Source organism: Anneissia japonica, unplaced genomic scaffold (assembly GCF_011630105.1).
Source record: "Anneissia japonica isolate Jap-2015-1 unplaced genomic scaffold, ASM1163010v1 scaffold2284_len378405_cov197, whole genome shotgun sequence".
Taxonomy (NCBI): domain Eukaryota; kingdom Metazoa; phylum Echinodermata; class Crinoidea; order Comatulida; family Comatulidae; genus Anneissia; species Anneissia japonica.
The window spans coordinates 156530-270230 of record NW_022735924.1 but is presented as its reverse complement, the minus strand read 5'-3'; the positions used below and the strand labels follow the sequence as shown (position 1 = coordinate 270230).

At 33.5% G+C, this 113701-nt stretch overlaps 3 protein-coding genes and 1 long non-coding RNA gene across 8 annotated transcripts in view; 1 reads left to right on the top strand and 3 right to left on the bottom strand.

The window, feature by feature from the left end:
* The window catches only part of LOC117116697 (amine oxidase [flavin-containing] A-like), a 21393-nt gene extending 12008 nt beyond the window's left edge, over positions 1 to 9385 (top strand). The window contains exons 4-13 of the mRNA XM_033260797.1: positions 354 to 515; positions 890 to 1061; positions 2612 to 2726; positions 3053 to 3210; positions 3522 to 3702; positions 4663 to 4763; positions 4896 to 5069; positions 5880 to 5969; positions 7045 to 7145; positions 8152 to 9385. Coding sequence (XP_033116688.1) covers positions 354 to 515; positions 890 to 1061; positions 2612 to 2726; positions 3053 to 3210; positions 3522 to 3702; positions 4663 to 4763; positions 4896 to 5069; positions 5880 to 5969; positions 7045 to 7145; positions 8152 to 8305 — 1408 coding nt within the window. The 3' untranslated portion in view covers positions 8306 to 9385. The remainder of the gene's footprint in view (positions 1 to 353; positions 516 to 889; positions 1062 to 2611; positions 2727 to 3052; positions 3211 to 3521; positions 3703 to 4662; positions 4764 to 4895; positions 5070 to 5879; positions 5970 to 7044; positions 7146 to 8151) is intronic.
* Positions 9386 to 12887: 3502 nt separating this feature from the next.
* On the bottom strand, positions 12888 to 23333 carry LOC117116712 (tetratricopeptide repeat protein 16-like). Its single transcript, XM_033260814.1, has 11 exons — positions 23177 to 23333; positions 22029 to 22858; positions 21237 to 21430; positions 20435 to 20770; positions 19911 to 20040; positions 19189 to 19403; positions 18185 to 18432; positions 17772 to 18016; positions 16605 to 16807; positions 15985 to 16105; positions 12888 to 14311 (listed from the first exon to the last, which is right to left on the bottom strand). Exons 2-11 carry the CDS (start codon positions 22821 to 22823, stop codon positions 14117 to 14119), a joined length of 2682 nt encoding a protein of 893 aa, XP_033116705.1. The 5' UTR covers positions 22824 to 22858; positions 23177 to 23333; the 3' UTR covers positions 12888 to 14116.
* A 4494-nt stretch (positions 23334 to 27827) lies between these two features.
* Positions 27828 to 29549, bottom strand: LOC117116714. Its single transcript, XR_004446806.1, has 3 exons — positions 29467 to 29549; positions 28989 to 29035; positions 27828 to 27988 (listed from the first exon to the last, which is right to left on the bottom strand). It is a non-coding gene; the product is annotated as an uncharacterized LOC117116714 (long non-coding RNA).
* Positions 29550 to 31885: 2336 nt separating this feature from the next.
* Positions 31886 to 108121, bottom strand: LOC117116704 (retinoic acid receptor RXR-alpha-B-like). 5 transcript variants are annotated; one of them, XM_033260804.1, is made up of 7 exons: positions 107945 to 108121; positions 74587 to 74964; positions 54506 to 54685; positions 49911 to 50077; positions 44508 to 44634; positions 40198 to 40422; positions 31886 to 38474 (listed from the first exon to the last, which is right to left on the bottom strand). In XM_033260804.1, the coding sequence occupies exons 1-7, from the start codon at positions 107964 to 107966 to the stop codon at positions 38128 to 38130; spliced, it is 1446 nt and encodes a 481-aa protein (XP_033116695.1). In that variant the 5' UTR covers positions 107967 to 108121; the 3' UTR covers positions 31886 to 38127. The 5 variants fall into 5 exon arrangements, with proteins under 5 accessions (XP_033116695.1, XP_033116698.1, XP_033116696.1 ...); XM_033260807.1 differs by having other exon boundaries at positions 31886 to 38378; XM_033260805.1 differs by having other exon boundaries at positions 49911 to 50062.
* Between the last annotated feature and the right edge of the window lie 5580 nt (positions 108122 to 113701).

Sequence of the window (113701 nt, the reverse complement as noted above, 5' to 3'; positions counted from 1 at the left end):
GTCTAGGGGGGGGGGAAATTTGACAATTTAGGGGTTTCAAATGCTTACCGTATTTAATCGATTTTAGTATGTACAAAATACATATATTTTTTTTTTCTCCTCGAAAAAAAAGTGATTTTCTCCCCAACGAAGGCCCTTGTTATAATAGTAACAATAATAATGATGTTAAAAATGATGGTGGTGATGAAGACGATGGTGATGATGGCATTGTTTATGATGATGTTTAATCCTATTAACAATAATAACATATTCTTTCATTTGTTTAAAAAGCATGATTAGCGCTTTCCGGAATGCAGCACATGATTATCTATCATTACAAACGTTGCCTATTGAAATGTATTGCTTTATTTTAGCAAACAAGCTCGAATCAACTCTCTTATTAAAGAGCTAGAGATTGAAGTATACCAGCCACCAGATGCAGGCCAAAATATCATGGAAATAGACGGAAGAATCCAACGATATGAAAACTCGTGCTGGCCTTTACCTTTCTTTTCAAACGACAACAAGATAATGATGTTGATGGCTGTGATGATGGTGATGCTGATGATGGTGAAGCTGATAATGTATATAATGATGTAAATGACGACGACGACGACGACGATGATGATGATAATGATGATGATGATGATGATGATGATGGTGAAGATGACAATGATGATTATATTTATAACGATGTGATAATAGTAACAATAATAATGATGTTAAAAATGATGGTGGTGATGAAGATGATGGTGATGATGGCATTGTTTATGATGATGTTTAATCCTATTAACAATAATAACATATTCTTTCATTTGTTTAAAAAGCATGATTAGCGCTTTCCGGAATGCAGCACATGATTATCTATCATTACAAACGTTGCCTATTGAAATGTATTGCTTTATTTTAGCAAACAAGCTCGAATCAACTCTCTTATTAAAGAGCTAGAGATTGAAGTATACCAGCCACCAGATGCAGGCCAAAATATCATGGAAATAGACGGAAGAATCCAACGATATGAAAACTCGTGCTGGCCTTTACCTTTCTTTTCAAAATTTGATATCAGCAGTTTCATTTCTAAGGTACCGTAAAACGATAATATGGTTTTTATAACACCTTTTTTCAGTCGATGATCATATATCTTTAAACTAATCAGTTGCCATTTGCCTACTGACAGTGATCATTTGTTACAAACATAATTGTATCCTTCCCTTTCGGTAACGCATAAAATGTTGACCCAACAAATTGATGTTCATATCAAATCTACTTCATTATCTTATTAATATTGATTATTTTGTCAGTGAAATACATAAATAATAAATTTATTATTGTATGTTGGCGTTTTATCCGGGTATTGGGCCTACTGCGTTATTAGAATTCCAAGCAATATTTTGAGTCTTTCTTTCTTTATATTCCAAGAGAATTAGAATTTCATAATTTTACAATAATAATTATAATAATAATCATAATAATAGTATATTAGTATAGTAATTATAATAATAAGAGTTACTATTATTATAATAGTAATAATAATAAATATTCAAAATAATAGATATTATTATTCGTTGTGATTATTTACTGTTGCTTTAAGCTTGTACATTGTCGCCTGACTTCTCCATGATATACGATACATCAAGTTCGATCAGTTAGTAAATCAATAACCACATACAATTTTTATAATATTTTACTAGATACATATAATTAAGTATTGACTCATTGCATAATACATTTCGATGTTAATGTCGTGTAATGGATTTACTAAGTATACATGAACGTAATAATCGCCGTAGGCCCTGTGTGTTGGTGATCAATCGCCTAATAATTGGAAGTCTTGTGACACGGTCTAGTGGATTTTATGCAGGTAGTACTTGTCTAGTTTTGCTATATTCAAAGGTTACGCAACAATACACGATAATAGTACTACCATAGTAATGGTTTAAAATATATTTATTTCACAGATATGCACAGGTCAATAGGTAAAGCCTGGTTTCCATAAAATCGCTACACATTCGCTAACAGCGTTTTCACTGCAACCTTTGCACGGCATATCTGTACCCGACGCAATCGTGAACGCTCCCTGATTCAACTGACCAATCAACGTCGCAAAGAAGTCGGCGATAGCGTGTAGCAATTTAATGGAAACCAGGCTTTAAGAACAGACACTTTTGAATACAGGAGAGGAATAAAATTATGTATGTTATGTACTATATAACATGCCCAAGTCCCACCAACCAAAGGCAAATTATTATTTCAAATGTTAAGTAATAATGATATTCATTTACGAAAACAATACATTTAAATAGCAAAAACCTATTCGGCACGTAACTTCAAAAAATACCGTTTCAGGAACGAATATGAGATTGCCTTCAACCGGGAGTCCTCCATCAATGAATTTCTCTTACGTTGATTACTCAGGTCTAGTTTAAATGAATTAAATTAAATTAAATTAATTAGTACATGGCTACTAAAATATTTATTTACTCGTATATTTTTACATGCGTTAAACTTTCTTTTGACCTGTCTCTGTCTGATTCCAACTGAATTATTGTTTACAGAGTAGGCCTAGATGACTTTTTTGTTATGTTAATACATAATGAATGAACTAATGGTGATTTTAAAATTACGTTTTCAGGTAGAGAACATGCGTAATGTAGTTCCTATTGATGATCCTACAAAATGCCAGCATGCGTGGGATTGGGATAAAATCACATTTGAACAGTTTCGAGCAGACGAGCTTTATACAGACGGTAAGAAAATTTTAACTTAACGTAAGCGAACATAAGGCCTATACTGTTTGAAGAAAGCCCAGCATTGGTTCTTAGGCAATTATGTTGAAAGAAATTGTAATTATTATCGTCGTCTTCGTTGTTTTCGTCATTGCCTCATTACATCACCGACATCGTCACCGTCATCATATAATTAGAGCATATTATTTACGTTCGTTTTTATACCATAATCAGCATGATAACAAATAAACAAACAAAAACCGAGAAGGCAAAATACTATAATGATCTGCCCACTGAATGTGAAAAAAAACATTAGTTTTAATGATGACGTTACTATTGTTCTTTAGCTGCTATCAATGCCGTTGACACATTGGTAATGCTTGAGTTTGGTGTGACGTCACGAGAAATATCTCTGTTATATGTTCTGCATTATCTAAACTGCTGTGGAGGTTGGAGTTACCTTTTGTGTGAAAAGGAAGGCCGGGCAAGAGATGTAAAGATAATGGTAAACCTTATAATTATTTGTAATTAATTATCATCATCATCATCATCCTCATTTTCATCATCATCCTCATTATCATCACTGCTGTCCGACTCCTGTTGATGAACACTAACCATGGAACTTTCAGAATTATAGTGTGCGTTCAAAATCTATATTGTTCTCTCATACTTGTTTTCAACAATAGTTAATAACCGTAATAAATATTAACATAAATATAATAAAGAAAATAAAACATTAATTACTATTATTGTTAATTATTACCAAAACAAATGTATTGATTTTTTTTTTTAAATTTATAACGTTACTAATTATAGGGTGGTTCTCAAACACTGTGTGAAGTGTTGGCAAATAAAATAAAGAGACGAAAAATAAGATTGCGAGAACAGGTAGTTGAAATAGATCAAAGAGATAAAGAACAGACACTTGTGACTACAAAGACAGGGGAGGAATACACCGCAAAGAAAGTCGTCGTCGCAACGTCGGCGCGCGAAGCTGGTAAGAAAATGGTCTTAACATTAATGAGGCTATGTAGTCAACATTGCCTGTCTGTTTATTTGTTAGCAAAATTATGTAAAAAATAATGCATATAGATCATTATAAAATTGGTAGTGGAGTGGTACATATGGGCCTAAGGAATATGTGATTAGTGTACATTTTGGAATGAAAATTTTGAAGAAAAATAATGGTCAAACGTGATTGAAATTGTTTAAATCACATTATAAATATTATGGACAAACTACTGAATGCTCATAAAACTAAGAAAGAATTTACTAAATTTTGGGGTAAAAAGACCAAAGCTCCAGGTCATGGAAAAACAATTTTTTTTTTAAATTTTAAATATTATCGGTATTTAGAGTCTAGTTATCGTAATGACCCGCTCTAATTGTGTTTTTATTATCTACACCACGTTTATTATCAAGATTATGCAAAAATAATGAATAGGCCTAGATCATAAAATGTAATGGGGCGGTAGAAAATGCTCGAAGGAAGAGGTAATTAAATATTGAGGTAAAACGTTCAATGGCTGAGATCAAGGTCACGTAATGTCGAAAGGTCGTCTGCTGGACGAGTGCCCGAAAAAAAACCTTCTTGTACATTTTTTTTTTATTGGCCTAAGTTCTTCTACTCTTGTTACATTTAGATACTCTATATAGTTTTATACACCCATTGAACGTATTAGCTTAATATATATTATACTGTAATACTGCTCGTAAGGAAGATAACCTCTTTAATGAGATGATAATATAGCAATTCAAATGTTAAGTTTATACTTCTGCCATTATGTTTCTAACGTCACTACGCTTTGCATCACCATTTCGTTTTTACGTCATAAATCTCATCACTCAATTTTTCTAACTCAATGGATCACGCTCTGCTCATAACATTTAGGACTACATGCCTAGGACTAATTCCGAGTTCATGACTAACCGTCATTTAATTTATAAATTATCTCAGATAAAATAGAATTTCTACCAACCCTTCCACCGATGAAAATCAGCCTATTACAGCGGATGCCAACCGGTACAATGTACAAAGCTGTGGTGACGTATGCAGAGGTAAGATATTAAATGATACAATTTGGGGTGGTTTTTGGCAGCCGTCGTGCTATTTTGTGTACCGTTATTAATGGCTGATTTTTTACATAAACATAGTTCTTTGATTTAGTTATTTATGTTTTTTTTTATCAGCCATTCTGGACGAAGAAGGGGTTCAGTGGTCAAATTATTAGGATAATAAACACTGAGCAAGCACACAAGAAGAAACCCAACGACTATGTTCACGCCGTTTATGACGCAACAACGTGGAACAAAAACCCGGCACTGGAAGTGTATTATACAGGACTCTTGAGGCCTGAAGTGTTGGTAAGTTCGCAATTACGTGGTCATTATATTTAGATGCATCATCATCATTATATAATAATCATCATCAGCAGCATTATTATGGCCACCACTACAATTGATATCAATACCACCACCATCGTCGTCATAAACATGCTTAATAGTACCATCATCACCATTGGGAAAATTTAAAAAAACTGTTCAAAAAGTAAAGCCGATTCGAGATTGTTAGGATTGGTCGGTCAGGTTTCATAACATAATTTCTTGGCCTATTATCAGTATTTCGTTATGATTATTTGATTATTATTACTGCCATTTTAATATTATCATACTGGTGTATGATAAATGTTAATTTAAATTAAATTATATTGCCTCATTTTTTACCTTTGACTCCAACCTGCATGTTTTTGCTCTGTTTATTTTATAAATATTATACTGTACCGGTACTTCATATTATATAGGTGGGATGTCGACTGCATACCAAATAATTATATGATATTTACCTGTTCAAATATTACACATCAGTGTGAAAACCTAATTTGAACAAAAAATATGTAACAAGCTGTTTTAAAAACCAGCTCTTCATATATACATATGTATATCCATATACAGACCATGTTATGCCATTATGATCAATGTATAATTATCATTGTTTTGCTTCGTATTTGCTTCTTCTGCAATACTTGAGAGATATTTTAGATAACGTTCTATTACATTTTGATTGATTTGTAAAGTTCAGATTTGTCATAATATCGACAGTCATTTCATCGTAGTGCTCGCAGACCTAGTCTTCGTAAATACTATAACGTGTTGTTTAATTTTGCACTTTTTTAGCCTGAAGATCGCCAAGAATCCATACTAAATTCTTTGAAGAATTTATACAATTGTGTAGAGGCACTTGAACCCTTGGATTTCATCGAAGTTGTAAGTTTATCGAGATTATCTCAAAAGCCTTGATTATTCACAACGATCGCATCTAACGCCATTCATTATTCATCCACGATAAATAAATGATATAAATTTACATGTAACATGTAAATACTTGACAGTAACGTTGTGTTGCTTTTGGGAAATCCGGCCAGTCAACCATACCCTTTTTTGTTGTTTTACTGGTGAAATAAATGATAATATGATAGGTTATATAACTATACATTTAGTTCACCCCGGATTTGTAGGAGTAATTGTATTCAACTGTAATTTCCGAAAGGACAAACAATACGTCACTGCAATGGACCTACAAGCATATGGCCTACTTTTACATTACCGTACTAGAAATTGTATCATAAAATTATGCTTAAGATAATGCATATCGAGTTAGCAACAGAGACATAGAATGCTCAATGTATATAGCAGCTTAAAGTTGGTAAAAAGGCATAATAAAATGCTGTGTCTGTATTATTGTCGTCTTACGTATGTGGTCCTACGGTATATCTGTTTCAATACGATAATAATGTAGATAGGTTTGACCTACATAATTACCTGTTCCTTCTATATTATTTAGCTTTTTTGATCGCATTTATTTATCAATGCGTAGGCATGTTTCCATATATTTACTGTATTTAAAAAAATGTGTATCAAATGAAATTATTACCAATCATAGTTGAAGCGTTCTGTTAGCTTTCAGCATCATCATTTCAAAATGTATTTAGAATTATAACATGTATCGAGCAACTTCATAAAAAATAATGAATGCTTGAATAACAATAGGCCATACATAATATTCCCGTCATTGCATTTAAGTAATGATATGTGCAATGGCTGTAGCGTAGTGGCTTGTTAGTGTTACAAGAAGCAGGATTTGTTTCTCTCGATTATAGTAGGCCTATCCGAAAAACTCAATTTCTCAAGCTTATCATTAAGCATGTAGCACACATTGATTGGCGATAGTGGTGACTATATCGCGCCACACACAGCGAGTGGCGGTAGTCACTCGCTGTTAAATGAGATACAATTTTTAAAAAAATAATAAATATGAACACGTGATTCAAAATCTCTATAGGATTGGTCCGATGAACCATTTTGTTCAGGTTATCCAACTTCAATCCTAATGCCAGGAGGTTTGACGTATTACTACGAAGCGTTACTGGATCCTTTACATAGGTAGGTCTCTTATTTTAAGATACGCCAAATGACAGCACATTTCATAACGCGACAATCTTCTACACTTTAAATATGTCGAAGACTTCACACAGAAGAATGACCACAACACATCACCCAAAGTCAACGGAACTAGAGCCTGGGTGTGTGGCGCATGCATAAAAGAACATGGCGCATTTAGAAGTGGGCAGTGTGAAAAGATGGGACAGACAAACTTAATTTGGTCTAGCATGTTGTAGAATGTGGGTGCGGAACATCGGAGTTTATTAGGTGTGGTATGGGGAGGTGGAATTTAATGAAGAGGGTTGTGTGTAATTTGCACAACCATTTCAATTTGTTGTAGGATCATGACACAGGTTGGGGACAGTAGTCATGATTGTTGTTATAGACTACGTATTAACACACTTTAAAAGTAGGCGTACAATTTGTGACAGAACATGTAGTCTGATAGCTGAGCAAATGGAATACACTTGGAAAATCTTTGAACAATTTTCAAATCAGGAATTGTGTAAGAATAACTCAGTTTAAAATACGAACCAACGTTTATTTTCATTAACTCTTATTTTGGCCTGTTATTTACAATGTTTAGTTGCATAAATTTGATAGGAAAGCTTTAGTAGGCCCTACGGTATATTAAACAATTTCCACGCCCCCACTACGTACGGCACTAAGTCGCGCCTAAAACGAGAGACAGGTCGTTTTTGTGTATTCCATCGAATATCTATACATAGGCCTACCTAACACGAGATCCGCGTTCCAAAAGTTGTTTTCCGATTGCTTCGCACATTCTCGCCAGAGCGTCTTCCGCGAACATTGCGTAATAATGCTGATTAAAAAGAGGTACCAATGCTGCGCGCGTGGCACGTTGTTCTAGTTGAGGTTTGTGGCTAAACGTCTAAAAAATGTAATAAACAGCGGAATTATGCATAGCACGTGTCATTACCGGTTATTAATAGATAAAATGAGGAACTAGAGAATATTGGTTAACTAATCAATTAATAAATTTCAGGATTCATTGGGCTGGATCAGCATTAGCCACTACCTGGAAAGGTCATATGGAAGGGTCGGTAGAATCTGGATGTAGAGCGGCTGTAGAGGTTCTCTCAAGTTTGCACGGAAAAGCAAATGGAAAAACAACTGTTGCAAATGGAGGTTCTTCCTAAGGATGATGTATCTCCGGGCTACTGCTTCTCAGTTAAAGATTAGTTTCCATAAAATATCTACACGCTATAGCCGACAACTTTTGGCGACGCTGATTGGTCGGTTGAATTGGAGAGCCTTCTCGATTGCGTCGGAGAGAGCTACAAGAAGTGTGACGATTGCAATGAAAACACTGTAGAAACAGTGCAACTATTGTATAGAAACGAGACATAACACTGGTCAGTTTCGAATATTCACTTCCTAATACCAGTATATAATTTGATGGGATTTTTAACGAGGTGTTTTTAAATTTCTTAGGAAATCAAACATAGGACTGACTATCAATTACACAAAGGAAATGGGAGATGAAGTTAGTTATTAAGACACCACAATACTGCAGGCCCCACATTTCTTGATTGCTTGATAGGTATTTCTAATATACACAAATAAACAGCAATTTGTAAAGAATCTCATAATATTAATCTCCGAATGAAATTCAAAACTATGATGGGTTAATTTCGATTTTAAAAAATACAAGAATTATAGATTAGATTTATAATAATATTGTAACAATTGCATTTTATCTTTTGGGAATTTTGTAATCTTCGTATCTAGGCAAATATCATGAAAGTAGAGCCCAATGCTGGTGAACATGGATGTATTAAATAATCGAAGTCGCCGCCTTGGTTTAATTTCATGTATAGTGAACGTTGGCACGCGTTTTACTATGCCTACAGAGAAGCCTATGTGATAGTTTGAAAAGATCACAAATTTCAACTACGAACAAAATATGCCTATATGCATGTGTTCGCCTCACAATTAAGGGCCGCTTTATCATGTTGGCTATGGATTATGATAACGTTCAGTAGACAATTATGATATAGACAGTTAAGATAAATAAATCAATTGTAACAATAAACAGTGAGAATGAATTAGTAATAATATTGGGAAATGATTGACGAATAGGTCAATGACAGAACAAAAAGAACATTCACTCTTCGACTAAAATTCGATGTAGAACCAAGTTAAAGTTATGTCACGAGGCTTCTGTGTGATATCCTGTGTAACTAAGTGATAACTAAAGCAACGTATATTATACAATATATATACTGTCTCTTATACACATCTAGATGTGTATAAGAGACAGCAGCTTCTCTCACTTAGAAACAAGTTTATTCCACTATGTACATAAAATTAGTATTAGACTTGTTGAAATTATTGGCAAGGGACAATTTGCAATATTTCCATTTAACATACTACATTCTTCCATTTAATATTTGAGATTAAAACTTGGTGATATTTAAAGTAAACCAGTAGTAAATTACAGGTTACCGGTATAACATTAGCCAAAAAACAGTCCAGTAAATAGTTTACATTCCTATTGAATTTTGCTGGTGTCACAAAAATTGGTGACAGTAGGTACTTAGATCTTAGAGGAACGTTTGCGTCACTTAATAATGTAAATTAGCTCTCTAAAATAGATTATGGACACTATTTTTGTACTTCGGTGTTGTCATGGAATCCTATGTAATATAATTCTTTGTAAGTTATATATGTTATTTATTTGTTTTAATATTAGATTATATTTTTGAAATTTTGATTGAACTTAATGAAAGCTGATGAAAATGAATGATAGATAAATAGATATATGATTATATTATTAATGATGATAATACCAATAATAGAAGTACTGTAATAATAATATAGTTCTGTAGTGGTAGTCTTCCTTTAATTAAATGTTCTCTATTATTTGGTTAATTTCATGTATTATGTAATACAATACATTGATAAATAAATGTCTAAATCGGCACTTCTCGAGTTTATGTTTCAGTCAATGGCGTGTTAGGCATTCACAAGCTTCGCTTTCCAATTCGAACCCCCCCCCCCTTCCCTAATTCGAGACCACAGTACCAACTAACAATACTCAATCTTTTCACACAAACCTAACAATCTAATTGGAAACTGAACCCCGAGAACACCTCACACTTTTCAGGTCCTAAAGACGGTCTCGAATTGGAGGGCGAACTGTAACATAGCAATCTAATGTATGATTGCTTCTATTTATTATGCGTTCACCATACTGAAGTATGTACTGATATACTTGAAATATAATATAAAATTAAATATTGAATTATTTGGTATATCTAACCATGATTAATAGATTTGATTTCAATTGAAACACTTGAACAAAACAATTGTCTTGCAAACGGACACTGGGAAATCAGGGGCGGATCCAGAGATGTCCAAAAGGGGGGCCGAAAGGGGGCCCGAAATTTGGGCCGATCGAGACAACAATGACCTAGGGGGTCCGGGGGCATGCCCCCGCGAAATTTTTGTGTTCTAGACGCCTGAAAATAACATTTGAGGCGTTGTGGGCTATCATTTTTTTCTTTTTCTTTCTTTTTTTTACCTCCCAAAAGGGGGGGCCGGGGCCGGGCCGGCCCCCCTAAATCCGCCCCTGGAAATCAGGGTCGGAAAGCAGTATTTTGTTTTACTATGTTTGGTCTAATTCTAGGCTTTATTGCTATCAATCGCCCTATACATTGTGGCTAAAAATGGTACCCACATGATTTATATCCATGGTTAAGATATCAAATATATTAAAATTCAAAATTGCATTTTGGATACCACCTCGGTTAAAAATAATTTTTGAGCCAAAAAATATCAATTCATTTCAGGTCTTTTTTTTTTTTTTTTACAAAAATGACATAAAGCAATTACAAACTGGCAACCATATATAATTGTTTAACAATTGATAATTTAAACATTTAAAAAAAAAAAGAAATTGAAAAACGTATATATTTTTTACATGGTTTTAAAATTCAGAATTCTACAATCTACGACAAAAGTTGTTATTAAGCAAAACTAACAATGGAATAAAACCATCAAGTTACAAATCAATTTCAAAGACCGTTCGTGTGATCGATAATCAAAATCTTCAATGGAGTGAAGAAAATTGAGCTAAATGGAATCGTGGGGGTGTAGGTCTGGAGTCGGTGAGTCACAAATTGCAAAAAAAAAAATGTATTACTTACAAATGTTTTAACACAAGAATTAAATATCATATCTAACCCATTCCTAATGTCCATTGAATAAAAACATAGGAATAACTCCTGACCAAAGTTTACAAAAATATCGTTCAATTTTAATGTACTAGACTTTTAAAGGGTGCTGTCATTTTCATGAGCTATGGCAATTTTAAAAAATAAATTCCATAATTGAATTCTCTAATTTGTATATTAAGTTTTTAACATTCGATTAAAAATCTGAACGAAAAAAAGTAAACCTTTTTTTGTATTCTTTTGGCTGGTGACGTAATGATTTTGTAACAAGACCGACTTATCATGAAGTCAGGAAAATTAATTTGAAAAATGCATATTGAGTTGGTTATATTACAATCAGAATTATTAACATTTCCAGTTCATTATCATTATATCAAAAATTCAATTTAAATATTGATTAAGTCGTTTTAAAAGGACCAAATATGTTTTGAGGTTTTCCTGGATTATTTTTGACAAACCACAAAGTCTTTAATCGGTCGTGAGAACCAGAAACAGCTGTAGGCCTATTTTTATAATTTTTAACATTGATTTCAACCGAATATATTGGAACAGGTGAATTTTCTTTATTAAAATCAATATTGAAGATAATCATGTTGATATAGTGATAATGAACTGAAATGTTTATAATTCTGCCTATTATATAACCAACTCAATATACAGATTCCTATTCAGTTTTCATATTAATTTTCCTGAATGCATATAAGTCAATCATTGATTTTTTACATTTCCCTACGATGGTAAATCAAGTAATTGTTTGAATTCAAGAACATTCCTTAACAAAACAGACTTTCTTTTTTTTGAAGGCCATATAGATCCAATACTTCGTTTTTTTTATTAGAACACAATATATTTTAATGAACAACGAAATATTAAATAAATATTGCAGTCTAATTGGAGTTTGCATATATTATCTTAATATAATCAATGGACCACATGGGTTTGCATAGCCATTTTGCTATGTCTGGAATCCCGAATGCGATATTGGATTGCTAGAGAAATGCTAGCTTATTTTTGCAAATCGGATGATTGATATCGGCCTACTTAAAAGTTCTGCTGTCAATATAAGGCACTCTGAAAACATGGTAAATTGGTTTGGACTGCACTGAGAAATTCAGCACCCCTGCATATAAACGTATACAAAATCACAATATGTATAGAATTTACTTTAGGCCTGGGTGATATATTTAAATTTAACGGCTATCTTCACATATATTATATGCTACTGTTTATTTCAAGCCGTACCTCCAAATTTATATGGTTTAACGCCCTCTTGAGGTGCACCATTCTGTAATAAAATGTACACGACGCTTATTTGAATCTGTTCAACCATAAAGCCTCTGTAGTGTAATGGTCATGACGCTTGCCTTGACAGCGACTCTTGGCCTCCCTTGGCCTTCGGCTGTCTCTTATACACATCTAGATGTGTATAAGAGACAGTGATTACACTCTATAATTTCCTATTATAGTATTACCATTATCATCATATATTAGGTGTAACATATTTTCAGCAAGACATCATCATCTAAAACAACTGAAGACAGTCAACATTCAACAGATAGCTTTATTTATTCAAGGAGCATTATTCATTCAATTAGTACACAGTACGACATTACACTTAAACCATTTTGTAATTTATAGTCTATTACAAAATGGACTATTACAAAATGGACCATTCCGGATTGTCAAGCTTAACAACTCGTCGCTCACATCATGAACTAACACAATCAAAGTAGATTGTGTTAGTTCGTGAAATCACAGTAGCGTGTCAAAACGAGTGCGTATTGGTTGTCAAGCAATTTTGTATTCTTTACCACACAAAAAGTCCTTAACGACAGCAGCGCGTATTTTGACGCGCTTTTTTGATTTCACGAACTAACACAATTGAATTTAATTGTGTTAGTTTGTGATGTGAGCGACGAACTGACGAACGAATCCGAACATTGCTAAGAACACATGCTTGTCTCACAAACACACGTGCTTATGTACGTTTACGCTATCTTTTTGTGGGACCTTAGCAACAATATCCAAGGGGCGGGGCTTAGCAAAAAGGTTCATTATCAAATTCAGTCAAAGCTACTGCTTGATTTAAATAACAAAAACAAACGTATGAATAATGTTGTTATATGGAAGAACGAAAATAGCAACCTTCCTTTGCACCTTTCTGAAAAATACTGTACTGTAAATATCCTATCAACATAATCATATCCAAACCCCATTCGCATCTACACGTTTGAATACCAACCCCCTAAATTTAACACCATGTGTCGTTTTACGAATAGACAATTTTCTCTCTTGACATATATGTTAATAAATTAAGTTACAATACAAAATATATAATAATTATACAAAGTACTTTGATTTATAAAATTTGTTTTATCACGTATCATTGACATCATTATCACCATCAATCCCATCTTCATTCATCATCCTTACCATCATTAACAACGTCGTTCAGTCAACTAAAGTGTGTGCACGCTGAGCTGTGGATGCTTATCGAATCTTTGGTCCCTAATTAAAATCCACTGTTGGTAATCTTATGTTTCAGCTGGCGGTCAATAGTGCACTATTGGTCTATTGTACAATATAGCTCATGGGTACGTTAAAGAATGCAGCAAACTCAGAAAAAAAAAACAGAAGTCCCTCCAAATTCACCACCAGTGGAAAAGATCCCACTGGAAAAAATTCTTTAGGCTTCCATGAACCTTGGTGTGTTTCTCACCAAAGAGATACAAACAATCATCATCCTCACCATTATCATCATCAACACCATCATCAGGTAGGAGCATCTCTAATGCCAACACCATGTGAGAAGCTTCTCCAGCCACCAGTTATACTAACAGACATATCTTGCTTCCAGTGTCCTCCTCTTGTCTCTACTGGTTGAGCTGGTGGCTGAGGAACTAACTTAGAACCTGTGTAACGAAGACTTTTTCTGTCATGGAAAATTTTCTTGACATTGTTAGAAACCTGTAAATGACATGATAAAATATATTATAACGTGGTAAGAAAAGCCATTAATCTTTAGCATTATGTTAGTCATTAGTAACACCATGACCTGGGATTTATGTCACATTCTTTTTATTGTTTTTAATAAAGAGTGATTCAATATGATAAGTTTTAGAAATCAGAATGTAAACATTACAGTGTCTTCATATCCTGATATACTATTAAGTACATATGCGTAATTACCATCACAACAGTTCTTACGTTTTAATCAGTAATTAAAACTGACCAATTTTGCATGCCCTTAGAAATGTAGCAATATTATCTAATTTAAATACAGATTACAGCATAAGATTTTAAAAAACCCCTTATTATTGGCTGCCTAGGATGACTGACGTTAATGATTGTGGTTTCCTCTCTTCATTATAAATACATAAGTGGAGTTGAATAGCTTGGTGGTTAAGATGTTTGCCTTCCAATTCCAAGAGTGCAGCTTAGCTCAGTCGGCTAATCTGGTGGTAGCCACTGTGTGTGCGCTGAACTGTGGAGATCTCTAGGTCCCTGGTTCAATTCCCATCGTTGCCTCTCCTTGTGTTTCAGCTAGAGGACTGAAATACAAGTTCATAGCGCACCGTCTTTCGGATGAGACGTTTAAGCCATTGGTCCTGTGTGCATTTATGGCCCATGTGCACGTTAAAGAACACAGTACACTTTTCGGAAAAGAGTAGGGGATTGTCTACCGGTGTACTGTCCAATCACCCCCAGAAGGACCCCACTGGAAACAAGTCTTCTTCTAGACTTTCGTGGGCTATCCTTGGTGTTTACACCGAATAAATCCAATCCAATCCCAGGGTCCTGGGTTCAATTTCTGTCACAGTTACAAGATTTTTTCTCACGACCAAAAACAACTCCACTTCCTAAGCCTGATAATGAGACTTAGTTTATGTACAGCATACAGTATTGTGTTTATATTTGTCTTAAGAAGGGATATTACTAAGTTCACTCTTGGCCTCCCTTGGCCTTCGGTGGTGTTATAAAACATATGTATATATTCACAAAAAATGAATTTGTAATATGGAAGATCAAAGCATTATGTTGTCGGAAATAGAACGTAATGGAATTATAGTTGGTGGAACACAAACCTCATTACGGTTCATGAATAACACGAAGTACGTAAATAATTAAATTATATACTAATCTATACCAGGGGCAATCTATTTCCCCCATCATTTGCACCAGTATATGTAAGATATATAAGCAAGAAGGGGTGATAACATTCGGTGTAATTTTTAAGGTGGAAAGAAGAGAGACACATTAAAGAAGATTATGCTAACAAAAGAGTATACTAATAAAAAAGTAAATAGGTAAATAGATGAATGGATGGATATATATGACTGACAACAGGTAGATAGGCAGCATACTGTTAATAGATAGCTAGAAAGATGATTATGTTGAAAAATGGATCAGTGGATACATGGTTGGACAAATGATGAATAGGTGGGTGTTTACAGTGACGGATAATTAAAGCACATCAGTCAATAGTGAAATTAGCATAATTTTAACAGGTGTTTCCCATCATAAAAAAAACACAAAAACAACATATTGCATAGCAATTTATTAATATTGATATTACAACAGAAATTTACATCTGAAATAATAAGTGTTTTTTAATAAACATCTTCTCTGCGTCAGCTTACCCTTTTTTTATTTTGAGCTAATTCTCGATTAAATTCAATTTCATCCATGCAGAGCTTCAACACTGGTGGTGTTGTAGGGTAAACTGCATTTTTTTCTGTATTCGAATCTTCATTTGTAGCACTGTTTAAAAAGAAATGGAAAGAATGTGATAATGATATATAAGCATTGTCATCACTGACAATGTTATCAATCCACTGCTATGCAATGGTTTTGGTGATGGCAGTTAAAACATTGATAAGCTATTGTTTCAAACCATGTTAGTTGCGTGACAGCTGTTTTGTTTTATATTGTATTTATCCACACATGCATTATCAGGTCAACAATCAGCTTAAACTAAAAGCTAAAATAATCTATAAGTAAGGAACTACATAAAAAAAAAGTATGTGGATGTTTGTTTTGTTTTTTATTGTATTTATCCACACACACATTATCAGGTCAACAATCAGCTTAAACTAAAAGCTAAAATTATCTATAAGTTAGTAAAGAACTACATAAAAAAGGATGTAGATGGAAACCAAAGTAAACCTGCAACAAAGTTTAAAGCATGGCCACCAGTTAAAATTGGAATGACTTAAAATGTGATAATGAAATTTTGAGATGTTGGTCATTTTGAGCTTACGTATGAATGGCAGGCAACTTGACCGGGGCAGCTGTGATCATAGCGTTATCCAAGGCCTGCTTTGCATTACGAGCTGCCTTGCTTTTGATCACATCCGATATGTTCTTCCCGGGGAACAGACGTGGCAAAAGGGCTAGAATATCCTGATGGTTTGGATCCAGATGCAATGCCACTAGCAAGTCTTGGCGAGATCCTGCTTGATTCTACAAACAAAAAATATTTATAATTTTTGTTGTTATAACAAAATGTTAAACTTTTATAGTGCTGCATTCCAACAAGGCCTCTAAGCACTTATTAAAGTTGTCATTGTCATTTAATGAGTATTTGGTGCAGTGACTGTTGGCCACAGTTTGGTGGTTAAAAACCCCTCACAGAGAATTTTGCTTGTACTCGGCCACGGGACTTTATTAATGTTTTTCTCTCTCTACCCTGAAATATAAAGGTGAACTTGCATATCCTGGGAAGGTAAACAAACTCATAGGAGAAGCAAATTCCACACAACATTGAACAGCCTGGCCCATATGCCCAGAAAAGAGAGATTAACAAGAGTGAGCTCAGAGGTCTGGCCAGGTTTTGACTTTTCCTGTACTATTATTCTTTAATTTTTATTAAACAATAAAGTTAATATTAATATTTCATTATTTTATGATTGTAATAGTAAGACATTTTGCATTACTGTTATTTTTAATAATAATAACAGTAATGCATTGCAAAATGTCTTGCTATTACAATCATAAAATAATGATTGTAATAGTAAGACATTTTGCATTACTGTTATTATTATTATTTAATAATTTTAATAACAACAATAATTCTAACATGATTGTAATAGTTAGACATTTTGCATTACTGTTATTATTATTATTATTATTATTATTATTTAATAATTTTAATAACAACAATAATTCTAACAACTCTAACAACAACAACAACAACAACAACAACAACAACAATTCTAATAATAATAATAATAATAATAATAATAATTTAAGGACCTACCACTTAAAGCTTGCACTGAAATATACTAGTCTATAAACAAGGACTGACTGTCCTTGCTGTAAAGGTCTTTCTGCATATATTTAATTATACCAATGCTACAAAGAGCTAACTATATATTCATTATTACTAGTGTTACCAAGCATTTCAAGTGGACTCTCTGTCACTCACCTCCAGTGTGAATCGGACTTTTGCTCGGTAGACGTAGTAGCTTCCAACCTTTGGGTTGTGTTGCATTGCTAGGGTAAACCTTGCCTCAGCCTCATGGTAGTTCTGCTCCTCGTAATCTAATTGTCCAAACTCAAAGTGCACACGTGCGATTCTTGAGTGCACGTTCCAGTCTAAGTTGTCCAACTCAAGGGCTTGGTGGTAATCTGCAAGGGAGAAGTGTAGCTCACCAAGGCGAAAAAAACAATCTGAAAAAAATATTTATATCAAATAAAAAAGTGATCAAAGAAAGTCCAAGAGAGCATACCAACTTGGTCACTTAAATAAATCAGTTAAATTATTGATAAAATAAAATTTACTGTCAAAATAGGCTTTTGACTGATAATAAGAAAATTAAGATAAACTTAGCTCTTTACCTCCTCTATTGATGTAGAGACCTTTCTCTCTTTTTTCACCTTTTATCGCTTTGTTAAGAAGCATAACAGCCTCATTAAAATGTCCCCTTACAAAACACTCAACAGCAAAGTCATTGTAGGTTAACAGAAGTTGTCGTTGAGCATCCATATAAATTGTGTCCTGCTCATCGTGACCGGATTTATCCATAGCTAGCAGGTAATCATCAATAGAGGCGTTGAAGTCCAGAAGTTTCCGATGAAGTGCTCCCCTGTGAAACATTATTTGAATTGAAAAAATAATTATTAATTCTACATTAATCCCTCTTCAACACTGAGCACTGAATATATGAATGTTTTCTATGCAAAATGTTCATGCATTCCTTTTACTATGAATCCCTCCCCAGTGAGCTGCAAATAGTGTATTGATTATGGTTGTCACTTTTTAAATAAAAATGAGGTAAGGCCCTTTGAGATTTTTAGTGGAATATGCTATATGAAAGAGATAGTAAAAAGAATAATGAAGCACAAGAAGAAATTGAATTGGGATGTGTTATAACTAATGAACAACTACTGTATTTCAAATCACCAACACACCGTCCATAGAAGAATTCTACAAGTTGCAACAGAGAAACTGGATAGAAAATGTTATCAGATGTGGAAACATATATACATATATATACATATATATATATATATATAGATATATATATATAGATATATATATATATATATAGATATATATAGATATATATATATATATATATAAACTGTGAGCTGTCTCTTATACACATCTTACTTTTATCAATTTTGTCACTTAATTTAATAGTTTCCTTTACATCTGTCTCTTATACACATCTAGATGTGTATAAAGCTGATACATTATGGATATATTGCTACTAGTGTAGCACAAATACCAATGCCACTTCTAATACTACTACTACTGCATTTTCCATATGTAACCATCACCTCTACCACACTATAGTTATATAGTCTACCACCACATGATGCACCTTTTAAACACCTACCTTAATATATGGTATTCAGGCACTGTAGGATTGTTTGCGATAGCGCTGGTTATTTTTTGCAGGGCATCCTTGTACCTTCCCTGGAGTTGCTGCTGAATGCAACTGCTACGGTACTCCTCAGCCTTCGCTTCTAGCTGCTTCATCAACGTCCTAGCCTCTTCTTGATATGGGTCCAAGTTGAGGGCATCTTTTAAATCATAGTAACACAGAGTTGTCTGTAAAGAAAAACCAAAAGTATGGTACAATTGCAGAAGTCAATAAAACAAATAAAATTTGTTCTGATTATTGGGCTGTACTGGTAGAATGCCAAAGTGCAATTTATTGTTTATTGTACTGCTGTATGTACAGAGTACATATCTGTTTTAGGTGCACTTTGAAAAACTAATTTATCATTTTCAGTAGAGTAGATGGTTATCCTGGTCCTCTAGTTCACTTCAGCCCCTGTTAAAAAAGGGTGTGTCCACAGTTATAAGCACCTCTCTTCAGCAGTTATGGTTAAAAACCCCTATGCAATTTAACAAAATGGTGCTGCAAATTTCAGTGCCCAATATCACTATCAACGTCATCAAAATAAAGATTATATTCATATAACTATCGTTTTCATCATAATCCCATCCTCACATAAAATATAGCCATCATCATCTTCTACATTATTATCCTCATCATTATCAATTAATAATATCAAATAACACAATTAAATCATAACAAATGTAGCAACATACATTTCTAAACAGCTGATGCAGCCTTGCTCTCATGATGTATAAGTCAGAGTTGTCTTGCTCAACTTCCAATCTCTTGTTTACCAATGCTAAGCATTCACCATGACGCTGAAGGGCTGCCAAACAAGCGACACTACAGTAGATTAAAAAAAAAAAACAACATGACTGTCAACGAGAATAAATATCAACATGACAAAGGTAGCAATGATGATAAACACGTACATAGAACCTTACTTATTATATGATCCTACAAGATATTCACTTACTACTCAGAAACAATGAAGATAAATTACCTGCCTAAAAGATAGTATTGGGTATCAACCCATTTACTTTGGGCTCAGGAATCTAGAATACTTTCATGTATAATGCACCATAATAAGGAACCAAGAATATTTGTAGATCAGATTTAGTTTTGTTTATTTATATACTGGTTGATTCTTTCATTAGTTGACTTGTTCATTCATTCATTTGCATATTCATTCTTTTATTAATTTAGCCAAAATTACTGATTACTATTAACAACTTACGTTCTTGTATGGTAAGCTATAACTTCTGGCCTCATCTCTGATGCCCTAGAGAATGCTTCCAAGGCCTCAGGGAATAGACATTGGTCAAATAAAGTCTGGCCTTGGAAGTAATACATAAATGCTAACTTTGTGTAATAGCTGTCATTATCTGGATCCAACACACATGCCTTCTTAAGGTTCAAGATGGCTGATTGAAAGTCGCACAACTGCAGGTAGGCTTCAGCTCGATGGGTATAGTATACAACATTTTTGGTATCTAAGTTGAGGGCCTTGTCAAAGCATATGATAGCTCTCCTATGTTCTCTCATTGCTGCAAGTTGCCGCCCTCGCTCAAAGCTGATATAAAAATAAAATTCACATTAATTATTTCAAATTAGTATTACAATTTATATTATTATTAGCATAAAGTTGGAAATGAGTTTTCAAATTAGCCTTTATATTACTAATGAATTGACTTGGCATTAAGTTACATACAACATTTAGTTACGTAGTGTTTAGTTTGGAACATAGTGTTTAAGTTTGTCTAGCATTATACTAAGCATTATGTCAGCATAAGTTTAGCATTCAGTTGCAATTCAGCATAAAATTAGTATAATTATGTTGCTATATATCCTTAAGCATGCAACTTTAAAGCAGTGAGCATTAAGTTGCAACTTAGCATTAGAGAGGCAACATAGCGTTAGGTTCTAATAAACTTCAAGTCCCTACCATAAATCAACTTTATAATGCACTTTACAGGAAGACCGCATTTACTAGCCACGGTACACCAACAATCTTTAGGTAGGATCATACAACCACTTACTGTTCATCTGCTTTGTGATGGATGACATCATCAATTCCTATAGGTATGTACTTAGAACCACCAAATAAGTCTGTTGCCAGAGCTTCTGTATTCACTTGACTTTTTGCATGATCTATTTGTTTCATTTTTGCTTCCTTTATCTTTTCATCACTGACAGCAGTCCTGAAGAGTTGAGCTGCTGTCCTGTCTATCGCCTGCAAAGACAAAATAAATATGAAGATTATTAACATTATTATTAATACAATAGAGATCAATTGTTGATAAAGAAAATTCAGGGACATGCTAAACTATTTTAACTGTCATGAGCATCCTCTCATCTCTCTTACCCATTCACTTATAACCTGTCATACATTAAATCCATATAAATACAGTAAAACAGCTTAAACAATAATACTGTATATATATTGATATAAAATATATTTAGTGCATATCAAATTTAGAGAGAATTCCTTAAGCACTCTTTTTGTTGATCATCATTTATTATAGGATAGTATGAGTATTTTTGGTGTTAATCCCACCAAGGATTTCATAACTCACTAAAGTCCACAGACTACCTTCCACTGGGGTCCTTCTGATTGCACATTGGGCAGTACATCGGAAGACAATTTCCTACTCTTTTCCAAAAGTGTACAATGCACATGGGCCATATTGTACACAGGACTGAGGCTGTATTAAACAAAGTGTGCTATCGTAACTTGTATTTCAGTCCTCTGAAACCCAAAGACAGCAAACAAATTTGAATTGAACCAGGGATAAAATATCTAAAATTTTTGATTTTGATTAGAATCATACCTCCTGCTCCTTCTTGACATCACTTAGTTGGACATCATCTGCAAAGGTCACACTCTTTGTACTTTCTCTGCTCATTAGGTGCCGTTCTTTGCCTTCTACTACCGACTTATCTGGCTCACTTCCAAGGACTGATTCATCTTTTAAGTATTGATCGTAATCTGGCGTTGGAAAGTCATTGTCGTTTTGGAAGAGTTCACTGTCATTTGTAGTGGCACGACTTAGTAGCACTACGCTACGACCGCCTTCAGATAACGTATCCAAATTATTAACATTCTCTACCGTTGGAGTTAAACTGTCAATTTTTTTCTCTCCATTCTTTGATGCAGCTTCTTCAAGGTCTACATTTGTGCCGCCTCCTGTATTACTTTTATCAATTTTGTCACTTAATTTAATAGTTTCCTTTACATTATCACTTTCATATATGTCTCCCTCCTTTTTCTTTACATCTGTAATAATGGCAGCTTTTGATGTTTCTTTCTCATCATTCTCTTCATCACTTTTTTCCTCTGCAATGGCCATCATAATTGAAGATACACTCCGTCGTTTGTCTGATCTCCTAGATAAACTTTCCCTTTGATCAATAGCCACATCTTCTGGTTCCTTAATTTCCTGTTTCTTTTCATTGGCTTCTTGGATATTTTCCCTTCCTTCCACTATGCTTTCTTTCACTTCTTCACTAGTCGTCAGTTTAGGCCTATCTTCTGTAGCTTCTGCATTTGATTGTATTTTCTTTTCATTCACTCCTTCAGATACATCATTTTCATCTTCACTGTGAGTAGGTAAAATGTCTTCCATGCCCAGCTAGTATCAGGTAGGCTAGTTTACATCACCTGTGTTGAAATTTAATTAAGCAATAGTTAAGTTTTCTCTGAAAAAAGGCAGTCAAGACAGTGAAAGGTAAAGGCTAGATATTAGGCCTTAGTATTATTTTGCTAATCTGTTTAAATTGAGACACTGCAGAGGCAGAGGCCGCCTATGCGTAGGCGGCCTAGGCTAAGGCTGCAAGGTCGAAGGCCCAGCAGGCCCACAACAGCAGGCCAACTAACTAGGCCTAGGTAGGCCCTCCCCTAGGCCTAGCATAACTATTATTTAATAATCACTCACAAAACTATTATAAAAATACGTGTAGCCGGTGTAGCCTTACTTACAATACATCTAATGAATACTAAAATAGCATTTAGAGCATATGCCTAGGCCTACTTGACAATGTTTTCTACAATGTTTGTCGAACTTGAACTGTAAATATCGATATAATAATTTGTTGATACCATGATACACAGTTGTTATTGGAGATGCGCCCTCAATAGGTGGGTAAAACCTGTGTGTTCTATAATACACTCGGATTGAGTGTTCTTTTACAAAAACTCTTATTTTGGATTAAACTTTTATTTTGGATTACTGTGAGTTCTTAATTATTTATTTATTTGAACTTGAATTGTAAATATCGATATAATAATTTGTTGATACCATGATACACAGTTGTTATTGGAGATGCGCCCTCAATAGGTAAACACTCGGATTGAGTGTTCTTTTACAAAAACTCTTATTTTGGATTAAACTAACATTTTGGATTACCGTGAGTTCTTAATTATTTATTTATTTGAACTTACACAGTTGTTATTGATACACAGTTGTTATTGGAGATGCGCCCTCGATAGGTAAACACTCGGATTGAGTGTTCTTTTACAAAAACTCTTATTTTGGATTAAACTTTTATTTTGGATTACTGTGAGTTCTTAATTATTTATTTATTTGAACTTGAATTGAAAATATCGATATAATAATTTGTTGATACCATGATACACAGTTGTTATTGGAGATGCGCCCTCAATAGGTAAAACCTGTGTTCTATACACTCGGATATTGAGTGTTCTTTTACAAAAACTCTTATTTTGGATTAAACTTTTATTTTGGATTACTGTGAGTTCTTAATTATTTATTTAAAAAATGTTTTATATGGGTGTTCTATCCAGCCAAATCTAATCATTTAGAACTCCCAGTACATACAATGAAATACAATATAAAACCAAAAAAATTAAAGTAAACATAAAACCATGGAGGAATGTTTTTTCCTCCATGACAAAAGACAAAACGATAGCAAAATTATACTAACTCGCTAAAAGGCCGCATTCGCCGGGCTTTCGCGAGGATGTGAGGTATTTGGTCCAGATTATTTGCAGGATGAATGAAATAAGTTTTAATGAAAGAATGAATAAATTAAGTTTAAATGACATGTGGGAACCGGCTTTTGTCTTGTCACCATACCATCGTTGAGCGATTTAAAAGCCAGCTAAAGCACTCTACAGGGCTGGATCTACAAATTATTTCTTCCAGAGCTCTGTCTGGAAATCGGCACAAACATAAGGCCTTACTCAATTTATTCAATTACTTCAATGCTTTAAATCAGTGGCGTAGCTACGTCCAGTTCAAAGTACTGGAGCACTATAAATAGACCTAAAAATAATAATTTAAAATAATTCCCTTAATATATGTGAGAAATAATATTTTTCTTTAATCACAAATTTAAAAAAAATCTTGCTAAAGACAGAAAGTGAATACATAACACAAACAACATATCGCGTTTTGTAATAATTTTACTTCAAAACATGCTTTAAAAATACAATATTTATATCCTCAATTTAAAATGCAAGAGATTGAAAAGAACCTGTCAGTAATGATATGGTTTACAAAAATTATTTAATTTCGTCTTTAAATACAGTAAACGGAAGGAGTAAAATTCCTATCAAACCCGGTTAACCTCTTGCAAATAACATCACAGGCACACATAAAATATGCGTGCTCAATCACAATTTCAATGGATATGGAGTTAAATCAAAATGAATAAGACTTAGATTTCTAATCGTTTCAAAGATTTAATAGGACTTCTGGCACCTATATATCTTACTGAATACTGTATAGTCTTATCTTATTTATTCACTCTTTATACTATCTTATCTACTGTTCTCCCACGGAGCCCAGGACACTTCATTAGAAATTAATGCTGCCCTCTCAGATATGATACTCATTAACCAAAGATCATTTAATTATAAGATCTGTCATTAACATATAAAATTAATTATGATTTAATAGACGATGAGTATCATTTTGCACATACAACAATAAATATACTTGTCAATGTTACATAGTTACCAACCTGAGCCACTGTAGGGGTCCAGGGGTGAAATCCCGCTGACGGTCGGGTTTAAGTCACATAATCAACGGTTGGTTCTGACAATTAACGCTCAAGACGGCATGCGCCTCCTAGATTCTACTAAGTGCATGGTTGGCTGAGTTATTTTGGTCAAAAAATAGAAATATTCTTGGTGAATTGATTCTTGAACGAGATAACGAAAGCTTTCTAATGACTCAAGTTACTGCATGACCATTTATATTTTTAATAAAACCAATTTCATCTAATTTTAAAAACATATTCCCTTGAATTCGTAATAATTCGTTATCACGCATAGACTTGCATGTGTTTCTGCAAAATGCATGTTTCATCCAAAATCACTTCAAAATGCAGGACCATCCCGCACGATGCGAGACGGTTGGTAACTATGATAGGATTTAATGATGCTATATAAACTAATGCCTATGTCATTTGCCTATGTCATTTGTTTAAGGTAACAGGTGCTTGAATGTTCTGTCCTGAACTTTCCAAACCACCTGGTAAACTCATAAAGGTTGAGTACCTGACCTTGGTTAGCACTTAACACTTAGATGAACATTAACATTACAGTCCATGTTCCATTTCATTATTGTAATTAGGTACTGTACTTGTACTAAACCTAGATTAGTTTTACATGACCCTGGTGTTCTAGATATAAGGGAACTGACTGAGAGAATAGATATATAATTATAATCAGTCAGAAAAGAGTGAGAGCAAATAAGAGTCAGAGGATAAAGACAGCCAGAATAGAACTGAAAAATTTCATGAAGTACTGTAAAGAATTGTCAAGATATTTATTATCAGTCTCTACTCCTCCTGCGGAATCAAACCTGGGAAGCGGTGGAGAGAACGCCAAAGGATTTGAACTCTAGTATTTTGGTATTTAAAGATAAGATACAGCTCCACTCTACTTGCACCACTTATGACATGCAGGTTTAATCTGGCACCACAGATAAAAGCAAAGTAGAATCTCATGTTTCCATTGCCTCTTGACCTGACTTTAATTGGTTCCTATTTCTTGATGAAGTATCTTTGACAATCTCCACTGAAAATTAAATGTAAACAATCTATTCATTCAGCTCATTCAATTGACACCTATACATTAATAGCACTAAATCACAGGTACAGTAAAACCCCTCCTTTGGGACACTCATATTCAGGGGATATTTCCAGACGAAATAACGCAATAATCACACCCTGTAAATGAACCGTTCGTACAGTCCCAATAGCATTGCCATGGAGATTATCTATTAATTAAAACGACACACCAGTAAAAGGTTAAAGTGAAAGTTACCCCTTCCATTGTTTTAATAAAGTGCATTATCGCCTTATATGAATACTTAAAAATCGACTGTAAAAAAATGAAAAAGGAACGGCTCTTTTTCAGTAGACGTTTAATTCGGATTTGGTATGTCATTAGATTCATATATCAGTCTACATGTAAATTACACTCACATTCCCCAAAAACATTGCTAATTACGGAGGGAATTTGCAGAGAATGAAATTTAAATTTGTTAGATTTATTTTTAGATTTGACTCTAAAACAAAATCACGAGGCTTTCTTATTCATTATAATAAATTTGTTTAATTAAAAATTTATCGGTTTACACTAAGTTTGTTCCTGTCAACAAGCTGTCACGCCTTTGGGCGATTCGACGTTACCACAGCCAAGCACATGGGATTTTTGCCTAGCCACATGACCCACGAAAAAAATTAACCAATTAGCGGGCAGAATTTAGGAGGAGCGACCTGATGATATTTACAACAAGTCGCATCGTGACCACGAAGAATGTGTTGTGTTTACAGTTTAGAAAAAAATGTCAGACCGAAAATGCACGTAAAAACAATATAAAAGCATTCATTTTATTAGTACAATAATACAATTTACAGGTACTGTACGTATTATATGTTAAATGTTAACTTTTCGTAGGCTACTATAGTCATACCGAATTCACTGGGCTATGCTAAGATTATTTTTAGCGTCTAGGCTAGGCCCTAACTGGCCTGCCTCATTCGGAAAGGATTCAATAGAAATGTTCCACAAACCGATCTTTCTGGAAAACCGAACATCGTATTGTGAGAGTACACTGTACATACAAATAGATTCCTGTATTTATATTTCGCTGCATAATTTCATACAGAGACAACAGAACGATTTTTCTGTATCTGTCAGTGTTACTTCATCGGTGAGGGGCAGCATGATTAGCATGTCAAAATATGGTATTTGGGCCTTCCGAAGTTGGCAAGATAGTGGCTAGTGAAAGGGATTGAAGACAAGTAAAAATATTAATTTACTGGTCCACTTGGCTAGTTAAAAAAAACCTTAAGGGAAACCCCTGATGACCATACTGCCCTCTTTTGATACCAGGGGTCCAAAGGTGCAGGAAAGTACTATAGTAATAACTAACAATGTTTTTTTTTCTGTTTTTTTCTTCTGTTTTTTGGTTTTATTCTGTTATCTGCTTTTTCCCATGTAAACCGCTTTCGTCCTTTGTTCCTTTTTCTCCTGAGCACTCCCTCTCACTGGCGTATTGAGGCTAGTATAATGAGCCTTATAAGTTGAAAATTGGATTGGTTTGGACAATATTGTTTACTCTAAATATTATATTTAATTCTTGAAACAGAAATTATGAAAATCTGAATCAGTTTCCTACCGTTTCCGTCTTCGATGAAAATTTAGAACAACACTTTTATCCTTTTCTTTGTTTTCTGGCTCTTTGACTTGTTGCTTCTTCTTTTGTTTTTGAAGGGTTTTTAACCGCCTTCGTCTCGCATGATTTTTTTGTAAATCCTAAAATAAATATAATTTAAATCCATAACCAATAATATTTTTGTTTAAAATTACAATATTGGATGAAATCTGAATGATTTAACAACATCTAACATTAGACAAACAGTGTAGTGACTACCACTGTTTGAGAGACCGATCAATGGTAAAGACCTGGACCTCAGGGTCAGTGCATCTGCACATTCTATGTCCAGATGTGCAGTGAATGGGCAGGCCAGGAGGCTTTTGGGCAATTGTGTTCACTTGTGAACTCAAACCAGTGCAAGACACACAAAACCCACTTTTATACAGAGGTATGTACCGCAATATTGCAGGAATCTTCTCAGCACTGCCTTCTGTATGAATACATCAGGGCAAACCTGCAGTCGCAATGCATAGGCCTATTTTAATACACTTAGATAGGGTGTTTTTTTCCATCTTGAATTTTTTTCAATCATATAGTGGTGTAGAATAGTCTTTTGAGAACATTTTCAAGAAAAAATTAATGTGATACGACCCTCCGTTATGGAGTTATAAATTTTTAGATAACATGAGGACAAGAAGCCCTCCCCCAAAAAAATATCCTAGAGCCGCCACTGACGGTTGATGGGAAATGTGACGTCATGTGCAAACAATCTATTCCAATGTTATGCACTTGTCAATTGTAGTCTGACCCCCCTCCCAAACCATACACTGTAGCGGGGCACTAGCCAGGACTGAGCCGGGGATGTACACATAGTTGTGTCCCCATAGTGCCGGGACGTACCTAAAATTTACCTCGAAAGGCCTAGGAATTTTAAATGTTAGAGTAGCCGCGGTTTGAGTGTGTACGGCGTAAGTGGCAGGGATGTACGTTAAAACAATGCCCCGCATTGCCGGGACTTTCACATGCAAGTAACCATTTTAGAAATTACATTCCCGACCAAGTCCCCGCTAGGCCCGGGTCTACAATTGACAAGTGCATTACAGCATAGGCAATATTAATTCAATATAAAAAAAAACGAAAACACTTTGCCTAACCTACCGTTTGTGGCCTGTTAATCTTGCTTGAAGGTGGCATGGTTATTTATACTGGAAAAGAATAATAAATGAAGCAATTTTTTTTAATCCTTTCAAACAATATTTTAAATATAGTATTTTTCTGTTTCACTACGTTCTGTTCATCCCATGTGCTGTACTCCCCTTCGCCCTGGCATGTATGGTCCACTTGGTGAAGCACCGAGTTGACTGAAACCCTCTTCCCCTAGGCAAGCCTAAAGTAAGTAGCCTATGCCTAGGCTAGGCCTAGTCTAGAGTTGTTAGCAGGCCTAGGCCTAGGCTGTAGTAGTACTTGTACTACTTGCAATGTATGTAGGCAAAGCTAAAGGTCTAGGACGGAATAGGAAATGCCTAGGTTATGAGGCCAAATATTAATGCTTGACAGCGTGTTAATTAATTCATTATGTCTATAGTAATATGTCTATAAATATTATGCATTTAGACAAGCTATACCAAAACCATACCTGTCGTGGATGTCTTTGCATTATTGCCGCATGCATTGCTGTCAGAGTGCGTGCGTGAGATTGAAATTGCGCCCTCATTATTTTACTAAAAAACATACTACACTAACCAACCAGAGAGCTTCCCGATGATGACATACCGTACTCACGCGAATAAGCGCCCGGGGGAAACATTTATCAAACTACTAAATCAGCTTACATTCGTCTTAAGTCCATTTTTTTGCTTAAGTCAAATTTATCCATATTGCTTAGCTTAAGAATTGCTTAAAATTAGAAAGTCGATTGTACGTTGGCACCATCTAAGACGATTTTTAAATCAAGATTTTGCTAAGATTGGGTAATAAATCTGCTTAAGATATTTATAGGGACATCTTAACATTTTTGACTTAAGACCGTTTGCTAGCTGAAATTGATAGCTTAAAATATTTTTGGCTCTTTTTGAGGGGCGCTTATCAGGGCGCTGATGAAAACAGAGTGGAAATTGAGGGGGCGCTTATGAAATAGGCCTAGATGAAAATTGAAGGGGTGCTTATGGGGAATTGGAAAGGGGAACTTTTTTAAATAGAAGATAAACGAATGGTTTTGGTGAAGAAAATGTAATCATCGAGAGAGCAAGGCTCATAAATAGTCCGGCAGCTTAGCAGATGGATGTGGACGTTCTGGACAAAAGCACCAATTGTTTTTTACATGCTCCTTATGGTCAGAGCATTCAATTTTTGGTAGAAACCACCTCATCCGAGGTCATTATGGCGGCCATCTTGGATTTCAAAATGGCCGCCTAATAAAACCTATGTTTATCTATATCTCCGCTTCAAACCACTTGGAATTATAATTCTAATGTCTAAAACTATTTTTATATGGTCAAGGAATACCATCATACCATTTTTGACCTGGTCAGATTGCCACACATATAAGTCATTATGTCCCACTATTTTAAATTTTGTATTCTCATTTTTTAGTTTCCATACATATTTAGACAATTCAGATTCCTTTTCGTATGATTTATTATTGAATGATTTCTTGTGGTTAATAAACCTTGTCTTAAATTCCCCCCCCCCCCATCTATCTTGATGAGATTGATGCTTTCCGTTTGTGTAGAGGACTGCTATGCAGTACGATTTCACTGAAAACACTGTAGCGACAATGTAGTGATTGTATGAAAGCGAGCTTGTAGTAAAAAAAAACTGTAGCGACAGTGTAGCGACTATATGGAAACCAAGCGTGCCTCTTTTTTGGAACATCATTCATTTATGGTTTTTTACTGTTCAAAATATAAGAATATGCAGTTCAAGTCATTATAATTCCCATAAATGAAGACGATTGTGATGTATTGAATAATGCCTACAGAAATGTTCTTGGTGGTCTATATCTGTGAGAATATTATTATCGTTGATATTTAATATGATAATCGACTGATGCAGATTCATCTATTATCCAGGTTAATAAGAATGATGATAATGAGGCCTAAGTGCAAAAAAGACCATGGGGGTCTAGGAACAAATGATATAGTTGATAAATTAAATTATGATATTAATAACATAGGCAAATGACTTAAAAATAATAACCTCTAAATCATAAGAAATCAGAATTTACGTTACTTGGATCTAGGCAAAAATTTATAGGCGTTAATAACAATATTTTAAATATTCACATAATATATATATATATATATATATATATATATATATATAATTATTCTTAATGTACAATGGGATACCATCAGTGAAGTACTGGAAAGGCTTGAATGGTCCGCAATTTCCAGATGACAAAATTATCATCTTGCCATTTTTATGTACCTGTATAAAACTCTATATCATATATTCACTACCCAGTATATCTTCACAATTTGTTTTTCATACACTGGATGTAATTATAGGCTTTGCCAAAATAATCTTGATGTTAAAATTCTGTTACCTAAAACCGAGTTTAAAGAGAGGAGTATTTCGTATAGAGGAGCTCTTTGTGGAACGCTCTTTCAGATAGTCAACAAACTGCATCTAACCTGTACACATTTAAGAAAGTAATTTAAACAATGTAAATTCTCTTGCCGGGATTAATTTGCTTAAATAATTTTGTATTGATAAATTGTAGTTAGTTATTGCAAATGATTCCTGTGCAATATATTTATACCACACTATGTTTTTCTTAAGCAGTAGAAACTGTATTGTTTTGTTAAGTGTGCTGTTTATTGCTTTAAATTGTATTTCAAGCCATTGGTTGAGTCTGGGCCACGCATGTGTATAAAGTTTATTATTATTATCATAATGATAACAATGAACATAATGATGAAGATAATATTGAAAATGATATTCTAGTAATAATGATAAATAATAATAGTGACAACAATATCTGATAATAATAATACTATATATACTACAGTTGGAAACACGGAGTGTGTGTAAAAAGAGAAACCATCAACATCTTTCAGTCATACATGTTTTATTTCGGAAGAGAAGAGAGTCCATCTAGAGCTGGTTCCCTAACACATTCAAAATATCAAGTGAATTGATGATGCCTGACACAACTTATACTGTACTAGCCATTGACTTAAGAGAGTTTAATGCGAAAAGGCAGAATAGAAATCGGCACATTTTATTTATTTTTTTTTTGCGCCGTGAAAAGCAACTCTCAATGCCAAAACAGACTTGATCCACAGGTTAAAATATAGAGAATTCTGAAGGTTAGGAGGTAGAGGGAGATTGCAACAACTGGAATACCATATACTCAATGTAAATAGTTTAAAACATGCATTGGAGAAGTTTACAATTGAATGCTAAACTGTTAAACCTTCTGGAATTCCATCTCCACTCTACTTTGGCTTGTATACACTTTCTGTGTTGGCTCACTCTGTCAATGATTCCACCTTTCCAAAAAATAAAAAATAAAAAAATAACTTGATACCTTACAAAGGAAAGGGCTTCTGAATGTACAGTATAGTAATAATATTATCAGAAATGAAACATTTTAAGAAAAGATGAACTTCATGAGCCAACATTAAGTAAAATAATTATATTTACAAGTTATGAGGTACAGACAAATAATGCAATATAAAGCCAAATTTCAGTACCTCCCACATATTAAAAGATATGAACTTAAAATTTATTCAGAATCTTAAGCTCAGTTAAACCAATATGCATAATTTGTTAACAAATGTCTCTAATATTTTCCAAAGTAATTCATGATATATGTACTATATAACAACTAAATAAACAAAATATGCAGTCTATATTGAATAACCCCCTTTATGTATATTTTCAACCTCAACAATATTTTTTACTGTACTTTGCGGTGTGCTCTACACCAACTTAATTTCCTTACTCGTACTTAGGGAGAAAATATTTGATACAAACTGGGAATATAGGAGACAAAACTTCTTTTACTTTGTTTAAAACAAACATCATTTACAAATAGAAACACTATGTAGAAACAGAGAACACACAAAAGCTATATACAAGCAAGTACACAGAGTGAATACTTAAGTTAACTGGAGGGGTTAACGCCCATTTGTAACCCTTAACCTTTTTCACAATTGCTGCCAACACCCAGAAATTACTTTAGCAAAGAGCAAACAGAATAGATATTTTATGTGCTTAAGGTGGCTCAAATTATTCACACCCCAGCAAAATTATACCCAAAATGAAGACGACTTGTGCATTGAGTTCTATTATGTCATTTATACATCCCACAACTATCATATGCTTATGTAAGGCCATTAACATACATTACATTTCATATGCACAGTATATACACATACCGTATATTTATACACACACACATAATTTATGCATACAAATACAGTACTTATGTATATATACGTATGTACGTGTATTATTGTGTCGCAAGCACAAAAATATGAGCATACATTTAGACCAATATGTTTATATGTGACCAGCTATGGCAAAACCCTACATTTTTGTACTAACCATTAAAAGTGTTTATTTGATGAGAATTACTGTATTAAGTTTTCAATAAATACCTCTTCTTCCATAAACTGCAAAAACCAGAAATTGACCAAGATGCTGATTTTCTGACATTTTGGTTGCTAGCACAAAATTTTGAAAAGCCAGCAATGCTGGGTTTTGCCAGAACTGGTCAGATATTTATATCCATATAAGTAATTACGTATAAATACATAAACTTATTCTTTGTCTGTGCCTCTAAATATCTTCTGGCATAAATAAACATCATATGGGCCTAATTTTCTCTATATTTTTTTTTTCATTCTAAAGTCACATATATCAGTTCTACTGTTGTCCATTTTAAACAGACACATCTTGAAATATCCAAACATACATTTAATTATTTCTATTCATATAATTACTTCTCTTGTTGATTAAAAAATACATCCAAATGTTTTCATATTTCAGAGTTGACTGGTATAAAACTAGCATACCACTGAATTTCAAATTTACGATTAAATTGCATACATTTAAAAAATTGTTAGTATCATTTAATCCTAATATTTAAAAAAATTTAAAACCCTCAGTCTATACATTAAGAGGTTAGAAGTTAGATAATTTCAGTTCTATACTAAGCAAAGTTCTTCATTTAGACATTTTTTTTTCAGTACAATAATCTGATCCGTCAGATATACTTCCCCCATGCAAACAATCTACTTATATGATTTCCCCCTTAGATAAAAACACATTGTAATAACCAAGGTATTTATCTACTACTCTTCAGCCAAAGGTACCCTGCAAAACTAGTAATAGTAAGCCCACCCATCATCCGCTATGTAATAAATTACATTTCCAACATTCATAGAATTATATAAGCTGAGTAATGGCTGACTTAGCTCAATCAGAGAGAAGCATGTCTTTATCAAGCTGTGTAAAGACTGACTTAGCTCCTGTTATACTCCTACTTTTGGAGGTCAGCTTCACCCAATTTAATAACCTGAACTTAAGCCCATGGTATCAGGTTGTTTATTGATACTAAATCCTTCTTTAACAAACATTCAACATACAATAATTCCAAACTGTTCTACTACCATTTGATTATCAGTACCACAGTCAATTTGAAATGTTTCCAGTTGAAATTGCAATGTTCTGTTAAAAGACATGTGTTTCCATGCCTCATCCTAGGTTTCAAAACCCACACACCAACTTATTATGCTCTGTCCATACTTTTTGATGAATACCAGTGATTTGCCCATATATGGGTGTGATATGACATCACCATGCCCAAATATGGGAAAATCAAACTTGTCAAAAAAATTCTGATATGCACAGAGCAAACAATACAGTATATTTTTTTTTTATTGCAAAACTTTAAAAACAGGCATATTTTTTTGGTTGTCAGTTCTGCCCCCCCCCCCATTTTTCCTCCCTCTGGAAACATTTGATAGCCAACATAGGGGTATATCCTCATTCCCCATGCACATCCCTGGATCTACCAACAATTATATATTTTTCCAATGTTTATAATAAAATAATTATATCAGCAATGTAACAGCATGTTTCTTACTTATACCAAAAATTTGTTTTGTAACATCTTGATCAATTTAAGATCCAATAACTTTAAAGAAAATGTTGCATTACTACAGCGAAAAAACAGTAGGCAACTGACATAAAATTATACATAAATAAACTTTCTATACATATATGGCTGCATAAATGAGCAACTACATTGATTGGGGTTTTTTTTTCCGTTTACAAATGCAAGACATAAGCATACATAATTCATGTGCAATAAATATGTAATGGGATTGTACACCAAGTTGACATCACTTGGGGATCGTATAATCACTCAGAATTTGTCCTCTTTCACAAATTCAAAAAATCCCCCATATGCTGTTGTTGTCTGTTACATGAACATGTTTAATTTAATTTTATTAGAAGCCATATTATTTACACTTATACATGGTGTAGAGGGCACCAGGAACATATTCAGGATTTGTTATCTTAAGTGTAAAAAAAAATCAAAAATCTATATTTTAGTTAGTTATTACAGTACTTGTTCACAAAACACTGCAATTCTGCCAATTCCAGAATAGAGGCTTGGGTCAATGCATATAAGGCCCCCCATCTTGAAAACGATATCACATCTCAAATATGGTGCAAATTTTCATGGGTGGCTGGCCCATGCTTGATTTTCTGGTTTGAAACTACAGTATTGAGTTTTTAAGGAAACAATGTTATCAGGAAGGAATTCTAAAGAATAATTGCCTTTTGACTGTTATTGCTTATTTGTTGTAGTAATACTTTTAAGCATCTTGATGACTATCAAAATTCCTACATGGTTCCCTAGAAAACTATCTAAAAAAATTTACAGGCCATTTCTGATGATCAATTTTTTCAGCCTCAAAAAAAACCTACCCATAACATTATTTTATTCAACCTAGCTATATATACATAATTAAGGAAATACTGTTTACATTCTTTTAAATTTTGTTTTGATAAATAAAAAAAAAAATTATTTTAAAAATAAACTGTGGAAAGGTTTTAAAATTCTGAGAATTTTATAAATATTTAACAAGTGTTAAGATAGATAATTTTAAATATATTTCCCAATTTACACTGACAAATTCTGGTGGGTGATTTTATAAACATATTAATTTATTAGCAATCACAATGTAAGTTGTTGGTAAGTAATTGGTATTAAATTTTCTCTTTAAAATTGTAATTACATTTGCAAATGATTTCATATGAAAAGCTTTTGCTTTGAAAAATGAACACAGATTATAAAAATGTAAATGACAGACGGTCCGGCCTCCATGATACATACAAATTGCACATGAACTAATATATACGACTGGCACGTGATTGGTTGTCATGACAACAATAATTTGTGGTAACAATAAGAATGTATCCTGCCCCAGGACACGAATTCCACTTCATGATTCACCTCAACCAAATGCTTGTTAATATTAAAAGTAAAATATAAAGATACCATTTAAATTAGATTACTAAAGGAACGTCTGCCGACTTTGATGCAATCTCCGTCTTCAAACATATATGCTACTAATACAAATTTGCTAATGAAATTATATAAGAACATGGGAAATGCAGTGTTCACATTCACACAGTGATTTCACAATGCAACACCACAATGACCACATTAGGTTCCCTCATCCTGACAATATTCATTAGATGTGTTATCTTGCGTCTCAATCTTGGCATGATTGAAACCATCAGTGCTTGTGAGAGGCATAGTAGCTGTGTTAAACAGGACAATGCATCAACATTTAGTCTATAGTTTATAATCACTAGTCTAGTTATAAATTTTACACTATGTTCACAAAAAAAAAATTGGCACCTTGGTACCAATTTATGCTAATCATGATGGTTTGTGTTTTACAGATGTATCGAGATGGCATACCAAAATAGGCAGGCAGGTCCGTCCATAGTAACCTTAAACAAATTCTCTGGGTTTCTGGGGTTATACATCTCTATTTGTAAATACGTGGAATCGGATATTACCTAATAACCACTGGCGCAAGTCATCCACAACAGAAAAAAACAACAGTGTTAAATTAATAAATAAATGCTGCAATTAAATTCTACAAGAAACCATATTCTATTTCCATGCTTTTTGCCAAACAGCTTAGTACAGGGTTCCTGCACCACAACATTTCTATTTAGTGAACTTTCTCTTATAACCATGATTCCATGCAAACTTAATGTAGATTATGAATTAATATAACATTTGTGAGTTTACGTAGTTATAAATTAATCTATATTATATATTAATATAATATGTCAGATAACAATTTTCTGACCATGTTTGCATGTTCAAGACAGAGTGGCCAAATTCGATCAGTCGTTTTTTCCCAAAGTTTTTGTTTATGACTGCAGGAACCCTTACACAAGTTCACATCTAAATTAATGCCAATAGGAAAAAAAGCAGTGCTATTTAGTAAGCTATTATATTGCAGCATATTATTATCTCTTAGTAAAGCAATTGAACAAAATATATATCTACAGCACTTCTAAAATAACTAAGAGTTCTGAATGTACCCTTTAACCTATGTATCTACATAATATATATTAACTTGCAGCCTGTGTAGTATCTGTGATCTGGTAACCAACAGCCTGCAGAAATGCCTTCTCCTGGTGCAACACCAATCTTGGTTCTGGAAACTTTTTCTAAAGCAAATGCATCCCCTTTAACTTCTTGACAGGCATTCATATAACTGCAATGGTGATATGCCAACGCTTTTAAGCTGTGACTTTGGATTAGCTAGAACCTGATGGCGCTTGATAAACCAGCCAATGACAGTGTTTTATTGTACAGTGGCCAGAGTAGATATAGAGGCAGTGGTTGTTATAAAGTAAGAGGTATATGAAGGTACGTCATGTATTGATGATATTTTTGTACTATCATTCAATTTACTGTAAAATAGTACAGAATCAGTAGACTGAAGTAGTTTGTGGTAATAAGCAGATAATCATCGTTTTAGTTGCTGAATTAGTTGTAGTTCTCTACAGTAGTGACTGGTGAGTAGAGAACTGGTGTTGGTGGTAGTTAATCATCAAGTGGAAGTGATATTTTTTTAATGCAACAAAATAATAAAATGGATAAATAATTATTGAGTTTGTAGCAAAGTAGTGGTACGCTGCATGTAATTCTAGCAGCAGTTGTTATGGTAGTGGTAGTAGTAGCAAGGAATTTGTGAAATTCATGTAAATCAATACAACTGTATGTGGGTGATTAGCTGCTAAATTAGCTATTATTAGGTGCCTCTAACATTTCCATTAGAAATGTATCAATAGGGGTGTCACCAATCAATTTAAAAAAGAAGAGATGTTCCAAGCATTTAAGTCCGATGGATCGTAGCGCTGGTAATCGTAGAAGCAATTTAGCAAACCTGCCAGACTCCTCCGGATACTGAGTCCGACAGTACTCTTCCAGTGATGCGTAAACCTTCTCCCGTAGCTCTTCCACTTTCTGAACTGAGGAGAGATTCTTCGCATCTGTTGAATAAACAAAGGGAAGACTGTTCATTGGATCTGTAGCAACACGCCTGGCATTATGTATGATTTTCTGTACTGAGGTTAGATTCTTGGCATCTGCCAATACAAACAGAAGAGAACATAGAGTAGTAACAAGAAAGCAAACTAAAAATAACAACATATAACAAAGAGCATGTACAGAACAGAGAGTTCACAAACATAAAACAAAAGAAAATAGAGTTAGTTTTTACTATAATTATAGAAAAACTATACTTGAAACAAGGACTATTATTAAGGAAATTTAAAAACAATGCTGTTGTTCAGCAACTTAGGAAATTAAATATACTTTTGGTAATGCATTGCCTTTACAATTTCTCAATTAAAACTGACAGGCTGTTATTCTTATGCCTATATGCCTCAAAATATGTAGTCAATTAAAAGCAAATACCTCCCACAGAACTACATAATGTGATTGAGGTAACATTTTTTATTATTGTTGTAGGTAATGGATACTGGAATATAAGGAAAGGTGCTAATTATGAGTTACTCCTGCTTAATGTCAAAAGAAAGGGACAAAAGGCAGAATTAATGAAAGAATGAGTCACTATTTAACATTAACCATCTGCCCATCATATATACTTATAGGTAGTACATTTTTAACAAAATTATATTTCATAAAAAATATTAATATAAACTATTTACTACTACTAAATACTTATTATAAAATGAGGCACAATTAATATGCATTAGAAGAAAAATATTACTAACTAGTATAAGCATAGTAGTAATAATTTAAAGGCAGTTTTGTAATTTAATCGCAGTACAAATTGTAATAATAAATTATAGTCTGTTATTTTTAGTATTTCATTTTAGTGCTGGTTGGCAATATCAATGCCTAAAAAACGTTAAGCGCGTAGCAATGCTTTGAGGTGGGGAGGAGGTGGGGAGGGGGGAGATAGTAAAGAGGAGGTTAAGGTTTCAAAGGGTTCTGGAAAGAGATGAGAGTTAGTTTAATAGCAAAGACAGTGCAAAGATCAAAGTATGACAAGTGGGACAATTTATGTGAGGAGGGGAAGAAGCATATTGTAGGTCTACAGAAGCATGGAAAGTCCTAGAAGTAATTCAGAGAGATATAATGGTGCATAACAGTGATAAGAAAACATGTAATAAAATGGGCAAAAACGAGCTGGCTTTATTGAGAGACTGAAGAAAACAAGCAAGATGGAGTTGTTGATGAGGCAGATTGCCTTGGGTTGCAATGTTTAGAGGGAGAACAACATGAGAAGCCCCTCCCACAATACAAGAGCAATAATCATACTGAAAATGTTCAGACCCCTGTCTATACCATTTTCTCAAATTACCTTTTTCTTTGAATTGAATGTCAAGTAGTTGGTCCTATGTGCAGATTAGGACATCGCCTCCCAGTTTACTGACTACGGTAGGAACTGCAGTGTGGCTGGTGGGTGTCCCCGGGGCAAAATCAAAATCTCCTTATCGATATCAATAAGATAGACTTATATTTATAGATCATGGAGATAACATTTTTTGTATGTTTATATGAGGCTTGCAATGCCAATGTGCCAGTGTTGTATACTTTAGTACAGAGAAGCTGTAATACTTTTACTCATAACTTTGGCAATAGTAAGTCAATTCCAGTGAATGACCCATCATTTTAAAGCTGATAATGTGGAGAATATGAATATACTAAAAAGTCAATTGGTTTTTTTTAAATGTTTCTGTCATTGATGCTGGTTTTGGCATGGCAAGCCCCATATGTATAACAGTACATGCCTGCTGTTGCAAGATTGCTGAACAATGCTAATCTAGTGGGGAAACCTACCTGGGTTGAAAAGGACTATCGCCCTGAGACAGCCAAGCTCTGTTTTATCCATTCTCATTTCTCTCATCTTGGCAACAAGTTCTGTGAGGACACGGTCAAATATAGTGCCAACACCGGCTGTATGGGCGCTGTTTCGGTGTACATGTAAACCGGTTGCCAAAAGGATTCCATTTGTAACAGCAATGGAGCGATGTGAGAAAGCAGCAATTAATAACTCATTCCATCCTGCAATGACATCAAATATATTCTTGTGATTACAATCAATAATGAAGATAATATTATAATCAAAATACTGATGATGCAATGACATAGTGATTACAATAAAACATTGATACTTATTATTACATCATCATTAATAATCCACCTCTTAGTTTTCAGTACATATGACCATGTCAAAGGTTAAGGAACATAAGTAGTAATGCAAATTACACTATCATCTGAACTTTATATCGCATTATTACTGTAAATATGATTGATGCTTATAATAGTAAACAAGTTAGCCAAATACCGCAACCACTCTTCCTACCACACCCTATGGTTCCTTTATTGGTTAATAACACTATAGCTATATCAATGTTGTCGTTAATAACGTCAACAGCAACAGTGACAACAGTAACAACAACAAAAGTGACAATGACATCAGCAACAACGACTACAGTAACATCAATCACAACAACTATAACAACAGTTAGGTCATCGTTAATGTTGTTAGTGTGGATACGGTTACTACTACAAAAGACAAAAACAACTGTATCAATACTAACAATAACAACGTTCTAACAGACAACAGGTATATGAGAACATCAACCTACCATAATGGAGAACACCAGAACATATTTTAATTGGCAAACATAATAGTAAATGCAGTAAGTAAAACAGGGAGGAGTTTGAGTTTAACCCCAGTACCAAGTCCTGCCTATATTTCCTGTAAAAATCCCAGAGTTTGTCTAGGGCAAGACACTCAGCTGTTGAAATCAATCTTAGAGTATATGGTACAATGTTGAATCATAGCATTATTCATGAAAATTGTTACCAGAATACTGATCTGACTTTTGATGGACAGATATCACCTGTGGCATTGATTGCACTGACCAACCCACTCACTCCCTTCCCGACATTTTCTAACAAGGATCATTTTCTGCTGTTTTATGTCCGTGACCTTTGATTTATCATCACATTTCTATTACCATATGCAGAGGCCTTAAGCAGTCAGATGATTCAATAGTAATTGTTGTCGTTAAAATTCTTTTTCTATTTATATTGGAATTTTTTTTTTACTGATAACATTTTTTAGATCGTTGATTTAAAAACAAATATATTTAGTTAATAACAATGTTTATTTTTCTATTAAAAAAAAATCATTGTTTTCTGGGCATCTCTAATACATCAATTGGCATGTCTCAGTTGAATATAAATTATTGTTTATGGTCATTTTAGCATCATGTAAACACACACGCCTATTCCTTGAATATTTATTACTTCCACCGTAAAGATTTGTTCATTGCATTTTGTCTAGTTTTCTTTATTCATTCCTTTCAACAATTACATCATGAAGACGCAAGAAGAATCAAGAGAAATCTTATCGTATGTCTGGCTACGAGTTTATTTGCACAATTTTAGCTGCTTAATCATAGTTAATGGCAAGCTAAAGTGTAAATAACAGAAATTGTTGCCAACAGCGAACACAAAGCTTCATTAGACAAAGTAGCATTACAACAGGTTAGAACTGAGTCAGTGTCGACGATAACAAGTACTGTTAAAATATTGATTGTATACATAAAAGATGCACCAAAAATCTTCACTTATTTTCATTATACTTGCGTTTATTTCCATTACATTTTCATATACTTCTTTAAAAATGGTGTAACAATAGCCACTGCCTAATTATTAAAACTAAAGTGTGTATGGTTTAATCACAATGTTAATATTAAAGATTGTTTCTGGATGCAGTGCCTAGAACTTGTATGTCAATATTGGATGTTGTGTCACATTGCCTAATGCCCACTGTAATGCTTTTGCTAGTATAAGAAATATGGACCACATTATCTTTATAAATGTATCTATACTTCACTAGTAAATATTCCTATTAACAATTAATCCCACTCTTCTTTTTATATTTTATTAATGTTCATATAATTGAAATTAAAGTTTAAAAAAAAAATGCACAAAATTGCACTGGTACTGATGCCCTTTTATTGTGCCTATGTTTTCCAGATTATTTATTAGTAGTGGTACCACAATAGATGCACTTTTCCAAGTGAATTTACACAGAAGCGCAACTGCTAAATATTGTTAATACTTGAGTGCATTGTGTGAAGTCAGTCCATTGCTAGAGTAATTTACCACTTTGAAAGTGCCGATAATAAGGATGACGCCGTTTTCAATACATTAAGAAATTATGTTGTAATGAAGCGCTGGTGTAATGTGTGGTATTCTTCTATATCAATCTACATCATGCAGGTATGGCAAAAAAAAACTCCATTCAGTCTGATTATCATTTATGACTAAAGATATAAAGCCATTATTCAAAGGCATCAAATGGTTATTATTTTACTTAGTAAATTTATATTCTTTCAGGATCACATTACACTACTAAAATAAAACACAAAAATTATTAATAAAATACATCAACTAACAAGACAGCAAGCCTTTTTTGTATTTTTTTTAAAATTTTAAGTTGAAAAATCATGGTTAAAATGGACATTTTTGTTCACTTAATTTTAGAATAAAAATATGTTTTTCCTACTAATATCTATGTTATCTTTTATTTATTACTGTATATGTTTTGTTGTTACTGCCAGTGGAACGTAATTATATAATTACGACAATATAATTATCTTGAATTAAACAAAATTAATTTTTCAACAAATTCTCTTACTTGTACAAATAATATGTACCGTGAAGATGATTGTATTATTCCGTATTTTACTAAATGTTCTGTGTGTGAATTACATGTCATGAATAACAACTTCTACCTGTTTAGATGTTTAAAGATGAGCTGACAAACAGGAACAATACATTTATTTCTACATACCACAGGAAATCTCAAAATACATCATACAGAGTAAGGCATGAATAATGGATTGTTTCACTAATCTCTTCAACAGTATGCTATACTAGGGTAGTTCTAGTGGAAGATAGCTGTTTGTGAAAAAATATGCAGCTGGTTGTAAAATAAAAAATGCAAAAAACCACAACAATAACACAATAAGTCGCAAATGATTAGGTTTTAACTTCTCTGAATATAGGACAAAGATTATTTTCTAACACACAGCCAAGTAATCAAAAGAAATTGATTAACAGATACCTCTGCTTAACTATACTATTCAGAAAAACAAGAAAAAAAGGGGAAAAAAGAGCAAAGGAAAGTATGTACATTTTAAAAATCTGTAATGCTGATTATGAATGAACAACAGTTAGAAGTTCGTTTTAGTAAATGGAACCAAAATACTACAGTTCTCTGAGACTATGTTTAATTTGCAGGTATGATACTTAATATTCAGTATTGATATAATTTCATAATCTTTTTTGAAAGAGGATTCTGTTGTATGCATCTCCAATTTTCTGGATATTAAAAAATGCAAAGAATTTCATATGACCTAAAATTATGATCTGTTTAAAAATATTGTAGCTCTGTGCTACAGTTGTAAAGTTCTAGAGTCAGTGTGGAGTAGAATAGATATATAATTTTGGTCCTAAAAGCCAAATTCCATAGCAAAAAGCAATGATATATAATATTTTTTACAAGTGAAGACTTCTGTTCTGGGTGATTTGTACTTTTCAGTCTTCTTCTCGCCTCAATGCCTTGTAGGTCAACATTTATAATTTATCCTAATAATAAACTACATGATAAACTAAATTAGCACACTAAAACATGAAAGCAACAAGAGAAAATGTTCACCTCAATATGTCATCCATACTGTGCCTTTAATTAATACTTATGTTTATAATAAATTTTCAAGAACAACATATTATCCTCTTCTGGATTAAAACCCAAGACCCTTTGATAATAGTTTAAATGCTCTATCAACTAAGGCCAGGCAGTATGACCATGCTACAAGAGACAAGCTAAACAACAAGCTACAGTACTAAGCAAGGGACTGCCAAGGTATTGTACCAATACCTTGTGAAGTAGTATGCTACTTGGATAGACAGACTACTCCACAAAGAGACAGGTTTCCCGAATACATGCTCCTACAGAAAAAAACAAAATCATAATGAACTATAGAGCCAATTGATATTTGGTTAACTTGCTAATTAGTTGAATACATTTGCTAAGCAGCTCCCTACTTAGACAGACAATAGTTTACCTGCTCTAAGGAGTGTCACTTGATCATCTAGAATTAGCTCTGAGAAATGAGGAATCCTCTTGGCCCATTCCACCAATGTGAACAACTGTTTATCTGCAGCCTGACATATGTTGGTCACTGGGTCATTCTGGTGAAAACAAAATAGGTAATCAATATTATGTACAATGATTATCAAACTACTGTAGGTTAAATAAGGGCACAAAGTTCATTACTCACCACATATTAACAACACATGTGTAAGTATTACATACATTAAGACAGGTGTGTACTGTAAATTATACAATAATTACTATACTGCACCTAATCACAATAAGTACATTTTCAAAAGAACAAATTACATCAAATTATATTAATCTATTTCTATGTATTGCCTGCAATATACAAACAACATCTGCAGAATCCTATGATAGAAAGGTAGTTGAAATTAGGATGTAAATGCAGACTGATGTTTCTAGGATAAAGGTCAGGAATGCAATGAAAGGAAATGAACCAGCTTAAGCACAACCCATTTTCCCATACATAAATCAACACCGAAAAAAGACATCATCAGGTAAAGTAATGTTGTTCACAAGATGATGAAACTTGTTATTAGAGTTTTATATAATTAATTACTGTATCCCTACATTATTATAAAAAACATAATTAGATACATCTATCTAAAAGTGTTCCTTATACTATAGTGTTTAAAAAAGGAGATGTAGAAATGTAGAGATGGGCTGATAGAAGAGAGAATGTATAAAAGAAGAATTTGGAGAAAAGGAAATTGGTCAGGAAGAAGGAATGTTGCACTGACACTGATTGGGAGGAAAATGGTAGGGAGAAAAAGTGATGTTCAGGAAAGCAAATGTTAGAAGAGGGATAGACTGAAGAGGAATGGCTAGGAAAAAGGTTTAGTCAGAAAGAAGATTTGAATAAAAGCTGGTAAAGTGGAATGCTCTGAAGAGAGAGGAATGCTAAAGAGTTCGAAGGAGGTAGATTAATTTTTCAAAAGGGAAGATGTGGTCATACTGGAATAGTTTGAAGTGCAGTGCTATATGTCTCCAAAGAATTGCAACTGTTTCTGTACCAAGTAGGTTATGTATCCCCTTACCATGAAAAAATTCAAATTTTAGATTAAAAAGACTGAAAAGCCCATAGATGGAATGTTATTATACTATTTAATATTACTTCTGGCCGTCTTGTTTTGTCAATACTAAGATTTTTATCCAGTATTTGGTCTAGCAATATTGATTCTAGTGCTATTGCAACATAAAATGGGAAAACAATAATTAACAAATTTATCATATCTAAATTACTATCAATATTTGCACATGTGAACATTTCCCTACGGAGGATAACAGAGCATTAGAATCGGTTTCATACAAAAGTAATTTGATATCTTGATCACATTTTTACAACATGAAGTACATGTAATTGTTTTCACAGTAAAGACAATTAGAAAATTCATATGAGAACAAGATGCATCAAGCTGAGGTTTGGTGTGTTTACTAATTAAACTGAAATAAAGCTACCATATTCATTTGCTATCCTCTCTCAAATGCATAGGGCAGATCAGTATAATACCCCTTTTACACTGCCAAGGGCAGAATAAACCTACATGTTAATTCCGGAGTGATCCAGGATCTCAGGTGTTCCCATTTACATCGAACGTAAAAGTCCAGGTTGATCCAGAGTTGCTCCCATTTTACACCGGCAATGAACTCGAATTCAAATACCGCCCTCAATTTTTGTTGTGATGGTGATCGCACTTCGCTTGAGTTCCTCGTCGTGACGAAGCCGCAATTAATATCAATATTGAAGCAATGTATCTTCGGATTGTTTTTAAATTATGAGAATTAAATTAGCAGTTTTGCTATCAAGTTTATATGCAGGGGATTTAATTTGAAAAGTGCCTAGGCCTAGCCCATTGCTTGCAAAGTTTAGGCCTACCTGACCACAGCTGCAGTAGGCACCAGGTAAGGCCTAATTCCGGAATCAAATTCGGTGTTGTTTACACTGGCAACTCTGGAATGCACCCGGGCTGTCCAACACTGAATGCGTCCCACACTGCGAACCCGGGATGTTTGGCAATGCAGGTATTATTTTTTACATTTCAAGGGGTATGACAGTTCTGTTGAAGCACACAGATAAGTAGTACATAGTCTCTGGAAATTAGTATACTGTAGTAGAGATGGTTGTACAAACTAGTGATGTTTATGCATCCTTCTCAAGGATTCAATATCACTTTAACATAGGTTGATATGGTGATTTAAACATCTAAAATACTAGGCTGCCACCAAGAGTGCGAAATGTATACAGCAGTAGAAATTCTACATAACCACAACATGTGGTTAAATACACTTTTCAACATTTCAGAACTATGTTTCTTCTCATCATCAAACTCAGGATTCAGTAAACACATGCGAGAATAAACAAAATGTTAACAACCATCCCATAATTAAAATCACCTGTTTGCAGCTACATGTCTTTATAATACTTAAAAAAGATGGCTGACCATAATTGTACCAGTATTTTCTGGATTATCAAAATGCTTCAAGTATCACATAGCCCCCAGTAAAATCTAGTTTATCAAAATACAGATGACAGTACCTCATATCCCAAGACACTACCTAGATCATAAACAGATGCATGTTAAAATTTATGTGTTATATGTTTCCTACAGGATACCATATTCATCTCTCATTTCAGAAGAGAAAATTTCATTAACAGCAATAAAAATTGACATTAAAAACCAAAAGCATTTTCTGGCTGCTACTCTCTGTTATGTTTGACAAGACAGTGTTTAGTAGACAACTTAACTAGCCAAAAATGTACCTACTACATGCTAGCAAAAAACTTCACAACTTTGGCTCAACTTCACTTAATACTTAACAATACCAAAGGTTGAGATGAAAAAGCCTATTACTAGAAACTTGACCTTTTCAACATTTACTGAGTATAGTAACTTAGGGGCAAACTGCACTCCTTGACATTCCCCAATTGAAAGTAAATCTTCTGGTGGGTCTAAAGATTAGTAATAGCTACTAAACCAAATGATATCTCTACAAGAGTACTAAGGCTATATTCTCACACGGCAGCTAACGGTTAGCAGGATCCAGATCCTGCTAAGAGTTAGATGCCGTGCATCCATATGAGAAAATCCTGATCCGGATATCAAGAATATGATGGTCGAATCACTGGCCAATAAGAAACTGGAAATTGTAAACGCGTATGTGTGATTGGTTGATTATAGAAACGCGCTCACTTGCTAACCGATAGCGCTTGCTAACCGTTAGCGGTATCCGGATACCGCTAACGGTTAGCTCCCGATCCGGATAATAGGTCTCTCGTGAGAACCAGGCTTAAAGAATTGTGCAGACATAAATATCTATTTACTAACAATCTAACCTTTCTAGACAACTTACTCTATATGATGTATTATAGCGCAAAATTCCTTTTAGACTACATTTGCTAAGGGTGGGTTTCTGCTGAATAAACGGTTTAATTCCTTCTGAACGCGTTTCTCGTGAAAAGTGCAACAAAGAAAATCACGGTAATGCGAGCATTGGCAGGTGGACGGAGCTTAAATGACGGTCACCAACGGAAGTTGAAGCTGACCTTACTTGAAGCTGCGAAAGAAGTAAACAACACACCACGAAAGTATGAAAAAAGTATGGTATGATCTTCAAGCATGTCATTCTATTGGTTTAATTTTTTCTTCGCCCAGAATTTCCCGCGGACGAGCGATCAAACCAACGAAGAGGTTCATTTGGGTCACCAACGGGTCATGACTAACACGGTATTGCGTTGCAGCTGAAAAGTGTACCACAAAACACGCATTTTCTGAGGGCGAACCCTATAACGAATGCGTGTAAAAACATGCATTTTTAGAACGCATTCCTAACCATGTTTTTGTTTTGTGGCTTGTTTCTACTGGGGAAAAAACACATGTTCACAAAAACAGGCCCTTAGTGACTGCACCATCTTAGCTTACATTTTCTAGCCATAGCGAGATCTGTCTACATTTTAATTGTTCCATTGATCCTTCTGTTAGCCTCTTCATTGGTGCATAGGTGATAGCACAGTTTAAACTTGTTGTTCCTGTAGGCACTTTATGAGAGAACAGGAAACCAAAGCTGGGAGCCAAGGACCCCTTGGTTGTGGTCCAGGGCCTGAAGACCCTTGAAATATTAGCTTTTTTACATCCTGAGAGACTATGTAATTTATTAGCCTATAATACCTTATTTATTAAAATCAATATTCAAACTTTTTTGCAAATTAATATTGGGACCTACAAGAGGTTTGGCTCACTCACTAAATTGTTGGGTAGGCCTAGGTCCACCCTGTACCACCGCCTGTGCATTGGTGCAACATTTTCTAGAGGAAATGTAAAGGATCTTTTAGCAGCACCTCTATCTCTATGGCATGGATTCTCCTTTCCAACTCAATTATGTACACATTTCAAAGGTTTTAAAGATGGATCAAAGTGGACAAGACCAATGCGCATAAGCTTCACCATCCCAAATGCATTTATGAACTAGCAACCTTCTATAAATAAAATAAATTTATATTTTTATAGATTCAGATACTGTAGTACACAGGGTACAATTATTCGAGGGATGTCACAAATGTTGATGTTCATGCTGCATGCCAAGCAAAATCCGATGTCAGTGCATGGTCTTTTGTTGGTATATACTCAAATGTCAGTTGGAAAGACAAGGATTCACACTGTAGTACAATTACTAGCAGAATTTCTATTGAGTTAAGGTTATGACATGGCCTATTCATCTAGTGACAGACTTCTTTCTTATATCTTCTAATTGTTTGTAGAATTTATCTATAAATGCTAGGTTAAGTTATCTTCACTAACTTTTAGTGTAGGAGCATAGACTGTGATAAAAAATGATTGATCAGAAATGAGAATGAGAGGTAGTTAAGGAAAAAAACAGTGTGTGCAGGCTTAGATATGTTTTTTTTAACCTGAATAAATGTTACTCATAAATGTTGACTTATGAAATTCATTATTAGAAGTGTCAAAGAATTTTTGAATATTTATTGATTATTGTTTCTATGATTGATGGAGATGTTCTATTTTTATCTGAACATGAATTACAACGAGCAGTCGTTCACATTGAATCATCTACAACATTTCTTCAGGGCATAATCATTTATTAAATTAATTTTTCTAAATTCCTATTAGTTTGATTGATTATATTTTGGCTAACAGCAGATGGATTTTATTGTCCAATGATAAAATCAGAAATCCATTTCCTTTGGCAATAACTAAAACAAGGATCTCTTACAGATTCTTCGAGCGACTGTTTAAAATAAATTCATGATTATCATCCATAAAATAATCCAACATAAAATTTAAAAATAAAATGAGTCTATCAAATACATGAATTACCTGGAAATACTGCTTACCTGTGTGTCAACATATGTATCTGTGTTTGGTTCTACAGCTAACTCAGCCTCCAGTATCTTCTCTACTGGCATATCATTGTTCGACCCACTAGTGCTCTCAACCTCCCCATCTCCACTGCACTTGTCTTTGCGTTGCCTCTCTTCTTGAACGGCTGTCAAAACAATGGCTTAAGTGCTTTAAAATAAGATCAACTTTCCATGTAATCTGAATAGCAGTAGCCAGTTACATTAAAACTGTTTTTCTAATTATGTTTTTCTTTCATTTCCAGCAAGTACAAAACTCATTCTAAGGCTTTGGGAATGGAGTTAGACATTCATTTATTACCCTGTTTTCAGGATGGAATTAAGCTATGCTCTACAATATACATTATTATATCATTATGAGGCATATATGGAGGACAGTTGTTCTCCAAACATCTAATAAAATCATGAGAATTTTATATTTTTTATTTCATGAGTAGAACTATAGCATGGTGATTATGGTCAGACTATATGCCTTGCCTCGCACACCCAGCCTCTCAAATCATATGACACAATTTTAAGTATTATAGTGTACAGTACTATATTTGGGATGAAATCAATTCACTTCATGTTATCCAATTAGACAATGAATTGTCCCAAAGCTCTTAAAAACATTGACTAATTAAAGGCTATGTTCTCACACGGCAGCTAACGGTTAGCAGGATCCGGATCCTCCTAACCGTTAGCTGCCGTGCGTCCATGCGAGAAAATCCCGATCCGGATACCAACAATATGATGATCGAATCACTGGAAATTATAAATGCGTACGTGTGATTGATTGATGATAGAAAAGAGCTCAACTTGCTAACCGATAGCGCTTGCTAACCGTTAGCGTATCCGGATACCGCTAATGGTTAACGCTAACCGATCGGGCGTTCTCACGCAGGTGCTAATGGTTAGCGCTAATGGTTAGCTCCCAATCCGGATACTAGGGCTCTCGTGAGAACCAGGCTTGTGTTAAAGTAATTTCTTTTTTACTTGTTCTGTCATCTAATTAATTGCATTGTGAAAGCAAATATAATTTTTAAAATAATTGTAAAATAATACCATACAGTACTCAAAATGAAAATATTATTGCGATAACATCACAACAAATATGAAATTTTTAAAATACATTAAAAAATGTAATATTATTGAAAATATAGATTATTAATTTCACATTTCATTATACACACGATTTGTTCATATAATAATGAACATGAGAATGAGTCATATCATAAGTACAAAGGAATGCGTAATGTCTGTTACTTCTTTCAAATTCAATGACCAAACGCATTACAAGTGCCCACAAGCTTTTCATTCATATCTATGCACAGACATGTATTCACTTCATAAATAATTCAAAATGGTCAAACCTTACTGATCACCAACACATAACCATCACTATCAATCACATTTAATATGCATTGCTTCATACTTGATGAACTCTCATTTCACCCAATGGTCATAGCTAACTGACCATTCATAACTAATCAGCAATGATCAGAACATACTGACCATTAAGGAATAATAAGTAGCATTGCATAGGAGGATACTGCATTAAAATGAAGAAGCTGTAGCTTTGTTGTAAGATGTTTGCTTTCCAATCCCACAGTACTACAAACACTACAGACATTCTCATACTGAAAATACCTTATTTATAGCAGGAACAATAATATCAGATTTGTTTCGTCTTTCAAACTCAGTGATGTTTGATCATACACTGTTTGATAAAGAGGGGTCCAACTTCCTACTCATATGGAAGGACGCATACTGTTATCAGAATACCCACTATTTTCATCACATTCGCAAAAGTACCAAACATACACTTGGCAGGGGAGGGTGTTGACAGTGTAGGCATCTGTTTATCTTATAAAAAAGACGAAATGATCATCTCAAAATGACATAAATCATCATATTCCTTGTACTGAGATGGAGGGAGAGAATTACTGAAAGGTGTGCAATTGTCCTCTTGTGAAAATAATTAAATAATGATGACCCTTTAAAGCATACACGATCAAACAAAGTTTGACCAAACGCTGTTAAGTCTGGTAGACAAAACTTTGCCTTTAGCTTCTAATTGAGTGGCAAGTCACTTGCTGTTTGATAACAATTTAATGTAATATTAATAATCAGATATATTTGGTGGATTTCTTCTGAAAGATCGTCTTTTCGTCAGATTCATCTCCTCTGAGATCAAACATTGATATTAACACTATTCAAGCATGCTGCGCTCTTTGTATTAACACATTATTAGGTTTTGTTTCCAGTTCGATGTCTTTACAAGATGCAACATTTCCCCAGACTAAGAGCAAAGCTTTCATAATAAATACACTGCTCAAATCAACAACATTTAATTAAATTTCATAGAACACCCATTAAGTATGTGCCAAATCAGAATATCTTGGAAAATAATCAGTTTATATGATAAGGAAACCTAAAAAATATCTTTTCAAAAAAAATCCTCATTTATAATTTACAAGAGTACCAACCTAGAATATTATTGGTATCGGTATAAGCTTTCGATATTACATGAACATGATTTTTATATTATATGATCAATAATTTTTTTTTTAAACATCACCAAAATTTCAGGAGAAACTTTGTGCTTTGCATTCGCATGTAAGAATTAAAACAATGCATGACCATTTTAAAATGTAGGTGGACATCTGTTGAAAAGTATGTGGAAAATATTCATGATATATCATTTTTTATTAAATGTTAAAAAATTATCAAATATTATGAAAATAGAAGAAATTGGCTTCAGAATTCAATAAAGAATAAATAGGGCCTAAATAAATAAAATATATTTTATAGGTAGCAAGAGAAGTTTTATACATCAAAAAGGTAAGTTCAGATAAATTTGCAAGTCAACTGATATTTATTCATACTGAATGCTTGTTTCATTCTCTCATTATTCTATTTTTGGAATACCAATAAAAGCCTAGAACATTAAATGGATAGCAGGTCCATGATGATCTTTGAGAAGTACTCAGCCTGTATTAGAATGCAACTATGAATGCATGCTCCCAGTAGGAGTAATGTTGCATTGAGTAATTGCTGTCCGTCAGCCGATTCCAAGGAGGTATACACTTCCATTTATTGCAATTTACAACAATCTAAGTAGAATATTCCAGCCAGATTCTAAGTAATTGGTTTGTATGTTCAGTCAGTAAAAGCATATTCAATCACCAATGCTGAATTTTACAGTGCTTTTACACATAACGAAATGGGATAAAACACATTACTGTTACTTCGATGGGCTGAAAAAATATTGAATCCCAAAAAAAACCAAAAAAACAAAAAAAACTTTTTTTGAACTCGGGTAGCTTCAGCAGTTTATGTAAATTATGTTAAGTATTATTGTAATACTATTTAACTAATAACAATTGTGAAATCTTCGAAATAAAAACAATTCTATAGCCACATGTACTGTTTAAAATGTTCTGTTTGAATATAATGGAATTACTGGTATTGGTAACTACTGTATTATTGTTGAATTATTCAGATTTTATTTTATATAATTTCAATACTTTTTAAATTTTAATCAGTCCATCATAAATCATGCTTTATTTTTATTTCAATTTTATTGTTTTATGATTTATTTTAAAATTTTGAATTTATGTATTGTTTTGTAATCTTTGTGCAATGTAGACCAATCATAATTTAGTTGCAAAACTACCAGAATGATATTTTGAAATAAAACTTAGAACTTAACTGTTCTTTTAAATAATGTATAGGCCTACATCAACATACAAAAGTTCATTATTCCTTCCCTTACTCAGTACATCCTCTGTTACTGCCATCAATCTCTTACCACCTTTGACAAACTTTCTCTTTTCTCACTCCTGACAAACTGATCTCCTTTCTTATAGGTTTATCCACTTTCTACCAAGTCCCACGCATTTGGCACGAGACTCGCACATTTCAGGTGTTTCTCAGGCTCTCATGGTCAAGAACCAAAACCTCACGGATAACTGTAATACTGTACTGCCAAATGAGAAAACTTTCCTGTAGTTACCTATATACTGTTCTTTCATACTGTCTCGATAAAAAAATCCAAACTGTGAATATATCATTGTTTTACCAAGCGAATATCAAAGAACATACGCTGCCATGTGCACAGCTCATGTCATAGTGGACATGTGGATGGCTTGAAATGTAATAGTCAAGTAAAATTGCAAAATTGTAACAAATTTTTAGTTTAAAATTAGTACTCCAAAATTAGCAGCAAATTTTTCAACATGTAGGGAGAAAACACAGGGGATTTGCTTTACAGAGTGGAATTGAATACCTTAGTGGTTGCCTTCTAATCCCAGGGTCCTTGGTACAAGTCCTGTCACAGCAGACTTTATCTCATGAACAAAAACAACTCTAGTCCCTAGGCCTCACTCATAAAGAGGCTTAGTTTATAAAGCATCATTCCATCCTGTAAGTGGCAAAAATATACTTGCTACTGGATGTTGGGGGGGGGGAGGGGGAGGAGAGGGAGAAGTCTCAAGCATGCAAATTTTACTTGGAAGCTTTAGCTTTGTCCACCTATCAATAAAATTGATGCCTCTATCTCTGACAAATGGACCATACTGCAAACATACCTTCTCTTCTCATTCCCATGGCAATACACTTTTGATATCTGCAATACTGGCATCGATTCCTTTGACGTTTATCTACTATGCAGTTTCTTTCATCTCGGCAGGCGTATGATAAATCTTTACGTACTGTTCGTTTGAAGAATCCTTTACATCCTTCACAGCTATACACACCATAATGTTTGCCTGTTGAAAACAAAAATGAAATTTTTGTTAATTACATCAATATATTTGCTATATCCGCAAACTTAAAAGGTAGTTTTACAAATATGATCATCACAAATTTACACAAGTACTGTATCTGTCTCTTATTGAATATTCCTCTCGAAGGCGGTGTGCACACTACTAGATTCATGTAACACACTGGTGATTTTGTCCAAGGGTGTGATATGACATCAGCATGGACAAATCCTGCTTAATAGTGTACACAGAACTTTAGAATGTGTATGAAATGTTGATTTTATAATGTGTTTAAATATTAAAGTCAACACTTTCAAAGCAGTACACCCTATCCTTTTCTTCCAGCATCCTGTTTGTATTTTTATATAAATATTGACCTTAATAACTACTTTATAGCATATGGATAAAGTCCTACTGTACTGCTTTGATGGGTCAACATGCAGGCTGTATGAATTATGTCTAGTCCTTACAGTAAGTTGTTATCATCGCTTCATTAACCAAGTAGCAATACTCAACATGGTTGCTGTCTAATTGCACAATACAAAATATGGCAATGCCATCAGTGGTACACACTGTATTAAAATATTTGAACTAGTGGGAAAATAACAAGACCTTTTTCCCTGTTGATAGGCAGTATGGATGAAAGGGGGAGAGGATAGAAAACAAACAGGATCTTCATTAAGAAATTTTAAGTTCAACTTATAATTGTTCATAAATAAATTATGTGAGGAATACAGTATGATGGGGTCAACATATTTTCTTATCTGAAAAATGAAATGGAAAAGTTATTATTTGAGAAAGGTACTACAGTATTGCCAACTTTATATTTCAATATATTCAAGTAAACCTGATTGTGATGTCTGCAACATAAATCCCAATTATTTTCCCAAAGTGATAGAAATGCAACAGAATGTTATAATCCTATAAGAACCCAGCATAGCAAAATGAATAGGTTTCATGAACTTCATATAATTCTGTATAATCTTAACAGATTAGCTTTCCAAATCTCAAATTGATAAAATCACCTTTACCACCATGTAGACAACACATGCTAATAAAATACTGTAGTACTCTGGCTTCCCATCTCTTCCAAGGTTTTTCCTGTGTTTCACTTATTGCTGTGCCAAGTTCTCAGGTGAAGGTCATTAGAGTACAAACAGCTGCTAGATTCTACCCTCTCAACCAAGTCAGAACATAGAGGAAGACTTTCAGGCTCATAGCATCACATTCTTTATGTCTTTACAGATCATGTCAGTCACATAAAGACCTTGTCTCTTCTAACCTCTACCCTGTAGTGGGTTTTAATTTAAGTCTTTCTTAAAAGAACAGGAAACAGTATTTTTTTTACAATTACTTCCAAAGAACTACTACGGTGCTGTGCCATATTTTAGGGAATTGACATTTAGGTGTGGGAAGCTATGGGATAATAAGCTGGGATGTAGTAATGGTGGGTGGAGCCACCTAGCCTTGAAGTTTCCACCCAGTCTAAAGCTAATTTCATGGCCCTCCACCCACCCTCATAAACCAACTTTTACATCCTTAAAATCCACTCTTATTATTTAGAGTTTACCAATGTTATCACATACCCACCTTTAAAATGTCTATCTATCACCCACCCTTAGTTTTCTACAGCTACAACACTGAATAGGTGCCCATCCCCTCTGAAAGCTAGCAAGAGAATACCCCTTTAAAATATATGAAATCTTAAACTAATAATAATAATAATAATATTAACAATTTTTAAAGCGCAAACATCACCACCAAAAGGCGCAGTGTCAAAACAGGTAGAGAACAAACAGGAATCACAAACAACAAAGTGTGAACATGTTTATTTTTTATTTGTAAATTTTATTATTGAAAATTAAAATAGAAATCAAAATGTAGACCTACCTTTTCATTTTGTTAAAGTAATACCATCCTTTCTATTTCTTGCCAACTCACTTAGCAGTTATACAAACTATCATTTCTTTTTTATCAGTTTTTTTCTGGTATATTTTACATTAAATTTCATTGCATCTTATGTTCCCTTTTCTTATCTTTTCCTTATCTTTCTTATGTTACCAATTACTTATGTTTCCTTATTTTATTTTATATATATTTTTTCTCTATTTCTTTCTCATGTTACCTTATCTTTCTTTTCTTGTTCTTTCTCATGTGACCTTTTCTTTTCTTTCATTTTTCTTTCTTATGTTTCTTTATCTATTCCTTTTAGTTATCTTAAGTTTCCAGTTTTTTCATTTTCTTTGTCTTTCTTATGTTTCCTTATCTTTCTTTCTCTTTTCTTTCTCATGTCAGATTATCTTTCTTTCCTTGTTCTTTCCCATGTGACCTTTTCTTTTCTTTCATTTTTCTTTCTTATGTTTCCTTATCTATTCCTTTTCATTATATTTCTTAAGTTTCCTGTTCTTTTCCTTTTCTTTGTCTTTCTTATGTTTCCTTATCTTTTCTTATCTCTTAGCTTTCTCATGTTACCTTATCTTTCTTTCATTGTTCTTTCTCATGTGAACTTTTCCTTTCTTTCATTTTTCTTTCTTATGTTTCCTTATTCAATTCAATTCATTATCTTTCTTATGTTTCCTTTTCTTTTCCAAGTCTTTTTGTTTCCTTATCTTTTCTTTCTCATGTTACCTTATCTTTCTTTCCTTGTTCTTTCTCATGTGAACTTTTCTTTCCTTTAACTTTGCTTTCTTTTGTTTCCTTATTCAATTCATTTCATTATCTTACCTCACTCATTACCTACTCATGTTTTTTTTTTTTTGTTTTTTTTTTTTTTTTGACATCGAAATTCGAACATACTGAATGCCCACTAGGTTACCTAGCTAGCGAACTAAACACAGTTTTAAAACATGATCGATCTAATAATAAGGTAGGATATAACAAAACAATAAAGTTCTAACATTGTTTATATAGTAAATTGCAACATTGCTCACGTGTTGAAAGCTGGTAAACTATATTTCAATATTGTTTACGCATTGTTTATCAGCCCGACGATCCAGACTACGATCATTGCAAAGCTAATTAAAATAACAATGACCTTCGTAGTGGTTCGTAGCTACGTTCAAAACGTACCTATGAGCAGATTACGAGAGGTTACGCACAGATACGAAGCGATAATTTGTGTCTGTACTGTATACTATTAATCTTGATAAAGCTCCAAAAGTTTCACTAATTGGATAATCTATGATGTATATTATTCCCACAGAGAGAATATACGTGAAGCTAGCCATCTCAAAACCAGCGTACTTTCGCTAAATGTTCAACTGAGAAACTTGCTAAAGAATGTGGTAGTATTCAGCCATCCCAAGGCAAAACAATGTAACTGCACAAAAACATAATAGCAGTTACGTTGTTTTGCCATGGGATGGTCGTATTGTATACTTTGAAGCAAAGCCGTAAAACCTTTACTCCTAACTTTGGCAATAGTAGGTTGATACCAGAAAATGACCTCCTATATCATTTTATAGCTTATAATGTGGAGAATATGAGTATATTAATAAGTTAATTTTCTTGTTTTGGTAACTGATTCTGATTTTGGCATGGCAGTATGATCAATGATCTATATTATTTCTACAGACCTACTGTAATAAATTTATTCATAGTAACAGACCTACAGCAAATCTTGTACAAGGAAACTAGACTAGAGAAAATATGTGGAATAAACAAGACTATCATAGAATAATATGTATCATCAGAATGCCATATCTTGTGTATTGTCCTGACAGTGATAGTATTATTTGAAGGCCAAGTGTGAATACTCTAAATTCCAGGACAAAAGTCGCCAGTTCTATTATTCTTTTCAAGTAGGAATGTCCTTTGGATTAAGTTAGTTTATTCTGGTGCGTATCCGTTTATCGTTAAATAATGTTAGCAATGATGAACGTATACCATAAATCATATCAATCTAGTTAATACAATGTTTGTACATTTGAATGCATAAAAGTGCGGATGAATTTAAATACATACGAATACATGCAAATGCAGGGCCATGCACAGAGATTCTGCACAAACAGGTACAGTACATGAATACTGCAGGGATGTGAACAAACATGTACACCACTTGTTAATGCAGACTTTTATGTGTGAATGCATGTGCAATCACAAGTAGTAGATGCATGTGAATGCAACATGTGAATGCATACTAACATTGCAAAATAAAAATATAAACGACAGCATACATTTAATGTATTCTAGAAAGTATATGCAGATGTACTGTTTTCAGAACAAACATGAGAATATACACAGCTGCATACAACAATAATACATTACAATACGTGTGAATGCAGTCATACTGAATATATCTTAGAAGCATGTGTTTACGTGTGTACAGTAATGTATACATGCATACAAACACAAGTAGGCACATGTGAATGAATGAATGCATGATGATGCACATGTATATATTAACATGTGACATAAAAATAAAAGAAGTCTCTTTACAAACTAATGTAACAAAAATTGAATGTACCATACTAAACACATGTGAATGTATACATGCATACAAAAACACAAATAGGCTCATGTGAACGCCATAGGCATGTGTAGAATTGGGATGTTGCAACCATATTGACTATAATAAAAACCAGATTTGCTTAACATGAAGTTCTATAATATTCTACATGAAGGCCTATGATCATGCTTATTGTGAACAAGTTTTTGATGAATAAAAATGATGATGCTAAAAAACTGAACTGATAGCACTTATTATTAATTACTTAGATGGGAGAAATAATGCAAGTGATCCAGGTAGCAAAAACTACATTATTCATGTATCATTTCACTAGACCAAACACTAAAAAATATGACCACCGATTTCTTCTCTTTTTTTTTTTTAAGCCACAGGCACATGTGTGTATTATTAAAAAGGACATTGCATGAATATTCTAAGCATTTACTGAAATTTATCTGTATTAGGAATCATTATTCTTTGATGAATGAAATTCTAAGTGCACGAGAGGAAACATGTGCATATGTATAAATTTGTAAGTAGATCTAGTTTATTAAGCACATGTAAATAATGTATGTCCATACAAATGTGCTTTGAAAGTATTTATAAAAATGTTCACCTGTGCGAGCATACAAGTGTAACACACATCATATTTTAACATTACTGTACAAATATATAAAGCACATGTGCTTAGAAAGTATACTGTATGCAAAAATAAAAATTTTGAACAATACTTTATACTTCATATTTTTATGTAAATTACAGTAAATGAGCATTAATGTGTGTGAAATTCTCCATTAACCAATTCAATATTCACCGCTTTTTAACAGAGATTTTACATTGTGTGTCTAAAAATATTGAATTTAATTCACAGATTCCATGGAACATTAGAATTTTGTATCTTTTTTTTTTTCGTTGAACCATTTTAAAGGACAGTAATATGGACTCTGAGATCATTAAACACTGATACATTTCACCTTTCTACTTAATTAAATATTCTGGAAAAAAAAATGAAAATTTTATAAAAATAAAGTATTTGAGCTAGAATTAAACAAAAACATATTCATGATCAGATCAAAACAATGTATTCAAGAACAGTTCTACTGTATTCTATTTATGATTAGAATTCTTAATCATTGTAATGATTAAATCATTAAATCACAATATATTTTTAGTTGCCAGTCATCTATTGTAATTGAGAGAAATTTTGTAACTAAAAAAAATAAATAAAAGTTATCAAAGATGTACTATGAAATAAATCCATTACCATTAGTTGCTAACAGAATCACCTTTACCAATACTAACTTGGATATGTGGGCGTACTGGCAGGGCATTAAATATTGTAATCTGTTGTCACATACGCCAGGGATTTTATTCCTTCAAACAACTATGATTAGTTGAAACAGATCTACCAACTAAATCTTCACTTTAAGATCAGTTCTGTTAACCCTGGTATTATTTCCAATTGTCTTTGTATGTCACCAATATACCACAACATAGTACCAACATTAATCATCTCTGAACAACCATATGGCCCCTGAAATAATACAGATCTATACACCGGTAATACCTCTATTCTATCAATGCTAATAAAACATTAATACTTATGGTTCTAGATTATTCATTTAGTATTCAGTAAATATTAGACAATATTACTTACAAGCTATCCTGGCTTTAGAGTTAGCTTTTTCAATATTTTCGAGCGCCAGTCATAGCCGCACCTCGGTGACGCGATACATAAATGTGTTCCAGTGACCTAACTTCACACACAGCATTCAATGACAAACGCTGGTTACAACTGGCCAAAAGACCACGAACGTGCAAGAATTCGGAACTTATCTACTAGTAGTGTCATGTGGGACATTGGCGTTTTTTTCTTGTAATCACATCAGTGATCATACAATTGCGTTGTACAGTAGTGCTTGAGTACCGTAACATATTTACATGTTAAATCACTTCATATTGAAAACGGTAGCTTTGATTGTGTTTAATCAGAAGAAGGTTAATGAAATCACAGTCATTTGAGGAAGGCATCGTACCATGAAGCTTAGACAACTAATTTATAATCCATTCATAACATGACTTTTTTTCCAAGGCTTTCATGAACTTATAACATCCCATGGGTAGCATAAAGATGCTCTTAAAACCTCCCTCTTTGGAAATGCATATTTGCCAAAATTAAATTTTTATGAAGGAGCAGGTACTAAATTGTCATCAATAACTAGGAGGTCATTCTCATCAAGATGAAAAAGGCAAAATGTTACGTTCCTAAATGAAAATTTTACTCTATAATAATAATCAAACATTCGCTAGCACAGCAATTACAGTATTCTAAGGAATGATTTCCCAAAGAACATGAAAAACGTGAATATTCAAGAAGACTTGTACTTTTTCAGGATTTTCTGTATAAATGTTTCATTATAAATATACTGACATATAAATGATACTGAATAATTGATTAACTGATAATTCAATCCTGTAATATTGTACTTCCTCTAAGATAAAACCACATTGATTATATAATGTAAATATTCTTGCAGTTGGTTAATCCGGGTACGCATAATGTAGCCTTACACAGATATCTGTACATGTGCACCATAACATACATCAATCTGTGGGTTATCTTGTTCAAATATATTGTAATTTATGCTAATAGATAAAATATTGTTGTGTTATTATTATTAGTTACATCAGGATTGTTGTTCATCAGGTAAAGTCTGCTGCCATCTGCCAGTGAAATGTACATATTACAGAAAAATACTGTATTCAACAGCCTAAAGTTGAATTATTATTATTAATATTAGTCATGAACTATACAGTAACATCAGAAACATCTCATTTTGAAGAAATGTTTAACAAAGAAATGTAAAAAATATAATTAATTAGTCATTATTTGGTGTTAAACTTGAAAAGTTATATAGTTAGATAAGATTAGGTTTAAATGGACAATGAAGAATACAATTCTATAATACATTTTATAAGAACAATGAGGCTAAAATTGCCTTTAATTAAAAAAATTTAAAATAGGTTTCTTTTATAAAAACCCATATTTTTTATAAAAAAAGTCCAAAAATATTCAGGAGAAAAAAGACCATTGTAATGTATTTAAAATTCTGCTTGGTCTTATCTGTACCTTGTGTGCAGTAGATATAATTATGTACCAATACTTACAGTCCTGAATACTGCTATTAGGCCTATGTATTTATTTTGTATATTTGAAAAGTGTGTAAAATTGAAACAAAATAAGAACATTTCGAGCCTGAAATTGGCCAAATAATAATATTGAGCCTGGAAAATGTTTTACTAATTCTTACAAAAAAAAAAATATATGTACAATGACATGCTAATGTTAACCCTATATGCCCCATGTGTGTAGCCAACACCATTTATTTAATACATTGTTCAAGAGCAGTCATGTTTGAAGATCAGGTATTCTGTTATGTGATCAATCAATCAGAAATGGTAAAGTGTCCAACCTCTAACCTTTATTAAGCCTGTCGAATCTGCACTGCACACACAAAATTTCTTTAAAATCAGACTCCGGAGGGAAAAAAAAATTTGATATGTTTGTAGAACTGATTTTTATAACAACTTTTTTCTGTCTTAGAAAAATCAGTTCTACAACATATCAAAAATATTTTTGATCCGGCATCTGATTTTAAGAAAAGCACACAGCTATGAACAAAATATATAAACATTTTTTTTTAAATTGTTTGCAATGTTTGATAATTCTAAGGAAGAAATAAATAAATATAAAAATGCATTGCCAGGCAGTCAACATGATTTAGAAGTTCATTTACTTAATTTTCATCTCATGAGCCTGCTTGTGTTTCAGCAAGAAAATGATAGGCAGATTTATAATGTTAGTAGCTTGTCCATGAGAAAGTAGACTACTTGACTGGAATGCTTGGACCAGCTAAACTTTGCAACTACTGTACATGCAAAATGTCAAGGACATTACAAAATATATTTGCCTGAGGGCATGGAGCAGATGGCACACCAATTAGGCACTGGGTCTACATAATATTAATAAACTGCATTCCAAGGACAAATCTAACTAAAAATTACCTACCTTAGTTCAGCTTAATATAATTTTTCAAATATTAATTCACTTAAAAATAGCTATCCGAAAAAAACATTACACTTTTTTTTAGTAAGAACCAGTAAAATTTTGCCCAGGCTGTGTGTTTTTATTTTTTGGCCGATTACAGGCTCAAAATGTTATTTGTTTTTATTTTTACACACTTTTCAAACATAAGAGTATTTATTTTACAGTCAGTATATTACTTTAATGTATTATAGAGGGTATTACATAGTAACACCTACTGCAAGTTAGGTACGTACAGATAGGTTTGTTGGTTTTTTATAAAAAAAAATAAATAAATAAAAACCTTATTTGATATTTTACCTCAGCCTCAATTTGTTCTTAGTTTGTTCTTAATTTTTAAAGAGATTTCAGCCTCAGTGTTCATATAAAATGTGTTATTTAAAAAAAAAAGAATTGTACTTGTGCAATAAAAAGTATGTATCAATAAGAAAAGAAATAACGAATTTTGCATATAATTTTGTTAAAAATGGAGATAACAATATAAGTTGAAATTTACAGGTTTAAAAAGTCACTGAATATATTGAGCTACCTTATCATCATTTTTCCTAATAATAATTCTCAACGCTGTGATAACTTCATTACATGCGAATGTGAATTGCATTACCTCATTATAATATGGTGATGTTGATCCTACCATGAACAATTCTTTAATGTCTTTGTATTATTTTAAATACTAACAAGGATTGAAAAATATACTAGTAGTAATAGTAATCACACTTTTTAATATCAATTCTACAACTTCAAAACAAATCTGTTATTAGTGAAACGACATTGTATTGATAATACTGACTAAATGACTACGTAGTATTCCTATGATGGAAAAAAAAAATTAAAATGGCTGAAAAGCTCTGTTAATAGGTGATATCTAAAATCATGGTGCCATTTGTAAATGATGACGCCACTGCCAAACCTGGTTAACATAATGTATGCATGAGCTGTTATGAATATGATCGGCCTAGGCTGCTGGATTGGGTAGAGAGATCAAATTTCCATGGTGAAAGGAATTCAATCTGGAGGGAACAGCTGGAGCGTAATTGCTAGGCTCAGCTCCCTACAGCTCACAACATAAGTGCAGAAATTGTGTCTCTAATACTGCAATACTGTAGACACGTCATATAGTAGAAATTACTTCCAACTTTGCCCTCGTTCTATGAAACATGTTTACCTGCAACACAGCACTCTCATCTAGAGATTTTCTATTTATATCTCCAAATAAATAATATGAAATTAGATATAAAAAAAAAATATAAAATTCTGAATTCAATGCTAAACTTCTGAAAATATTACCCATTAAATAAAACTGAATGTATCATTTTTATTATTGAACATTCAGTAAAGATTGCAAGTGACTGAAAATGAGGAAAGAGAAATTGAGTTGATGGGTGAGCGGGGGAATGCAGAAAATAATATATTTCAGTAAATAGTAGGAGCAGTTGACGCAGTGGTTGCATTTTCAAAAACACTCACTGTGCATTGGGCAAGGCACTTTACCTACGTATTGTCTCTCTCCACCCAAGAGTATAATTGGATACCTGGTTTAAATATAATGTGGAGATTAAAAACAAGTGCTTCTTTTTACAGTAGTAAATTTAAATTTAAATTTAGTAGTAGATTGAGATGTAATAAACTGTATGTTAATTACATTAGTCCTGTGATATCCTGATTTTGCTAACTACTGGACAAACATGGGTATGTTATCCTAACCCCTTTTGTTTATTTTGTTTCACAAATTAAAATGTGTACATATCATGATTAATGGAGGTAATGACAAAATATAAAGTTTTAGAGGTGGAACTATATTTAAATACCTAAACTAGTGAAATATTTCATGATTGTTTTTGTAAAAATTTGTAGAATAATTTTGGTCACTGTCCATCATACCATAGCAAATGAATAAATACAATTTTTGATAAGATAAAAAAAAAAACAAATTTTAATAAAAAAAAAAAAAAAAAAAAAAAAAAGTAACTGATGATTGCTGCAGGCCTAGTACAGCCCAGCAATCTGTTTTATTGATGACACAGATGTTGATTTTTTAAAATCTTTATGTTAACTGTGATCTAAAAAAAAAAAGTTTTTAAATCCAAGTATGAAACAAATTATTTGATTTTCAAAGGTTTTTTAAATGTTGGTGATTTCTTTTATGATAGGATCTTGCTCTGTAGGTCTCCCTTTTAGAAGCCCTGCACTAAAGCTATGTGGGCTTGTTATATAGTGTTATACCCAAAGGTGGGCTTTCCATCAGTAAGTTGTTGATCATCTATGTTTTATTTGGCAACTATGTACAGCAGTTATTTTCCTTATTGGCCAGACAATTTTAACAGTTAAAAGTTTGTGTGAACTATAACACGTGTCATTTAGCTAGATCCATATTCCATCAAATATTATAATAAACATATTCAAATAGTTTTATCTGATTTGCTCATTATTGTTGTAGGACTGTTTAATTGTTAATAAACCAAGCACAATGGATACTAAAAATAATGACTGTAAATATTTTTTCTACATGTATTATTATTTATGATGAAGGTAACTATGCCACAGGTCAGAATTGTGTTGTTTGCAAACTAAACTTATTGATAAAATACATAATCAGTTTAGCCTTATTGAAATAATGATCAAATAGCCATGTTTATGATAGCAAAGTATAGAGTACTACAAGTGTTACGTCACAATACTACGTGATACTACTCCGTTGCTATCGTCCCAATAAAAAAACAGACAAGTTTTATATTTATAAGAATCAATAATATCATCATCTTCATAACATCAGTAATGATGCTAAAATATTCATTGAATAATACAAGGCAACACCATAGTCCAAACACAATCATCACAAAATGATATTTTTGTATACCAGCATTAATATCAGCAAAAAAAAAAAGACAGGTAAACTTTCAAAAAGTCATTATGAATGTCATTCTCTAGGCCTATAATGCTCTACAATTTGATAATACTACAGTTTGCATCTACTGTGATTGAAACTGAAACTATAATAATTACATACAGTATTATATTCTGTAACTAAATTCAGTAGCATGTAATAATAACAACTTGCCCTGAGTAGACCAAAACAGCTATGCAAATGAGTAATGAATAATCAGTAAGAAGATAGTATAAGCATTGACATATTATATCCCTTGAATGACAATGACCTAGAGAGTTAAAACAGCATGGATGGCAATGACCCACACAGTCAAATTATTATTTATAAAAAGATGGTAAAAATAAGGTCACTTGAATTATTCTATCAAAACATCTACAATCTCTTTACTCATGGAGCTAAGTATTAATAATTAAATAACTTATATAGAGCAGATTACCGTTGTCTCACAAATGACCTTTAGTAATTATACAATATGAAACACACAAAGGCCTTGGCATTGGGTGATATCATTATTGTTAAATTATATTATCACTATTAAATTGTTTGTTTGGCTTTAAACAATATAGATACTCCCATCTGACATGAGAGTGTTACTTCAGTGTGAAACTCGCACAAAAGAAACCTTCCTGACATGGTGTTACTTCATTGTACCACTTGAATTTTTCCATATGACCCTGTTCTAAAAATATATCTTCTATGCATACTCAAAATATCAAAAATCTAGATTAAAAGTTACAATTTACATACATCCAGAAAACATTGATTATTAGCAAACTTGTTAATATTTTTTAAAAGGGGTTGAAATTACAGTTACACATTAAGACAGGCCATCTGAATGTCAAATTTTCATTTTCGTAACATTACAGTAAAGCCGCATACCCGGTAAAATTTCACTAAAAAACAATTTCAGAAAAAATGCATGCATTACTCTAATTATTATAAACCAGGTCATTTATTGGCCTAAATTTTAGTTTTACACACTAGAGGAGAAAAAAAACCTAGAAATAAAGACTATTTCTTAAGGAGATTGCCAGTTTCTCGACGGCTTCGTTACTAGGAAAATTCGGAGGTTGTAGATCGCATCCGCTGGCATGCTCTCGCCAGCTGATTTTTGTGTATGTTATACAGTAGAGTGCATTTTTCTTTATTTTTTTATCTCGCCCACTAATGCCATGACAATCAAAGATGTTTCAATTATCCCACAATTAATTAACATTGAGCATTAATTATTCCAATTTATTGAACTATTTGCATCGCCGATACTATCTTGAGGGATAAATGAAGTGCGCCTTCTCTAATGAGAGTTTTTGTACCTCGAACCTCGCAAACAGCTGTCGATCGAGTAGGCCTAAGATTATGTTTGTGTAATTTTCAAAACTTCGGACAGAAATAATTGTGTCAATACTAGCAGTGGGAAATATCATGTCGGCTATTTTTGTCTCTGATAACAGAACATAAAATCAAGGTAGGCCTAGGCCTAAACTAGCCGTGTTACAAGGCTAATGTTTCCAGCAACTACTATATTTCTTTACCAACCGACCTATTGCAAAATTAAATTTGAGTCTTATTTTGCATTTTTGGTTCATGTTTAGGAATGTGTAAATTCGGTTAAACTAGCAATTTTGTACCTAAAATAAATTTAAACATGAATACTCACTGTTAAAACAGCAGTTTTGTAGCAGTGATATTTTAAGCAATGACATGGCTAAAGAGTTAACACTTGAGTTAGCCCCAAAGTGCTGCCTCTTTATTACTGTCATCTTTGCATTTTTGGAAGATGTTAATGAACACTAGTTGAAAATTGATACCTTAATTCTGTCTGTCAATATCGTAGTATACTGTATGTTAGATAAGTCTAAGCTACGGGCTGACAGACAAGTGCTTAAATGGCTTAGCAGCTGATAGTGTAGGCCTACTGCCTGTAGGTATAGACTTGTTACAAGAGAGACAGGCTCAGAGGTTTACTCCATCGAAAAAACCGAAAAGCCTGCTCACAGTGCAATGACGTTTGCTCACAGAGAATACTATAGAAAGCTGTTTATCAACATAAAGCAACTTTGGTTCCCTGTACACTTCTTAACAAATTGCTATTGATGATGTAGTGAACAGCCTTGGGCTGGGCTTGGAAGCCAGTTGTAGTTGAGGACATAGGTTCAATGGCCTACTAAGGAGGCTGTTCACCTTTTTCCAATCTGAATCTTAATGGAATGAGTAAGGATTATAATCTTTTGAACATGTTATACAGTAGACATTTGAGATTTGAAATAACAGTAACATTTACAGTAGGTGCAACAATAAATCTGTATAATTCTACAAACCTAATGTTTTCTACAAATCTAAATGTTTTTTTTTTAAATCAGTGAGCAAGAAATGTCTCGATCTTGATTTATTGCAATACTGAAATAATACATCTAGGATAAACTCAACCATAAACACTCACAGCTTTGGAAGAATTAATAAAACATGAGACCTGAATACCAATCAGTCTTTAAAATTGATTAGTTACAGTATTTTTAAAATTATACAGTAAGCATTACTCGACTAGCAACTATTGTATTTTGTTTAATTATATAATTTCATTTAATTGACATTAAAACTGAGGGAAAACTAGCTAATAGGCAAATTATGCTGATGTAGGAACACTCCTACAATGATATTTTTTACATATTAATTTTTTTTTCCATCACTATTTTGGCTATTTTTCCATTCAAACTATCGCTTACTTCTTGGTAAACCTTTGCCCTGCTACTGTAATCAGCAGTTAATGGCAGTGAAGCTATACTTATACCTGGAGCATGTAACATAATGGCAGTGAAGCTACACTAATACTTGGAACAGATGTAATCGGTCAGTTAATGGCAGTGAATCTGCAAAATACCTGGAGCAGATGTAACCAGTCGGTTGATGGCAGTGAACCTGCAATATAACTGAAGTAGTAACCAGTCAGTGAATGGCAGTGAAGCTGTAATATACCATGAGTAAAACTGGAGTAGATGTAACCAGTCAGCTTATGGCAGTGAATCTGCAATATACCTAGTGAAGATGTAATATATACCATTAGTAAAACTGGAGGAGATGTAACCAGTCAGATAATGGCAGTAAAGTTGCAATATACCATCAGTAAACCTGGAGCAGATTAACGTTATTTGGTGACAGTGAAGCCGAATATACCATCAGTAAAATAAGAACAGATGTAGATGTTGCTAACACTGAAGCTGCAATACACTATCAGCATCAGATAGCCAGCACATTATCAGTAAATAATAGAGATGTAACCAGTCAGTTGATGACAGTGAAGCTGCTGTACTCCAACATCCAGTAAAAGGGAAACAAATACAGCCAACCTCAAGTAGATGTTTTTTTTTTTTATTAACGAGCAAGAAATATGTTGACGCAGACAGACAGTCACAACTGTTAATGGAATGGAGGAAAATAAGGTAGCGAAATCCAAAAACTTCATTGCAAAACAAGTTAATGTGAAAAATCCAAAATGTATACCTTGTAATTAGTAAGTAACTAAGAAAGAACATTAATTGTGATATTTTATCATGTACTTACAACAAAAATTCAACTGAATTAAATACGAACAAAATTTAGCCAATAAAAAGTAGTTCAATGCACAATTGGTTATATTCCAATTAGATTCCGGTAAATTAAATTGTTGTGAATATTTGACCAAACTACAATATTACAGGTTTTTAATGTAGAAATTTTACAGAAGATAAGATTTTCCTTAATAGCTGTTACAAAATGAGAATATATAGTTCTTTCTAAATACCCGACTTCAACTTTAATTAATTTTACCTTCTAGCTATACTTGCTTATTCTGCAGTACTTGTTTTTGAAAAAACAGGATTCAAGAATTTGCTTTCGCAGACCTCACTCGATAACCTGACTTAAGCAATGATGATGATGTTTTCCACGTTCACAGCATTGATCTCCTTAACATGTCCTTTAGTTTGTTCAGTTTTAAAATATTCTAATTTATGATTTATAAATAACTCACCATATCATCTATGTGAATGTAGACTTTTAAAACAATTTATCAAGAATAGTTGATACTCGGCCTTACTGTAAATATGATTTTTTACCCAATTACGACTATCATATTATAAAAACATCTCCAGAAACATTTAGAAATTAATGAGACAATAATATAGTATAACAATGCAAAAACTGCAAGTAGATTAAAATAAGTTTTGGTGATAAAATTTGAAAATATAAATATTAAGTTTGGATCTTGTCACACGTAATGATAAACTCTGCTATTTTGTAGATAGAAAGGATTTATTTTGTTACTTTTACATTATCATTTCATAGAACATTAATCATAAAAATTGTAAAACATGTCATGAGGAGGTTATCAAATTTCAGAAAGAAGCATTATTTATGTGCCAGAACAGGCAAATGCATCACAGTTTATAATTATAATGGGGAAAAAAGAGAAATGCACTCAAGAATTGCTGAAAATGCGAATGCAAGTAATGTACTTTGGAAGTCTGACGTAGAAATGCTCATAAATACACCACAAACACAGGTTGATCGTAGCCAACCGGAAATTCAAAAACAACCTTGTCAATATCGCAATAATCAGTCTGATGAAATAAGGAGTTTTATTCATACCTTTTGGGGCAGTTGGAGGCTGTTTTAATAAATCAACTTAGATTAAAGCACTCTCTCTATGGATTTTTTTTTTTTTTTAAACACACTGTCAAGTCAATGTGGAAGTATAAAAATATAAAGTATAAATCAATATATTAATTATTTTATTCATTTCAAGGAGGCTGTAGTATAGTTATTATAGCTTTTAATTGAACATTAGAATAAAAAAGCTTTCTTACACATACCAATGTAACCATCCATACTTATTTGTTTGCATGGACTCTTAAATTGGTATGTAATAATAAATTCTGAACTTATAAAACATATGTAAATCCATTTTCCTGTCTCATTAGAAAATAACCTACTTTTTCCAGATATGTAAATCAGGGGTATTATTCAATTTTTGAAAATATTTCTCAAATTTCAGTGATTTAAGCACTGTATTGCAAGGTGATGAAGATTTGGAACAATATAACTTATAAGCGACATTTTATAAACTAAAAATTAATTACATTATTTTATTAATTTATGTTAATGGCTAAAATTAGGCAACTATCTAACTAACTAAATCCTTTCCGAGCCTCTGGGGCTCATAGGGCTGGAGCTTAACCCCAGTTTCTGTAGTGTGAAGCGGGTGAGAGTTGTACTCCCCCTGGACGGGACACTAGTCCATCGCAGGTTAGTCCCCAGCAGATTGCTAGTACTCATTGATACAGGTGGGTGGGCTGAAGCAATGTAGCTAAAGTGCCTTGCCCAAGGACACAAGCGAATCTGCACACAATGGAAAATATTAACATCAAAATTTGTTATATTTGCCAATATGCAACAAGATAAATTATTGCAAAAGTTTCGAAAGACTGCAAAAGCTAGGTGTAATGATGTTTCTAATGGACAGGCATGTTCATAGAGAAGATAGATTGATGTTTAAGGTGAATCAGTGTTCAATAGGATTAAATAAGAAATTGTAGAGTATTAATTCTATTAGTAGAAAATCATGGGGTGTTCAATCAAAGCAATTTAAGTTGCTTTACTCAGAAAAACAAATCCCAGTCGCTTTTCATTTCTTTTAAATTAATTTATATATAGTAGTAAAATTATTACCTTACACTAAAATGCTTTCTGTTTTCTTGTTAATAAATTAATACACATCAGCAGGCACAACATAGAGGGGGGGGGGGAGGGAAGAAGGGATGAGAAGGAATCAGTATGTGAACTGACCCTAACAGCATAAGCAACTAGTTCCTATTCAGATTAAGATCTAAGAAATTGCCAGGAATAGCATCAGTGACCACTGCCAAATGGTGACCTGGCCTAGAAACCCACCAACATTAATAAAAACAGCAAACCAATTTGATACAGACTGCCTCTGATGGACAACAACAACTGTATATAAAACTCTGCCTCCACTATTATTTCAAGATGCCACATATAATGCAGTCGTCCTATGTACACAGTGACCTTACACAAACTTGATGTGTATCTTATATTACTGTACTATTATTTTCTCTTTTTGATCAGGGAAAAAAAAATTTAAACAAGCTTTAAAATGTCTTGTTTGGTACTATTTCCAATGGGATGCTTGTTAAGATTTTGATATAAAAAATAATAATCCTAATTGTAATAATCAAGAATGATTTTGATACCATAAACAATTTTCTATCTAGATTTTCTGTAAGAGCACACACTCTTTGGGCCTGTTTTTACTGGAAAGAAAAAAATCGATTAAAAAATACTTTTTCAAAAAATCGCTTTTTTTCTCGCAGTAGAAACGGGACCAGTTTGAAAAAAGCAATTTTAAAAAATTTATTAAAAACATGCAATGGATAGTGTGTTTGAACGGCAAAAAAACCGATTTTGGCTGTGCACTTTTTAAATGATTAGTCCTCTTGTTCATGTCCTAGGTCTACAAGCTAAATCGTCAACAAACATGTGGAGTGACGAAATTACTCATTTTGTAATTATGTTGTGGGGGGATATATTGGGCCTAGACCTCTCTGCTCTTCTTCTGGGCCTACTGTTTTCCTCTTTCGTTGTGCCCGCCGCACACCATGTCCTCCTCCTCGTCATCGTGACCGAAATTCATGTGAAACAAGACAATGTACTTGAAGTAGGCCTATAATTGTCTTGTTGGTGAGAAAGAAACTATACAGTTTGGAAAACGTGTTGCAGTTTGGAAAAAGTGTTGTATAAACAAAATGGTGACGTAATTTTCGCCGCCAAAACCGATTTTTGTAAAAGCAAAAATGCAGTTGCAACGTGGGCAGGCTGCCTAGCACTCATTAAAAAAATTGATTATTTTGTGTTTATCAGTAGAAATACGCCCTTAGTAAATGGCAATATAGTATAATGATCACTTTTACTGTGGAGAACATAGCTCTCAGTGTGGTAATTGCATACTGAAAACTAGGACTTAAGTTCGCTATTTTATTTTAAGCCTGATTACACTGAATTGCATTATACAAAGCAAAATAGAAGGGATAAATTAGATCAAAACAATATAGGCCTACCAGTTTTGCCTTTCTGCAATCACCAAGAAAGAACATTTTTTCTAAGAGAATGTTGTTTCAGTAACAGTCATAACATTGCCTGTTTTTCCAAAGCTTTCAACTTCATATAGCACATCAGCCTCAATATGTTCATCAACAAATGATACATTATAGTCACAATGAAGATAATGGAAATGGAAAATGGAATTAGTTACATCCCCAGTTTAGTATGTTATTTCTTACTACAATGTCATTAGGTAATGAAATCATTACTTTTGATTATATTGAAGATTCCATATTCATATTATGATAGCCTGATTTTTATGGAACTGGATGTAATTGTAATAACACTGTAGTGGGCTGTGTAATTGTTTAACAAAGATTCCTTTTTTAAAAAAAAGCAGCTGATGAGAGTATACATTGATGGATTTCTGTGGTGAATTTCTCATAGAATTAGAAATGAGACTACAGTATCTGTAACTTATATATTAAGTAATCAAAATTACTATCCTAGAAATAAAGTGATGAACATATTGATGGGTCAAATTTACAGAAATTGTCCATTGAGAAAAAATGATATATATTATGATTAAAATTACTGGTACTCACAGACAAATTTTTTTTTTCACAATATTAATTGAAAGTAGAAGAGAGTAAATCAAAAGATTTCCGAAACCGTCAAAATCTTTCTCCTTCAATCATGATCATAATAATTACAGCAACCTAATAAAATTAGTAAAGCTAATGAGCAATACATTTTGAATAGTAAAGACAGTGGTTTTAAAAGTACATTGACCAGCTAGGTCAATGCTTTTTCTTAATCTTTTTTTGTGAAATTTGGAAATTTGTCAAGAAGTCAAATAACATTTGACAAATTTGTAGGAGATTACTTTCCAAATTAAAATCTGAACTGAAATACAGTCCTAGTGAATGAAAAAAAAATTGTTCACTGCAATTATATTATAGATTTCATAATGTTCCTTCCCATTATATGTTTTCTTCATTGGATCGGATACTATATTCTGAAAATATTATAATGATACATAACTACTGAATACAAAACAGTATTGAAGAAAATATGGAATCATAATACCGTTCATAATTCTCAAGCTCAGGATTATATCATATTAGATTTAATTTAACATGGTCGTTTGAAATGCTGGAATTTGATTGGTTATCTGAGTAGACAGAATGGCAGGTTTAAGTCTGACGACAGCAGGAAAAGTGTGTTATCGATTTGAATTATCTTTTGTGAGGCAAAGAGAGTCCATGTCTATTGTGTCAACAGGCAATTTACAGACACTATTGTGCAGAAATTATGCCAGTGTATTGTAATCATTGCTAAGCTATTGTATCGAGCATGAAAATAAAATGACTTACCCGATGCACGATCTCCACACACAGCACAAATGCTTTTATGTATGCTTTGTCCTGGCATCTGTCCCATCGGAGAAGTGGCTCCACCGGAGAGTTGGCTTGAGGACATAGAATGACCACCTGGGATCTGGAGGTGGGGTATCCCTGGCATGGACGAATGCGGTGGAGCATAGATAACGGGATTTGAGATGACCGGTTTAATGTCTTCATGTGATGATGCCGAGCTCATGCTTGATAAATTCGGTGACTGCATGTGACCGAGCGGGTGAGACATTGGCGGTGAACCGAGACCACTATGTGAATGTGCAGAGAGAGGCGAGGAACCCATGGTAGTGGTCGGACACTGTACTGAACTCATGGCTGATATAGGACTTATTGAATCTGAAAGAAATATACACATAAAAATTTACTTTAAAGTGTAAAGAGATTATTTCTAATATTATACACTAAAATAACTGTTGTAAAAACATTATCTTATTAAAAATAAAATATACAAAATCAAATTTATAGTATGAAAAAGAATACTATTTCTATACATACAAAAAATAAAAATCAAAATAATGTAATGGATAAAAATAATATATTTCTTTCTTCATTTGGGGAAAAGGCTAATAAGACAAAAATGTTCAGATCTTAAAAGAAAATTCAAGTTTTAAATCTGTACCCAATGAAACTAACAAACACTCATTCAGTTTCACATGAAACATTCATAAAAAGCTATAGTACAAAATGATTAGCTTGTATGAAATTACCATACTGCAAGCGATAACCACATCTTAAATATAACTCATAAATAGACGACTACGAATGCCAACACAGTAATGTGTACTCACGCATGTCAAAAAAATATTGAAATATCTACAAGAAGTTAAACACTCGAATGCTTGGATAGTACATTCACTTGATGGTAAAATCCATTGTCTAGTAAACGCGCAAATAGTAAGACAACCTCGGTGTAAGATCAATGCAGAAGTGATCACAAATACGGCGTATTCTCAACTAAATGCCACAATATACAGTTAAAATATACTGATTTGCATATTGCCTCAAGCACAGTAACCTTGACAGAGCCTGCCATTGATTGGACTGCAAGCAGGCTGTACTGCATGATTTGCACTGCTGCTGCTGCTGCTGCTGCTTACATACAGGAAGAACCTGATGTGAAACTGAATATATAAAACACAAAAATCAATTGTAATGGTACAACTATCACAACTCACTCAATTACTGGTTCTTATAACTCAACACAATGAATTTGGCAGTGTACTCTCATCAATTGATTCTTTAAAATAATCAAAAAGAAAATACTTTAAGTTTAAATAGTAAAAATAACTTCTATGTGATAAATTTGATATTAAATAAAATATAAACTTATTTCTTCACTAGCTCATTTTCCGAATCCAGAAATCCAAACATCTTAGTATGCAATGGGCATGGACCCAGTTATGAAAGCTTTTCCTCAATGACTTTCCAAATTTTCGCCAGAGGGTGTCCTATTTATTTGGCGAGCTATGTATTTAATAGTTTTTGAAACTGTTTTTCGCAGTAGATGACGTAACAAGATATATACGAAAAAAGACAAGGACACAAAAGACAAGGACACATTTACAATATTTCTTGCTGTAATAATTATTGTAGACTGTACTTTGAATGCAAGCTGGAAATTTGATGGCTTTATATTTATTGCAAATTTCTAGGCCTAAACTATTCTTGACTGTAGACAGAATAGTAATTTACAGTAGTTTCTTTAATAATATTGAAATTATTTATTTGTTTGGATATTACCGTCCTCATATAAACCTAATAGGGCATTGGCTAGTGTGTGGATACAGTACAGTAAATATATCCTGTAGTAAATGTTATAATTTGTGGCTAATTGTAGAGTACTGTAATTATTATTGTGAGTCTATATACAGATAATTATAGGGGAAAAGGTAAAGGCATTATTTTTTCCAGGAACTTATTCATCTGTGAATATATGTATTTTAATCTGTACTTAATATCCACTTATGGCTGTGGTGTGACTTACAGTAGTGCTACCTTTTGTCATTATGGCTTTCTTAGAAAAAAGTAAGATGACCTCAAGTTATTTCAGAAAAATAGATCAGTACCATTTGTTTTAAAATCAGACTACTGTAAGTACGCAATGATGTGAATTTGACCAGTGACTTATGATTCTAGGATTTTTGTAAAAACTGAAATTTTACAGCCAGATTATTTCCCATGTTGAAATAGAAAATTGTCATCATCCTCACTGATCACCTTAACACCCTCCTATCCTCTCACAGGACATTGAGGATTAAGATAGTACAAATGCCTTTCAAAAACTCATGTAAAAACTCATAACTTTATATAAAAAGTAGGTGTCGCATATCGGTTTAAGATAGATTTCTTTGGTATGAAACAAACAAAGATGGGATTTTTCATGTGGTTAAATACCGAAATCACACGACAGGAATGAACTAAATTTTAATAAACTGTACCAAGGATATTTTCCCTAGCATGGATATTTTGGTCGTGAGAGTGCTTTGTAAGAATGTTACTGTATACTTAGGAAATCTGAAGAAAATTAAAAGGTAGCACTCTGAGACTAATTTAGATGTTATTTATTCAACACAAGCTTTCGCTGGCAAAAAAATCTAAACAAATTTTAGGAAATCTGGTAGAAGACAGGCCTCACAAATTTCATGAGATATTTAGCAAGGATCTGTGTGCATTGTAACGGGACGCTGCTTATCTTTCACTTTGGTGATGCACATACCTTTACTTCTGCGTATCGATTGTACCAAATTCATTTTGTATTTAGTCTCGGTAGGGAAATATCAGAACAGAATTCCATAGTGTTAATATTTAGTACATTTTCTGTTGTGAATCAGATAAACATAGTTCAGCAACATTATTGCATAATATAAAAAAAAATACAAGGACAGGTTGGTTAACAACAAAGCAAATGATTCAAAAGGAGCAGTATGTGGTTTTTGGCCTGGCCAAGGTCTGGATACAACTTTGTATGGTATGTTTGTGGTAGCCATCTTCTTTAAAAGAAAAAAAGGCCTTAAAAACATTAATAAAACCCACATTGTCCAACATTCCATTTAACTTTGCCAAGACATAAAATACAAACAGTATGCCAGTGATTTAAAATATTATAGCGATATCAGATTTGAATTTAATTAAATTCACACATGGTGTTAGTAATATTTTAACTTTCACCTTTAACATCACAAAATGGTGTTGTTTTACTCTGAATAGTTATGGCATTGTCAATGTATACTACTGTAAAATCAGAAACTTCGCAGCACGAAACTTTTACGAATTGACAATTTTGGCCGTTTTCGCCACAATAAAAGGCCTAAATTTTATTCATGAGAGGAATACCATATAATAGCTGAAAATATTATATCGTGAGTTCGAGGCCTAGGTTAGATAAGCATATAGTCACGGTCTAGGCTACAGTAGCTAGGCCTAGGGAAGGCACCAGAAGCCTGCAGCATACCTCAGCTGCTAGGACCGGGACTTAGCTGGCCATCCCAGGCACAGTTAAGAGATAAACAAGTTTACACACATACAGTACTCACACGACATTCCTAAATTTTGTATGGTATTCAAGCATCCTACAATAAACAATGTTTATGAAAAGATGCGTTTTAACACACTGATTGAGATTACTAAACATCGTGGTATGTCATGGTATGAAAATTAGTTTCTGTTTTAACTTCTTAGTATACACTGCACAGTGGTTGCACATGTGCAATCACATGCAGTGATGATCAAGAACCTCCCTGATCAGTATACTTATTGAGTAGGTTATAATAGGCCTAGAATTTACAAATTTTTTTCGAGTTCAACATTGAAATTTAAGGTCAGAATATTGATTCAATAATTGAAATACATTCTTTTAAGTTTATACACATTTAATAAAATCCACCAAAATAATTAAAAATACAAGGTTTGAAATGCTGAATTTGTTAACTTTTCACAAACAATTTTGCAATTTGTGTTGATTCCCCATTTAGACCGTAGATAGATCTGCATTGCATTGTCGTCGGAGACTTTAGGCCCTGAAATACCGACAATTCTTACTGTTTATTGTTCATTATCATCTTTACAAAAGTTTGAATTAATTTTTTGTGTAATACAGTGATTTATAATGACCAAAATCACATTGGTGAAACTGATTTAACATTCACGTTGATCAGATAGTGCTCTACCGATAATTATTGAAACATAGAAAATGTGGCCTGAAAATTATTCGCGGCATAAAAATTTGCGAAATTTTTAATTTAATGTGCGCGAAATTTCCTTGTTTTACAGTATTTAATCTAATTTTTATATGTTCAAGTCATACTCAACAATTAATGGCTACTGCTCATGTAACACTTGGTAACAAGTAAAATATTAAAGTTAAGTAACACAGATATTAGTCTTTTTTTTTTTTTTTTTATAAGAATACATTTTATAAGAAAACTTGAGCCTAAATTAGCTCCAAAATAGAACCAAATAAGAACAAATTGAGGATGAGGTAAAATGTCAATTGAGGTTTATATTTTTTGTTTTGATAGAAAAAACCAACAAATTTTATCTGTACCTTAAGTGTAAAATAATAATTTTCGATGTTTGGAAAGTGTGTAAAAATAAGAACATTTTGAACATGAACTTTGCAAAAAGTAAGAAATAGAAAGTGTAGATCTTAAATTTGGGCAGTTTTTGTATTTGGAAAGCAGAAATATGCATAATACATTAAACCCTTTAGTTTGAGAGCAATTTTGGGACCCAAAAATTCAGGGTGGTCTTAAGGCAAGAGTTTCTAGTTGGAGGGGGGTTTGCTTTGTGTTAAAAGATTAGATAGATTGTTAGTTGGTACTTTGCATATGTGGTCTTGGAATAAGCTATTTTGTAGTCTGAACTACACATGCCCGTTTCTAAGGGCAATCAACATAAGCCTATGCTTGGTTGTGTATATGCATTGGCCTTGATATGGACTTGCACAGTTCTGACTATGAAATGGATTAGAAGGGCCTAAAATTGCAGAATGAACTGTAATAATAATTCGCAAGACGCGACTCAGTTTTTGTACACATTCGTGGCTTTGAAAATGTGGGCATAGTGATTAGTTGAAATCGTTTATTTCGGTCAGTCCATTTATCCAAATACGGAATATAAGATTACGTCATTCTTTTCACATCTGGGTACCTGCATGCAGTGTTTTACAAGTCCTTTATTCTGTCTCAAAATGAACTTGCTCGTTGGTGGCGCTGTCCAGAATGAGAAAAAATAATAATAAGGGACTTGTGGCAAGTCTACAGTATATAGAGTTTTAATTACATTTTTAAGGATTTTCACATTTTATACCAGGCAGTGTATCTTTTGGGCAGTAAAGTATCTGGGAGGGGGAGGTTGCTCCAAAAATTACTCGTACCCCCGCCCCCACAAAAAAATCACTTGCAAGTAGTTAATAATTACCTAAAATCACCTTATTTTGAGAGTTAATGCCCCTCAATTGATCATCGAGCCACCCCCTCCCCCACCATCAGCCCCCTCATTTCATGACTTCTAGATACGCCACTGCTTTTGGGACTAGATCATGAATGAGATGAGAATTAGAAAATTGATTGTGAAGTTGCTACAGGAGCAAGGTCTATTGATTAAGTCATGCTTCACACCCAATCTACCAATTCACCAAAACTAATTTGGGTAGACAGGATCCTATTTGTGTTCAGAGTGAATCAGTTTCCTTTATATCTTCTGTGTCAATGTCACAAAGGCATCCTTTCCCAAAATTTCTCGATACTTTATAAGACAACCTGCATTTTTGATAGGGTAAAATAATTTAATTTTTAAAACTTCATTTGTACACAATATAGTACCTGTGCTTAAAATTAAACTGAAACTTGAATGAAAACCTTATATTCATTCCACAATAACGAATATCCTATAGTCCACATTAGATTAGATTCAGAAAAAAAACTGCAAACTAAAAAGATTTCTAGACTGAAGGTTTATGCATCTGTAGTAACATCACAATACAATTTTACAATTAACACCAGACTGCAATAAAGTCTATATAAAGATCAAGGTCATACTATAGAATAATACAGTATAGGCTTTGAAATCAATGTTTGTTGTACAGCTATAACATCATACAGTTAGATGTGTTCACATATGATTTTTTAAAGGCACGTTTATTTCCCTGTCCAATATACCGACTTTCTGGGGGAAAAAAATGCCTAAAAAATAGACTTGATTGCATAATTTGGAAGCATGGTGTGTTATCAGATGCCGCGACATTCTATCACATGCCCCAGAGTACTGGCACTTCATATCTTAACACCTGTTAATTATGCCGTGTTTACACAGGCCACTCTGATAGCAATCTTGACAATTTCAAAGGTACTCATATCCATCTTCACCCATACATATCCATATTTACTGAATGTGATGATAGAGCTTGTAAATGATTCAGTGCCAGGTTTTAACAAGTCACATTCGGCAAAACATCATTCCTAAACTTGGTTAATATTCATTAGAGCATAGATTTTAAATGTCCATAGGGCATCTTCTGGATTACAGCCCCAAAATTGATGAAGATCTATATTGTGATTGCAATTATATTCCAACTTTCCAATGGGAATGTTTTATACGGCACTCAATTTTCTTTTATCATTGAATCACAAACGGCCAGTATAAATAGTATAACAGTGTGTCGATGCACATTAATAGTTAATTCGTTCTCACTCCTGATATTCTGTAAATCAGGCCATAGATATAAATGGATAAACCATGATATAAAAACAGTTTCAAACAAAAGAACATTATCGTTGAAAGAGGCAAAATTATCATCCAGATTTACTGCTAATATTTAGTAAACGTTATGTGCACATGAATTATGTAAATAATCGGAGTACCACCTGCAAAACAGTACAGCAACCTAAACCAGACAGTGCGGAATTTTACACACAATGTATTATCGATTGAAATGTAGTGAATGATTTTGCCAAGTTTCTTCTTAGGGAACTTCAATAAACCTAGTTGCAGCTTCAACCTCAGTAATTTAACACCCAGCTGACATAACACTGGGAGAAAATTTCATCGTATTAAAATCGCCTTTGACGAGACTGTGTTCCAGGCCTATTTACCGCTTAAGGCAAATAAAATGCCGGACGTTGTAACACCACAAAGGAGCGCAGCATATCAGCCACAAGCATTGCCCTGTGATGTGTAAAACATTTTAATTTTTTATTCACTTCAAGAATAGGAAGCTAGCAAACAGGAAAATGAATGAAATTAGTAAATAAGCCTATGTCCTACTGTTCCGTCACTGGAAAGACTATTATGCACATTTGCTGATCATTTACTACTTTTCCTCAATTTAATGGTTTTATTAATCCCTCCAAACATTTTTTATTATGTCCCAGCCTATGTCCCTCAATTATTAATGGTCTGAAACATTATAAGTTGGTAATTCCCCCATATTGATGTGTTTTTTTTTTTTAATTTAATTTTTTTGTACCATAAACAATCCAAAACTTCACAATATGGTTAAGTTATTTGTCGTTCTTAACAGGATGATACCACAGATCCTATAGAATCTGCTAAGATACCAACCAGTCCTTTTTTATAGCCAGCACATAGAGTGGACCCAGATTTTTTCAAGGGTTCTTTTTCTGCAAGTTGGAAAATTTGAGTTGCAATGCCGCATGCCTTACGCTGGAATGAAATGCTTCCTGGTGTTAATATAGCAATCAGGTTATTTTAGCTTTTTGCACAAGAGCTGCAAAACATACATGTCTCAAAAACAAATTAGTGTCTGCTCTTATAAAATACAATATTCACTTTTAATTGCATTGATGAGAATGATTATCACCAAAATGTAAGGCCGAACACACCCATAGATTCTCCAATACTTATCTCTTTATGAGCTCGAATGAACACTATTAATGCCTGGATATCCCATGTTGCTAATCAGGTTCAAGGGCATGCCTAACCAAGCTTTTATAATTGACTACTAATGTTTAAATTGATGGACAACTTTCCCTAAATCAGTTCTCTCTAAAGGGATACTAGCCATTTTCTGAAGGTTAAGTTTAATAGACTGTTGGCGCAATATGTTTGTTCACATCCATACTTGCTTTCTAGAAGCTTAGTATTGAATTCCCTTGAGAATACCCATTCATGAATAAATATTGTTTAAAATAACATTTAGCACACACACACAAACACTTGATAACAGTACAGTAGGCATGACAAAATGCAATATTAATATCGGTACATGGACAGATAACGCAAAAACAAGTCTCACTTTACCAATCAGGCAGTTACGACTTTAGTAACTCAATGACTATACAGTATTATTCTACAAGTTACATCAGTCAATTTAACAAAGTGCTCTGTAATAACAACCTTTAAAACGATGATATTAATATTACATTGTATCACATTTTTCATCTACTTCTAACTATAAACAGTTTCAAGCTGGACTTTCTTTTATAAGTTGTTTTTTTACCGCTAGAGGGGTACAAATGAAAGCAAGCTTTCGCAGAGGAATTCAAAACTTGTTAATAAATTTAAACCATGAAATGAGAATTAATGTTTTACATGGTAAACCTTTTGTAATTTATTAATTCCTACTGTAAATAGGTTATGGATAATTAAAATAATGAAGTTCAGCTTTGTAAAACAACTTTACGGTTGACTATGAATAAAAAATAACGACCGTACCACTTACCAACGACCTTTTGTCTCTTAGTCGAATCAATTCTTTTGAGACTTCTTGTAAGCATGCGCACCTTTTGTGAGAAACTACTTTCACTTAATCTATGGGTGATTGTTTACGAGAGGCAACTTTAAATTTTATAACGGATACTAAACTGTTTTAAATATACATGTACAACGGTAGTACAACGGTAAACACAAGGCAATATAGTCAGGAAAAAACTGGATATAATATGCTAAGGTAGATCCTTGGAAAAATTAGTTTTCAATCTTCATATGTATTTTAAAATAATAATCTTTTCATTTATTATGGTAACTATGGAAACCGTAATGGTAAAGGCTGTGCACTTGTATAGCACATATTACAGGAATTGTCTCTATGCGCTTAAATGAGTATAACATTACTACTTTATGCACAAAATCATTAAAAGGAGAATAAAACATGCACAGCAACTTCATTGTGAAGATTACAATGTAGAATAGTATGTTTAATGAATAAAAGCGTCTAGCCTTAAGGGGCCTTGCCAGCAGACCAAACACTCTTCCTCTTTGCTTCAATGAATTCAAAGTACCATGCCCTTGACCACACAAGCATAAAATCCAAACTAAATGTCATAGTCAAAAACTCACTGAGAATGCTTTCGAAACAGACAAACCTACATAAGCATACATAATTAATCATATACAGTACATTGTCCGTAGTAAAAACTTATGAGGGAAAAGAAACCCTCAATTTAAAAACTGAATTGCAAATTCTAAATTATCTTTTAAAGAAATTAACATTAAATGTCTTTAGTTTTCAATGATTCAGAAATGTTTGCTACAAGAAAATCCTTAAATTTATTCCTAGCAACAGTACAAACTCTTAATATAAAAGAATATAGAAATGGTTGGTATTATTTATACATCCAATACTTGTATTTTCAGTGTTCTCCCTAGCATCATGGGCAAGTGTCATGCTAAGTGTCGAAGTCCACCATACTTTGGACTGCCACAAGGTATTTTTAATAATTAGAAGGCATTGAAATGTCCTAAATTGCACTATATATATATATATTGTCTATATAAAAGCATCATGGAAGATGTTCCAAGCATCATGGCAAACTGTCAAGCATCAGTAGGAAAGTCCCTTGCATCATGGTACCATGATGCTTCAAGGGCCTGGGGAGAACACCGTATTATGTTCTAATTTTCAATTGAAAGCTATAAACTTTGCTTCAATTAAGCAATTTAAACTACACAAATTAATTTTTTTTTTTTTTGCAAACTACACAAATTATTTTTTTTTGCAAACCTTCTTTAGTAGTAAATTATACAGCTTCATCCTCAAACATGTGATTCTACTTACCAGCAAATAATTACAAAAAAATAAACAATTAATACAGTATTACATAATGGTACATGACCATGATTATATAAGCTACACACATCTACTGTAAATCCTAACACTAAGGAAATAATACTTGTGAACCATAGTGGCTATCTACAGTAATGACTGGCCCAGTCATTACCATGCTTTAAAAAGAATGAGGCACACTAAAATGTTTACATTACTACTACTCCCACTCAAAACTAGCTTAGGGACACATAGAAATAAAAATGATTTATTAGCACTCTCACCATAATTTTGATGTGGTACTTTTTACTTTTTAAAGTTCTATTTTATAATGTAGCCTAAAAAATCTATTAGAAGTCAAATAAAAAATTTATGGAATATTCTGATTACTTTTTTATAACTGCCTGATAATGGACACTTTAAATAAAGGAAATCAAGGATATTGTTTTGTGACGTCCTTCATTTATAATGTCTAACATTAGATTAATAAAAATAAAATAAAAAACAATTTACAGTACTGAATTCTTGATACATTATTTACCAAGGAAGCCTAGCCTAGACATAGCTACAGTACATCATTTCATTGAATTTAGTATTTGATATCAAAATGTTTAGGCTGGTTAACAGTTTCATATACATAGGAAGCATACTGTTTGTGTGTGTGTTTGGGTGTGTTTGTTTTTACTTGGTCTGTTTTGTCTGTTTTCTTTTTCTTATTTTATATTTTTAGAAGTTTAATGTTTGCTATATTTTTATATACTTTTTATATTTTTGTATTTAAGTGGGCCCTGAACATCAGATTTACTCTGTAAGGGTCGGCCACCATGGTTTTAAATAAATAAATAAATAAACTGCAGTAACTAATGATATTATTAGACTGAACACTGGCACAAAATCCACATAACAAAACATTATACTGTAATGTATCTAACAGCATATTCATGTAAATTATGCAAGTAGAATTTAATTTACTAGCAATACAGGAATACAAGTATCAGTAATGCATAATGTATGTTCTCAGCAGCATATTGATTAGAATGACCTAAAAAACAATCAATTCCATGTTCCTACTGCTCAATAATGCACATTTGTATTACAAAGTCGAACAATATGAATCATGTGTTTAATAAAAGATAGTTTTCTCTTCATAGTGATTTTAATATTTGTTGGAAGATATCACTTAACTCAATTATTTTTGCAACGTATCCTATTATTTGTATGTTATTTTGCAGACACCTAATGAAGATTGTCTGATATTTCTGCATGTTATATTGGCAATAAAGAAAGCAAACTCAACATTAAGAATAAAATGATTTTTTTGCATTATGAATATACTTTCTATATATAAATTACATACAGTAATATTTCAAGTTGAGTTTATTTGGTTCCTCAACAATACAAAATGAAAATACAGATAAAATTATATAAATACAACTTCAGAAATTAGGATGACCCTTTTTTAATTAAAATTTTTAATAATTCAAGGTAATTCAAGTGCGGACATCTGACATTAAAATATTAAAATATCATATAAAAACCAAACAACATGACAAGATTCAACAATAACATTTATTGATCCATACATAAGAATGACAAATACACAATAAAAGTAAAATAGAAGAGTAAAAAGAAAAAAAAAACAAATTAGAATTTAACATCGTTTATGTTGAAATTCAAAATGTGCATGCTATTTTACAAAAGAAAAAAAAAATTCTTTTCTGCATAAAAATAGAACATATAGTAGCCAGATTCCGGATTTTAAAACATGTAAAAAATTTAAATAGATAATTACAAGCTATTTCTTCCACTCCGAATATTTATTCCATAATTCTTAACATTACTATTACATATTTTATGAGGTCATAAACAAAGAAGTGCTGTAGTTCTACCTTGATGAGTCAAAGAATTATTACATTTCATTTTATGTAAGATAGCCCTCTGAATCAGAAGGTATCTTTATCCATACTTATTATTTATACTAAATGTTACTTTGTTTTTGACAGTAGAATCATTCTGAGAAAAACACAGGGGTGGTATGTCTAGATTTGAAATTCTTAGACGCCTTAAAAGTACCTGATAACATGATCTACACCTTGATTGACTTTGTGTCAAAAAATTTACTCCACTTTACTGTTACAAATCCAGTAAATCTTTTGGATACTTTTTAAGGTGATTATACATGTTAGTTGGCACGAATCGCAGGATAAACCTGTTACACTCACTACCAAGTATTTGCTACTCCAGAGGCAGACATGTCAATCACCATGTACATTCACAAAGAGAATTAGACAATAATTTATTGCTATAATCTCAGTGATCAATAGCAACAAGAAACATCTTACCATGTCCTATAAATACATTAAGAAATAATAACAGACCACTCAATCTGAACATGTTGGAAGTAGTCAAAAACTAAATGATACTATGACAGGCATGCTATACAATGTATCCTAACAAAGATAAAACCATCTTGCAAAAGAAACTAATTAAAATAAAAGTCATAAAGTGTCTGTAAACTATTGAATGCTGTATGTATGCCATATAATGTGTCCGTAACTGAATACTAAAAGTTTGTAATTAGAAGTGTAGTATCTGTTCCTGAGTTTTAGCCTATGCAACCCAGCTAAGACCTAAACAATTATTTTTTGTACATTGAATGTAACAAATACTTAAAAAATTAAGCTCAAAATGGTAAAAATTAATCATTTTTACGGTAAACTCATACAAAAAAAATTAAGGATTTTCAAATTTGATACAGCTGGTATAAACAATATTAAACAGCTGGGAAAATTTTTATTCTAGACCTAACTTGTAACCGCAGGAAGTAATCTTTATACGACTTAAAAATTTGTGCCATATTCTTGACCTTTACACAGTGATTTATGACGTCCTTGATTGTTTATTAATAAATGACATTGGTACATGTTGAAATGTTGCTCATAATTAAAGCTAAATGTAATGACAAATGCAAATTGTAGATTTTGGTGAAGAGCTCAATGCTTCCTTATAACAAATGAACTTTTCAATGAACTAAGCAGTTTTGTGCCTGTTGTCCAATAAGCGTTAGTTCATACACATTCACATTTCTATCCGAGTATTTTTGTTTCAGCGAAATCGGTAGTTTAAACTGTTTCTACTTTTGGCTTAGCGAAAAAATGCGCAACCTATCAGAGCTCAGGAAGCAAACTGACGCTTTCGATTCACGCGAATAAATTCGTCTAGTGGAAAACAGGGTTTAGGAATGATATTTACAATGGTACATAAGGCTCAATGGCACCAGGATCTGACCGACATAGGAGTTGAAGGTCCCTGGAACGGGATGCTAAATGAGCTGAGGGCTTTCTATTGCCACCCAGTGGAGGTGGGGGGCTATCGGCGGGAGCCCTGGACGAAACGGATATTGTACAAATTATGGTGAATTATTATTAGTTAATTAATAGGCATCAAGCTTCACTTTTATACTGTCCAAATAATTTCTTAATAGTAGGCCTAAATCCATACACTGTGAATTGGTGGTGGGGGGGGGAGGGCTAGACTTTACCGATAAAGGGCATATAATGAAAATTTTAATGTATGGTAGTACAAGGAAGGGAATTATAAGAATGGAATTCATGAAGTTGGAATTGTTTAAGCAAGAGAATTCACAAAGCTATACAGTAATAAGTGGAGGCTATAGCAAAACCTGCATGGGTATAATAAGGCTATAGCAAAAGTTGCATAAGTATAGTAAGGCTATATTAAAACATGCGTTGGTATAAGGCTGTAGCAAAACTTACTGGTATATTGATAGCATGGTGCACAATTTTACTGATGCTAGTCTGTAAATGTATGATTACTTATGATACATACAATACAAAGTTATTAAAAATGAGAGTTTAAAACAACCTTTGTATGATCTTAAAAAAAAATATGCACTCAGGACACTGAAAGGTGATGTTGCCTTAAAAAAAAATCTCAGCGTAACATGAAATGACAACTGGGTGGGGCAGCGAGCAAACCCAAGAGCATAAGGCTCACTTCTAATCACAGCTGATACTCTGTCAAAAATTATGTGCATGGTGTATTTACGTGTACGATGGACTTCGGCAATTGGTTCCGTCAGTTGTTACTAAGTTGTTAACCACAAATGCGTGACTAATCTAGGCTATGGCATAGGCGCATCCCTCTGACAATGCCAGCGCTATCCGGTACATAATGCGCATCAATAAGTATATATTGTTGACCGGATACCGATGTCTGATGCAAAATCAACCTGTCGTTCCTTGCACAGAGCCTGTCACCACTGACAGATACCCACTGACATGCTCCAGCGCAAAAAAAAGATAGCTAGAAGACAGGTACGCAGCATCTAAAAGGTGGGGGCCAGTCATAACAACTGACAGTTTAAAAGAACAAATACAACATAATCCAACAGGTCTATGAAAAATGAAAGGGCAAAGGTTCAATGCACTACACTACAGATTGCAAATTAAGTTATGAACTATCCATGTTAAATTGGCATCATCAGCAAAAAATGTTACTAGTAATCATACATTGCAAAGAATATAATGCTAGAGTTGACATTCTAATCACGGATGATACTAAACCATCTGGGATATATTCGAAAGTGCGCAAATATTAATGACAAGTTATGTAGTATAGAGAGTGGATAAGAATGCACCAATCATAAAAAATCAAGAAACACCGATACAATAATATGATGTGGTAACTACAACTATACTGATTACCATGATTGTATAAAAAAAAAATAGTTTTACATACGGTACACTGACTAAATCAATCCAAAATAATATTCTTTATAGTAAGATTACCTGGATTTTCTTTATCCCTTCAGAAACTGTTACATCCATCAACATAATATTCTCAGCCTTACACCTTTGACATCATCATTCTGATCTTGACTGCTATCAGTTAAATCAAGTTCCTAACTAAGTACAAGGAACGTGTATGCGGTTCACATTGCAAAGTAGCTATAAATTGAGATGACTTTTAAAACTATGTTGAGGTGAGTCGAACAAGAGTAATTTCCAAGAGCCTATCAAACATTAAGAACCTATTACAATAATGAGAGAGAAAAAAGGCATTGCCCACAAACAAGCTTTCAAATTCAATAAGGTCGAATAAAAAAAATACAAGTTTTTTGTCCAGTCTGCTCACCAAATTTAATTATTTTTTTTTTATTTCCTTTTTTTTTTTAATTTCCTTTATTTCACGAGATGTACGGAAATCTGGATAACTCGCATCAGTAAAATTCCATTCTAAATCATTCGTGGCGTGCCTAGTGCTTCTTTATTTGCTTTCAATGTTGTCTACTTGGTAAAAGTGAGAAAGTTAGCTGTTTCCCATTGATCATATTGGATTTGTGGTTGGCGCATAAATTGTGGCTTAGACTCTCAACCTTAAGGTCAAGGGTTCGAAACACTCGCTGTGCAAGTCGCTTGTGTCCTTGGGCAGGGCACTTTATTTACGTTTGTCTCTTTCTACCCAGGAGTATAAATGGGTACCTGGTAGGATGTTGTGGCATTGAATGTTCTAGATTCGTGCGCTAAAGAAGTAGCGAATGACTAGGGATACTCCCCAGGGAGAAGAGAAAGTTGCACTTTGTGCTGGTTTGCCATTGTACGTTATCCAATGACCAGGGGTAATAACGCTCGTGACTTTGATCATTCAATTTGGAATTGGCACCTTATAAATGTTTGAGTATTATTATCTCAGAGTAAAAAAAAAGTGACCTCATTCTCCTTTTTTTTTTTTCAAAATATATTAGAATGAGAAACTAATTTATTTTTTTACTTGGCCTAATCAAACATTTTGTACTGTTTGTAGAATGCACTATAGTACTAATTAGTTGATACAGTATAGTACACTATAGAAATTGAAAGGACATCAGCAACTTTTAAAAAATATCTACGCTTGTCTAGTTTTCTTATGAATTATATATATATATTGGAAGCATTATCTACTTTCAATTTTATACAGTACTATAAATCACCAGTACTCTACCAAATAGAATACCCTTTTACTGTACTACCAATAAAGTGTATTAGACAAGTCTGTGCTGACTTTATCAAAGATCTCATTTATTAATCTTATTTTTATTTTTTATTCTATAGTACTAATATGATTTGTTTGGTTTCTTGGAGCAAATCAGACCATTTCCATGAGAGTTGTTTCGGTTCAGGCTGTCCCACGCTGCCCATTTGCTTGTGTCCTTGGACAAGGCACTTTATCTTGTCTCTCTCAGCTACACTTAGGAACAAATGTTACCTAAAACGATGTGAATGTCCTCCTGAATGCATTTGGTCTATGTGCAATATGATGAAAGGAAAAGAAGAGGAGGTTACATTATGTCAATCTTAGAATAAGTTTTCCATAAAACATTAGTATCAACCCCATCAACATATTAATAATTTTGAGCTCATTAATCTGGTAAATAATATAATTATGCTCCAGTTTATTACCAGTATTTTTTAAATGACAGGATTTAAATATCAAAACCAGCTTCTTTACTGCTTAGGATAATGCCTTTACATACTATGTTTTGTAAATTTTTTCTTTGTACTGTTGCTATTTATTATGCTGCCTTAATGCAAAAATATTGCAGTTGGTTAGTCTGTGAACGTACTTATTACAATTAAATAAATGTATTAGACTACATTCAATGAATACATTATATACAGAGATTCAAGGAAATCAACCACGGATAGACTATAATACTTTAGCAAATATTTCCTTTGCTTAAAGTTGTTGAAAATCACCGGTTCAAAGCGGCACCTGGACAGGAAGCTAAATACAATGGATCTATAAAGACACAACTTAGGAATCGTGTATCTTGTCAATGCAAGAACGCATGACAAAGCTGGCTGTGTGATGCATATTGCCTTCCTTAAACAGTACGCTGATAAAAATGAATGATGCATATACCATAGATTTCGAACAACAAACACCTGTCTGTTAATTAAAACACTTCATAACCAGACTCGTCGGGTCATGTGATTATTGTTACACATGTATCATGTGATTATGGTTACACATGCAACATGCATTCATAACGATCGATACAAATGCTGTTTTGATGAGTATCTAATGTTAAATATTATTTCTCAATGCGATTACATTATTTGTGATGGCAGTAGGTGAATGAATTTACTTATCATTGTGAACAGCGGGTTGGCTGAAGCTTATCCGTAGATCCCATACCTAGGATCCATGCTTATTACATAAATCAGTTTAGCTTACTGTGCCTCTCATTCCATCAATCATATCAATTCATTAAATCTACTTTGATCTAAGAAAATGCACAGCCTTCCTATTCCTAATCAGCGAAACCTTAAAATCCTCCTTGTTGATGAATGTACAGTCATTATCTGCTACAGAAATTGCCTTTGATCAGCCATCTTTCATTTGCGGGTTTATGACAACCAAGATTCAATCATCGCCGCATTAACAGCGAGGGTTGTAACAGCCAAAATGTTGTCAATCAGATATTAGATAGCATATTGCTGTCATGGCAATTAAGTTACTTAGAAAAGGGCAACTTATTCTTAGAAATACTAGCTGACATTTTATATTTTGAATAAGAACATGCACTCCTTACCATAAGGTAGTTTAGCTCAGTCAGCTAATCTGGTGGTAGTCACTGTGTGTGCGCTGAACCGTGGAGATCTCTAGGTCCCCAGTTCAATTCCCATCGCTGCCTGTCCTTGTGTTTCAGCTAGAGGGCTGAAATACAAGTTACAATAGCGCACTGTCTTTAGGATGAGACGTTTAAGCCGTTGGTCCCGTGTGCATTTATTGCCCATGTGCACGTTAAAGAACACAGTACACTCTTCGGAAAAGAGTAGGGGATTGTCTCCCGGTGTACTGTCCAATCACCACCAGAAGGACCCCACTGGAAATAAGTCTTCTTCTAGACTTTCGTGGGCTATCCTTGGTGTTTACACCGAATAAATCCAATCCAATCCAATCCATGACCTTACATAACCACTTTCCATACTCCATATTAATTTCAGGTGACTGATCACTAGAACTGTAGGCCTAAACTATCAGTATAGTAAAATATCTTTGTACCCAGGTCACTCTCATTTTAACTTATTACTGTATTGTGTTGAAAAAAGAGCAGTTTTGACTATATTATTTCCCAGTCAAAATGCGCTTGATAGAAGCCTGTGTAACCAACTTCAAAGCGTTTATTGTTTCCCTCGTCATTGGATACAAAATCAATTACACACATTGTGTAACCTAGTCCAATCTCTGGGGACATTTTCTACAAGTGCATGCAATTCTTGCTATTAGTATGACAGGGGAAAAAAACCCAAAATTTAGTGTGAACACTGACTGGTGTTGGACTTCTCGCTGTTAAAGATTTTAAGGAAAAAACTATAGAAAACACCAGTGACTGTATGCGGTGCTCCAGCACACATTAGGGAGCTTTCGATTTGCGACGACCAAGGACCTAGGACTTATGCAAATGATATCTTGTCTCATTTGCATATGTCCACAGAGTGACGGGTCCAGCTACCAAATTAGCCTTATCAATTTTCGCAAGGACCTGTTATTTAATAAAATTAAACTGCACATGTCTGGGTCAAAGTTTAATCAACAAGCGGAAAAAACCACCGACTGGGCCGAGAAAGATTGATGCTTTCTTTAGGTTGCGACTTTACTTCCAGGATTTCCTACCAATGACTGGCTTTTACAATCAATTATCACTTCTATTCACTAAATATAAGTATTTTTTTCCCATAAATCATGAAAACAAATTGTTTTAGGCTATACAAAGACCACCGAGGTCAAGTCAAGATTCTAGTCTACGGGGTCAAATCATCGGTCTTCGTCTGGACCTAGAATCTGCCAAAGCTTAGTCGAAGAATCGAGTGGGAAGCAACAACCCAAAGTCACCGCATGCGCACATTGACTCAACTTGACGTCACTAGGTCCTAGGTCGTCGCAAATCGAAAGCACCCTATTGTCTCAAAAGTTCAATGCCAGTCAATTTAAGTGATTCGTCAACAAGGGCTCCGAGCGTACATCTCCAACAAGGAGCCAACACCTACCTCAGCTACAGCAAATTTTATTTATATGCACACATACCTTGAAATAGCACTCGTGGACTATCAAAAAGCTTTTCAAAGAAGTTTTCCCAAGTTCAAGTTTAAAGTACATTTGTCAGAGAAAAAACAATTTCACTAGTCGCAGATTTTAAATTCACAAAGACCATACCAATGTTCCAAATGCTTTAACATATTACAATGCTAATTAAAGTTTTTGACAAATAAAACACATCATCTTAGTAATTCCAGTCTATTTAAAATATTAAATAAAAACATGCGTTCATTATGTCGAATTGATCAAACACTTCTTGATATAGTTACTGTAACGATAGAAAAATAAAACCATTGTCAATTTTCAGCGCGATTCTCAAGTCTTAGACTAATATTAAAAGCAAATCACAACATATGTTATGATATAGTAAGCTATCTGACATGACATGCACTTACAAACTGCCTAGACAAAATGAACCATTCAACTCAGTTGCCTCCAATATTTGTAAGGAAATCAGCGATGCTTAGCCAACGACCATAATGTGAACTGGTAGAAATGCTGACACCAAGATGACCTAGCGAGGTGGTAATCAGAGTAAGTAGGCCTGATCTTGAACTAATATTTAGGTCAATTGCACTTTGGTAGCTAACAGATTTGTCTAGTTGGAGTCAGCATGTACTGTACAGTATTTATTTTCTTCATCCAAACAGTTTGATGAGATCATGACTATAAATAGCTTGCATGTCTTTGATATCAATTCAGAAACTTATACAGTATAAACACTGATAACATAAACAGTACAACAGTGCACTTCCTACCAATTTAGAAACGCAATAAAATAAATAATACAGTTAGGTCAAGAATTCATTAAAAGTTGATTTAACCTCATAACCTCAAACCAATAAAAACAATTTATTCAATCATACATTAAATAGCAACACATTTCATGTTAAAAGAATTCAGTTAAAAAATTTGAAAAATATACTCAATTAAATTACACTCTATGCCTATTTGTTGTGGTAAGAACACCGAACACACTTTCCAGCCTAATATGGTCAACTCGTGCAGGGTATTTACTGATACTACTGTATAGACCTAGACTTACATTATATTTTAGGTCTGGTTGGCAAACTGGAAAATTATCTTTGGCCTATACCAGACGATAACATTTTTTGGCTTTTTTAATGTGTTTTATCAGTGTTTTAAAATTTTGTGGTACTGTGTGTTGTTCAATTTTTTCTCTTCTGTACTTTTTTAGATATCAATTTTATCTGTATATATTGTAAACTTCTCGCAATTCAGTATTTTACTACTAGTTGAAGTTATTAAAGAAATCTGAAAAAAAAAATAAACTGATATATGAATATTCACAATGATGTTTCAGAGGATCAAATTGATTTTACAAGATAAGTTACCCATTTCTTTTAGTGTTGAGCTAAAAAAGTCAAACTGATGAATAATAACAGAATAAATAATACTATAACTACAATTTATGCAATTGTCAATTAAATTGGTTGGTAATAAATACATACAGGGATTTATAATTTATGTTTTTAAAAAAGCGAAAACTGAATTGAATTGAACTGCATCTCATTTGGATGTCAATGACTCACTGGACTTCAAGCATTCAAATATTAATTGCACAATATTAAGATTTGTTTTAATTCACATTCACATTTTTTTTCTGTGTCTTCAGTGATCCTAATTGAAAGTGTGTAGCCTATGTTTTCTTTTTGAAATTGACAGGGCCACCCATAAGATAAACAGGAGTACAGTATAAATATAAACTGAAAACAAAATGCTTGGCTGCTTTGAAGAAACAAATATTTTGGTATCACTGTACAGACTTCAAAATCAAGTGGGGTACAAGGTAAAATTAAATCAAGTATCTCTTTTAAGCTTGTCAAGTTCTGGCACAATTCTTGATTTTTTAACATTGTGTATTCTATGTCAAATTGACAGGGCCACCCATAAGTTGAACAGGACTGCAAAAAACATGAAATTAAAAAAACAAATGCCAAGACTATTTCGAAGAAACAAATACTTTGTGAGGTACAAGTGGAAAATGAATCATAAGTATCTCTTTTTAACGAAGTGTTAAATTCTGGCACAATTCTTGAATTTTTAACAATGTGAACATTGATATCAAGATGAGTAATTATCCTCGGACATAAAAAAAATGCCTAAGGCAAAAGTTGAACTTGTTCTGCCCTCGACAACAACCCTATGACCCTTCTTCCAGGACTCAACTACTAATCTTTTAAGTTGTTATTTTACTGCTCATATAGAGCAAATATGATTGCATTAATCTTGACACAATTTGCTTGCTCTAAGCCCTTTAATTGGAAGTACAATGGCCCTAGCGATGTGATCCTTCCCTAGCCTCATGGGCTTTACCTGATCCTCAAGCTCTTCAACTCTGCTTGCCAAAAGGAAACTCAAAATTTAGAGAACTAGTCAACAGAACTAGGTCAGGAGCCTACAAAATGGCTACCAAACTAAAACCCGAGTATAAAGCTGGAGAATCATGATGTATTACAAGCATGCACTTAGCTTCAGGGTACATGGGACAGCGATGATCTATACACAGTATTATGTTGGTCAAACACAGCTTTGTCATAGTTGAATGTGGTTTGTATGATAATGAAAGGGTTTAATTCAAAATAATCGTAGTTACCGTATTTCTAAATATCAAACACTGACCCATTCCCCATTGAGAAGGTCAAGTTTAACTTCAAAAGGCGAAAACATCAGATGGGCTAACTTCTACACTTTCTTGATTATAGTACATTCATACTGTCATACTTAATCATTCTAACAACTAATTTAATGCACATAAATCAATTTCACTAATTTGAAACATGTCTAAAAATAGGAATTAAAGATTATAAATTTGAAGAGGTAGAAAAATGTAAAACTATGACAGACACTAGTCAGCACTAGTCAGATTGATTGCTAGGTTGTGATCCTAAGTGCTTGTAACTTAGTCCTGTGGTAACACCTATCACATCATAAATGTGAAATGGACCTAGATTAATTTAATATTAAATTACATCATAAAAATGAAATGAAAGACATTCTAATTAAGGAATTGATTTATTCTTATCAAATCTTTATCCATCTAATAGGTAGAGTATCATAAGTAAGAATTCAATAATTCCTATTTCAGATTTCAAGGAAATAATTCTCAAATTCAAAATTATAGATTCTTTTATCACCTGTATAGAGTGAGGAGTCACAATGTAAAGCCTGGAGTAAAATTTTGAGTACATGTTGCCTGGTTTGAGAACATATACAGTATGTTCATACACATCATCTAACGGTTACCAGGATTCAGATAAATAACATACGCACTCAAAATAGATACCAAGAAGATAGAGGTCTGACCACTGGCCTATAGGAAGTTGGAAATGCGTTTGTCTGATTGGTTAATGATAGAAATGAGGTAAACTTGCTAACCGATAACGCTCGCTAACCAATAGCCTATACACTTCCTGGGAACAGTTAAGAGATAACTGATCGGGCGTCCTCACGCGCGTGTTAACGGTTCAGGCTAACGTTTAACTCTCGATCTAGCATGAACCTAACCACCATTAGGGTCAACGATTGCTTGTCTACATGGTTAAAACACTGATGAGACATTGCACATTTGGCAAATTACACATTAAAAAGAAGTTCACATTCAGTAGTAGTATACAACATACTACTGAAACATTCGATTTCTATACATTTCAGTTCCGAGCAATGGTCACCAGGGGAAATGGTTTATAGGCATATATCCACACAGACCAAACATACAGAACTACATACACTTTAACTACAAGACATAAAATACATCATAATTTGGTGTGCTGATAAATCTCAGGTTCAACTACTATATTTATTTGAATAAACGCCCTAGGGAGAAGAGTTTTTTGATGGGGGCGTTTAAATATCTGGTATATATGGTTGGGATCAATCAAGACTTATTGATTCCAACCAGGTTCTAAAAACTATAGACCATTAACTAAATGTGTTGAGAATGATGTTGTTTCTATTAGATTTGTTTACAATCATTTAGAGGGCCATTTATTTGAAGAAAAACTCCAAATGAAGGGGAATTTATTCGAATTAGGATATATTTATACGAGTAGAGGATTGTGTCCTGGTGTACTGACAGACTCACTTTTTATCCTGTTTGTTTTTGTAACTATACAGTGAATGTAGGTGGGGGTAAGTGGAAGATTCATTATAGTTTAGTCAGCGATACTAGTTCTGCTAATTAGTAATCTTTGGCTCATATGCCTAAACATATCAATCCAACATAGACTATTATATAAGAACATTTTTTTAATAATTAAAATCTAGATCTCAATGTCATATTTCTACAAATCTCAACCTGCAATCTAAGCATGTCAATGAGAAGTTACCCTGTATTTCATAATTGATAGCATATTAAATTGTACTGATTTATATTTATTTTATAGTATAACTATAGTATGTACGCACGTGAGAATAAATAATGTAGAACGTCTGAATGAAATCAATGGTTACTATTGATATGTAAAGTAGTATTACTGCCACAAACTATTGCAATTTTACCTGCGAGCAGGCTTCGTAAATACATCATAGCCTGATATAAACAATCTAAGCAAGGCTACGCGAAGCGAACCTAAGAAGCAAAAGCATGTTGTTTATTTGTAGGTGCAGAAAGACTGCTGTAGCTTACTGGAATAAACAATGTATCACTTGATAATTTGTGAATGATAAGCACGAGTTTAGACCGTTAATTTAAAGTACGGAGCTGTTTTTCAATAAGAAAAACATACACTTGACTTCATGGTAGTCTCCTCTTCCACTCGCTATCCACGACAGGAACTTGTTTGTACTGCTGTATTATTTTTTTAATTAATTAGCCTAGCCTAGGTGGTCCAGCCTATTTTTTATTTACAATTATTTCACTTCGTTTAAATGTCAAAAAATGATGTCCTCAATGACAATACACACTTGTGAAAAGATTATTCATCAAATAATATTTTGTAGTCTTGATTTAGTAAGATAAATAATAAATATAAAGGAGAGTTATCGTCTGTTGGTTGTAAAATTACCAAATGTCACATGGAAAACCCAATGGAAAATAAAATTTATCCTTACAGTAGAAACCCTCAATTACGAACCCTGATTTAACAAATTCCCAATTTTATGAACGTAAAATAAAGGTGATGACGTCATAAAAAATTTAAGTAAAAGATTTTTAAAAAAATAAAATCCGCTCGAATTGTAACTGTTATTAGCATGCATACAACACAACACACCATACTATACAGTACTATGTAATTCTCAAGTGAAGGAGGCCCTCTAACGGGCCACTTCAAAGTCAGTGTTTTTTATGGCTTCACACATGTGCATGCGACAAATTTTACTTCTCTTTCAAACATCGTTTTCAGCTTTAAAAGTCAACATGGTGCTTGATTGTTTTATTGAAAGATCAATATATAATAAACAATTGTATCTATGGAAGTTGTGTTGGAGTAAAATCCATAATCTAGGTATTTAAGAAGGTAAAAATGTTCGATAAAAACAAATTTGTGTAGGGCCTAGAGTGGGATCAGAATGCTTAGAAGCTGCCTACTCTAGGCCTAGGCCCCCTCAGACTTAGCTGCGTAGGCCTGTAGGCTAGCCTAGGCCTAGTTTATGCCAGTGTAAGTAGTACCAGTGCAAAAGTATAGGAATTTGGGTCAATCCCGATTTTACGAATACCCGCATTTACGAACGGCTCTGGGCCCGTGCCGTACGTAAATGAGGGGTTCTACTGTATATCATTAGTAATATCAAAATACCCTTCCTTGATAAGTTGATGTTGAATTTTTGGTGTTCCCACAGCAACCCCACCGGGTGGTTTACCATAGAATAGTGGATTACTTATTATTAAATTTACCCTGGTATTCTTAAAACGAACTTTAGGCGTAGTTCGAGCTAAAACTTCAAAATTACGTCATTTTGTATTCTTTAAAACAAACTTTGACTATCACTACGACTAAATCAAGAACCTCGACTGTGACGGTACCTCCGCAGGCTGACTTTTTTAGTCAGCCTAGGGTCAGGCTAAATTGCCAACTTGAAATATTTACCCCAATAAAAACATGCTTTTTGTAACTTACGATAAAGTGAAGTTAATAAAAACGATTTTATAAATAGGCCTGATGTATCTCCAATGTGTTCAAGAAAAGGGACTTTATGTTTAGCTTCCAAAAGGTGAAATTAACATGTTTTACTAACCACATGCAACAGTTCCTGATTTGCACGAAATCCCCTTGCGCTGCGGTCACGTGGCTTCACCGTAACAACAACAAAAATGGCACCGCTCTCGCTCGACCTCAAATATGTGAGCAAATTTTCTGTTACAGTTCAAATTCTCTATCATTTAGATGTTAATGACTAATATAGTTATTATTATAGAATATTAGTTAGGCAAATAATGGTCTATTATGAATTATGAGGAAATATGTTTTTGAAAGACAAACGGCAGTTTAATATTCATCCATGTTACCAGATCTCTAAAATTTTGTCTGCTATTAAAATTAGCTCTTTATTGGTTAGTTTGGTAGTTGTTGCCTGCCAGCCGTCTTCACCTGAACTACAACTAGGACTTGATTTAGTCGTAGTTAGAACTTCGACTACTTTGTTTGTGAATACAAATTGAAGTTGAAGTTGCAACTAAGACTAAATGAAGTTCTAGTTCGAAGTTCAACTAAAGTTTGTTTTAAGAATACTGGCGTAAGTTTCTATTATTATGGTTAAAGGTATTATGCCTTATACATCAAGTTTTATTGTAAAAGAACTTGGATAATGTAAAGATTAAGATTATGAGAATAAAAAAGTTTGTGAAAAGATTAACATTTACAGAAGCTAATGGTGCACATATTCTTTCTTTCTCCCACACTGAGATTAACTTGGAGACTCATGGTTGAATACTAGCTCCATATTGAGTTCCGTCTTGCAGTAAGCTCAAATTCAACATCTGTCTGTTTTAGCACTTCATTGCAGCATAAAGGCTGGCTTATAACTCTTGACGATTTGCAAGGTGGGTAACATTGAAGAGCATAATATGATTCAATTATTGTAGTTCCTTGGGTATAGTCCCACCTCGGGTATAATCCTTCCCGTCTTTACGCCCTAACTCCGCGTACAGGCATTTCCCCGGGCAAAGTCCCAGGGCATAATTTAGGTGAGCAGGCCTAGGTCTAGGTTGGCAAATTTAACAAATGCTCACACATGATTTGGCTCCGAATTCGGCAGACCTGAAACTCTTCCAATTGATTAGACCAGACATTGATCGTCGTAAAGTTGAATACAAAACCCGTTCTTGTAAATTCTTGTTGTTTACTGTTGCTATAATAAACAAGGTTGTTAACTGCGGCTAAAAATAGGCAACACTGTGGCCCATCCCTAGACTCACATGTTCCACAGGGACTCTCGCTGCTAAAAATAACTCATTACACCATGCACTACAAGTGGGCAGTCTTCACATGCGATGGGTGATTGGTTGGATTGGTTATTGGGCAAACAATAACCTACGACGTCAAGAAAGTTTAGGCAAAGGCTGGTCTAGCTCAAGGTAAAACTAAGATATGGCCTCTCTAGCTAGGCACTTAGGCTTACTAATTTGGGTGTTCCCTTCCCTTTGATGTTTGAATAAACTGATTTCTTCAACGGAATATACTTTTTGATAGGCCACTGAATCATAGGGCAATTGTTCTGATGCTTCTGCCACCTCGCAAAACAATCGTCGTTTTCATTCTGTTCATGCACATATGAATTCCCAGGTATAATCCAACCCCAAAAAATCGGCTAATTTCGCATTCATGGGAGGTGGGACTATACCCGGGTAACTACGGTAATATTTTACTGAAAATAAAGAATAAAACATGGCAGCACAGGACTGACTTACATTATATTAAGATTGGGTTTTAAAAACTTTCATAAAAACAGAGTACATCACACATTTAAAATGGTAAACTATTATTATAACTCATTAACTACAGGAAGAGATAAATAGCCACCACTTTCCCCAATCCCTTTTCCCGGGCTGCTGGTACAGTAGTGGCAATCTAATTAGCAGGGTTGCGTGAATAGGCACAAGTGGAATCTGGGGGCATTCTTCTCACTCTTATCTTATAGCGAAGGCATTTACTATACAAGAGATCTAGGGGTCATGTAGGAAACCTGGTGGGGTCAAGTGAAAATAATTAAGCATAAGAATGGGGACAAATCCCCAAAAGCTACATGGCCTTCACATATTCAAATAATCTAAACAATTAAATTCATCCAAAAGTCATTTTTTAATTACTCTTTACGTTATTTGGCCCAGGTCCTGATATGACCTAGACCCCAAGGCAATATAACTGGCTGTTTCCCTCTCAGTGGTACTGACACTGTGAAAAATAAGATTTGTCAAGACTAAATCATTAATATAATTTTAATTATTAGTATTCACATACAATCCTATTTGATCACTTCTATCTATATTAAATATCATCAGAAAATATCTACTACTGCCTAATGTATACTACCATGGTGGCCTCAATTACACACAGTGAAAGTATAAGTGCAAATAGGTATGGGGTCATTCTGAAAGTAGGTCGGACAGGGCCAACTGGGATTTTAATACAATAGACCTGCAGAAATCTTGTAAGGTACACATTTTCCTTTTAGCATTCATTTACCCCTGTTTATGATAAACAATTCAACAGGTAACAGTTGATGTAAACAGCTGCTTATTATCATTACCAAGAAAAAAATCAATTTGTTTATTAATTCTATACTTAATAACTTTAGACCCTGGATAAGGTGAACTTCTATTCAATTCATGTAAATTATAATGCTCACCTAAAAACACAAGAAAATAATACTTCATAGTTATGAATAAATAGGTACAAATAGCCTACAGTAACTTAACCAGATATATAGAAAGTACTTGGATAATTTAATACATTAACTATTAGTATAATTTCATTCAAGTCAGCATTATAGCATTTTATGGTCTAATAATATTGTTCAAAATATCATCAAACACAAAAATTCTTGCACAATATTTCAACATTTCACAGTAAATCTAGCAATGACACTACAGTATTATGCTCTGAAAGTTCAAAGGTCAAAAACTGAATTATTCAAGTAACTGGCACGTTTCTTCAACATTATTGTTTATTTTATTTTTATTTTTTTATTTTATTCAACTTCAACTGGATCACAAAAAAAGTTCACCAGAAAGGCAAGTACAGGACAGTTTCTTCATCGCATTGATTTATATAAGAACAGATGTACAAAGAGTTGTCTATTGTTTTGATAAACACTAGAAAGAGAAATGCAGATAAGTCCGAGTTAGCAATAGTGGAGAAAATAATGTGGTCAAAATATTGAAGAAAAAAATTAAATATGTTTATTTTCAAATTGGAAAAATAAAAATCTCATTATAAAGTGCTCAGATATTCAAACTATTATATATCAAAGAGCTTGGACAGCAAATGAATGATGTCTATTTATAGAATGTATAATTTACTGTGATACAATTAAAAATCATAACTTATAAAATGTAAAAATAAAGATACACAAGAAAATAAAGAACAGGGTAAATTAGACCAAGTGCAAAGAGTGCATTAACTGAGGATTCAAAACAAAGACAAGAAGAATTCCTTCAAATCCTTATTACATGCTTAATTAATTTCAACATGATCTTCAACATCACACTTCAAAAACAGGGAATTGATATTTCCTTTTGAATTCTTGAATGAAAATTGCAAGTACATCTACAAAGTACAGTTTTAGTAATCATTTGGTCTATGCAGCCTATAGGCCTACAGGTTGAAAAATTGATTATATAAATCTCCCCATGTCTCTATATGAGACACTATATATAAATCCAGAATAAAACAAACTAACCTACTAAAACCTACTGTCAGTTAACTGCAAAACATGGAATGTAAATGTTAACACCTATCAAGATGTTGATAATGATGTTATTTAACACAACAAAGCATTTACTGTAATTAATACCTTTTAGGTCTACTTAAGCTATGAAAATAGGAAGTACAATTAACAATAGGAAGTTTAATCAACAAAGTACGTCTTTAAAAAATGATTTCAATATAAAGTTTAAGACAATGAAAATGAAAATTATAAAAAAAATGATAGAAAAAATAACTTATTAAATAAAAAAAACAAAATGTTTTAGGCTTCTGATATCAGTTACAGTAAATATTTCTGACCAGAATAATGTATTATTTGAATCTTAGATACTTAAAAACACACAAATATAAAAAACCACATTATTTAATTTAGAATTTATATGAATTCTTATATCATATAATCAAATACTAAATCTACAATTTAGTATATCAGTAGACTCCAATATTTTTTCATTTAAAGTGATTTTAATGTTTTCAGAATTATCCAGTTTAATCTGTGCAATTGTGATTGCATATTTTGTATAATTGCCCAAAAAATATTTAACCATGTGAAATATAATATGAACCACAAAAAAGGTTCTTATTAAATAACATTTTATGAAGATGCATAGAAAATATAATTTTACGAATGAACAGCATTTTTTTAATTAGTGACATTAATAATGTATTGTTACTGTACATGAAATTCAGATTATTAATATTAATATTGATCAAACATATTTTAAACACATTAATTGTAATCAAAAATTGTACACAAACCATGTCTAGCATGTTAATATAGTACAGTATCATTAACATAATATATGTGAGCATTGTTATACCTTATTAGATTTAAGAGCATCAATATATTCCAAGTCGCAATGCTTTCAGCCCTCTTGGGATATCATATAAAAGTCTGGAGTGGCACTAAGCTTGTTTGATTGGGAGCCTAGCATTTCTCGGTGAACTTCCTATAGTAGTATCCCTCTGTATTTACAAATTATGTTAATTATTAAAACTCATATCCTATCACTACAAAAAGAAATCTACTATTTGACCAAATAGATTTCAAAGTTCACATAAACAAATGGTTTCTAAAAAAAAAGTTGCATTTGTATTTATAATGAAAAATTGGAACAAAGCTACTGTAGAGAGGCTAATCAGCCATAATATCCATACAATTTCACTCAAATTACTAGCACCAAGGTGCGAGCACTTTTCAGCATTAGCACTTTCTGTCAGTGGTCAATACTGAACATTATGGGTCTTCTGTTAATGATTCCTTTAGCTTTTTCAGTAAAAAGGACTTTTTTAGACTAATGTATGTGCTAAAATCATTCACTGTTTTTTTTAAATAGTTGTAAATGAGGATTTGCTACATCTTTTGCCTGGAAGGAATACTTTTTGTTCATTTATGTGGAATGAAGTAATTTTAAACATCCTAATTTGTACTTAAATTATGATTCTGAAACTGTGTTTTGGTTCTAAGGCACCAAGGTAACAAGAAATTTGTTCATGCATTTGTTCACACAGCATCTATTCAATTTTCCATTATTTCTAGGATTGCACTGTATACTATAGTAGAATCACCTTTATCTTTTAGATGGGGTTCTTCTGTTAAATATTTAATTATTTCTCCAAAAATATATGTTACACTACATCACGTCTGTTTATATTCAGCAGTCAAACATTTTACTTCAATGAGTCCCATCCCAACAGCGGTGATAAATGAAAAATGGTGGTAATTAAACTCAAAATTCTAGGGTCAATTTACGGTCAAATCCTATTAAGTTAGATATTATATAGGTTGATGATACTAAAATGGATAGCAGGAGTATTTTTGGTGTTAATCACACCAAAGACACCATTAGGTCTGAAGACTTTATACCCGGGAAACAATCCCCTAGTCTTTTGCGAAGAGTGTACTGTACACATGGGCCACTGCACATGGGACCAATGGCTTAATTATCTCATCAGAAGATGGTGCGCTTATAGTAACTGGTATTTCATCCCTCTAGTTGAAATACAAGGAGAGCAGCCGATGGAACTGAATCAGGATTCTCCATGGTTCAGCATATACTGTACACAGTGGCTACACCGCCCAGAGTTCTAAGAATACTAGAGCACTCTAATGTATTTGATGTTCCAAAAACGCAGAGCTGTGTATAAGTGTACAAGATAGCTGCCGTAGATTCAGCGAATCAAATAATGCACCTTAAGCATCTTCTTCAATGGCACCCTCAATCTAACACCTCAATCTAGGCTAGGCCTAGTTACCTGTTAAACTCTACCGCTGAAGTGCAGCAAACACAATTTTGATTTTAAACTATACGTTCCTCATTACAATATTTTTAATTCAGTTACTACAGTTAGTCTTCCTGGTTAGGAATATCAATATTTTAATAATATTGTTAATAATAATGATTAATTAAATAATAATTAATCAGAAGTCTTAAATGGTTTTAATCTGTATACTAAGCCTTAGGGTGGTGCTTTAATTTTTTTAACCAAGTTTATGATCTGTGATTCAGGTGACATAAAACAAAACAGTAGCAGAGCATACAATAGACCAATTATGTATGTTTGTTAGGTCACATGACGCATGTTGGGTATAACCATGGAAACATTACAGTGTCCTGTTTAACGCTTAGGTTCTTGTAATCAAGGTTCGTTGATCCGCCATATTACTAATTTAGCCTTAGGCTCTGGTGGTTGTTCTGCTGGATTATGCTATTAAATTAAATATTTTTATCTATGTTGCATTTGAACCATTAGGCATTACAATTTTCATTTAGTAAGTTCTGTACATGTAATTTTTACGCCATGGCTAGAGATACGGTATCGTATCAGAACTTCCGAATGCTAAAGGTACGGTAAATGATATTACGTCATGATTAGCCAAAAGAAATGACCGACTCGATTTTGGCTTTTTTGCAAGGTCGACGTCGCGATCATGAGAAACGTGGCGCGAACAGTTATGATCAGATTTATGTCATAAAACTTCAGGCCCATTACATGTATTTTTCGATTGGGGCTTATCACAATGTTTGGGTTAAAAATCCTTTCTGTTATTCTTGCGTATTTTATGGTCTACCATAGAGAATGGTCTACTAAGGCTAGGCTTAGGCCTAGCTCGAATACCCGCCTAGGGGCATACTTATAGGCGTATACTTACTAGGCTAGGCTTAGGAGGTTTCAGGAGTAGCTAAGGCCTAGGCCTGGCTTCTACTATTAAAATAGTTTATTCTCGCTTGATGTCGCCAAATCTAGCAAAACTTCTATCCTTTTTACTTGCTATAGGGAATCAGGCTACAGAATATTAATCACAGCTTATCAACAACACCCGCGAACGAACGAATCTTCGATCGTTGCTAAAACACATACTCATTACTCTTGCAGCAGCAGTGCACTGAATGACGTCACGCATGTATCGGCGTTTCTATTGGCTAATCATGACGTAATATCATTTACCGTACCTTTAGCAATCGGAAGTTCTGATACGGTACCGTATCTCTAGCCACGGCGTAATTTTTATGTGAACCCACGTCATAATCAAACAACACCACCATATTATAACTAGCAAAGCTGAAATGACATACGAACGCAAATAAATCTGTTTTCATAGCGTTTAAATACATAAAACTGTGCACCCTATTTTTTAGAAAACTCAAGACATTCTGGCAATTTATTACGATTGCCAAATGGCAGCAGCAAGCAAGCACACAAAGCGCTATATTTATGTCTTTTTATGTTGAAAAAGGTACTTTGTGAGTGGTTGAATCATGTAAACATATTTTATAATGTAATGACTATGACTGAGAAAAACATTAAGGTAAAATATTAATTAAGAATTAAAAGTTAGGTGCAAAAGTTCATTAGCGCAGCCAAGCTGCCCAGGCCACTAGTTATTTAGCATCCATAGCAGGATTTATGAATTGAGGTTGCAGACTTACTACCCTAGCCTAGGCCTAACCCTAGTAGTAGCCTACCAACCATCCAACCGACGATAGGCCTTGCTTCCATGTTTAAGTTTTGTTTATACTGTAATAAAAAATGCTCATGCCATCTTAAGATGAAAAATTAACATAAAATATATCATCATAGAATTAGAGTTCAACAAAGGAAGCAGGGCAACAGTTGAACACAGAACCCAATCTTTTCTCCGATCAGTATATTCACAAATAAAGCATATTCTTGTATCGTTTTGTCACCTCAGATGACCCTTCTTTTCGCCGCCGCCAAGAGAGCCCAGTCGTACAACGACCTCGTTCCTGGCTTAGCTAGAATAATCGACATGCTCAGTATAGATCGAACTGCACTACGCATTTTATTGTTTACTCACCTAATTCTGACATACTATCCATCTTGAAGTTTTTCAAAATCTTCTTTGATTCTTAATAATGACTTCAAGTGAGAAAATCGCCTAAAAACTAAGAAAATAATTGACGGAAACGGACAGTTTCCACAGAAATTGTTGCTAATATTTGCGCGATCGCATCACTCATGCATATGCATTTATGAATCCCTTCCCGTCATGCATCAGATCATTAAAGGTCAATGTCTGATTGGCCAATGCTTCTTAAACGTCACGTGTGACGTTATCAAAACTATGGGCAAAGGGATAGGGTCGAGTCTGATGACTAGGCGTTGACTTGACGGTATATTACAGTACTACTACAGTATCTATAGGCCTATGTTTATATTGTCGAAATTACTACCATATATTACTAGTATACCATATTATGACTACAGCTGCAATGAAAAACTATTCCAAGTAGGTCTCTACAGATAACGACGATTTAGTTATTGAAATTTACTGCTTCCTTTTTGAACCAATAATAAGATCTTAGTCACTGCAAAATATATTTATGCACATCAAGAAAGTTGTCAACACAAATGAAGCTTGCGTCTGAATGAATCATCACTTGTATTTAAATTACTTATTATAAACTTAAAACCAGGATCTGTGTTAAAATGAATGCACATATCGGGTTTCCTTACAAATATCTTATTACGATCATTGATTTTCTTCTAATTACTTATTAAAATATATCACTGCAGACGCGATTGTAACAACTAACAACTAAGATATTGGTACTGTACTTTTTCCTCAAATTACTGGCTCCTACCGATGAAGTTATTTTTCCTCCTTAATTTACCACCATGGTGTCTTTGAGTCGTACAATATAGTAGCGGCGTAGCTAGGTGCGAAAGGGCCCCAGTGCAATATTAATTGCCGGGCCCTTTGATGTGATAGGGGAATTCCCTACTAAGTTCTCAGAAAATACACCGTAAGAAGTGTCTCTTTTACCCACCCCAACTATCCGCAAAGGCTAGTAATAAATACTAATGATAATCGGATTCGCATCTATTTTAAGAGGAGCATATACTGTCTCAGCAGCTGTTCTAAACTAATCAGAAAAATTGTTGGCACAAAAAGTGGTAACACTTGTAGTGGCAGGTCAGGGAATTCGAATAAGAGGGGCCAGGGAGAAGACCACCTCAGTCCCACCATGGTTAGGGCCCAGGCAAGAAAATTTATGATTATAGCACCTCTAGGTGGCCGAAAATGGCATTCTCAGAGTTAAATTTTAATATAGGCCTAATTTCCTTTTCCCCCATTTCTTTTATAATTTTGAAAAAATAGGGGTGGGGGATCGGGCCGGCTGGGTCACCCTTGAATACACCACTGATTTGAAATCAACGCAGTAATCAACAATTAGGCCCACTCCTCTAAAGACCGAATATTATTGAGGGGCCCGCTGGTCGTTTTATTCTTTAAAAAAGATGGACATTTTTTTTAAATTATAATTTTTAGGTCTATTTATGAATGGGTCCTTAATAGCCATTGGGCCCCGGTGCTTTTGCACTGGCTGCACTTCCGCTAGATACGCCACTGCAATATAGGTTGGTCAAAAGCTATACAAAAAAACAAAAAACAAAACAAAAAAACTGTTGACGATTCCCTGCACACCTTCGCACACCAAATTTGTTGTCGGTTTGGATGGACATGTAAATACATAGACGTAATTTATATAGGCCTAATGGTTAAATAAAATCAGCCGTTGGACAATGTACATCTCGTGTCTGACTTGGATTCATTAAACTAAAGACTAAAGACCCATTTTACGCAAAAATATGAAAAATCTGGACCAATTTTCTTATATTATGTATAAAATGGCATAATTTGGACCCATTTATAAAAATCTGGACCAATTCTTTGTGGACCCACATAGGAAAGTTGTGTGGGACTGTCCCAATTGTCCCAATAGATGGCTACGGCATTTAATTGTGTTTAGCTACATATGTTCACCCCGTTTTCATTCCAGGTCGAGTAAGCTGCAAACAGAATCACAAGTTAAAGTCAGACTCCCGAGGAAAAACTATTTTTCATGGTTGTACAATTGATTTCCCTACAAAAAAAAAAAAAAAAATAACATATTTGGCGAAAACAGATTTTTTAACTTAAAAACCTTCCCCCCAGTTCTTAAATATTCTTAAATTTGCATCTCATTAACCGCTCCCGAGTTTTTCGTCAAAGTTTGTCTTAGAAAAATCAGTTATACAACATATCCATTTCTTTTCTCAGAAGCCTGGCTTTAATATATTTTGCTCTATTTTTAAAGCTCATAATTTAAATTTAAAATTATCATATTAAATACATATTGTATTGTATTTTTTTCTCCGAGCATGCTTAAGAAATAATTTATGGCAATAGTGGATTGTTGTGTTAAAACTAACTAAACCTATAGAGGGCGCTCACGGAATTATAATTAGGTAATACGATCTTGCCAATGAAATTCATAGAAAATCTAAAGTGAATTAAAAATCATATTAAGTCTGTATTGGATGCCGATGCATCATTGCTATGTGGTTAAATGATTCCGGTTTGTACATGCATATTTGATTAATACATTGTAAAAACATTGCTAATTTCCTTAAAATTAACTGTATTCTCATTTCTCTTATTATATACTCAATAAACATCATCTTCAGATTATCAGGTTTGCGAAAAATAATAATATAAGCCTATGCCTCTTTTCCATTTAAATATAAATATAAATAGTAGATTGATGTTAGAATGATGACAATTACAGAACGTATAGACCGTATACATTGCGATTGACGGCCATATCCTCCAGCCTATATACACTGCTAACCTTTTGACGTTAAAATAAAGTTAGAGTTTGGTGTACAAAACTTCTTTATAAATACGTACTTAGCAAAAGCGTAGCAAAAGAGACGGTAAGATGTAATCCTGTGCTAGGAGCTAGGAGGAGCCACATTCACACTTGTTCATTTCCTTTTGTTCGTGTCATCTCATATTTCGTATCGTTCAGAATCCGCAAGTCGCTAATCGTCATTATCATGTAATTTTGTAAATCCCAATGTATCTTATTTTGTCTATTCCTCGCATTTAGAATGTTTTACCCGCATCAAAAGAACTTTCACTTAATAGAATAAATGTGTTTAGTGACATCATTATTGAAGTTCAACTTTAAGTCTCTAAAATCACGTTCTACTGTCAAAGCAGACGGTAAGATTGACGTGCTGGGAAAATCCTCCGCCGACAACGGTACGCGTCTCGTCAAAGGCACCCACACCGCGGCGACAACTGACATCACGTGCTCACTCAAGATAAAGTTACATGGTTTATACTTCGCATCGATATTAGTCGGTTTTTTTGACGATGAAACATTATGTTTCTGACAAGAATCGAGCTGGGGATAATGAAATTGAAATATAATTGACATGGAATCGACATTTCCAAATAAGAAGATTAAGATTTAATACAACTGTCTGTGCGAATGTCAACTAGTATGGAAGTACTTAATGCATATCTCCAATAATAATTGATAAAACGTGCATAGTAAAAAAAAAATGTTTCGATAACATCGGCAAATGCAATGCACGAATCATTGACAGCGTCAATCAATATCGGTGGTCTCAAAACTGCTCTGCTGTTGAAGGCTTCCACCTATGATCATGTAATGTGGCATCGTGACCCCCAACCGCCCTCCACCGCATCGTGACCCCCCACCCCCTCCACCACCTCCTTCTTCCTTTTCTCGCTTTATCTGCAGCAATGGAAGAACTTTAATAAAGAAAATTTGCTTTAGGCCTACTATTTTCAAACATCCACAGTACGCTTTTTAATTAGATCCTTGATACGGAATGGCCTCGGTATAGCTTTTGCAATCACCAATCTCCAAGAAAACATATTGTTTGGCAATATATGAGCAAGGAGGTTATTTTTATACCGCCTTGATATGAGATACCGATATTTATCATTCGTGTTTTATATGTTTATATCTGCATATGTACTTGAATACGAAATAAGGAAATTTAAAAAAAAGGACTATAAATCCTACACTAATTTATTTAGTTGTTATTGTCCAACGTATTCTTCGAGTTCAAGTTGAATAACAGATAAAAACAATGACGTCACGTGATGTTCATCAGGTTGACATTTAATTACGATTTTGTCTATTTGACGTATTGTACTGGAATCATGGTGTGCAGAAATTAATACAGGGACAAGCAATTGAATTAATGCATAAGCCAATAAATTAATAAGGGTATTACTTAATCAGGAAACAGATTAGCGTCAGTCTGTTACGTATTGCGGCGAATAGTAATTCAATTGACCTCGTCATTTTGGTTAGCCGACCCAAGCAATATCATGACGTTAAAACGGCAAAGTGCATACTAATGTGTACTTTACTAGACCGTCAGGACATGTGGCCGTCCTTTGAAAAGACAGAGAGAGATGCATTCGGCTTTGGATCTGATGCTGGGACCGTAACGAGCCCGAGGGTAGGCCTATCCATGAAAATCGAAATAAGACAAGGTAATATAATGATATTACATGATTGGACATCTACGTCAAGTTTAATATCATTTAACGTGAGCTCCTAACGTCATCAACTTGTGATTGAACATTAGCTCCCGACGTCAACAAAAATAATACTATAGGCCTGGTCGAATAACGGATGATGATGATGATGATATAATCATGATGATAATGATAATGGTGTTTCATGATGATGATGGCGATGAAATGACGACGATGATGATGAAGGCGATGATGGTGACTATGAAGACAAGAAGGATAGTATATCAATGATATAGGCATATAAGCCTTCTATAGATGAGAAGAGTGGGGTGGTGTAGTACCCATACTGTATATAAATAATATTTAATTCATATATGTGTCTAAACTTGTGACAAGAACGCAGCCTAATTTCAGATAGAAACAGTTTTGCTTTCATGATGGCAACATAGATCAACGCAAACTCCAAATAGAAAGATCATTTGGCGATTTAAAAGTTGTGCAAAAAACTATGGGGATTATTTTTTCATTCAAACAATTCATAGATTCCATTTGCGAAGAGTAACTTTTTGACCTCACTTTATTCATAAGGGAATCGATGAATTCCCAGTCGTCATGGGGAAGTAGGTCGAGCCTCAATTCTCATTCACCAGCTTAATCAGTGAACATCCCATGCCATGTCCGGCTTAACAGTCTGGACAGGAGTCTCGTGAAGGTATGTACACTTTTACTTGGAAATCGAGGATGACCTAGATGCAGTTATATGACAGAAGACGGATTTAATATCCCAAAATTACAACAGGTTATTCCGTTTCCGTTGGCGGTTCAAGATTTATTTAGAGACCTACAATAATACAAAACAAAATGTTGCACGCAGACAACCACAGATGCTATGAGCAAATCGGGTCTCAATATTTTAATAAGCATGATAATGGTCATGGATAAGAGTCTTGTTCTCACAGTTTGTTTTTTAATCGTCTTTTAAGGATATAATTTAAAGAAATATATATGATTTAAATCACAAAATGTGGGATTTTATTGGTTATTATCATTTAAAAACACAACGAATCACACTTTTTATCATGCAATTGATCAAAAGAACTTTACATTGAAGGACTATACTTGATATGGGTACGATTGTAACATCATAATTACTATTTGAGCACTGTATTATAGTTTATCTGTTTGTTCATACACATACATACATTCATATATATATATATGCATAGACCTATATATATATATATATATATATATGTATATAGG

Coding starts and splice junctions, on each gene's coding strand:
- LOC117116712 (XM_033260814.1), bottom strand. CDS start 22,823: ATGGAAGACATTTTACCTACTCACAGTGAAGATGAAAATGATGTATCT. Junction 20,771..21,236: donor CATCACAAAGCAGATGAACA/GTAAGTGGTTGT, acceptor TTTTTATATCAG/CTTTGAGCGAGGGCGGCAAC. Junction 20,041..20,434: donor ATAGCTTACCATACAAGAAC/GTAAGTTGTTAA, acceptor AATCTACTGTAG/TGTCGCTTGTTTGGCAGCCC.
- LOC117116704 (XM_033260804.1), bottom strand. CDS start 107,966: ATGGATAGTATGTCAGAATTAG. Junction 74,965..107,944: donor GGATAGTATGTCAGAATTAG/GTGAGTAAACAA, acceptor TATTTCTTTCAG/ATTCAATAAGTCCTATATCA. Junction 50,078..54,505: donor CATGGGAATGAGAAGAGAAG/GTATGTTTGCAG, acceptor AAAGCACTTAAG/CCATTGTTTTGACAGCCGTT.